Consider the following 144,179-nt stretch of genomic DNA (forward strand, 5'->3'; position numbering starts at 1 on the left):
ATATGTGGACTATTGTTTCTGATATTTATGCCAGGTTTGGTTGAAATCTAAGGAGTGTGCATACCCAATTTAAACTTTTTTTGAGCAATTTGACCTTGAAAATAGAGGTTAAGGTGAAAATCTCATCAGAAAGCCTATTACAGATAACATTGGTCTGGATACTTAAATGAGGTCACTCTTTATTAATCTTCCATAGTTAGTGAGCAAAATGTGAAGTGCTATGATGCTTTATGCCTATTTGAACTTGATGATGAGGGTCAAGGTCAAGGCACTATTAGAAAGCTTGGTATTGACAGCACTGGTGTAAACACATGAAGTAACTCTCTATCTATTAATGTTTGCAGTGTTCATGGGCAAAATGTAAATATTTTTGACAAACATGGCCACCATTTGACTATTATGAAGGTCATGAAACAAAGTGACGTGCATTTGCAGACTATCACCTGACATTTCATGAAGGTTGGTTGAAATTGGTCGATGTAAATTTGAGATCAATCTGAGTACAATCTGGTGTATTGTACACACAGTGATTTCTCTTTGGCTGTTACGTTTACTGTCATTTGTTCTTTTGTAACACTCATCACATAAAACTGACACAACATCATAGGCGTTCCCGTACCAAATCTTGTACTTATGTGTAGCCAACCAGAATCCATCTTACAATAACACTCAATGTTCGAAATTGAAAGAAAGATAAAGAACAAATAATAACGGTAACATCATTATCTGTGCTCTGTGCTCATGCTCTTTTCTGTGAAGTTCTGTACCCGTATGTTTTGGCGTATTACAAGTTTTCCTTGGTTGAGAGAATTCACTCCACTCTTGTGTGGCTCAGGAAAACCAATAGTACTATGTCAGATGTATGTAACAAGCACTCACAAAAGAACAAACGACAGTAAACGTAACAGCCAAAAAGAAATCACGACATGTACACTACATTGGATTATAATCAGACTGGGTTGAGATACATGTGGATGTGCACAGATACACATATACAAGGACAAATGGAACTCAATGTAATAGCCACCCTGAACTTTGTTTGTTGGGGGGCTAAAACACAAATCAACTAGGTACCAATATTGAACGTTAACAATCAATTATCAGTTATGGTGTTTTACACCCATTAAAATACAATAATGAATTACTATGCCACTTTCAACTATTCCACTTTGAGTTGCAAACTTTAAACATTTTACAACTTGACATTTGAAGTTATCATTCTGCAATTTCAAACAATTACTCATCTTATAAAGTAAAACAGTTAAAGTAATTGTATGTATATATATACAAACAAGACTATAAGGCTTGTAAAGTAGGATTCATTGCCACAAAATAATTTTCAACTTTATGGACCTTCATTTTGGTAAAATCCAGCTAAAGGGAGGATTGCACAAGCTCAACAAATGAACACTGTTTATTTGGATCAAAACCCCTTCCCTTTAAATGAACATTCACAAGTGTGTCATCACACCTTCCCTTTAAATGAACATTCACAAGTGTGTCATCACATCTTCATATATGTACAAATGTAAAATATGATAAAAACTGTAGTGGTCACAGCACTACAATCAAAGTAATGTAAAAAACATAACAAGACATTAAAATACTATCAGAAACCACCATATCTCACATTAGAAGTAAATTTTTATCAACTTTAATATCAACATCAGTAAATGCAAAAGCTGTTATCACTGAACGAGTGAAAGTTTTCAGTCAAAACTTGGTTAAAAGTTTGAAAATGAAGTTCCTCCCCTAATAAACTAAGTTCACTCATTGAGATTGTGTGACATTGTGCAATTATCCCTAATGTTTTATTGTAAGGTTAGTCCACTCTGTTAGCAATAGGGGTTTTGGTGTTTCAATTCTCTCAACCCCTACTGTACCTTCATTTTGGTACAATGCACAGAATTTTTATTTGGGATTATCCAGTATTTTAAGTGGTAGGGGTGATGAGGTGTTAGTATAATATGCTTGATGACCTTTGACCTTGTGTTGAAATCACCAAAAACCTGAAAGAAGGTTTGACATTTCTTGTCTATCTTGACAAACTAAGTCGGTTTTTCTTCTTCATAACTGGCCGACTTTCACTTGCTGATAATGTTGACTTTCTTCTTAGTATGAATTTGAGGTCTGGCACAGCCTGATTCATTGCATAGAAAACATTGGATCTGTCTGGAATCTGTAACTCTGTGCGTGGAAACAAAAATTGGGAGTTTTAATCAGATTGAGCATATACTGAATCATGGAAATTTTACTGCACTCTGAAAGTCAGTCAACTCAAGTATATTAGGAATTTTACTAAATTCTGAAAATCACTCGACAAAAGTATCTTAAGTATTTTACTGTATTCTGAAAGTCAGTCAAATACAGTATCTTAGGAATGTCAACATTACTCTAACCCATTCTTTCAGTTCTACAAGGTTGCTAAAATATGGACAGAACCACTTTCCATTCAAATATTGCTGAATTCCCAATTACAGAGAAATAAATAAATAAATAAATAAATAAATAAATAAATTCTTACCTGTCCCATCCGGAAGGACTTGAAGCAATGAATACTGATCAACATACTTGTCTTGAATACAATGTTTACATAACGCTGTTACTATGACAGCAGTTGTATGCTCCTCATGACTTAGCTAAATGAATGAAAGATGGGAATAAGTTAACCTGTATATAAATAGATATATACAACAATTGAGTACAGGACTGGTTTGATATAAACCTGTATATAAATAGATATATACAACAATTGAGTACAGGTCTGGTTTGATATAAACCTGTATATAAATAGATATATACAACAATTGAGTACAGGACTGGTTTGATATAAACCTGTATATAAATAGATATACTATACAACAATTGAGTACAGGTCTGGTTTGATATAAACCTGTATATAAATAGATATATACAACAATTGAGTACAGGACTGGTTTGATATAAACCTGTATATAAATAGATATATACAACAATTGAGTACAGGACTAGTTTGATATAAACCTGTATATAAATAGATATATACAACAATTGAGTACAGGACTGGTTTGATATAAACCTGTATATAAATAGATATATACAACAATTGAGTACAGGTCTGGTTTGATATAAACCTGTATATAAATAGATATATACAACAATTGAGTACAGGACTGGTTTGATATAAACCTGTATATAAATAGATATATACAACAATTGAGTACGGGACTGGTTTGATATAAACCTGTATATAAATAGATATATACAACAATTGAGTACAGGACTGGTTTGATATAAACCTGTATATAAATAGATATATACAACAATTGAGTACAGGACTGGTTTGATATAAACCTGTATATAAATAGATATATACAACAATTGAGTACAGGACTGGTTTGATATAAACCTGTATATAAATAGATATATACAACAATTGAGTACAGGACTGGTTTGATATAAACCTGTATATAAATAGATATATACAACAATTGAGTACAGGTCTGGTTTGATATAAACCTGTATATAAATAGATATATACAACAATTGAGTACAGGTCTGGTTTGATATAAACCTGTATATAAATAGATATATACAACAATTGAGTACAGGACTGGTTTGATATAAACCTGTATATAAATAGATATATACAACAATTGAGTACAGGACTGGTTTGATATAAACCTGTATATAAATAGATATATACAACAATTGAGTACAGGTCTGGTTTGATATAAACCTGTATATAAATAGATATATACAACAATTGAGTACAGGACTGGTTTGATATAAACCTGTATATAAATAGATATATACAACAATTGAGTACAGGACTGGTTTGATATAAACCTGTATATAAATAGATATATACAACAATTGAGTACAGGTCTGGTTTGATATAAACCTGTATATAAATAGATATATACAACAATTGAGTACAGGACTGGTTTGATATAAACCTGTATATAAATAGATATATACAACAATTGAGTACAGGACTGGTTTGATATAAACCTGTATATAAATAGATATATACAACAATTGAGTACAGGACTGGTTTGATATAAACCTGTATATAAATAGATATATACAACAATTGAGTACGGGACTAGTTTGATATAAACCTGTATATAAATAGATATATACAACAATTGAGTACAGGACTGGTTTGATATAAACCTGTATATAAATAGATATATACAACAATTGAGTACAGGACTGGTTTGATATAAACCTGTATATAAATAGATATATACAACAATTGAGTACAGGACTGGTTTGATATAAACCTGTATATAAATAGATATATACAACAATTGAGTACAGGACTGGTTTGATATAAACCTGTATATAAATAGATATATACAACAATTGAGTACAGGTCTGGTTTGATATAAACCTGTATATAAATAGATATATACAACAATTGAGTACAGGTCTGGTTTGATATAAACCTGTATATAAATAGATATATACAACAATTGAGTACAGGACTAGTTTGATATAAACCTGTATATAAATAGATATATACAACAATTGAGTACAGGACTGGTTTGATATAAACCTGTATATAAATAGATATATACAACAATTGAGTACAGGACTGGTTTGATATAAACCTGTATATAAATAGATATATACAACAATTGAGTACAGGTCTGGTTTGATATAAACCTGTATATAAATAGATATATACAACAATTGAGTACAGGTCTGGTTTGATATAAACCTGTATATAAATAGATATATACAACAATTGAGTACAGGACTAGTTTGATATAAACCTGTATATAAATAGATATATACAACAATTGAGTACGGGACTGGTTTGATATAAACCTGTATATAAATAGATATATACAACAATTGAGTACAGGACTGGTTTGATATAAACCTGTATATAAATAGATATATACAACAATTGAGTACAGGTCTGGTTTGATATAAACCTGTATATAAATAGATATATACAACAATTGAGTACAGGACTGGTTTGATATAAACCTGTATATAAATAGATATATACAACAATTGAGTACAGGACTGGTTTGATATAAACCTGTATATAAATAGATATATACAACAATTGAGTACAGGACTGGTTTGATATAAACCTGTATATAAATAGATATATACAACAATTGAGTACAGGTCTGGTTTGATATAAACCTGTATATAAATAGATATATACAACAATTGAGTACAGGACTGGTTTGATATAAACCTGTATATAAATAGATATATACAACAATTGAGTACAGGACTGGTTTGATATAAACCTGTATATAAATAGATATATACAACAATTGAGTACAGGACTGGTTTGATATAAACCTGTATATAAATAGATATATACAACAATTGAGTACAGGACTGGTTTGATATAAACCTGTATATAAATAGATATATACAACAATTGAGTACAGGTCTGGTTTGATATAAACCTGTATATAAATAGATATATACAACAATTGAGTACGGGACTGGTTTGATATAAACCTGTATATAAATAGATATATACAACAATTGAGTACGGGACTGGTTTGATATAAACCTGTATATAAATAGATATATACAACAATTGAGTACAGGTCTGGTTTGATATAAACCTGTATATAAATAGATATATACAACAATTGAGTACAGGACTGGTTTGATATAAACCTGTATATAAATAGATATATACAACAATTGAGTACAGGACTGGTTTGATATAAACCTGTATATAAATAGATATATACAACAATTGAGTACAGGACTGGTTTGATATAAACCTGTATATAAATAGATATATACAACAATTGAGTACAGGACTGGTTTGATATAAACCTGTATATAAATAGATATATACAACAATTGAGTACAGGTCTGGTTTGATATAAACCTGTATATAAATAGATATATACAACAATTGAGTACGGGACTGGTTTGATATAAACCTGTATATAAATAGATATATACAACAATTGAGTACAGGACTGGTTTGATATAAACCTGTATATAAATAGATATATACAACAATTGAGTACAGGACTGGTTTGATATAAACCTGTATATAAATAGATATATACAACAATTGAGTACAGGTCTGGTTTGATATAAACCTGTATATAAATAGATATATACAACAATTGAGTACAGGACTAGTTTGATATAAACCTGTATATAAATAGATATATACAACAATTGAGTACAGGACTGGTTTGATATAAACCTGTATATAAATAGATATATACAACAATTGAGTACAGGACTGGTTTGATATAAACCTGTATATAAATAGATATATACAACAATTGAGTACAGGACTGGTTTGATATAAACCTGTATATAAATAGATATATACAACAATTGAGTACAGGACTGGTTTGATATAAACCTGTATATAAATAGATATATACAACAATTGAGTACGGGTCTGGTTTGATATAAACCTGTATATAAATAGATATATACAACAATTGAGTACGGGACTGGTTTGATATAAACCTGTATATAAATAGATATATACAACAATTGAGTACAGGACTGGTTTGATATAAACCTGTATATAAATAGATATATACAACAATTGAGTACAGGACTGGTTTGATATAAACCTGTATATAAATAGATATATACAACAATTGAGTACAGGTCTGGTTTGATATAAACCTGTATATAAATAGATATATACAACAATTGAGTACAGGACTAGTTTGATATAAACCTGTATATAAATAGATATATACAACAATTGAGTACAGGACTGGTTTGATATAAACCTGTATATAAATAGATATATACAACAATTGAGTACAGGACTGGTTTGATATAAACCTGTATATAAATAGATATATACAACAATTGAGTACAGGACTGGTTTGATATAAACCTGTATATAAATAGATATATACAACAATTGAGTACAGGACTGGTTTGATATAAACCTGTATATAAATAGATATATACAACAATTGAGTACAGGACTGGTTTGATATAAACCTGTATATAAATAGATATATACAACAATTGAGTACAGGTCTGGTTTGATATAAACCTGTATATAAATAGATATATACAACAATTGAGTACAGGTCTGGTTTGAAGATGGACTGCATGCACACAGATGGGTTTTGAATGACTCTTGCCTGCTCTCACTTTAACTTTAAATAATTTTGATAGTTTAAGTTTAATAATAAATTCACTCACCCTAATACTCTTGTACATATTTCCCCTGCTTTCTTGTTCATCAAGACTAACCTTGATGACACAACTGTCTTGAGACACAAATCTAGCTGGTAAGAGGGGAGGTGACTGTGATGTTGGAGATGGAAAGGGACTTGATGTGTAGGATAATGAGGAGTCCAGTGATAAAAAAGATGAACAAGACGATGATCTTGACATCCTCTGAAAAATAAAAATAGCGTTAATTGCACTGTAGCACAACTGTATAGTTTTTAAAATGTTTAACCACATGTTGATCCATGCTAGGTAAGGTGTTTATTTGCTGAATGACTATCCAGTTGCCCATCCAATCCTGTTGTTATCTTTGCGATATACGCAATCATTTGGCTGTTGCTACGGGTGTGGTCATATTGCTAGACATACCGGTATCTGTATATATTTTTGAATGTTTGTTCACTTGTCTATGAATCCCTGATGTTATCTTAGCAATATATGTGATCATTTGGCTGTTGCCATGGGCATGGTCTTGTTGCTAGGCATATTTACATACACCTTTTGAATGTTTGTTCACTTGTCTAAGAATCCATTATCTTTGTGAAATACACCACCATTTGGCTGTTGCCATGGGCGTGGTCATGGTTGCTAGGGATATTTGCATACATTTTTGAATGTTTACTCACTTTCGTACCAGATGATGTTATTTAACCAAAATATACTGCCATTTGGCTGTTGCTAAGGGCATGGTCATGGTTGCTAGGGCCAATTCAATAATAATTAAATAATATTATAAAAATAATCTTTATTCGTCAAAATAAATTCAGAAAGAGCTGCGCCCTAGTGCCATAGTTTTGAAGCAGCAGAAGGAAATCAGAGTACCCGGGGGAAAACCTACATTGTTCGGCAGGATCAAACTGAGCATCACCCTTCTCACATATAGACCTGGTTAAATTTAAATTCAAACCCAACTGACACCTGGCGGGTTCAAACCCAGACTGCAGAGGTCAACCACTGACGGCCACTGACAACCCCAATTGTGTCAAAATGTTTTGAAGAAAATCTGCAGAATAACACTTCTAGAAACATCTCACCAAGTTTCAGTTTCATGGACCAAGTACTTTTGGTTAATACTTCTTCTGTAGTTGCTTCTGTAGTTGCTAGTCATTATTTTCTGTAGTTGCTAGTCATTATTTTCTGTAGTTGCTAGTCATTATTTTCTGTAGTTGCTAGTCATTATTTTCTGTAGTTGCTAGTCTTTATTTTCTGTAGTTGCTAGTCATTATTTTCTGTAGTTGCTAGTCATTATTTTCTGTAGTTGCTAGTCTTTATTTTCTGTAGTTGCTAGTCATTATTTTCTGTAGTTGCTAGTCTTTATTTTCTGTAGTTGCTAGTCTTTATTTTCTGTAGTTGCTAGTCATTATTTTCTGTAGTTGCTAGTCTTTATTTTCTGTAGTTGCTAGTCTTTATTTTCTGTAGTTGCTAGTCATTATTTTCTGTAGTTGCTAGTCTTTATTTTCTGTAGTTGCTAGTCTTTATTTTCTGTAGTTGCTAGTCATTATTTTCTGTAGTTGCTAGTCTTTATTTTCTGTAGTTGCTAGTCATTATTTTCTGTAGTTGCTAGTCATTATTTTCTGTAGTTGCTAGTCTTTATTTTCTGTAGTTGCTACATTTTATTTTCTGTAATGTGGTTTAACTAGTATTAACAGCTTGTTGAGTGTACAGGTGTTAGTTTGGACTTAACATCAATATCACTGACATAACTTACCTTACACTCTCCTATAGCAGAATCACCACTGTCAACACTACTTTGATCTTCAGAACTTGTGGAGCTACCAGAGCTTCCAGAGGACCATTGGAAGAACTCAGACTTGGGTCTCCATTTTGAACTGAAATTATAATTTCAAATGTCAGAGCAAACACAGTTTGGTGCTTAAAATTTATTAACAGAAAAATTTCAAATCAGAGCAAAATATTTCAGAATAATAAACAAAGTGCATGACTTGTTATTCACATAAAATCTTATTTACATCCATCATGATTAAAAACACAAAGGTTGAAAACTTTATGATTTCAAATAAACAGGTAGCAATCTTTATGATTTGAAATAAACAGGTTGAATACTTAATGATTTGAAATAAACAGGTTGAATACTTAATGATTTGAAATAAACAGGTAGCAATATTTATGATTTGAAATAAACAGGTTGAATACTTAATGATTTGAAATAAACAGGTTGAATACTTAATGATTTGAAATAAACAGGTAGCAATCTTTCTGATTTGAAATAAACAGGTTGAATACTTAATGATTTGAAATAAACAGGTTGAATACTTAATGATTTGAAATAAACAGGTAGCAATATTTATGATTTGAAATAAACAGGTAGCAATCTTTATGATTTGAAATAAACAGGTTGAATACTTAATGATTAATTTTGAAATAAACAGGTTGAAAACTATGATTTGAAATAAACAGGTAGCAATCTTTATGATTTGAAATAAACAGGTTGAATACTTAATGATTTGAAATAAACAGATTGAAAACGATGATTTGAAATAAATAGGTAGCAATCTTTATGATTTGAAATAAACAGGTTGAATAAATAATAATTTAAAATAAACAGATTGAAAACGATGATTTGAAATAAATAGGTAGCAATCTTTATGATTTGAAATAAACAGGTAGCAATCTTTATGATTTGAAATAAACAGGTAGCATTCTTTATGATTTGAAATAACAGGTTGAAAATTATGATTTGAAATAAACAAGCTAAAAACTTTATGATTTGAAATAAACAAGCTAAAAACTTTATGATTTGAAATAAACAGCTTGAAAACTATGATTTGAATTAAATAATATAGCAAAGCGATCTATCGGTCAGAATATCTCCGCTGTGCTTTTTTTTTTGTCTTTTGGGGGTTTTTTTTGTAAGAAATGGTTCAGTTGTTCAGCTCTCCCACTATGCAGTTTTGATTTTAGCAAAGTAATAAAGTAATTAGTGATTTCATTTAATGACACTATAGAACACATTTCAAACAGAAGGTTGGTAAAGTATTGTACTTTTATATTATAGTAATACTTATCATTTCACAAATATTCTATGTTTACCCCTAATTTGAACTTCATCAACTGTATGTTACAATGTCAACCTACAGGCTACATGGAATCATAGACTGTCTATCAACTGTACATTACAATGTTAACCTACAGGCTACATGGAATCATAGACTGTCTATCAACTGTACATTACAATGTTAACCTACAGGCTACATGGAATCATAGACTGTCTATCAACTGTACATTGCAATGTTAACCTACAGGCTACATGGAATCATAGACTGTCTACCAACTGTACATTACAATGTTAACCTACAGGCTACATGGAATCATAGACTGTCTATCAACTGTACATTATAATGTTAACCTACAGGCTACATGGAATCACATACTGTCTACCAACTGTACATTACAATGTCAACCTACAGGCTACATGGAATAATACACTGTCTATCAACTGTACATTACAATGTTAACCTACAGACTACATGGAATCATAGACTGTCTACCAACTGTACATTACAATGTCAGCCTACAGGCTACATGGAATCATAGACTGTCTATCAACTGTACATTACAATGTCAACCTACAGGCTACATGGAATCATAGACTGTCTATCAACTGTACATTACAATGTCAACCTACAGACTACATGGAATCATAGACTGTCTACCAACTGTACATTACAATGTCAGCCTACAGGCTACATGGAATCATAGACTGTCTATCAACTGTACATTACAATGTTAACCTACAGGCTACATGGAATCATAGACTGTCTATCAACTGTATGTTACAATGTCAACCTACAGGCTACATGGAATCATAGACTGTCTATCAACTGTACATTACAATGTTAACCTACAGGCTACATGGAATCATAGACTGTCTATCAACTGTATGTTACAATGTTAACCTACAGACTACATGGAATCACAGACTGTCTATCAACTGTATGTTACAATGTCAACCTACAGGCTACATGGAATCATAGACTGTCTATCAACTGTACATTACAATGTTAACCTACAGGCTAGATGGAATCATAGACTGTCTATCAACTGTACATTACAATGTTAACCTACAGGCTACATGGAATCATAGACTGTCTATCAACTGTATGTTACAATGTCAACCTACAGGCTACATGGAATCATAGACTGTCTATCAACTGTACATTACAATGTTAACCTACAGGCTACATGGAATCATAGACTGTCTATCAACTGTATGTTACAATGTTAACCTACAGACTACATGGAATCACAGACTGTCTATCAACTGTATGTTACAATGTCAACCTACAGGCTACATGGAATCATAGACTGTCTATCAACTGTACATTACAATGTTAACCTACAGGCTAGATGGAATCATAGACTGTCTATCAACTGTACATTACAATGTTAACCTACAGGCTAGATGGAATCATAGACTGTCTATCAACTGTACATTACAATGTTAACCTACAGGCTAGATGGAATCATTGACTGTCTATGATCATGATTATGCCATACAATATGTTGGTGTTACTATCTCCCTACAACATATTGGTCTTGACACCAACACAAGGCTCTGGACTAATCTTTTCCTTAATTCCATCTACACTTGTTAAGTTTGCTTTGGAAAGATTCTGCAGGAAATTTTAGTACACCACTTTTCCCTTTTGGCAAGATAACTTTTCCACGTCGAAGTAAGCAATCAGGGAGCTATAAATAACTAATTACATGGTTACAAAATCTTTAAAAATTTACCACAGTATTCTGTACAGTGGGAAACTTGCCATGCTTCTAAATTCAATGTTTGAGCATAGAAAACAGGATATCTCACTCACTGTGGAGTTTTGTAGAGTATTCTTATGCATTAACACACATACACCCATTCATCATACACACTTAGTCATCCATATTTCAGTTGTCCATTTACATCAATATTTTATTTTTTTCACAGGAAAATGAAACCAAATACAATTTATGCAGAAAAACTTTATTGCACATAAGATACAAACACAGGAACTATTAAATTACAAATGAGAAGACACTCTTTTTTTCACAGCTGCCTTCTTCCAATTTTTCTTTTTTTGGCATTATCTGCAAAATAAAAATAAAAACTTATTTTAATGATTTAAATTACAAATCTTTAGTACAATAGATGTAATTATAAACTAATTTATTTCATCATGGAGAAAATCTAGCATTGATTCAAAGACTACATAATCAAAATTAAGATGTATTACATTTGATCAAGTGATTACTAGTTGGAAGACAGCACAGTCAGTTGACCTAAACAAATCAAAAACAAAGTACATGTCAACTTGAAAGCACAATGTCATGACCCATTCTGACGACTGCAATTTTGTTCAACATCCGAAAAACTCACTGTTCCAATAATCTTTTCATGAACGTAGAAAAATAAATACCTCCGACAGACAAATACAATCTACGCAATAAATTTGGCACACAGCTATGCAATATATGATCCATTATATCGAGTGCCCTGTCAATATTGACATCAAGACAAGTACACCAGTGTATGTACTCACATGAAGGTAAAATTCAAACAATACACTAACGTTATACATTGGTGAAAGTTTCGGTGTCAAATGTTGACGTGGCCGTACAGCAATCAGAGCATATCAAACAAATTAATTTCATCACCAAAATCATATGCTTCCACCTTACAACTTATTAAGACACGTTTATGTCAGAAAGTGGCCCGTTGTTTGACCATTTCAACAAAGTACACACATTGCATTTCATGTAGTAACCAGAGATGAACTGAAAATACTCCTGTATGAGGGAAAATGTTGTTAATGTGCTTACCAAGACTTTGTAATGTCTTTCTGTACTGTCATACCTTTGTGTAATCAATATCTGTAGCAAATTCACTTGAATTCAGTACAGTCCTGGCTATATATCTCTTCTTGCAAAAGTTCATAAAATATGCAAATTAGCAATTGAATCGATACCATCAAATCTTTGCTCGGTCAATATCTTTAGAAAGTTTCATCAAATTTGGTGGTCTTTCTTGGAATAGGCCCTACTTTCCAAAGTTCTTTAATTATGTAAATGAGCAATTAATTGACAAGTTCTTTAATTATGTAAATGAGCAATTAATTGACAGCACTAAATTGAATTAAGAATTTTCATATCTCTGTATGATAAATATCTGTGGCAAGTTTCATATCTCTGTATGATAATTATCTGTGGCAAGTTTCATATCTCTGTATGATAAATATCTGTGGCAAGTTTCATATCTCTGTATGATAAATATCTGTGGCAAGTTTCATATCTCTGTATGATAATTATCTGTGGCAAGTTTCATATCTCTGTATGATAAATATCTGTGGCAAGTTTCATATCTCTGTATGATAAATATCTGTGGCAAGTTTCATATCTCTGTATGATAAATATCTGTGGCAAGTTTCATATCTCTGTATGATAAATATCTGTGGCAAGTTTCATATCTCTGTATGATAAATATCTGTGGCAAGTTTCATTAAATTTGATAAATATCTGTGGCAAGTTTCATTAAATTTGATAAATATCTGTGGCAAGTTTCATTAAATTTGATAAATATCTGTGGCAAGTTTCATTAAATTTGATAAAGCCATTCTGGATCCATAACCTGAGTTACACATTCATTAATTATGCAAATTAGCTCTTAATTAACTTGACAAAAGTTAACGTCTTTTGGTGCTTTTATATTTTTGTATGATTTGTAGATGTAGCAAGTTTAGTTTAATTTGGTGCAGTCGTTATGCACATATAACCCCACATGTGAAATCATTGATTATACAAGCCACTCCCACCAAAAACTAATCAGTTCTAAGTTACAGCCTGACAATGCCACATAGTAAACTGCAGAACATTTGCTTCAGTCCTTTTTGAGATATCAGTGGAACAAAATTTCTGCACAGACACACAGACAGACAAACAGACATCGCCACAACATTACCTCCCATATGTGAACTAAAAATGTGGTGAATTTCGTGAAACAAACTGCAAACGTCAACATCACAACAAAATGTTTATAGCACCAACAAGGACTCAAATAAATATTCAACTATCCTAAGTCTGCTCAATTACTATGAAAATATGTTAATTTTTACTCACCGAGTCAAATGCGTTCACATTTGTTTTGTTGAGAACTCAGTTCATTGAAGCAATATACACAAAATGGCATTGGTCACAATATGCATGCTCATTATCATAAAGCTTGAAGTCTACAACCCTGTTGTCTGCCGTCAATGGTGTCTTTTGAAAAGTGGCTGTTTAATTCAGTCTAGTGGGCTGACTTCCAATATGGCATCGGTACCAATGCTCATTAGATATTTTTTTTAAAATTCAAAAAATACAAACAAAAAATAACAAAAAATAGAAAAGAACATGTACTGACTTGAAATTAACAAATCTCAGTAAGCTACCTTCTGCGTGTCTACATGCCAGATATCAAAGCAATCTGACAAGTACTGTTTGAGAAGTTGAAACCATCACCTTTGAAAAATTCAAAAATACTGCTAATGACGTTGTAGCAAAACTTTACAGTTTTCAAAAATGTTTATCCATATGCTGGTCCATGCTAACAATAGGTGTTCATTTGCTGAATTACTATCCAGTTGGCCTATCCAACCATGTTGCTATCATTGCGATATACGCAATCATTTGGCTGTTGCTATGGGTGTGGTCATGTTGCTAGATACATTTGCATACATTTTTGAATGTTTTTGTTCACTTGTGTATGAATTCCTGATATTATCTTTGCAATATACGTGATCATTTGGCTGTTACTATGGGCGTGGTCTTGTTGCTAGGCACATTTGCATTCACTTATTGAATTATTCATTTGTCTTTCAATTCCTGTTATCTTTGCAATGTACCTGATTATTTGACTTGTTATGGGCGTGGTCTTGTTGCTAGGCAAATTTACATACATTTTTTGAATGTTTATTCAATTGTCTATTAATCCCTGTTATCTTCGCAATATATGTTATCATCTGACTGTTGCTATGGGTGTGGTCTTGTTGCTAGGCACATTTGCATAGATTTTTTGAATGTTTATTCATTTGCTTTCAATTCCTGTTTGCAATATACGATTATTTGGATGTTGCTATGGGCATGGTCTTGTTGCTAGGCAAATTTACATACATTTTTTGAATGTTTGTTTAATTGTCTACCAGATGGTGTAGCTATTTGAGCAGAATATAATGCCATTCGGTTGTTGCTCATTGACCAAGTACTTTTTGAGATATAAATTTTTGACCAAAATTCACATTTTTACACCTAATTTGCATATTACTGTTGAGATCATTATATGCTTAATATTTCTTTATCTATACACCCACAGATGCATCCCTTTTAAATTTCAGCCCAATCTGCTGAGTAGTTTGGGAATTATAGGTTTTTGACCAAAAAGAAGCATTTTTAGCCCTAATTTGCATATTACTAAGGGAATCATCATGTCATGAACAAATCTTAATCTACTCACATCTAAGAATGTCCTAATCACATTTTTTGAGCCAAAACCCACATCTTTGATGCAATTATTTTCATTTGAACAATTTCCCAACTCGACACCAGAAGTAACATGACCACCAAATATCAATTTGAAAGTATTCTGACTGTCGGTTTTGGAGAAGAAGATGAAAATAAACAAGCGACCTAGCTCTGCTGTTTTTTTATTTTTTATTTTGTAACATGTAGAAGTGGTTCAGCTGTTCAGCTCTTCACTATGCAGTTTTGTTTTAGTGATGTAATAAAGTGGTTAGTGGTTTCATATGATGTCTTACTATTAAACATATTTTACACAGAAGTTGGTAATGTATTGTACTTTTATACAATAGTTAATTACCGATTGTCCATAGAAAATACAGGTAAAGATTTATGACCCTGCTGCATACTGTCTCATATTTACATTTGAAAATACTGCCAATGGCGTTCTAGCACAACTGCACAGTTTTTAAAAATGTTTATCCATATGATAGTCCATGCTAACAATAAGTGTTCATTTGCTGAATGACTATCCAGTTGCCTATCCAACCATGTTGCTATCTTTGTGCACATGCAATATACGCAATCATTTGGCTGTTGCTATCGGCGTGGTCATGTTGTTAGATATATTTGCATACATTTTGTTATATGTGATCATTTGGCTGTTGCTATGGGCAGTCTTGTTGCTAGGCATACTAGCATACATTTTTAAAATGTTTATTCATTTGTCATTCCATTCCTGTTATCATTGCAATATATGTGATTAGTTGGCTGTTGCTATGGGCATGGTCTTGTTGCTAGGCAAATTTACATACATTTTTTGAATGTTTATTCAATTGTTTATTAATCCCTGTTATCTTTGTGAAATACACGACCGTTTGGCTGTTGCTAAGGGCGTGGTCATGGTTGCTAGGGCCAATTTTGTCAAAATGATTTTGAAGAAAATTTGCAAAATAACACTTTCAGAAACATCTCAACAAGTTTGAGACTCATCGCCCAAGCACTTTTTGAGATACAAGTTTTTGACCAAAAATGAACATTTTCACACCTAATTTGCATATCACTCATGGAATCATTGTATGCTTAATATTTCTTCAACCATACATCCCTAGATGCATTCCCATTAAATTTCATCCCAATCTGCACAGTGGTTTTGGAATTATAGATTTTTGACCAAAACGACACATTTTAGCCCTTATCTGCATATCACTGATGGGACCATCATGTCATGAACAATTCTTAGTAAAAACACCCTGAAGAATGTTTCACCTAAATTTCAGCCTAATCTGCCCAGTAGTTTTTGAGTTTAAGTTTATTGACCAAAAATCACATTTTTTGACCCAAATCACACACCTGTGATGCGATCATTTTGATTAGTCGTTTCTCCCAAAACTAATTTCTGTTTCCGGAAAGATACTCACCTAAATATTCTTACAATAGGATTTGCTTGCAATTCCCGATGCTTTTCCAACAAAACTTTATTAACCCACCTCCTCCTACAATTACTGCCCTCAACGTTGGAAGACCAGTTGCTATGGAACACAATCTTAGTCCAGAAACCCAACTAAACTGAGACAGTGGGGAAGGAGGGAGGGACTGTTAGGCGAGTATCTTTCCTTCAACAGAAATTAGTTTCGGGAGAAACGACAATTCTGTTTCCAGAATATACTCACCTAAATATTCTTACAATAGGATACAGAATTTGTCACCAGCTAGGTGGTGGGTGTCTCTGTATGACCTGTTAATGTGATATTCTGGCTAATGCTAAGTGGACCTAGAGTGGCTAGATCCTCAGCATGGTCAGACATATCCCGCAGATGATAGCTAATAAACGAATTAGGAGATCTCCACGTGCCTGCTTGTAAAATGTCAGCCACAGGTATGCCTGATCTGAGGGCCCATGAAGCAGCAATAGCTCTTACTTCATGAGCTGTGACTCTGTGAGGAGATAAATGATCCTGTTGGGCTTCTACGTATGCCCACTTGACAGTATCAACAATCCATTTAGAAATATCTGCTGGGGAGCAGTCATCTTTAACTGAAGGGGAAACAGGATGAACAGCCGTGTCCTACCCTTCCTAAATGACTTAGATCGGTCTAAATACCAGCAAGGTGCTCTTACTGGACATAGAGTCCATTCTACTTTGTCTCGCCCAACAAAGTCATCCAATGACTTGATCATAATCGGATTAGGCACTGACCCCAAAACCTGGTTCTTGGCCAGAAATCGTGGCACAGTATGCATTATTGCTGCTGTCTGAGAGAGATTAAAATGACCCTCACTAATACAGAGGGCATGGATTGCACTACGCTTCTCTCAGATGCCAAGGCAACAAGAAAAGCTGTTTTGAGAGTAAGTGCTTTCAGTGACACAGAACCCATTAGCTCGAAAGGGGGTTCCTGTAACGCTCGTAAAACCAGTGGCAGACTCCACTGTGGAACTGTTTGTCTAGAGGGAGGACGCTTAAGAAGGAAGTGGCGAATCATGTTGGAGAAGATTTTGTCCTGTCCAAAATCGTCTCCTCCAATACTTTTAATGGTGGCTGCAATGGCTAACCGATATACTTTAATAGTATTGGGAGAGTACTTTTTTGTGACAAAAAGAAAAAGAAGGAAGTCGGCTAACTGCCTGTTAGTGACTTTGACAGGACTAATCTGTTTTCTGTCACACCAACTACAGAAGAATTGCCATTTCTCATTGTATGTAGCCAGTGTACTGGGTCTCTGAGGTCTGGCAATAATGGCTGCAGACTCTCTAGAAAAGCCTTTCTCCCTGAGGGATTGTTCGACAACTGAAACATGTGAAGATGGAACATCTCTGGGTTCGGGTGAATGATGTTCCTGTCCTGTGTCATTAGATCCTCTCTCAGTGGGATTTTGAGAGGAGAAGTTATCAACAGATTGAGAATGGTTGGGAACCATGCTTTGGTGGGCCAAAGAGGTGCCACTAGAAAAATCATTGGCCCCACTTCCTGGATTTTCCTGAGAACTCTGGGCAGCAGAATGACTGGTGGAAAGGCATATGCTATTATCCCCTCCCATGACATGGAGAGAGCATCCACTGCCACTGCCATTGCCCTTGGATCTGGTACTGGGGATACATACAATGGTAGTTTCCTGTTCTTGTGTGTGGCAAAGAGATCCATTGATGGGCGACCTCAACAATGGAAAATCTGATCTACTACACTCTGTGGTAGTTCCCATTCGGTTTGTCGTATCCGACACTGATGGGACAGTGCATCGGCTATCCCATTCAGCCTGCCTGGTAGGTGTCTGGCTATTAGCGTAATCTTTTTGTCCTGACACCATAGCATTAGATCCCACAACAGATAACATAGAGTTGGGGAGACTGTCCCCCCCCCCCCCAATTTGTTTATGTAAGCAACTACTGTTGTGTTGTCTGAGTGTACTAATATACAATGCCCCCTTACCAGAAACTCTAATTTCTGGAGGGCCAGGAACACTGCTTTCAGCTCTAGACAGTTTATGTGGTGACAGCATTCGTTCAAATTCCACTGACCTGCTGTCATATGACCTCCCACATGCGCCCCCCCCCCCCATCCCTCATTTGACGCATCGGTGAATAAGGAGATGTCGGGGTTGGGGGTATGAGTGATCTCCCCCTCACTAAATTCGCCGTGTTCAGCCACCAGTTGAGATGAAGCTGAAGAGAGGGATGAATAGGGATGGAAGTCTGCAATGGCTGACTGGATGGGCGCCAAAGCGCTAATAGGTACAACTGGATCAGGTGCGCTCTTAGTCGTGCCCAAGGGGTTATGTCTATAAATGAATTCATCATCCCCAGGAGAGATAACAGCCTCCTTGCTACTATTGAGCGTTGCAGAATGATGATTGTCAGGGGGAGCTGTTTTCCACCCATTGAATAGTTATGTCAACAAAGGACGCTGATAACAGCCTTCACTTTATGTAACAACACGGCTTCACTAGGACGTAAACAATGCGCTGGATGGTCCATGTTGCGGTACAAGACAGCAAGGCATAGTCAGAAGACAAACACTAAACTTGTATGGTGGATATTTAAACACAGGTATACTATTACATATAATGTGTACTAGCCATGACTACATTTGTCTGTGAAATTTACATCGGAAAAAAACCTTATAAAGCAGTGTCATTCAGTCTCTGTGGTTGACCACACCTTCCTCACTCATTCACTACCAGAGGAACTATCGTTACTGCTAGCGGTCGGTTAGAATGAATTTGGCTAAGTCCCACTATCAGATAGATGTTAATGCTGAGTGTATTGCTCTACGCTTGAGGAATCTGACAAATATTCAATGTCGGGTTCTGGCGAAAACGGGTTGTGAAGTTGACCTTCTGGTTCGACCATAATGGCTTTGCATGCAAAGATACACTGACAAGCGTGTTTGTGTCCCTGCAGTGACGTCACAAAGTTCCAAACTCTGTCCTATCCATATGCAAATGAGAGGCACTTACCTGAAGGTGCTCTGTGGCTGAGCCGAGAGTGCCTCATTTTTCGCGCAATTTCTCGTGTTAGAATTATATTGTACTAACCTCTGCTACATGGGCTAGAGGCTTCAAAGCATTGCACTGTTGCATGTAGTGGCTAGGGAAGATATAATGGTGTCCTCTGAACTCACTTGTCGTGCATTACCACATCGGCAATTTTGACATGGCGAATTTGCCATCAATATTGATCATACAAAATCAAAACTCCATAAATGAAGCACAAAGTACTTTTCCTTTCAAAATGAGGTAATTTTAGAATGAGTATTATCGTTTTTATTGACAACATACACACACTTTCAGGCTCGGCAACTTCATGCTCTGTCGACCGAGAGCATCTATTGGAATGAACCATTCTGTAGAAGGGGTGCAGAATTTGGATTTGAAGTTTACAACCCTGTTTCGAACAAACACTTGTCATTTGGGTGCACAATGCATAGAATGAAGACTACAGCACATATTACATTGCTTGTTTGACATCAATGGTGTCTTTTGAAAAGTGGCAGTTTACTTAAAGTCTCATGGACTGATTTCCAATATGGCGTCGGCCATAATGCTCATTAACATATTCATTTTTTTTAAAATTACAAAACAAATTCATCGAAAAAAGAAAAGCAGATGTGCTGACTTGAAATTAACAAATCTGAATAAGCTACCCTCTGCGCATCAACACACCAGATATCAAAGCAATCTGACAAGTAGTATTTGAGGAGATGATGAAAATAACATTTTTGAAAAAAAATCATAAAAAATTGAAAATAGAACAGATCAACTTGGCATGAACAAATCTGAATAGCCTCCCCCAAGGAACATGTACACCAAATATCAAAGTATTCGGAGAAGATGATGAAAATAAAAAAAGTTGACGGACGAACCATGATCACTTACTTATACCAACCTATATCTATACCAACATATACGTAAAGCTACACTGTCAGCTTTCGCTTTCGCTGACAGTGTAGCTAAAAAATTGACAGACAGACGATGACACAGAATCAATCTAACCCTTAAGCTCCGTTCAGTTTTCGCTATTTCTTTGTATATTATACAAATCAGTGTATTAAAATGGGTGACTTACTTGGTCTGTGGTTCTCTTTTATACCGTAAAGTCATTGCTTTGTGAGGTGGTTTATATGGTTTCTCACAGACTGGTTCTATGATACAAGACAGTTGATAACTGTAAAGATATCAAATCAAAGGTTAACAAGATAAAATGTGAACAGGGAAGGGAGGAATGGATAAAACAAATACACAGGCTAAATGCTACAGACTCAAAAACAATACCTGTACTAAGTACTAATGTCAGTGTCTACCAATCAACAATACCTGTACTAAGTTCTAATGTCAGTGTCTACCAACCAACAATACCTGTACTAAGTTCTAATGTCAGTGTCTACCAACCAACAATACCTATACTAAGTTCTAATGTCAGTGTCTACCAACCAACAATACCTATACTAAGTTCTAATGTCAGTGTCTACCAACCAACAATACCTATACTAAGTTCTAATGTCAGTGTCTACCAGCCAACAATACCTATACTAAGTTCTAATGTCAGTGTCTACCAACCAACAATACCTATACTAAGTACTAATGTCAGTGTCTACCAACCAACAATACCTATACTAAGTTCTAATGTCAGTGTCTACCAGCCAACAATACCTATACTAAGTTCTAATGTCAGTGTCTACCAGCCAACAATACCTATACTAAGTACTAATGTCAGTGTCTACCAACCAACAATACACGTACTACTGAGTACTAATGTCAGTGTCTACATGCACTAAGTGCTAATGTATGCTGGCTTGCTTACACAACCTAGCCAGGTCATTGTGTTTATTCCTACATTTTGCATCATTTTGAAGTCAAAATATTGTTCAGTTATTTGTACTAAAAAAATGTCTTGCAGGCCCTTACCTAATTGTTGATGCCATTTAAATGAGAAAGCTTAAACAAAGATTACTTCTTTACCTCATTGATACTATCTGCTACTGGTAATATCTGGTGGGGAAGGAGGGGTGGGGAAGGGGTCTATACTATCTGTTACTAGTAATATTTGGTGGTAAAGGAGGGGTGGGGAAGGGGTCTATACTATCTGCTACTAGTAATTTTTGATGGGGAAGGAGGGGTGGGGAAGGGGTCTATACTATCTGCTACTGGTAATATCTGGTGGGGAAGGAGGGGTGGGGAAGGGGTCTATACTATCTGCTACTGGTAATATCTGGTGGGGAAGGAGGGGTGGGGAAGGGGTCTATACTATCTGTTACTAGTAATATTTGGTGGTAAAGGAGGGGTGGGGAAGGGGTCTATACTATCTGCTACTGGTAATATCTGGTGGGGAAGGAGGGGTGGGGAAGGGGTCTATACTATCTGCTACTGGTAATATCTGGTGGGGAAGGAGGGGTGGGGAAGGGGTCTATACTATCTGTTACTAGTAATATTTGGTGGTAAAGGAGGGGTGGGGAAGGGGTCTATACTATCTGCTACTAGTAATTTTTGATGGGGAAGGAGGGGTGGGGAAGGGGGTCTATACTATCTGCTACTAGTAATATTTGGTAGGGGAGGAGGGGTGGGGAAGGGGTCTATACTATCTGCTACTGGTAATATCTGGTGGGGAAGGAGGGGTGGGGAAGGGGTCTATACTATCTGCTACTAGTAATATTTGGTGGGGGAGGAGGGGTGGGGAAGGGGTCTATACTATCTGCTACTGGTAATATCTGGTGGGGGAGGGGTGGGGATGGGGTCTATACTATCTGCTACTGGTAATATTTGGTGGGGAAGGAGGGGTGGGGAAGGGGTCTATACTATCTGCTACTAGTAATTTTTGATTGGGAAGGAGGGGTGGGGAAGGGGGTCTATACTATCTGCTACTAGTAATATTTGGTGGGGGAGGAGGGGTGGGGAAGGGGTGTAAGTCTTACCTCCTATCATCAGACTGTATCTTAATGCCATCAAACCATTCCTGGAACCCACTGTCTGGATCAATATTGTATGTTTGTGCAGCTTTCTGGAGAAGTTTAATTTGGGCAAGTAATTCAAACTCCTGAAAATGAAAAAGAAACAAATATTGAACTCAATCTGTTTTTTTTTTTGTTCGACAAATAATAATAATAACAACAACAACAACAACAACAACAACAACAATAATAATAATAATAATAATAATAATAATAATAATAATAATAATAATAATAATAATAATAATAATAATAATAATGCGAATTTATAATGCACCTTTCCTCCTGAGAGCTCTAGGCACTCACAAATCAGACGTCAATGTAAACACATTAATGAGATACCATGCAAGTTATAGTGAAAAGTCATAAAAAAAAAGCACTAAGTGTGTTGGAGCACATTGATAACACCTAAATTTGTAGTAGACATCATTACAAACTATCATATCTATTTGCCAAATATTTTCTCAGCCTAAATTAATTTATGTTTTTGCCAAAATTATAATTTATCACTTAGTAGGAACATTCCTAAATACTGAACCAATCTGTCAAATATTTCCTCTTTTAGATTGTAGTTCCACCTAATTTTACAATTTTTAGCACATCTCAACTGATAAGGTTCAGTGGTGCTATAGGTATCGCTAAGTGTCTGTCTGTGTGTGTGTGTGTGTGTGTGTGTGTGTGTATGTGTGTGTGTGTGTGTGTGTGTGTGTGTGTGTGTGTGTGAACAACTTTGAGTCAAAACTGTTGGACCGATTGCCATATTTGGTGGGTGTATTACCTTGGGTGTCTAGTTGGGAAATTGTTCAAATTAAAATGATCTTACCATCGGTGTGTGATTTGGGTAAAAAAATGTGATTTTTGGTCAAAAAACTTAAACTCAACCAGATTTAAACTGAATGCCTCCCGTACGCTGATTGCTCATTAAAACTACAAAAAAAAACTATGGTAACAGGTTTTTTGGGACAAGTGTGTGCTGTCTTGGGTTAATGTATGTGCCAAATTATATGGAATTTGAAAAGTGCATGACTGCTTAATTACTGAATAACATTCGTTATTCAAATTACTCATTAGAGGTAAAAATTGTGTCAACAACGTTTTAGCACAGATGCGTATTATTACAGTTGATATATGTACCGTATTATATGAAATTTGAAGCTTGCAAATTTAAGATATAGCCAAGTTACCTACGATCATTAATTATGCAAATTCTTCATTAAAACTGTAAACTATATCAACAAAGTTTTTATAGGACATTTGCACTCTGTGATATTTAACATAAGTACTGAATTATATTGAAATTGAAGTATGTATTAAGAAATGGCCTAATTACCGAAAATAATTAATTATGCAAATTATTCCTTAACACTGTAACAGTGTAAGGTACATCAACAAACTTTATAGCACATATGTGATTGTTATTGTTAATGTATCTACTGAATTATATTGAAATTGAAGTATGTATTAAGAAATGGCCTAATTACCGAAAATAATTAATTATGCAAATTATTCATTAACACTGTAAGGTACAAAAATTATACGACATATGCATTTTCTAATGGTTAATGCATGTACTAAATTATATTGAAATTGAAGTATGCATTCTTAAGATATAGCCTAATTACCAAAAATAATTAATTATGCAAATTATTCCTTACCGCTGTAAGGTACATCAATAAATTTTATAGGACAAATGTATGTTGTTATGTTTAACGAATATACTAAATTATATTGAAATTGAAGTATGCAGTCTTAAGATATTGCTTAATTAGTTGATTTCATTGATATGCAAATTTCCCTAATTAACATGAACAGATCTAGCTCAAAAACTAATCGGATCTAGCCATTATCCCAAACACTACATGTACCAAATTTCAGTACAAATGAGCCAGCTGTTTTTAAGAAAATGATGACTGACACACACACACACACACACAGACAGATGGACAGACAGACAGACAGACATCCCCTTTTAATACGTCCCGTACCCTTATGGGAGGTAAAAACTACTGGGTAAATAGGTCTGAAATTTGGTGGGAATATTCTTAAGGGTGTTTAGATTAAGAATTGTTCACAACATGATGATCCCATCAGTGATATGCAATTAAGGGCTAAAAATGTGTGTTTTTGGTCAAAAAGCTTTAATTCCAAAACTACTCAGCAGATTAGGCTGAAATTTAATGAGGATTCATCTGGGGGTGAATAGATGAAGAAATATTAAGCATATAATGATCATAAGTGATACGCAAATTAGGTGTGAAAATGCAAACCTTATATCTCAACCAGATTTAAACTGAATGCTTTCCGTAAGGGCAAAGTTTTGAGATTGTCGTTCCTACAGACAATTGTTTGAATACAACAGAACATATGCAATAAGTTATTTTTTCTCATTGATTGCTATTTGCCTATTGCTGTTAGTGATCTCCTGGCCAAGCACAACATGTAATGTGAAGCTTTATAGAACATTGTAGCATAGCACTCAATGTAGAAAGAGTTTTAAAGGCCAAAAAAAAAGAAAATTGTTTCTGGTCAGCGTCCATCACTTAAGTACCCCCCTTCCCATGTTAATTTTTTTTGTCATGTTTGTCCAGCCAATTCAGTCTGCAGATGAAAGGGAAAACACAAAAGTAACTCTCCCTACATTAATTGCCACCAGTGAAGATAACTGCAAAACTAATCATGAACTAGCCCATGACATCTGCCCCACATACACACTTGCTGTAAAGTACTAAATAAAAAGAACAGTAACTGCAATGATAAGTAGATTGATTAACATTTGTTGAGAATGTAAAAAACAAATCACATCATCGCACCACTTTAGACAACATTTTCTGACGAGAAACTATTTTTTTTCCTTTTTAGGGGCCTACCAATATATGCCAATAACTTATTAAAACTAAAAGCTTCATTAGTAATATTTTCAGACAGGTGTGCTATGGTATCGCAAATGTATGTACCAAGTTATAATGAATTTGAAGCGTGCATTCTTGCGATATAGCCTAATTACCAAAAACCATTAATTACGTAAATTGCTCATTAATATTCATGGAATGTTTACCAAAACCTAATCAGTTCTTGCCATTACCCTACGGAACATGTATACAAAATTTCGTTTGAATTGAGCCAGCCGTTTTGGCAAAAATGATGACACAGACACACAGACAGACACACACACACACACACAGACAGACACACACACAGACACAAAACAGGGATTAATAGACAATTGAATAAACAATCAAAAATATGTGTAAATTTGCCTAGCAACAAGACAACGCCCATAGCAACAGCCAAATAATCACATATATTGCAAAAGATAACAGGAATTGAAAGACAAATGAATAAACATTCAAAATATGTATGCAAATCTGCCTAGCAACAAGACCATGCCAATAGCAACAGCCAAATGATCACATATATTGCAAAGATAATATCAGGAATGCATACACAAGTGAACAAAAACATTAAAAAATGTATGCAAATATATCTAGTAACATGACCATGCCCATAGCCAAAGCCAAATGATCGTGTATATCGCATGTATGTATGTCTGTATGCATGCATGTATGTATGTATGTATGTATGTATGTATGTATGTATGTATGTATGTATGTATGTATGTATGTATGTATGTATGTATGTATGTCTGTATGTATGTATGTATGTATGTATGTATGTATGTATGTATGTATGCATGCATGCATGCATGTCTGTCTGTCTGTCTGTCTGTCTGTCTGTCTGTATGTATGTATGTATGTATGTATGTATGTATGTATGTATGTATGTATGTATGTATGTATGTATGTATATGTGTATATGTGTATATATAATATATATATATATATATAATATATATATATATATATATATATATATATATATATATATATGTATGTATGTCTGTATATGTGTGTGTGTGTGTATATATATATATATATATATATATATATATATATATATATATATATATATATATATATATATATATATATATATATATATATATATATATATATATATATATATATATATATATACATTATCTAAAAATCTGTGCTGCTTAAGACAGTTTGAATTTCCTGCAAATGAATATATTACCCATAATCCTTTTAAATACTGGACTTCTGTGTTTAGGAATTCCATACATACCCAAAGCCGATAGCAGTGCACTCTTTCAAAGTTCAACTAATATATAATTATAATGTTTGATTGCTTAGACTCACCTTTCTTTTCTTGTTAAAATTGACATAGCCATTTTCTAGGATATCTGGGAAAGCACTGTGGATCATCATAAGATCTGTCAAAAATGTGCCTAAGTATGGTACAGTGCCATGGACTGTACTCTGTTTAACACAAAAATAAAAGTTTTAATAGTTAGTTATTTCCAAGTACAATACAGTGCAATACATATACCAGGGTTCGTACACTTAAAGCAAAACAAAATTCCAGGACTTTCCAGGGGTTTTTCGTCAGTTTTCCAGGGGTATTCATATTGATTTTGGCCATTTTCCAGGGGTGTTGACACTAAAGTAATGACTATTTTAAAAAAAATTTGCGCTGCTACTCCATTTGAAAAAAGAATTGATGCAGGACTGACAGTAGAAAGAAAAAATTGCTGTCACTCTGACTGGAAAAAAAAAATGCTCCCGTACCTACTTCCTCCATACCCCCCCCCCCCCCAAATCAAATGGTTCTCCCCTAAGTAGCTGTTTCGTCAAGCTGGTACACTGATCGTGTAAGATTGAGTCGCAGCATTCGTCAGTCTAATTCAGACATATACAGAAAAATAAATAATTTTTTTCTTCAAAATTTTGAATGAAAACGTTACGAAATTTCGAGCTATGAATAACTGAATACATTCATCGCTTGCATCTCGATGTTTATGTCCTGATGCCACGAGTTGCGGAACATCGCGATTTCTCAACTCAACTTGACCACTGACGAATGTTACTGTACCGAAAACATAAAACAGTAGTTTATTCTTTTAGAACATGTAACACAAATACCCATTTATCGACGACATAAAAGTCAAAACCGTACTTCCACAACCCGGAAATTCAACTGCACTTCCCTAGGCCGTAGTATTGCCATGCCTGAGTTTCTAGTATTAGTATGTCGGACTCGTGCGCCAAACTTGTAACAATTTCTAGTCGTGGTTGATGATGCTTTGATACTCGCTACAATGTTACGATAATCTTGTTAACAGACCCACTGTTTCCCCTGGCCGGGACTGTTACAATATCATGTCCCTGAAATGGCGACTGGGAGATGGAGTAGCAATATGTAAGATCGAAACAAACACTGCGGTGCCCATTCAACTACGCATAGGCACGGTCTGTGGGGCAAAGTGTCTCGTGGAACGATCGTTTGACTGTCTGGGTCTAATCAGCGTGAATTTTGATTCACCACCGTGGCGAAAGACTTTGAAAATATTTTCGACATTTTACATTTACGAGATTCAGAATCATATGAATGGGTGGCTCGAGCACAGACATGACGATCGTCAATATTAATTGATCGATTGGTCATGATCATTTTCCAGGGTTTTCCAGGGGTAGGGCACATTTTCCAGGGTTTTCCAGGGTTTTCCAGGGAGGGTTTGAAATTCCAGGGTTTTCCAGGGTTTTCCAGGACCGTACGAACCCTGATATACAAATAAACTATTCTTGGAACTGATACAATACAGTACTATGTAATTTTGTACAATTGATACAATACTAACAGTACAATGTAATTTTGTACAATTGATACAATACAGTACTATGTAATTTTGTACAATTGATACAATACAGTACTATGTAATTTTGTACAATTGATACAATATAGTACTATGTGATTTTGTACAATTGATACAATATAGTACTATGTAATTTTGTACAATTGATACAATACAGTACTATGTAATTTTGTACAATTGATACAATATAGTACTATGTAATTTTGTACAATTGATACAATACAGTACTATGTAATTTTGTACAATTGATACAATACAGTACTATGTAATTTTGTACAATTGATACAATACTAACAGTACTACGTAATTTTGTACAATTGATACAATACAGTACTATGTGATTTTGTACAATTGATACAATACAGTACTATGTAATTTTGTACAATTGATACAATATAGTACTATGTAATTTTGTACAATTGATACAATACAGTACTATGTGATTTTGTACAATTGATACAATATAATACTATGTAATTTTGTACAATTGATACAATACAGTACTATGTGATTTTGTACAATTGATACAATATAATACTATGTAATTTTGTACAATTGATACAATACAGTACTATGTAATTTTGTACAATTGATACAATATAGTACTATGTAATTTTGTACAATTGATACAATACAGTACTATGTGATTTTGTACAATTGATACAATACAGTACTATGTAATTTTGTACAATTGATACAATACAGTACTATGTGATTTTGTACAATTGATACAATACAGTACTATGTAATTTTGTACAATTGATACAATACAGTACTATGTGATTTTGTACAATTGATACAATACAGTACTATGTAATTTTGTACAATTGATACAATACAGTACTATGTGATTTTGTACAATTGATACAATACAGTACTATGTGATTTTGTACAATTGATACAATACAGTACTATGTAATTTTGTACAATTGATACAATATAGTACTATGTAATTTTGTACAATTGATACAATACAGTACTATGTAATTTTGTACAATTGATACAATACAGTACTATGTAATTTTGTACAATTGATACAATACAGTACTATGTAATTTTGTACAATTGATACAATACAGTACTATGTGATTTTGTACAATTGATACAATACAGTACTATGTAATTTTGTACAATTGATACAATACAGTAAAATGTAATTTTGTACAATTGATACAATACAGTACTATGTAATTTTGTACAATTGATACAATATAGTACTATGTAATTTTGTACAATTGATACAATACAGTACTATGTGATTTTGTACAATTGATACAATACAGTACTATGTAATTTTGTACAATTGATACAATACAGTACTATGTAATTTTGTACAATTGATACAATACAGTAAAATGTAATTTTGTACAATTGATACAATATAGTACTATGTAATTTTGTACAATTGATACAATATAGTACTATGTGATTTTGTAGAATTAATACAATCATGTATGTTTGAGCTTGGTCTCCATTCTTGCCAAAAACATAAAAACTTACATTGTCTACTTTCCGTAAATTCTTCTTACTTGTCTGTCTTCGTATTGTTCTACTTTGAAATGTAGATGAACCATCAACAAACTTGGCAGTGCCTTCCTGAAAGATTGTACCACAAAAAAAAACAGTCAATATGGATATCATCATTAGGAAACACATTGAGGTCTTCCAAGTCTGGTCAATGCACTCTCTCTTCCTCTTTCTCTCCCCCTATCTTACCTCCCCCTTCCTCCCTCTCTCAAAAATATTGATCTTTAAACATGTCTCCAGACTACTCACTATAGTTTAATTCATCTAAAGACTAAGTGTAACACTTTCTAACTGATACATACTAGTACTACTGCTTCTGCTGGTTGCCATGGTATCATACAATGTACCTCCTATGTTTTGTCTTGTTTAACGTCATAATTCTGAGTCATGATTGCAATGCTTGACTGGTTTAGTATTTGTTCTTACCTTCATCAGAATCTCTCTCCAAACTTCATGGTTGTTGTCTTGACAAAAGATCTCAGAAAGTTCTTCAAATACCAATAATGTATCCCTGATGATAAAATTGTATGAAAGTTGTTGTATTACCATGGATACACAGAGTACAACACACTGGGGACATATCTTGTTGTATTACCATGGATACACAGAGTACAACACACTGGGGACATATCTTGTTGTATTACCATGGATACACAGAGTACAACACACTGGGGACATATCTTGTTGTATTACCATGGATACACAGAGTACAACACACTGGGGACATATCTTGTTCTCAGTCAGAATATTAGTCTCTGAGCCATTGCTCACTACTATTAAAAGAGAAATTCACTACTTCACTACTTTTTACATTTATTGTAACAGTAAATATAGCAATGACTTAGTAAGTACATTGCCAGGTACTGTGTTTGTGTTTAGGCTGACAATTAGTTTAAGTCTATCAGGGTTTCCCTGACATTTTACCTTGTTTTCTTACAAATTATTGTGCAATGACAATGTATATGACTCTTTGCAAGTTTTATCAGACTCACTCCATTACTGGGCTTCCCAAAGCTTAGTGAAATATACTGCAAATCACTTTATTTTGAACTCAAAGTCCATAGGCTCAAAGCTTAGTGAAATGCACTGCAAATCACTTTATTTTGAACTCGAAGTCCATAGGCCCAAAGCTTAGTGAAATGCACTGCAAATCACTTTATTTTGAACTCAAAGTCCATAGGCCCAAAATACATGCTTAAAAGAGTAATGTAAAGACAAGGAAATGCGACAAGTAAATTGTAAATGTAACTACAAAAATGATTTAATAAATAAAATATTACAAATCTTGTTTGAGTTCTTGACACATGCTACAGAATACTATAGTTGATAACCACTGTATGAAGCCAATATTTGCAGTAGATAAAGATGTCAACAAATTTGAAACATGTCCTCTATCTTGCTATACAGGTCAAGGTTGTGAAATCAAAGGTGATTCAAAATGCTCACATTCACTATTGCTATGTATTCTGGTTTTAAAGGTGATTCAAAATGTTCACATTCACTATTGCTATGTATTCTGGTTTTAAAGGTGATTCAAAATGTTCACATTCACTATTGCTATGTATTCTGGTTTTAAAGGTGATTCAAAATGTTCACATTCACTATTGCTATGTATTCTGGTTTTAAAGGTGATTCAAAATGCTCACATTCACTATTGCTATGTATTCTGGTTTTAAAGGTGATTCAAAATTCTCACATTCACTATTGCTATGTATTCTGGTTTTAAAGGTGATTCAAAATGCTCACATTCACTATTGCTATGTATTCTGGTTTTAAAGGTGATTCAAAATTCTCACATTCACTATTGCTATGTATTCTGGTTTTAAAGGTGATTCAAAATGCTCACATTCACTATTGCTATGTATTCTGGTTTCAAAGGTGATTCAAAATGCTCACATTCACTATTGCTATGTATTCTGGTTTTAAAGGTGATTCAAAATGTTCACATTCACTATTGCTATGTATTCTGGTTTTAAAGGTGATTCAAAATGCTCACATTCACTATTGCTATGTATTCTGGTTTTAAAGGTGATTCAAAATGCTCACATTCACTATTGCTATGTATTCTGGTTTTAAAGGTGATTCAAAATGCTCACATTCACTATTGCTATGTATTCTGGTTTTAAAGGTGATTCAAAATGTTCACATTCACTATTGCTATGTATTCTGGTTTCAAAGGTGATTCAAAATGCTCACATTCACTATTGCTATGTATTCTGGTTTTAAAGGTGATTCAAAATGTTCACATTCACTCTTGCTATGTATTCTGGTTTCAAAGGTGATTCAAAATGCTCACATTCACTATTGCTATGTATTCTGGTTTTAAAGGTGATTCAAAATGCTCACATTCACTATTGCTATGTATTCTGGTTTCAAAGGTGATTCAAAATGCTCACATTCACTATTGCTATGTATTCTGGTTTTAAAGGTGATTCAAAATGCTCACATTCACTATTGCTATGTATTCTGGTTTCAAAGGTGATTCAAAATGCTCACATTCACTATTGCTATGTATTCTGGTTTTAAAGGTGATTCAAAATGTTCACATTCACTATTGCTATGTATTCTGGTTTCAAAGGTGATTCAAAATGTTCACATTCACTATTGCTATGTATTCTGGTTTCAAAGGTGATTCAAAATGTTCACATTCACTATTGCTATGTATTCTGGTTTCAAAGGTGATTCAAAATGCTCACATTCACTATTGCTATGTATTCTGGTTTTAAAGGTGATTCAAAATGCTCACATTCACTATTGCTATGTATTCTGGTTTTAAAGGTGATTCAAAATGCTCACATTCACTATTGCTATGTATTCTGGTTTTAAAGGTGATTCAAAATTCTCACATTCACTATTGCTATGTATTCTGGTTTTAAAACTTAAAACAAGCGACCTATCGGTCAGAATAGCTCCGCTGTTTTTTTTTTAATTTAATTTTTTATTTTGGTGACATGTAGAAGTGGTTCAGTTCTTCAGCTCTTCACTATGCAGTTTTGTTTTAGTGATGTAATACTAATAAAGTGGTTACTGGTTTCATATGATGTCTCACTATAAAACACATTTTACACAGAAGTTGGTAATGTATTGTACTTTTATACCATAGTCACCATTTTATAACAAAAATCTACTGTTATGAAAAATTGCACAAAATCTCAGAAAAAAATGACTGGGAAATGCACACAAGAAAAAGAAAAAAAGAGGATTTTGAGGTTGGCTATCAATAATTCCAGTGCCTTACAGCTGTAACCCTGGAAAATTTTAATGATGAATGAAATAAACTAGGGATCTAAAATAATTTTGAGGCAATTTGAATATCAATTTTCTAACAAATTTACCAAGTCAACAACATTCAACTTGTACTAGTTGTAGTAGACATAACATCGTCTGATATTTTAATTTACGGAGTTTCTTGTGATCGGTGCCTGTCAGCAGACTCGGCCAATTTTTTTTTCATCATTCCATTGTATTTAAACCTTGTACTTGACATTTCGCAATATTTATAATTCTCAACAAATTACCTCAACATGCCTCACCTCGCTCGTACTCAAAGCAGCCCCGGTATGATCACTGACAAGTCATGCTTGCATACGGAGTAATCTGGGACTCGATTCTGACAATTGTCCCTACTATTTGTAGGGTCAAGTCACTAACCACTGGCATGACCAGAGAGAACCTTTTCGGATTTACATGTAAAACGGGGAAAGATACGAAAAACATAATGCAAAGTCTGAAACCAAATTAAAGTTGTAATTATTTTAATTATTTTTACCTGCCAAATATTTGCATTTTGGAAATGGCAAGACAAGTTCATGTCGCTTAACTTTACATGTAAACTGTCGGCCAATAAACAAAGTTTGGTCGATTCACAGTCGGCAGTGAGACTGCTCTTGCATAACTTCAGCTGCATGCCAAGGCATGCCTTCCTTACGCGAGTTGTCTTCATTCTGGTTCACTGTCACTCCAAATTGCACGACAATATAGAATTAATCACAAGATACAGTTTATCTAAAAACATCAAACTTTTATAGTGGGTCTGAAGTGTGATTTTAGTGAGTACCAAGAACTCCCGTGTTTTTGCTGTGGAAAATCGCCCGGACGTCAAACGAGGTCATCTTCAGCTTCCGGGTCAAATCAGTCATTTTGTACCTAAAATTCTTGAACGGTCGGGACCGTTACACAACAATCCTACTAAATTTACTTGCCATGCTTATTAAAAACACATAAAAATCCACCTTTTTGTGAAATTTGTAAACTTTCTGGTCCGTATTGAGGAAACTATGAGCTTGGAGGGTTATACTTCCATGCTATGAGCGAAAAACTGGGTCGAAATTTCAGGGCCTCAAGTATGTGTCCCGAATACGTCGGAAAATCGGTATTCCTAAATGTAATGCCAAAATTTATTTTGCTGGCACGAAAGAAGAGATATCAGTTGAGGTTTAGGCATTTTCAGTATCAAAAATGGGGAACTCTAGTGAAAGTTACGGCGAGTTGAAAATACCGAAAAATAAGGCTCGTGAGCAGCCATTCAAAGTGTCGCTATCTGGAGCATATGAGGATAGATTGTATGCAAATGTGGTTTGTTGCGGACTGGCTGATTATGTGAAAGGGTTGCAAAATTTGGATTTGAAGTTTACAACCCTGTTGCAAACAAACACTTGTCATTTGGGTGCACAATGCGTAGAATTATGACTATAGCACATATTACATTGCTTGTTTGACGTCAATAGTGTCTTTTGAAAAGTGGCAGTTTACTTAAAGTCTCGTGGACTGATTTCCAATATGGCGTCGGTCACAATGCTCATTAACATATTATTATTTTTTTAAATTACAAAAAAAATCATCAAAAATAGAAAAGAAGATGTAGACTTGAAATTAACAAATATGAGTAAGCTACCCGCTGCACATCAACACACCAGATATCAAAGCAATCTGACAAGAAGTATTTGAGGAGATGATGAAAATATCATTTTTGAAAAAAAAATCATAACAAGCGACCTACCTAGCTCCGCTGTTTTTTTTTTTGTTTTTTTTTTTTATTTTGGTGACATGTAGAAGTGGTTCAGTTCTTTAGCTCTTTACTATGCAGTTTTGTTTTAGCGATGCAATAAAGTGGTTAGTGGTTTCATATGATGTCTCACTATAAAACACATTTTACACAGAAGTTGGTAATGTACATTGTATTGTACTTTTATACCATAGTCACCATTTTATAACAAAAATCTACTGTTATGAAAAATTGCACAAAATCTCAGGGAAAAAATGACTGGGAAATGCACACAAGAAAAAGAAGAAAAAAAGAGGATTTTGAGGTTGGCTATAAATAATTCCAGTGTCTTACAGCTTTAACCCTGGAAAATTTTAATGATGAATGAAATAAACTAGGGATCTAAAATAATTTTGAGGCAATTTGAATTTCAATTTTCTAACAAATTTACCAAGTCAACAACATTCAACTTGTACTAGTTGTAGTAGATATATATATATAGGGAAGAAATGTATTAATCGCCATCTTAGTTTCCGTACGGCGACAATCCCCAAGTACCTGAAAGAGAGTCATTCTCAGCCAACAGGGTTCGACACTGGAGTAAAAGTCACTATCCCACAGGACTAGTAAAATTGATAACGTAGTAGTCCTGCAAAAAATTTGGGGGTCCTATCTTTAAGTGCTTTCGCTTGTTCACTTAGGCTCTTCATCTCTCTTAGTTTTTGCTCTACTTCTAATTCACTTTTCCAAACCCCATATTTATTTCAAACACTGTTGTAATTGAACTGTCTATTTCGTTGTAGTTGTTTGTGCATCATCAACTCCTTACTGTAATTTTATTCTCTTTTTTATGTTTTGGAGCTTCTTCTCTTTTTGTTGCTTTCTGTGAGTAGTTTGTCTTAATTGGGGGGGGGGGGGAGTAATAAGATGTTATGTGGTCTTATTTCTAGCTTAAATACTACATAACATTTCTGGTACACATTGATCTAACTATTGAATTTTTAAAAGACAAAAAATTACCTTCCCATAGAGCAAGTCTTTATAGTGTTGTCCTTAGTGCATATTAGAATGTATTTACAACATAAAAATAAATAAATTTGAAGGTTACCAGCAGTTACAGCAAAATTTTGTTACTAATTACATGTACAAGTCACTTCGTCTATTTTCGTGTCTATGTACTTCCGGGTTGACATAAACGTTAAACGTGATACAGTCGGCCCTATAATTACTAAGAAATGACAAAACCGTTCGCAAAATAAAGTTCAGGATTTTAATTTTTCAAACTGAATACCAAAACATGAACACGGAACACGGAACACGGAATCGTGTCAGTGCATGGATGTATTAGTGATGTATCACTAATACATCCATGGTCAGTGTTACTAAGTAAGTTAGCAGTTTCATTGTAGGCTGTAAGTTGTACCGGTAAAAAAAACGATCATCACATCATGTAGGAAGTACAAAAACATAGAACACGTTGTTTTCTTGCTGAATAAACTCACTGAAATAACAACACGGTCAAATTGCGTCTTCGATTTTGACAGCCACCATTGTTATGATTGAGCTTCACTAGTTCCGTTGAACGTGGCCGGGCGAACGCCGACATCCAATTTGTACAGCGTTTTTACAAAGGGAGCTCGTCAATAACCTACCGAATAATTAACTCAGAAACGAAGTTTAAATACTAACTGATCTAAGAATTACTGTTCAGAAAGACTACGCATCCGTACATAAATACGAATTCATGCGACAAAGATTTCAACTTTACTATTTACTTGTTACAGTGTAGAGGACTTATTATACACATATCATCGTACAACTAATTTTATTGGCTATAATATTAGCTACATTTGAAAGGTCTCACTTGATTGGCTCATCGTTCGCTATTCCCGTTTTCAAGAGACACCCCGCCAGAATAAAGTGCCACGTAGTACAGCAATGGCGCGAGATCGTCTGAGCTCCCGTTGGACTACCTACAATGGGCATTTTAGTAACCTTTACTGGTACATGGTCCTTACAGAAAGTTACTAGACTCGCGGGATAGCGGACCAGCGTGTATGTCGAACCCTTGCCATACGTTACAGCATAGACCCTCCTGGTTACAGTGGTAACACTCGTTCATGTTCGATTACTTTTCATAAAGAAAACACAACGAAATGGTTGAAGTGATCTTTTTTTAAATTTCTTTTCATCACAACAACAAAATCTGCGCGATCAAAAGTGTTGCAAACTAAACCAGAAAGAATTATCGGGCTGGCTAAACTTCCCGATGAACTGGAGTAAGGTCCAAGCCCAAGTAAGCCCCGATAGTAGTAGTACGTGAGAAAATCGTCTCAAACTAGCGATACAACTTTCAAAATATAACTTGACATGTCTTCATTTGTTAGAGTTATACAATTCAAGACGGGGTTTCACTCGAAAACAACAATTCTGTGAATAATGACACTGAACGCAGCGATTTCTCGGACGATGTTACCACTGCACTGTAACGTATGGCTGACAACGACTTGCTTCTGGGTTAGTCCCTCGTGCATCCGGGTACTTGGGATTTACGTGCATTACCACATCGGCAATTTTGACGCTGTAATTTTGCCACCAATATTGATCGTACAAAAACAAAACTCCATAAATGAACCACAAAGTACTTTCCCTTTCAAAATGTGGTAATTTTAGAAAGAGTATTATCGTTTTTATTGACGACTGACTCTGTCAAAAACACTTCAGTTCAGGCATGGAAGACTTCTCACAATGATCATGAGCTATGAGGTGCATATACTGGAATGAACCATTCTGTAGGAGGGGTGGTGTGTGAATTGGATTTGAAGTTTACAAACCTTTTTCGAACAAATATTTGTCATTTGGGCGCACAATGCGTAGAATTAAGACTATAGCACATATTACATTGCTTGTTTGACGTCAATAGTGTCTTTTGAAAAGTTGCACTTTACCTAAAGTCTCGCGGACTGATTTCCAATATGGCGTCGGTCATTATGCTCATTAACATATTCATTTTTTTTTCAAATTTCAAAAAAAAAATCATAAAAAATAGAAGAGAAGACGTGTTGACTTGAAATTAACAAATCTAAGTAAGCTACCCCCTGTGCATCAACACACCTGATATCAAGGCAATCTGACTTAAGGTTTATGAGAAGTTGATGAAAATGTCATTTTTGGAAAAAAAATCATAAAAAATTGAAAATGGCACAGATCAACTTGGCATGAACAAATCTGAATAGCCTCCCCCCAGGGAACATGCACACCAAATATCGAAGAATTCCGACTGTCACTTTCGGCGTAGATAGTGAAAATATAAAAGTTTGACGGACACCTATGATTCACTCTACTCTCTATACCTCAATACCCACCTATACCTAAAGCTACACTTTCAGCTTTCGCTGACAGCGGAGCTAAAAAACTGAAAATGGCACAGATCATTTTGGCATGAACAAATCTGAATAGCCTCCCCCAGGGAACATGTACACCAAATATCAAAGTATTCTGACTGTCACTTTTGGAGAAGATGATGAAAATATAAAAAGTTGATGGACACCTATGATCACTTATACCTCTATACCTATACCCACCTATACCTAAAGCTACGCTTTCAGGTTTCACTGACAGCGGAGCTAATAAAAACTATGGTAACAGGCTTTTTTCTGGACAAGCGTGCTTTCTTAGGTTAATGTATGTGCCAAATTATAATACGGAATTTGAAGAGTGCATGATACTGCTTAATTACTAAATATCGTTCATTATTCAAAATACTCATTAAAGGTAAATGTTGTAGCAACAAACTTCATAGGTGCGTATTATTATGGTTGATATATGTATCATATTATACAAAATTTGAAGCTTGCATTTTTAAGATACAGCCTAGTTACCTATTATATATTTAATTATGAAAATATTTCATGAAAACTGTAGCTATATCAACAAATTTTGTAGGTCATATCTGCTTTGTTATGGTTAATGTATGTACTAAATTGTATTGAAATTGAAGTATGCATCCTTATGATATATCCTAATTACCAAAAATCATTAATCATGCAAATTAGTTATTAACGCTGTAATGGTACATCAACAAACTTTATAGGGCATATAAAGTTTGTTATGTTTAATTTATGAAGTAAATTATATTGAAATTGAAGCATGCGGTCTTAAGATATAGCCTAATTACTGAAAGTAATTAATTATGCAAAGTATTCATTAACACTGAAAGGTATATCAACAAGCTTTACAGGACATATGCAATTGTTATGGTTGACCCAAATCACAAACCGGTGGTAAGATCGTTTTGAATTGAACAATTTCCCAACTAGACACCCAAGGTAATATACCTACCAAATATCATGAAAATTGGTTCAGTGGGTTTTGACTTTAAATTGTTTACACACACATTCACACACACAGAGATCCACATAGACACACACACACACACACAGACAGACAGACACATCCTTTGCATCCTTATTCTGTACATATTTAAAACTTCTCCAGTGCTAATAGGTATGTTCTCATTTCTGTTTTGGGATGAGGATCAGAGAGGACTTAATCACCTAAGAAGAACATAGGAGTATCTGACATTGTACACTTACCTGGGAACAGCAGCCCACGTTCTCTTCAAGCGATGGATACAATCCTTTTGTAAGCCAGACAGGATAGCTTTTAAAGATGAAAAATTCTTTAAATTCCGACATTCCTGTACAAAACAGAAACGAGAGGTGTTGTGGTTCATTTAATGACTGCAATATATTGAATTCTATAAGGACCACATTGCAAATAGATGAGCATTATTTCCATATTTGCTGACATTACACTACTACTAAACTGATATAACACTACTACTAACTAACATAACTCTACAACTGACAAACATAACACAACAACTATCTGTCATAACACTACAACTAACTCAGAGTTAGCGCTAGCGCTCGCCACAGTCGCAAAATGCGAATAAAATTCCTAATTGGAAAAAAAATGATAACGTTGTCGCCAAGGTGCCAATTGTATAATTTGCTGCTGTCAATTGAAGTTTTTGGAGCCTCGTCTGCCCTATTCGTATCATTCCACGGTCATTCTAGCAGTCACCTTTTAACTGTTAACTTGGTATACACCTAGAGATTTGTTAATTCTTCAAGTTCAACGATGCCTTAAAAATGATGTGTGTGAACCATGCTCACGCAACCCCTTGAGAGCATGTACTGAATTTGGTAAATTTATGTAATGCGTTCGATCTTGAAGGAAAGCTCAAAAAGAAAGTTGAAGTTTTAGTGAGAATGAAATGGTGACATGACAGTTTGAATTTATCTGAGTGAAGTTTTCAGCATAGACCATCTGCCGATGTGGTCTTAGACTCTATTTGATCATCTCTTCACCCCTGAATGGAAGGGGCTTTGTCGTAATGGCTGTCATATTGATGCAAACCCTGTCTAACAAGTCTGTTAATAAGTAACCAATCACGTGGATAGATAATGATAACAGCACATAGTTTCTAAACTACCCAAGACATACTCTCCACGTCAGGAAAGGCCATGGTGCACATGAAACTGTTTATTTGTTTTCCATACGTTGGGTCATATTCAAATTTTACAGGTCTCACTGCACTAACTAGGAGATTGAGCTGATAATTACAAGTTAGAACTGTGACTGAATATTGTGTTCCACAAGTTCAAAGCAATAACCAAACATTTGCTAACAGTAAGCTCATGCCAATCTTCTTTCTATTCACATACCAAATGTAGACTGTGGCTAATAAGATGCCTCTGTGGCTTTAAAAAAATGTGTATTTTTCGCCACAAATGAAGATTGTGGCTATTAGTTTAAAAATCCTAGCGCTAACTCTGTAACTGACATGACACTACAACTAACTGACATAACACTACAACTAACAGACATGACACTACAACTAACAGACATGACACTGCAACTAACAGACATGACACTGCAACTAACTGAAATGACACTATAATTAACTAACACAACACTACAACTGACATAACACTACAACTAACTGAAATAACACAATTGACTGAAATAACACTACAATTGACTAACACAACACTACAACTGACATAACACTACAACTAACTGAAATAACACTACAATTGACTAACATAACAGTACAACTGACATAACACTACAGCTAACTGAAATAACACAACTAACTGAAACACAACTAAAATAACACTGCAATTGACTAACATAACACTGCAACTGACACAACACTACAACTGACATACACTACAACTATCTGACATAACACTACAACTGACTAACACAAGACTACAACTAACTAACTGAAATAACACAACAACTAACACAACACTACAACTATCTGACATAACACTACAACTGACTAACACAAGACTACAACTAACTAACTGAAATAACACAACAACTGACTAACACAACACTACAACTAACTGACATAACACTACAACTGACTAACACAAGACTACAACTAACTAACTGAAATAACACAACAACTAACACAACACTACAACTAACTGACATAACACTACAACTAACTGACATAACACTAAAACTGACTAACACAACACTACAACTAACTAACTGAAATAACACTACAACTGACATAACACTACAACTATCTGACATAACACAACAACTGAAATAACATAATTTACTAACATAACACTACAACGAACTGAAATAACACAACTAACTGACATAACACTAAAACTAACTGACAACACTACAACTAACTCACATAACACTAAAACTAACTGACAACACTACAACTAACTGAAATAGCACAACTAACTGAAATAGCACAACTAACTGACATAACACTAAAACTAACTGACAACACTAAAACTAACTGACATAACACTACAACTAACTGACAACACTACAACTAACTGACATAACACTAAAACTAACTGACAACACTACAACTAACTGAAATAGCACAACTAACTGACATAACACTAAAACTAACTGACAACACTAAAACTAACTGACATAACACTACAACTAACTGACATAACACTAAAACTAACTGACATAACACTACAACTAACTGACATAACACTACAACTAACTGACATAACACTAAAACTAACTGACATAACACTAAAACTAACTGACATAACACTACAACTATCTGACACAACACTACAACTATCTGACATAACACTACAACTGGCTAACACAAGACTACAGCTGACTAACACAACACTACAACTAACTGACATAACACTACAACTAACTGACATAACACTACAACTAACTGACATAACACTAAAACTAACTGACAACACTACAACTAACTGAAATAACACAACTAACTGACATAACACTACAACTGACATAACACTACAACTAATTGACATAACACTAAAACTAACTGACAACACTACAACTGACATAACACTAAAACTAACTGACAACACTACAACTAACTGACATAACACTACAACTAACTGACAACACTACAACTAACTGACATAACACTAAAACTGAAATAACAATACAACTATCTGACACAACACAACTGACTGATATAACACTATAACTGATTGAAATAACACTACATCTAACTCAGATAACACTACAACTGACTGAAATAACACTACGACTGACTGAAATAACACAACAACTGACACAACACTACAAATAACTGACACAACACTGCAACTAACTGACATAACACAACTAACTGAAATAACACCACAACTAGCTGAAATAACACGACAACTGACTAACACAACACTAATTAACTGAAATAACACTATAGCATACTACCACTGAGTAACATAACACTACAAGTATAAACTGACATAAAACTACAACTTACTGAAATAACACTACAAATGACTAACATAACACTGCAACTGACTAACAACACTATAACTAAGTGACATAACACTACAACTGACTGAAATAACATTAAAAGTAACTAACATAACACTACAACTGACGAACAAAATAGTGCCAATGGCAGTTTTTTAAAAATGTTTATCCACTTGCAGATCCTTGCAAGGTATAGGTGTTCATTTGCATGTGCTGAATGATTATCCAATTGCCTATCCAACCCTGTTGTTAACTTTGCAATATACATGCTTATTTGGCTGTTGCTATGGGCATGGTCTTGTTGCTAGACATATTTGCATACATTTTTTGGAAGTTCTTTCACTTGTCTATGAATCCCTGATGTTATCTTTGCAATATATGTGATCATTTGGCTGTTGCTGAGTGTGGTCTTGTTGCTAGGCACATCCACATACATTTTTTTAATGTTTATTCACTTGTCTATGAAGCCCTATTGTTATCTTTGCAATATATGTGATCATTTGGCTGTTGCCATGGGCATAATCTTGTTGCTTGGCATATTTGTATACACTTTTTGAATGTTCGCTAGTCTAACAATCCCTGTTATCTTTGTGAAATATATCAGTTTGGTTGTTGCTATGGGCGTGGTCATGGTTGCTAAGGGTATTTGCATAATACTCACTTGCCTACCAGATGATGTTGCTATTTAACCAAAAATATACGGCCATTTGGTTGTTACTAAGGGTGTGGTCATGGTTGCTAGGGCCAATTGTGTCAATATGTTTGGAAGAAAATCTGCAGAACTCGAATAACACTTTTAGAAACATCTCCCCAAGTTTTATTCTCGTTGACCAAGTATTTTATGAGATATAAAATTGGACCAAAATTCACATGTTTACACCTAATTTGCATATCACTGATGAAATCATTATATGCTTAATATTTCTTCATCTATACACCCCCAGATATATATCTCCATTAAATTTCAGCCCAATCTGCCGAGTAGTTTTGAAATTAAATATTTTTGACCGATAAGACACATTTTTAGTTCTAATTTGCATATTACTGAGGGAATCATCATGTTGTGAACAATTCTGCATCTAAACACCCTGAAGACTGTTCCCACCAAATTTCAGACCTATTTGCCCAGTAGTTTTTGAGTCTAAATTTTTTGACCAAAAATCACATTTTTTGACCCAAATCACAGTCCAAATGATTCTTTCCTAATCTATACACACCTAAGAATGGTCCCACCAAATTTCAGACAGATCTGCCCAGTAGCTTTTGAGTTTAAGATTTTAGACCAAAAATCACACTTTTGACCCAAACAAGACTCTTTATCATGTCTGTAGCATGAATGAACCTGTTTTAATTATAGACAGTGTCTGTGATTTAATTCAGCTGTGCTAAAAAACAGCGTTTCCAAGCAACCTCAAACAGAGGTTAATCTTGATACCATTGACATTGAGATGTGAAGTAGCCCATAAAAGATTTACATCAATAAAACAATAACCTTTCATTTCTAGGCTGAGTCAAAACATTTTCTCACACCACAAATCACGTTTTTTTGACCCAAAACACACATCTCTGATGCAATCATTTTCATTTGAACAATTTTCCATCTACACGCCTTAAGTAATGTCCCCACCAAATACCAAGGTGATCACTCTGGCGGTTTTTGACTTTAAGTCGTTTACACACACACACACACACACACACACATTTCTCCATGCCTATAGCCCTACTGAACTTAGTTCAGATGTGTTAAAACAAATTGATGTACATATATCCCACATGATATGTCACCTTTGTGTCAGGTTTGAAAGAAATCAGTTATTGTCTGATAAATGACGTATTCTGGATGGACGGACAAACACATGCATGCACGGATAGAGCCCATTGTAATAGCACTGGTGGTGGTGGGTGTGTGTGTGGGGGGGGGGGGGGGGGGGGGTTTAAAAAGGTGGCACTTAATACCACAGTGTCTGCAATATACAAATGTAGCTTCATTATTACTGGCAATCATGATTAAACAGAAATTGGCAGTTAAAATATACTAGAAAGTGTTTGCAATATGCAAGAAATAGTGGAATTTAAAAATTTGACCCTAAGGTCAAGGCCAAAGCCAAAAGTCATAATAGCTTCAACCTGATGATATGTCATTTGATGAAATGTGTATATGTTATGAAACAAAGTGACATGCACTGTGTATACATTTATTTTATGAAACAAAGTGACATGCACTGTGTTTACATTTATTTTATGAAACAAAGTGACATGCAATGTGTTTACATTTATGTTATGAAACAAAGTGACATGCACTGTGTTTACATTTATTTTATGAAACAAAGTGACATGCAATGTGTATATATTATGAAACAAAGTGACATGCAATGTGTTTACATTTATTTCATGAAACAAAGTGACATGCAATGTGTATATATTATGAAACAAAGTGACATGCAATGTGTATACATTTATTTCATGAAACAAAGTGACATGCACTGTGTTTACATTTATTTTATGAAACAAAGTGACATGCAATGTGTTTACATTTATTTCATGAAACAAAGTGACATGCAATGTGTATATATTATGAAACAAAGTGACATGCAATGTGTATACATTTATTTCATGAAACAAAGTGACATGCAATGTGTTTACATTTATGTTATGAAACAAAGTGACATGCAATGTGTTTACATTTATTTCATGAAACAAAGTGACATGCACTGTGTTTACATTTATTTCATGAAACAAAGTGACATGCAATGTGTATATATTATGAAACAGAGTGACATGCAATGTGTTTACATTTATATTATGAAACAAAGTGACATGCAATGTGTTTACATTTATTTCATGAAACAAAGTGACATGCAATGTGTTTACATTTATTTCATGAAACAAAGTGACATGCAATGTGTATATATTATGAAACAAAGTGACATGCAAATGTATAGTTTGTCAACTTTTTATCAAGTTTGAAAGAAATCAGCCATAACATGTCAAAGATATGGATGCATATGAACAGACTTAGGGATACATGTACATGTACATGCACATAGAGTGATACAAGGCTGGAACCCACCACTGTAATAGCCCCTTCAGACAATGCCCCAATTGGTGGCTGAAAATGAAATTATATCCATAATTTGATAATTTTACAGATTCTTATTCTCTGCATACCATCCCTAAACATATGTATATTTGTAATCAACTAGCATAACATTTTAAAGTAATTACACATAATGACAAAGTAATAACAGTTTATTCACCCTGACCTGTGCAATGTTGATCCATTTTGTGATGACCTTTGACCTGATAGAAGGTTTGGCAGCAGCATCACTGAGAATAGTTGCAATCACATGATATGATACTTTGTTGAATTGGTCAACTGTTGCTTTCACAGTCGTTGCAACACTCTCGTCCTTTTCTCTCTTGGACCAGATTGCTCCTAGGCAGTGTTGTGGTATCACTTTCATAAATAACTCCTAGAAAATACAAATGTAACCATATGAGTTACATTTAACAGTATATTAATTTGATACAATATCAAATAGTGCCAATGCCCGTTATAGCACAATTGTGTTAATCCATATGCCAATCCACCTTGTTGTTACCCATGTAATATGCACCATCATTTAATGTAGCAAAGTGAGTTTTCTTAGTTTGTGGGTGATTTTGTCTTTTTCAAAAATATTTATCTACTTGCCTAACTACCTGTGTAGTCATATTTGCCACATACACCATTATTTGGATGTTGCTATAGGAATGGTCTTGTTGCTTGCCAAACTTGAGACCATCTTTTCATTGTTTATTGACATGTCTACCCATCCCTATTTCCATCTTTTGCAATACTCAACATCATTTCACAGTTGCTATGGGCATGTCAATGATCTTGCATGTTGATATGCATATTTGCACACATTTTGAATGTATATTCATTTGCCTATACCCATTCCATCTTTGCAATATACACCATCAATGTTTATTGATATGCAGTGTTTTCTCTGGGTCAAAAAATTAACTAGCAATTTGGCAAATTTGCCTCAAAATTTATTAGCCAAACCAAACTTTCAATTAGCCAAACTTTTGCGATAAAAATGAACCTATATAAATAAAGACAATAACGCAAACTTGTATGTTTTTACTTTGTTTATTTACATACATTTTTCATGTCATGTTGGCAAACGTACGGTTCTCATCTTTGCTTCGAAGTTGTAGCACCAAACATTTAAGTTTTAGTCAGTTCTAATTGTAACTATTTTCTAAATCTCAATGTGCAGTGTGACCTGTGAAATTTGAATATGACCCATCGTATGCATAACGTTTCAACAGTTCCATGTGCCCCATAACCATTTCCTGGTGTGGAGAGCATGTCTTGGGTAGTTTAGAAACTACGCGATATTATCATTACTTATCCACGTGATTGGTTATTTATTAACAGATGTAGTTAGAAAGGGGTTTCCATCGATAGCACCTCACGAGTGAACAGTCTATGCTGAAAACTTCACTTAGATAAATTCAAACTGCCACGTCACCATTTCATTCTCACTAAAATTGAAACTTTTCTTTTTGAGCTTCATTACTAGATCGAATGCATTGCGTGAATTTACCATTCACTACACCATGCTCTTCTTCTGAGGTGAACATGGTTCGCACGTTATGTATCGTTCAAGAATAAACGAATATCCTCATGTATTACGAGTTAACAGTTCTCCTACATAGTGGAAGGGCCCGGTAAAGATGACATCTTCCATCACCCCTTACATGTGACGAACTACTTGATCAAATTTTACAAGGATAGATCGCATGATCAGATTCTGAAAATTTTACACAATGGAACTTATAAGTTTGTTGGATGGGACGTTTATTTGCATTGCTGATGTAACAATTTTATGATTTGTTTAACTTTTGAGGAACGCACAATGTGTACACTTCCTTCTAAATGTAATACAATGTAGTTTAAATTTCGGATATTCCATGTTGCGACAAAGAAACCACAAACATTACGCATACATTTTCTGGTGCCCTATTCTAAATTGGCCTCGCAAGTTTGGCTAATTGTATCAAAAATATTCTTGCCAAATGCAGATTTTATTCGCATTTTGCGATTTGGCGAGTGGGCAGCGGAAACACTGGGTATGGGTGTAGTCTTGTTGCTAGGCATGCTTGCAAACATTTTCAAATGTTTACTTATCTGCCCATCCATCCCCGTTGTCAGTTATACAATATGCAACATTCTTTGGCAGTTGCTAAGGAATGGTCTTGTTGCTATGCAGATATGTACAGTTCAGCTCACATAAAACATCACCTGAGTGCGCGCATCACAAAATGGTCATTCTTGCACAATACGCCGTATTCCGGTTATCGAAGAAGCCCCGAAAAGATAAAAGATATGATTGTTTGGCCACTAGGGGCGCTGTTTTAGAACCGGAAGTGAGGGCCAGAATTGTAGAGCATAGAGTCTATAGGCATCGTAACCACTAACTAAAGATTTTCTGTCATTCCCCGTAACTTTACGCTATAATATTGCATTATCGCCCATCAAATAACGAAATAGCAAATTAACCTCTTGTTCTCCTAATATTTCGCGTAAGTTTGGCTCTACAATTCGACCGTGAGGAAAACCCAAAAGTAGCAACATTTTGAAACGGGTAGTACACTGACATCTCACTCACGTTTTCAGTGTGACCTCGTCCATTTGCGTTACCGTTGGAGAAATTGTAGCGATTGCTTCCAGTCAAACATCGGAATGGAAAAAGGTACAAAAACAGAGGAAAGAACCCTCAAAATCACAATATACGCTACAGTTATTGCAGCTTGTATAAAACCAATCTGAATAAAATCCGATGTAGATGTCGGCTAATCGTTCATTGCTATTTTACTTTCGTTATTGTGCCTGAATTGACCTTCGTGGTACATGTTTGATCGCCTCCTCTACCGATCAGGACAAAAACGTAAACATGTACCACGAAGGTCAATTCAGGCAAAATAACGAAGGTAAAATAGCAATGAACGATCAGCCGACATGTACATCGGATTTTAATCAGATCGGTATAAGACATGGTATGATGAGTGAACCACGTAAACGTTACATGGAAGGCCGATTCATTGAAGGGGTGGGCGGTGTGGTACATCAATCATAATAACAATATTTATGATTCGTTGCCGACTTCAATGGGGTTTTTTATACACTGATGGTCCTGAATAAAGAATAGCAAGCTAATCAAAGTGTGATAGTAAAGATGAGTATATCAATACAAATATGTTTATGCCAACTTATAACCAGTACATGAAATGTTTTTTTCCGGACAAAGTTTTATGATTTCACCCGTGGTGCTACACCACTGTTCTAATAAACAAGAAAGGCCTAAGTATGCGGCGACATCAGTTACAATATAAACATGTGGCTTGGTAATTGTCGACCGAACTCTCAATATTGCAATGACTGTAGCTGGAAGCTGTTCAATCTGATTAAAATCCGATGTAGATGTCGGCTAATCGTTCATTGCTATTTTACCTTCGTTATTTTGCCTGATATTATTTTTCTTGGTACATGTTTACATTTTTTAACCTGATCGTAGAGGAGGCGATCAGGCAAGCTAAAAAATGTAAACATGTACCAAGAAGGTCAATTCAGGCAAAATAACGAAGGTAAAATAGCAATGAACGATCAGCCAACATCTACATCGGATTTTAATCAGATTGGAAGCTGTTGTCAGATTTGTAATTTTCTAATCGTTCTTTTGTCAAGCAACAGACACCAGTAAGGTAAAGAAATATGTTTATCATGTCTACATCGGGTATATTTCGAAGGTCCTCCGTCCAACTTTCAATGTTTCCGCTGTCGATTAGTTCTATCTTTTGATGCTTGACATCCACTATTCGTCTCCTCTTCCGTTCTCTCAGAAAATTATCATTTTCTAGTGTTTCAAGACCAAGGTTGACAGCATTTCTGGCGATATCTAGTAGATTTAGAAGTAGTAATTTTCCACTCTTTTATGAATGCACGGAGTTCTTTTACGCCCATTTTGTTGACAGCTTCATACATCGCCATACTATTAGATGCCATGACGAAAATTCTGGCCCTCACTTTGTCAGATATGGTGCGCCCTCTCGCGATACTTTCCTGCGAAACAACCGGAAGTTCGATAACCGGAATACGCCGTATTGGGGTGCTAACTGTTGTTCTTGCACCATCAAAGCATCTGCATCGAATAATGCTTGCATCTCTGACACAAAATAAACAGCACTTTATGTATACATGCACTGTGACTTAGTAATAATCATGTACTCTGCTATCTAGATGCCAATAGATGCAATGTTTATAATGCTGAACAGATGCATTGTTAACTTGATGCACAGTTAATGAGATGCTCTGTGGACACCTCAAAGGTGCAAATTGAATGCTGTTTACATACACTAATCCCCAAGAGCATAGTTCATGCACAATGCACATTATGCTTGATCTGTACTGTATATTAGGTCTAGAACATTATCCTAACTAGCGACTGAAATCACATCCTACCAATATCAAAATATTGTTCCCAGTGGTTCTTGACTTGACGTCTTTAAGTTTAAGTCACCAACAGGTAAGCAGACAGACAGATTGACAGGCAAGATTGTTTATCGGGTCTCATGTCTATAGTATGAATGAACCTGTTATAATTCAGCTGTATTAAAAATAGTGTTTGCAAGCAACCTCAAACAGAGGTTAATCTCTGTACCATTGACATATAGGTGTAAATTAGCCCATAACATATAAATAAAACAATAACCTTTCATTTTAGAGACAGGAAGAGTTCGCTCAAGCCAAGAATCACATTTTTGTGATCCAAAATGCCCATTTCTGAATAGTCTGTAAGGTACGCCATGACGGGGCGCCCTCAAACATCGGCCAACCCCTAACTGTGAGAGGAGGCCGGTGAGGGCGAAACGTCACGACGTATCTTACAGTCTAATTTCTGAAGTGATCATTTTCATTTTGAACAAGTTGCAATCAACACACCTTAAAGTAATGTCCCCATCAAATACCAAGGTCTGGCGGTTTTTGACTTTAACTGAAGTTGTTTGCGCGTGCACACACACACACACACACACACACACACACACACACACACACACACACACACACACACACACACACACATTTCACCATGCCATAAGCACTACTGATACACTTGAGTTGTGCTATTCTATTTGCAATTATAATGCAGAAAGTAGAGTGTGTATATACTTACAGCATCTAGGTATGTTAGTTGTACAGCAATAACATCTTGTGGAAAGTCTTGGAATGTAAATAGTTTAGGATATGACATCATGTTGTCTATCATGTTATCAACCTCCTCACACAGTGAAAATGTATAACTACCTTCACTTGTGCTATCAAAATTTAAGCTGACACCTGTAAACAATAAAACATAATAATTGGATAAAAGTGTTTACATGCTAATCTAAGCTGACAACAAATCTTATATTCACCAAATCCTTTGTGATAGTGACTCAACAAGCATATTTATTTATTTATTATTTATTTACTTTTTGTTCTAGCACAAACAAGCTGCACCTATTTTACTAAGTATCAAAATAAGTTACTGGGTTTGTTTTTTTTAAATGAAAATTTTGTCCTAAGTCACACAAACTAGGACTATCCTAGCTAAAGAATTATCAGGACATCAACTTTAATCAATCCAAACACTTTTAGTGACTGCATTGGGCAGATGACCCACTCTAAAGATCTTGAAGGTGCTTTTAATAAGATTAAGTCAAGGAATAATAATAATAATAATAATAATAATAATAATAATAATAATAATAATAATAATAATAATAATAATAATAATAATGAAAATACCGCCAATGGTGTTGTAGCACAACTGTACAGTTTTTAAAATGTTTATCCATGAGCTAGTCCATGCTAACAATAGGTGTTCATTTGCTGAATGACTATCCAGTTGCCTATCCAACCATGTTGCTATCTTTATGATATATGCTATCATTTGGCTGTTGCTATGGGCGTGGTCATGTTGTTATATATATTTGCATACATTTTTTGTACATTTTTGTTCACTTGTGTATGAATTCCTGCTATTATCTTTGCAATTTACGTGATCATTTGGCTGTTGTTATGGGCGTGGTCTTGTTGCTAGGCATATTTACATACATTTTTTGAATGCTTATTCAATTGTCTATTAATCCCTGTTATATTCCCAATATGTGTGATCATTTGGTTGTTGCTATGGGTGTGGTCTTGTTGCTAGGCACATTTACATACATTTTTTGAATGCATATTCATTTGTCTTTCTATTACTGTGATTATCTTTGCAATATACTTGATTATTTGGCTGTTACTATGGGTGTGGTCTTGTTGCTAGGCAAATTTACATACATTTTTTGAATGTTTATTCAATTGTTCATTAAACCCTGTTGTTATCTTTGTGAAATACACGGCCGTTTGGATGTTGCTATGGGCGTGGTCACGTTTGCTAGGATATTTGCATACATTTTTTGAATGTTTACTCACCTACCAGATGATGTTGTTATTTGACCACAATATACAGCCATTTGGTTGTTGCTAAGGGCGTGGTCATGGTTGCCATGGCCAATTTTGTCAAAATGTTTTGCAGAAAATCTGCAGAATAACACTTTCAGAAACATCTCACCAATTTTCAGACTCATTGACTAAGTACTTTTTGAGATGAAAGTTTTTGACCAAAAATGAACATTTTTACACCTAATTTGCATATCACTCATGGAATCATTGTATGCATGATATTTCTTCGTCCATACACTCCTAGATGCATTCCCATTAAATTTCCGCCCAATCTGCTGAGTAGTTTTGGAATTATAGATTTTTAACCAAAAAGACACATTTTTAGCCCTAATTTGCATATTACTAAAGGAATCATAGTGTCATGATCAAATCTTAATTTACTCGCCCCTAAGAATATTCCCACCAAATTTCACGCCAATCTGCCCAGTACTTTTGGAGTGTCAGTTTTTTGACCAAAAATCAATTTTTTGACCCAAAACCCACATCTCTGATGCAATTATTTTCATTTGAACAATTTCCTAACTAGACACCAGAAGTAACATGACCAACAAATATCAAAGCAATCGGTCCAGCATTTTTTGACTTTAAGTTGTTCACACACACACACACACACACACACACACAGACACACACACACACAGACAGACAGACAGACAGACAGACAGACAGATGCACATCGTACTATGCCATGATTAACTGTACATGTACATACTGCTCAGATCTATGCCATAGATATCTTCTTTTCTCCATCTCTCCAATTTCCTTTTACATTTCTCTTCAATTTCTTTCTCTGAGATGTTTTCCATAGCAAAGTCGATTAAAGTTGTAAGGCATGGATAACTTGGTGGCTGTCTGAAGTCATTGCTATACTCATCCAGCCACATGGTTAAAACAGATTGCACCGATCTACAATCAAATAAACAAAATAAGATTTATCATCAATACAGGATAGGCTACTATGTATGCAAATTAGCCTTAGTACCCTATCATCTGATTGGCTAGAGTAATCTGTGGTTCTGTATATCATTCTCTCTTTGTTCGCTGTTTAGTGACATTTCAGGTTGATAACATGAGTGCTGGTGACTGAGACTAGTCCATTGGAAGGGACTGGGAACTGGGAAAAATGTAACAAGTTGACCACATTTTCCTTCCCAAAGTTTGAATGAATAACAAATTCATAACATTTGAAGATTCTGAGACAAAAGTATACTGCCAATGGCATTGTAGCACAACTGTATACTTTATCTGTTATTTTTTTTATGCAAATGAGATAATTTTGTCCATTTTGGAATGTCTGTCTGCTTGTCCACTTCTAAAATAAATCCTGGTTATCTTTGGAATGTAAATCAACATTTGATAATACTTTCAGGACAGATGTGCTTTGGTATCGCAAATGTATGTACCAAATTATATTGAATTTGAAGTGTGCACTCGAGATATAGCCTAATTACCGAAAACTATTAATTACACAAACTGCTCATTAATATTCATGGGATGTTTACCAAAACCTAATCAGTTCTTGCCATTACCCTACGGAACATGTCTACCAAATTTCTTTTGAATTGATCCAGCCATTTTTTTAGAAAATGGTGATACAGACAGACACACAGACACACACACAGACTTTTCCACCCCTAATACAAAACCTTCCTTATGGAAGGTAAAAATGAATGTGATCACACTTATTTTGCATTTCTGTGGCACCTCTTGGACATTGTTTTAATATAGTTTTCAAATATTGGTATTCAGAGACAAATAGTTTTCAAATATTGGTATTATGAGCAACTGACATTTAAGATAACTTACTTTTTAATTAAAAGTCTTGTTCCTTTTTTGAGTTTACGAGTATTGTTTTTATCACAAGCAGATATATACCTGTCAAGAAAAAAATGATGAAATATTTATTATCACAGAAGACTAGGTAGTACCAACCACTTTGGTAATTTTGACAAACTACAGTGGTTCACAGTCAATCTGGGGGTGGGGCACATTTTGGTAATTTTTACAAACTACAGTGTTTCACAGTCAATCTGGGGTGGGGCACACTTTGGTCAATTTGGCAAACTAAAGTGGTTCACAGTTCATCTAGGGGTGGGGTTATAATTCGGTCAGTTTGACAAACCACTGTGGTTCAGTCAATCTAGGGGTGGGGTTAAAATTTGGTCAGTTTGACAAACCACATAGTTCTTTATAGCTCTTTCATAATCTATTCAATACAAGACAGCAATAAGATTCACTGGATCTACAGGAATATTTCTTTAGTTGTATTGGTACATCCAACTTTATTCAACAGGTCTTAGTTTCACTGTGTACAGTAGGCAGCCTTTGATGTTGTTCAATAGTTAACTCTGATTGACTGATTAACTTATGACAGTGACACTGAGCTGAGTCATACTAATATTACTACAGTTATCAAAATACTCTCTGTTTTAACATACAGACACTGAGCTGAGTCATAGTAATATTACTACAGTTATCAAAATACGCTCTGTTTTAACATACAGACACTGAGGTGAGTCATAGTAATATTACTACAGTTATCAAAATACTCTCTGTTTTAACATACAGACACTGAGGTGAGTCATAGTAATATTACTACAGTTATCAAAATACTCTCTGTTTTAACATACAGACACTGAGGTCAGTCATAGTAATATTACTACAGTTATCAAAATACTCTCTGTTTTAACATACGGACACTGAGCTGAGACATAGTAATATTACTACAGTTATCAAAATACTCTCTGTTTTAACATACAATGTATTTTGAGAACAACTTGAAGTAGAATTCTTACCTTTGTAAAAGTAAGTTAAGGACTTCAAAAGGAGTTGTAAATGTTTGATATGTGTTAAAAAATACATTGATAAAGCTAGAATTCATCTGGTCCATGGCTTGACTTAATTGGCCAACTAATTTCTCAATGGAGGCCGCTTTAATACTGAATTCCTGTTTAGTTTCCCATTGCATTCCACCAGTTGCTCCATCATTCCCTCCACAGGTAATGGTTTGGGACTCCTGTTTAAACTGAGAGTCAAATAAAAACTGAATAATTAATTTTTGTCTTATGACCAAAGTGATCATCACTGCGTAATGATGATCCAATGTTAGGACGGGCTAGCTGTTGGTCTTTGGGGCATAATGGTCCAAACTGTGCAGCTTCTAGTTCTTGGTCTTAGGGCAACATTACAATCATTGTTGTGCCCTCAGCCCAATTACATAAAAGGGGATATAATTATGTGTGCACAGCAAAGGATAATGTACACTCTCCAGTTGCTGTACATTGGTTTGTACCATTATAGGTCTATGCCAGCTGCAATAATTGACTTGAAAATGTGCATATTAAATTTGCTAGTCATGATTTCATGATTTGGCACCTTATTAATACTCAACAATGTGGTACTTTACAGTGATATTTCTTGTAAATTTATTGACATTTGATCAGTCTTTGTCACCAAATGAGTTGCCATAACATTACTTTCAGATAAGAGTAAACTCAGGAAATCTAAGCTGACTACTCATTTGTATGTTTCCAATCATATACTCAAATATCATTTGCAGGTACTTTCAGGAAAGTCTTACGTATATTAGAACAAGTGAGCTAAGGTTTTAAAATTGTCATGTCTCTGCTCAAACACTTTACTTCTATGTGACTGAATGGAGACATGATTTGAAAGAAATTTATGGCAACAACTAGTACAAAGTGTCTGAAGAATTAGAGCCAAGGCCAAAGGTCAATGTCACCTGGCAATATGGGGTAGAAACTTTAATGTAGTCTTTATGAATTAAGGTTGTTGTCTAGGCTAGGACGTCAGGTGAATTATAAAAATATGTAAATCCACTGGGCTAGGATGTCAGGTGAATTTATCAATAAAACTGTGTAAATCCACTCATACATTTTTATTTAGACGCACTGGAGTCGGAACTAGCAAAGGGCTTTAGCAAAGGCCTTAGTAATCACATGGTGGACGCCTAGTACATTGATGTCATCTCATTAATTAGTAATCACATGTTGAAAGCCTAGTACATTGACGTTGACGTCATCTCATTAATTAGTCACACGGCAGAAGCCTAGTACATTGACGTCATCTCATTAATTAGTAATCACATGGCGAAAGCCTAGTACATTGATGTCATCTCATTAATTAGTAATCACATGGAAGAAGCCTAGTACATTGACGTCATCTCATTAATTAGTAATCACATGGCAGAAGCCTAGTACATTGACGTCATCTCATTAATTAGTAATCACATGGCAGAAGCCTAGTACATTGACGTCATCTCATTAATTAGTAATCACATGGCGAAAGCCTAGTACATTGATGTCATCTCATTAATTAGTAATCACATGGCAGAAGCCTAGTACATTGACGTCATCTCATTAATTAGTAATCACAAGGCAGAAGCCTAGTACATTGATGTCATCTCATTAATTAGTAACCACATGGCAGAAGCCTAGTACATTGACATCATCTCATTAATTAGTAATCACATGGCGGAAGCCTAGTACATTGATGTCATCTCATTAATTAGTAATCACATGGCAGAAGCCTAGTACATTGACATCATCTCATTAATTAGTAATCACATGGCGGAAGCCTAGTACATTGATGTCATCTCATTAATTAGTAATCACATGGCAGAAGCCTAGTACATTGACATCATCTCATTAATTAGTAATCACATGGCAGAAGCCTAGTACATTGATGTCATCTCATTAATTTGTAATCACATGGCAGAAGCCTAGTACATTGACATCATCTCATTAATTAGTAATCACATGGTGAAAGCCTAGTACATTGACATCATCTCATTAATTAGTAATCACATGGTGAAAGCCTAGTACATTGACATCATCTCATTAATTAGTAATCACATGGCAGAAGCCTAGTACATTGACATCATCTCATTAATTAGTAATCACATGGCGGAAACCTAGTACATTGACATCATCTCATTAATTAGTAATCACATGGCAGAAGCCTAGTACATTGATGTCATCTCATTAATTAGTAATCACATGGCGGAAGCCTAGTACATTGACGTCATCTCATTAATTAGTAATCACATGGCAGAAGCCTAGTACATTGATGTCATCTCATTAATTAGTAATCATATGGTGAAAGCCTAGTACATTGACGTCATCTCATTAATTAGTAATCACATGGCAGAAGCCTAGTACATTGATGTCATCTCATTAATTAGTAATCACATGGTGAAAGCCTAGTACATTGACGTCATCTCATTAATTAGTAATCACAGGGCAGAAGCCTAGTACATTGACGTCATCTCATTAATTAGTAATCACATGGCGAAAGCCTAGTACATTGATGTCATCTCATTAATTAGTAATCACATGGCAGAAGCCTAGTACATTGACGTCATCTCATTAATTAGTAATCACATGGCAGAAGCCTAGTACATTGACATTGACGTCATCTCATTAATTAGTAATCACAGGTGGAAGCCAATCTGATTCAAATCTGATGTAGATGTCGGCTAATCATTCATTGCTATTTTACCTTTGTTATTTTGCCTGAATTGACCTTCGTAGTACATGTTTACGTTTTTAGCCTGATCGCCTCCTCTACATCTGAACTGGCGAACATGCAAATGAATTATCATCTCAAGTCCACCTGGCAAGATTGATTTGATATATTATGTCTTGTGATGTGTTTTTATGTGCAATTTGTTAGTTTTGGTTGTTTGACATGTTTATGTGTTTTTGTGTTTTTCTCTACTTTTTCATTTTTAGGAGCCCGTAAATTGGAGTTGCTCCTGTTGGTCTTTCATTAAATAAATAAATATACTGTGTACATTATGTAGTAGCCTACCTCTGGGTCTGTAAATGCTGGTGAACTGGTACTGGATACATTATATCTTATCTTTCTTAGGTACACATCATAGATAACCCCATCTTTTTCCTCTTCACCCCAATAGAGTGTGCTACCGGTATCAGTCTGTAAAAAAAGGACAGATACACAGATAAGCAAAACTCACAAAGACTTTGGTCTTGTCATGGATCTATTATTGATAATGGATCTCAATAATAGATCCATGGTCTTGCTGACTTGAGGATTTTACATATTAATTATTATATACGTGACAGGTACAATTTTGTATTTGAGACAGTTTTATCCGAGTGAGTTTCATTTTTAGAACAGAAAGTTCCAGTACAATGAAACAGATATTAACAACTAGTTACATGTACAAAAATCATTTATAGCAGCTATATCAAGTATAAAAGTATACTGTCATTTGCTAATTGCCATATTACAAGGCCTCATGCTAGACTTGTAAATAAACCAATTGAAACAGTATACTTTTACACTTGATATGAATGTTATAAATGAGTGTACATGTAGCACATAGATAAATGTTTTACTTCAGTGTTAAGGGTTGTATCTTTGGTATAAAGCTTAACAATCGGTTTTAGCTTCCGAAGTAACAAGGTTATGGATGTCGCCATTTTGCCCTTAAAGGCAGCACCTGCCAGTGTTCACTTTGAGAAACTGTGAGGTCACGTCATCCTATCAGTGAGGGTAAAAGTAGTCCAGTAAATGTTACCCATTCCCTGAGTTTGGCCTGATCAAAGTGAAATTACAGAAAACATATAAAATCCTTTAAAATTGGTGTTTTAACTTTATAAAGAAGACAAGTTAGCATCGTATAATATCTACAGTATGATTGTAATTGTTTTGAAAACAATACGTAGTCCAATTGTATTTGCTTTTTGGTACTGAGAGTCGATTGTTTTCATTTTGATACATGTACATCTATATCAACGTAAAATGACACAACACTATAAACGTGAACACGGGTTGCGATCATGCTTTGAAAGCAGATGGAGAAACTGCCCTGTGTCACTGTGCAGATGGTAATGAACCCAATCAAAAAAAAATAAAAAAATACCGCCAATGGCATTGTAGCACAACTAGTTTTTAGAAATGTTTATCCATATGCTAGTCCATGCTAACAATAGGTGTTTATTTGCTGAATGACTATCCAGTTGCCTATCCAACCATGTTGCTATCTTTATGATATATGCCATCATTTGGCTGTTGCTACGGGCGTGGTCATGTTGTTAGATATATTTGCATACATTTGTGTATGTTTTTGTTCACTTGTGTATGAATTCCTGACATTATCTTCGCAATATACGTGATCATTTGGCTGTTGCTATGGGCATGGTCTTGTTGCGAGGCACATTTGCATACATTTATTGAATGTTTATTCATGTCTTTCAATTCCTGCTATCTCTACAATATACAAGATTATTTGACTGTTGCTATGGGTGTGGTCTTGTTGCTAGGCAAATTTACATACATTTTTTGAATGTTTATTCAATTGTCTATTTATCCCTGTTGTTATCTTCGCAATATATGTGATCATTTAGCTGTCGCTATGGGCATGGTCTTGTTCCTAGGCACATTTGCATAGATTTTTTGAACGTTTATTCATTTGCTTTCAATTCCTGTTATCTTTCGATATACATGATTATTTGGCTTTTGCTATGGGCGTGGTCATGGTTGCTAGGGATATTTGCATACATTTTACTCACTTGCCTTCCAGATGATGTTGTTATTTGAGCAAAATATACTGCCATTCGGTTGTTGCTAAGGGCGTGGTCATGGTTGCTCGGGCCAATTGTGTCAAAATATTATGAAGAAAATCTGTAGAATAACACTTCTAGAAACATCTCACCAAGATTCAGTCTCACTGACCAAGTACTTTTCACATTTTTACACCTAATTTGCATATCACTGATGAGATCATTATAGACTTAATATTTCTTTATCTATACACCCACAGATGCATCCCTGTTAAATTTCAGCCCAATCTGCTGAGTAGTTTCGGAATTATAGGTTTTTGACCAAAAAGAAACATTTTTAGCCCTAATTTGCATATTACTAAGGGAATCATCATGTCATGAACAAATCTTAATTTACTGACATCTAAGAATGTTACCATCAAATTTCATGTCAATCTGCCCTGTAGTTTTGGAGTTTAAGTTTTTTGACCAAAAATCACTCAATTTGACCCACATCTCTGATGCAATCTTTTTGAGTTGAACAATTTCCCAACTAGACACCAGAAGTAACATGACCACCAAATATAAAAGCAATCAGTCCAGCAGTTTTTTACTTTAAGTTGTTTATACACACACACACATCCACACAGACAGACAGACAGACAGACAGACAGACAGACAGACAGACAGACACTTCACCATTCCTATAACACTACTGAACCTTCAGTTCAGTTGTGCTAATAAGTACAAAGATTTCAAGAAAGATAGATATCCGATAAAACTTTCTGCCACTACGAATTTGATGTCTACTTTCTTTCTAAGATTTGGAAATGTCATAGAATGTACTGTGATGACGAACGATACAACTGAACTATAAACAAAAAGAATATTCTAAAGGGGACGTAGCATTCGATACTCTGTGAGGTAGCCATGGAAAATCTGACTTCCACATTTTTTCTAAAAGAAGCAAATCATAGCCATAGCAACTTTGAAAATCACAGATCTTGGAGTACTTGTACACATAAAACTGGACCTTTCCAAGACAAGTCATGGCCCTCACCCATCCACGAACAGTGGACTTAACCACATCGTTGTTAGTATCACATTGCATTGTGTTGTTTTCTTGGGATGCCCAACTTGAGAGTCACCAAGTGTAAGTTCGATGAGCACAACAATATTAGATCATTTTCGTTTCGACTAGAATTCAATATTAGAATTAAATGTAGCATTTTGTTAATTTCATTCACATTTTATTGAGTGTCACAGCTGCTACACACCTACCTAGATCTAGATGCCAGTGGATGTTTAGGATGACGTGATGTCACAAGCAGGGAGTTTTACCAGCATCCTTTGCGGCAAAAGTTCCCAAAATGGCAGCACACAGTGAGCAGTGCATTAATCAAAGGTATAGAATGAAGACTTCAGCATGTTTATTTGTGGATCAGCTTTTACATAATGTGGTTTTCTCACATCATGGTATGACAGTTATGTGTCTGTTTTAACTAGAAAGCCAATACAATATGTCGACATAATACAGTACTAAACTTGTATGTATGAATGACACTTTAAAAATGAAAAATCTTTTTAAAAAAAATTTACAAATTCCACATATACATGTACATAAGACCCAAAGTGGTCAATGTGTCAACACATTTTGATATCTGAAATCGGTCCACAAACCCCCAATATTCCAGATTTGTACAGTTTCCAAAATATCAGTTGGCAGCCATCTTGAAAAATACCGCCAATGGCGTTGTAGCACAACTGTAGTTTTTAAAAATGTTTATCCATATGCTAGTCTATGCTAACAATAGGTGTTTATTTGCTGAATAACTATCCAGTTGCCTATCCAACCATGTTGCTATCTTTACGATAAATGCTATCATTTGGCTGTTGCTATGGGCGTGGTCATGTTGTTAGATATATTTGCATACATTTGTGTATGTTTTTGTTCACTTGTGTATGAATTCCTGATATTGTCTTTGCAATATACGTAATCATTTGGCTGTTGCTATGGGCGTGGTCTTGTTGCTAGGAAAATTTACATACATTTTTTGAATGTTTATTCAATTGTCAATTAAACCCTGTTGTTATCTTTGTGAAATACACCACCGTTTGGCTGTTGCTATGGGCGTGGTCATGGTTACTAGGGTATTTGCATACATTTTTTGAATGTTTATTCATCTGTCTTTCTATTCCTGTTGTTATCTTTGCAATATACGTGATTATTTGGCTGTTGTTATGGGCGTGGTCTTGTTGCTATGCAAATTTACATACATTTTTTGGATGTTTATTCAATTATCTATTAAACCCTATTGTTATCTTTGTGAAATACACCACCGTTTGGCTGTTGCTATGGGCGTGGTCATGGTTGCTAGGGTATTTGCATACATTTTTTGAATGTTTACTCACTTGCTTACCAGATGATGTTGTTATTTGACCAAAATATACTGCCATTTGGTTGTTGCTAAAGGGTGTGGTCATGGTCGCTAGGGCCAATTTTGTCAAAATGTTTTTAAGAAAATCTGCAGAATAACAGTTTCAGAAACATCTTGCCAAGTTTCAGACTAATTGACTAAGTACTTTTTGAGATATAAGTTTTTGACCAAAAATGAACATTGTTACACCTAATTTGCATATCACTCATGGAATCATGGTATGCTTAATATTTCTTCGTCCATACATCCCTAGATACATTCCCATTAAATTTCAGCCCAATCTGCTCAGTAGTTTTAGAATTATAGATTTTTAACCAAAAAGACACATTTTTAGCCCTAATTTGCATATCACTGATGGAATCATCCCGTCATGAACAAATCTTACTTTACACCCCCCTTAAGAATGTTCCCACCAAATTTCGCACCAATCTGCCCAGTAGTTTCTGAGTTTAAGTTTTTTGACCAAAAATCACATTTTTTGACCCAAATCACACACCTGTGATGCGATCATTTTGATTTGAACAATATCCCAACTAGACACCCAAAGTAATGGACCCACCAAATATCGTGGCAATCGGTTCAGCGGTTTTTGACTTTAAATTGTTTGCACACACACACACACACACACACACAGACAGACAGACAGACGCCGGGCGATCCCTATAGCACTACTGAACAAGTTCAGTTGTGCTAAAAAATGTGGCCATATTGGATTTTCAAGTGACTAGTGTTATTTCATAATCAATACACTAAATGGTGTGCACATACCAATTTTCATGCTTGTATCATAATCTGAACGATTATGTCATTTATTCGCTTCACTGTTAATAGTATCATTAAACATGACATTAAATGAAAACAATGGGTCAGTTTAGTTTAGACAAACATACAAACAAACAAACAAACAAACATGACAATGTTCAGTTTAGTAAACAAACAAACATGACGTTTAATGAAAACAATGGTTCAGTTTAGCAAACAAACAACTAAATATATTGTATGTGACTGCAAAGCAATATAGGAACCTTTAGCTACATTGTACATTTGAAGCCTTCAATAACTTCAATACAATGCATACAATATGTACATGTACACATACTAATACTTTATATGTCTTTTTGTCTTAGCTGCTATAAACGTCATAGGTTCAACTTCAATACAAATATTATTTTCAAAACATCATTCAAACCCTGTTATGTTGGACTAGATTATTCCTTGTTTTCCTTTGAATATATATTTATACATCATACATGTATATATACACGTCACACTCAGTGTTGTCATATGATCTGTGTAAGGAATGGTGAAGTCCTTGGCTCATGTTTCCCTGGTACCAGTACCACACTAATACTAATACTAGTACTAGTAGTAGTATGCCATTTCATTCCTTGTAACTGTAAACCTTCACATGCCAATGGCATTTCCATACTTCCAGTACTGTTACTCATTCCAGGAATTCACACAAGGCAGTACAAGTCACAATGACTCTTCGGAACAAAATTCCTGGGAAGACGGAAATTTTCCACCCACGATGGCACATTTATACAAACATTTGCTGTTTTGAACAATTATATGAAATTACAATCACCGAATCAAATTTATGAGTTTGACTTCAAAGCAGAATACAGTATTTTCAACAGAAAAATAAATTCAATATTTACAATTATAGAATGCACAATTCTTAACAGCAATACAAACAAGATAATTGGGCTGGGGTGTTATACATTGTAGTTCAGATCAGGTTTGGTTATAAGAGAATGATTTATAAAAGATATTGGCTGGAGTGTTATAAGGGAGTGATTTATAAAAGATATTGGCTGGAGTGTTATAAGAGAGTGATTTATAAAAGATATTGGCTGGAGTGTTATAAGAGAGTGATTTATAAAAGATATTGGCTGGAGTGTTATAAGGGAGTGATTTATCTAAGATATTGGCTGGAGTGTTATAAGAGAGTGATTTATAAAAGATATTGGCTGGAGTGTTATAAGGGAGTGATTTATAAAAGATATTGGCTGGAGTGTTATAAGGGAGTGATTTATAAAAGATATTGGCTGGAGTGTTATAATAGAGTGATTTATAAAAGATATTGGCTGGAGTGTTATAAGAGAGTGATTTATAAAAGATATTGGCTGGAGTGTTATAATAGAGTGATTTATAAAAGATATTGGCTGGAGTGTTATAAGAGAGTGATTTATAAAAGATATTGGCTGGAGTGTTATAATAGAGTGATTTATAAAAGATATTGGCTGGAGTGTTATAAGAGAGTGATTTATAAAAGATATTGGCTGGAGTGTTATAAGGGAGTGATTTATAAAAGATATTGGCTGGAGTGTTATAAGGGAGTGATTTATAAAAGATATTGGCTGGAGTGTTATAATAGAGTGATTTATAAAAGATATTGGCTGGAGTGTTATAAGAGAGTGATTTATAAAAGATATTGGCTGGAGTGTTATAATAGAGTGATTTATAAAAGATATTGGCTGGAGTGTTATAAGAGAGTGATTTATAAAAGATATTGGCTGGAGTGTTATAATAGAGTGATTTATAAAAGATATTGGCTGGAGTGTTATAAGAGAGTGATTTATAAAAGATATTGGCTGGAGTGTTATAAGGGAGTGATTTATAAAAGATATTGGCTGGAGTGTTATAAGGGAGTGATTTATAAAAGATATTGGCTGGAGTGTTATAATAGAGTGATTTATAAAAGATATTGGCTGGAGTGTTATAAGAGAGTGATTTATAAAAGATATTGGCTGGAGTGTTATAATAGAGTGATTTATAAAAGATATTGGCTGGAGTGTTATAAGAGAGTGATTTATAAAAGATATTGGCTGGAGTGTTATAAGGGAGTGATTTATCTAAGATATTGGCTGGAGTGTTATAAGGGAGTGATTTATATAAGATATTGGCTGGAGTGTTATAAGAGAGTGATTTATCTAAGATATTGGCTGGAGTGTTATAAGGGAGTGATTTATAAAAGATATTGGCTGGAGTGTTATAAGGGAGTGATTTATCTAAGATATTGGCTGGAGTGTTATAAGAGAGTGATTTATATAAGATATTGGCTGGAGTGTTATAAGGGAGTGATTTATCTAAGATATTGGCTGGAGTGTTATAAGAGAGTGATTTATAAAAGATATTGGCTGGAGTGTTATAAGAGAGTGATTTATCTAAGATATTGGCTGGAGTGTTATAAGGGAGTGATTTATAAAAGATATTGGCTGGAGTGTTATAAGGGAGTGATTTATCTAAGATATTGGCTGGAGTGTTATAAGAGAGTGATTTATAAAAGATATTGGCTGGAGTGTTATAATAGAGTGATTTATAAAAGATATTGGCTGGAGTGTTATAAGGGAGTGATTTATATAAGATATTGGCTGGAGTGTTATAAGGGAGTGATTTATCTAAGATATTGGCTGGAGTGTTATAAGGGAGTGATTTATAAAAGATATTGGCTGGAGTGTTATAAGAGAGTGATTTATCTAAGATATTGGCTGGAGTGTTATAAGGGAGTGATTTATATAAGATATTGGCTGGAGTGTTATAAGGGAGTGATTTATAAAAGATATTGGCTGGAGTGTTATAAGGGAGTGATTTATCTAAGATATTGGCTGGAGTGTTATAAGGGAGTGATTTATCTAAGATATTGGCGAGAATAAAGGTAAAGACATGTAGTGGTGTGTTTGAGCTACGAATAGAACAATATTTAATATTTAGCAAGTCATGTATATTTTAGTATAGAGTACCAGCTGTTCTTACCACAGAGTCAACTTGTCAATGATTCATCCCAAACAACTGCTGCTGCTGTGAGATATACATGTACATGACGTCAGACTGATGTCTTGTTTCCCAAAAACACCACTTATTTCTAACCCATGATCTAAAGTTTTATCATCTATCAAAAAAACTAACAATTGACTGAATGGGACAGTTGTAATGTTTATTTGTGCAACTAAATATCTTGGAAAGATGATAACATGTTACATGTTGTTTCATAATGTACTCAAGAATATCAGCTTACAATTTCAATTACAAATTGTGTAATAATAGCGACAATGACATAGCACAACTGTAAAGTTGGTGATAATTTCTTTAAGAATGTTTATATACATGTACATCTCACTTATATCTCAGTTATAATCTGAATGAATAATGTACATTTTATTTTGATTGAAACTAGCAAGCTTTAACAAACTTCTTATTACCATGCCTATACATGTACATGTAGCACTCAGTTAAGTGCTAAAATGGTGTTCAGAAAGGCCTCTAAAAACTATCACCATGCCTATACATGTACATGTACTATAAATTCCTCATGCTATCAGTTTGAAGATCTTAACATAGAACTACATTGTACATGTATGCATTGGTTTTCAAACTACACACACTGACAATTTACATTGTTGTTTGTAGAAATGTTGTCAAACTGTATTACAATGTACAAGTAGCTACAATGGGATGTTTCTGAAAATGAATTATTATATATGACTTAATCAAAATATCACACATGCTGCACAATATGGTGCAAACCTGTGGGTAAATACATGTACGGTGCAAACCTGTGGGTAAATACATGTATGGTGCAAACCTGTGGGTAAATATGTATCAGTACAGGTAGTAGTAGGGTTTGTGGTCTACACCCACAAATCAACACCCCCCACCCCCACCCCATCAACTTGTACTAGTTATAGATAAAATATACCTTTTATTAACATTTTCAATGTCTTGGTTGTCTATCAAAATAAAACACTGGGCCACTTACAACTAGACTACAGTGAAGGTTAAAGTTGTTCAACCAGTAAGAACATTGAAAATCATCATTTGAAAACTATCATACATGTAAACCTACCATGGATTTGAAAGTGGGTGTGTTCAGTGGCTTTTTGTTCCGACCTCTTGTAATAAAACAGACAAAACTTTTCTTGGACTTCGGTACAAAATAAAATGGATGAAGACAGCAAGGCAATCCCTTTGTTGTGACCATAATAAAATTGTCTGTTTCCTCTGTTGATATCCTTCCAACAACTCACTTCCAACAACAACTTTCCCGTGAACTGAGTCACAACATGACCCAGGGGGGCATTGACTGAATTCAACAGCTGGCAACAAGTATGCAAATGATGAAACCAATAGCTTGGAACACAATGTACACTTACAGTGTATGTCAGTATGACATCATGAAATATCCCACACACATTGTGTAATAACACCTCCTCAACCTTTCCAACAATGGGTTGGTGCTTGTACATACAATATTTCAATTTTTGAATAATCATTTAACAAAACAGGAAAATAAGTAGAAAGAACGGGATAACATAGAATTTAGAATTGAAAATTCATATTGATAATTCCTGATATTGTATAATACATGTAGGTATACATGATGTACATGTACCTGACTGACATCAAATTGATCAATGCTAACACTTCAACCCTTTCACAACCAGTACCCGGTATACATGACTGTATGTACCTGACATCAATGCTAACACTTCAACCCTTTCACCTCCAGTACCCGATATACATGTATGTACCTGACATCAATGCTAACACTTCAACCCTTTCACCACCAGCACCCGGTATACATGACTGTATGTACAAAATGTACCTGACATCAATGCTAACACTTCAACCCTTTCACCACCAGTACCCGGTATACATGTATGTACCTGACAACAATGCTAACACTTAATAATCATGGTTCAATTATACTACTTTCAATGTACATGTAGCAACTTCAACCTAACTAATGTCACATGATCACTTCTCGCCCATGACACAAGCATATGTATGACCTTTCATCTTGACTTTTCTGATTATACAATAGATTAATCCAGACTCAATATAAATCATCAACAGCAAGCATTCTTAACAGACATACTTTCCCAACTAGCTTCTTCTATGGCAAAGTTATTCTGCAATTTTAAGTTTGACATAAAGAAAATAAAAATAAAAATAAAAATAAAAATAAAAGTTATGATCAAACCTCTGTCTGCATAGTAACCATACCTCTATCAATGTATAGTCAAATTTGAAACCTGTTACTTCCAAATATATGAACAACTTACTATTTGCCCTTCAAGATCAAAGTCACTTACAAAAAACAACATATAAGACACACAGTTACCCTATAAGATCCTATAGGTCAAAACATGCCATGTTGAACTAACTTGAGTTTTTACTCTATAGGATCCTATAGGGTAGAATTTGCCCTCCTAGGTTACTCCATTGAGTATTTACATGTACTGGTATGTTGTCCTATAGGAAAAAAGTGCCCTGTTGAGCAACTCTACACAACATTTTTTTGCACGTGTATGTGTATGTGTATGTTCTATAGAACTTCAAAACTTACTTCTAAAAGAAATCTCAAAGACCACAAGAGTCAAACATTGCAAACATTCCCTACAGGACTGTCCTGCAGGATTGCAAACATTTCCTACAGGACTGTCCTGCAAGATTGCAAACATTCCCTACAGGACTGTCCTGCAGGATTGCAAACATTTCCTACAGGACTGTCCTGCAAGATTGCAAACATTTCCTACAGGACTGTCCTGCAAAATTGCAAATATTTCCTACAGGACAGTCCTGTATAATTGCAAACATTTCCTACATGACTGTCCTGTAGGATTGCAAACATTTCCTACAGGACTGTCCTGCAGGATTGCAAACATTTCCTACAGGACTGTCCTGTAGGATTGCAAACATTCCCTACAGGACTGTCCTGCAAGATTGCAAACATTTCCTACAGGACTGTCCTGCAGGATTGCAAACATTTCCTACAGGACTGTCCTGCAAGATTGCAAACATTTCCTACAGGACTGTCCTGCAAGATTGCAAACATTTCCTACAGGACTGTCCGGTATAATTGCAAACATTTCCTACAGGACTGTCCTGTAGGATTGCAAACATTTCCTACAGGACTGTCCTGCAAGATTGCAAACATTTCCTACAGGACTGTCCTGCAGGATTGCAAACATTTCCTACAGGACTGTCCTGTAGGATCGCAAACATTTCCTACAGGACTGGTTGGCATGCTTAATGATTGCTTAAGATTAGCTGCAATAATTATTCATGTAGCTTTGTTTTTATTGGCACTATTTTTTAAATTTTATTTTGTGTTATTAGAACATTTTCCGATTTTGCTAGGCATCGATTGTTCGGAGAAACAACAACATTTTCATTGTATCAAGATTATGAAATTTGGTTTTGTCCTTTAGAAAATTGAATTTCGTAGTTCCAATCACTGTTTTTATGTGAAATTTACCTCTTAGATGATGAAAAACTGAATAATTTATCCAAATTCCATAGATCAAAATTTGACCAGATATCTGCCATCTAATGATCTTACAGGATGAAATTGAATATCGTGCCCACCATTTTTGTTAAGGTTACGGATGTGTACTCTTGCAATGATGTCATATTTTTGACACTCTTCAAAAAGTTTACAATGATGAAGCCTTGGCTAAAGCTGACAGCTGTTACACAAACTACTGATCGTTGACGACAGGGTTACGATACAATGAACATCTCCAATACCATGATCAACCAAGTTAATACACTTGTGGGAAGTTACATCACAGATGGCTAGGAAATGATTTTCCCCTTTGTTGTATATTTTGTAACTCTGTTCAATATCTGCATCTTTTGAAAGCCAATTTTTATTGGTATTTTATGAAGTAAAATTTGATTTAAAGTACATAAAATTATCTTTCTACACTCTTTTTATACCTGAGTGTACATGTATGTCTACAATTGAGCAACAGATCTATCACTCTTACAGGAAAGAAGCATTATCTTATGACAGTTATTACCATTGTTCATTGTCAAATTTAAGTTCAACATGTTATTTCTGCAGAGAAAATGGCACAAATCAAAGTTTTAAATGGGTGACCATTTCGAGATTTCAGAACAAGTTTGAATCATCAACATATTCAGATTCAGATTCGATTATAATGCTCTGATGACAGCAATCTGATTAAAATCCTATGTACAATGTACAATGTGTACATGTCATGATTTCTTATTGGATGTTACGTTTACTGCCGTTCACTTTTTTGTGAGTGATCATTACATATATCTAACACAAAACCATAGGTTTTCCCAAGTCACACTAGAGCACTGTCTATTGTTATGAAAAATTACACAAAATCTCAGAAAAATAATGACTGGGAAATGCACACAAGAAAAAGAATAAAAGAGGATTTTGAGGTTGGCTATAAATAATTCCAGTGTCTTACAGCCAGGGCTCGAAATACCCGGGTGCACCGTGCTACTATGCATGTTAATTTTGCCCAGTGCAACTAGATTTCAAAACAAAGGTGCACGACGTGCATGTTGGCTATCGTGGAAAAAACCTCATACATTTCTTCGGATTGACTACAAATATCTCTAAATAAGTGCTTTAGATGAACAAACTTTGGATTTTGATAGTAATAAAATGATTATATCGATATCGGTCGATCGATCGCCTTGTCGTAAATGTGGAAGTAAAAAACCGCAAACAACCTCATTACCTCTCAAGACTTGAAATAACGTAAAATGCGAGATACATGTATTAAATCAGCAATTTTCGGTCGGTGCACTCGATCGACCCGTGCATATACGGTATACATTACACATACTTGAACAATCACTGATAGGACCCCCACGATCCAGCGATCGGCTAATTGCATTCTCTTTGTGTTCTTTCGTCAAAAATACGTCAAGCGGTCACATGTAAATGTGTTTATTTTTGGGAATTTTACAAACTTTGACGATGTCCAAACAGCAGACCCTTCTCGACCTTGGCGTCATGCGATCGTCTGACGAAATTCGATCGAGGAAGTGTCCCGAAAAAGGCGGTTCAAGTACAGGTACTAGTAGTAATAATGAAGTGATTTCTACGATGAGTACAGCCGTCGACATCGCAAGAAAGTGGTAACGTGAGTGATAAAATATATGATGACACTGGACAACCACCACTGACTGTCACTTTCGGAGAAGATGATGAAAATATAAAAGTTTGATGGACACCAATGATTCCACCTATACATATACCTTAATACAACCTATACCTAAAGCTACGCTTTCAGCTTTCGCCGACAATGGAGCTAAAAAGTCTTTGAAAAAGAACAATGTAGATGATAATTAATTACAATAATGACTAATTCTCAATTACTTACAAAGATGAAGTGTGAACTGACCACAGTTGATGCTATACATTGATATCTGCATGTCCATGTACATGTACAGTACTGTGTGAATAACTGAATTACAGATGTACATGTACATGGCAAACATGATGCTGTACACTTTCAACTAGCATTCTTCAAGAAATCACAGGAGACATCAACTACAAATCACGAAATACTAGTATGCAAGCAATGTAATTTTCTCCTCTATATCAGTGAAACTGGTCTAGAATTACGAAAACGTATGTATGAGCATCAGTGACACAGAAATACACTAGTTGCCAAACACTTTAATGCCCATAACCACAGTTTCACAGATATTACATTTATTGGTATTTCCAAGATCTTTTCCCTGTGATACTCGCATCAGAAAAAGCCTTGAAATAAAGCACATGATTGTATTCAATACACTCAGTCCACCAGGCATCAACAAAAAAGACTGGTAGTCATCTAGCTAGGGAGCCTAACCTTCTCCTTTTTTTTATAAACTTAGGGATACTTTTATATGACATCACTTTACCTGCTCTCCAGTTTTTTATAGGTAGGCCATTTTTACTGTTCTAGTCTCTTACCATTTTAGTTTTTGTTTTTACAAAGTTCATTGGATTTATTTTAGCTTTCTGTTCATTTACAGTATTCCTATTACTTTTTTCATACTTTTTATAGCCCTTCAAAAAGACTGTCTGTGCACAGTCGAAACGTCAAGATTCAAATACATGTAAACCAGAAGTTTTAACCAGACTTGGACTTGTCCTTTTATTCAAACTCAAACATTCTTCAACGTCGTCAAAAAAGTATAACAGCCTCATATACATTTTGTACCTTTCAATAAAGTGTTGGCATTGTATCTGATCATTAGCTTTCTGTTCTATTTTATTCTGAAAACACTTTTACTTAGTTTGACATCGTACATCGTGTGACAATGAAAGTAAGTATTTTCCAACATGGCAGGTAATGACGTCACAAACTATCGCACGATTTTTGAGTCCTCAATGGTAAAGAACATGTATAGCAAGTCTCACGTCTCACAACTCAAGATTTTGACCAAACGTGATGCATATCTTTACGTATACACACAACTTTTTAGAGTTTTGAAACTGTACTTGTCTTTGGACATTTAGTTTGAAATAATTTTAGCTTGTGTGCAAAAGTGTTCAATTGAGTAATGGCAAGAACTGATTAAGTTTTGGTACAATTCGCCATGAATATTAATGAGTAATCTACATAATCAATTGTTTTCAGTAATTAAACTTAAAGCTACATCGATACAATTTGATGAGGCATGTTATTGTAACTACATGTACATCGAAATAGAACGTAAACATCCAATGCGTGGTTGCCATTTTACCTCTATTGTCGCGGATGATGTATTCACAGAAAATGACACATTTCGTCAAAAACACTTCTCCAAAACGATTACTAGAGTACTAGACTTCAAATTTCTGGTTGCTAGTCGATTGTCTCAGCCAAACCATGACCGAACTAACTGAGAAAATGAGAAGTACTCCAACTTGAGAGATTGTATTTACACAGATTACCTTTCAAGTTGTGGCTCAATTTTAATATTTGAATGAATTGTAACCTATTTTTGACTTCTTTGAGTTGAAAAGTACACATCTTTTATGTTCTTGAGCGTAGTACAGTTGCCAATGTGTTATGTAGGGCTATTAAAATGGCATAAAAATGCATGACATTATAGAAATGTACGAAATTCGTAGACATACCAGTTCGATCGATTATGTGTTTCACAAAACTATACATTCATTCTTCAAATTCTAGAGGCAGGCATTGATTTTAAAAAGTCTCACGCAATAGTTGGGGCAAAAACAGCTGAATTGTAGATTTGTATCTAAACTTGAGTCTTTCTCACGTGTGTCGCATAAGTTTGGCCACTATCGGCCTGTCTACGTATCGGAAAATTACATATTTCCATCATAATTGTACGTTACATGATTTTGAATGGCCTCATGATGTAATGTATTTTCGGCATGGGAACCCGTTTAGCGAGGAGGAAAGTACTTTGCGTTGCCTATAAACATGGCGTAAGACAATATGAATGCTGCTATCCGCTTGTTCAACTATCAAGTCCTTCCTTGTGTATATTATACATGTAGCTGACAAAAATAACAAATCGTCGTCGAAAACACCAGAAAATTCATGATCCTCACTGGAAGATGCCATGCCATGCCATGATGTGTTGTGGTTATCAACATAGTTAGCATAACCGTGTATAACCTCTTCTCATCTTTTGCGAGATTTTACATGCGATTTATGTAGCGTTGTGAGGTTTTTACACCCCAGACAGGAAGTCTGCATTACCGCTATATGTAATCAGATTAATTATACATAATATATGCAAACGCACATTGCTTCAAGTTAATGCCGCAGATGTGTATCCTGTGGGTAGAGGGTCTATGGTTACATGTACATGTACACATGTAGGTCTTGCCTAATCAAAAGAATACATTGTACATGTAGCTTGTGGTCCCTTGTTATATTTTTTCCAAGTGTCAGTGTTTCTGCTACGGTGTTTATTCCTGTGTGTACATACAGCCCAACACCTACATGTAGTCTGGGTGAAACACAGAAATTTCACAATTCGCATCATTAAACTTGGTGGTTTAATACATATAGAGACACCATTCAAGTGTCTACACCTATACTATCAAAGATGAGCTTTCTTTTTAGACCTTGACCTTGAAATTCTTCTTGAAATGGAAAACACAAACTGTTGTTTAAAGGACTAAGTATCCTGTCACTATAATTTGCTGCAGGTATTTTGTGTCATCAAGTCTTTGTCAAGACATACATGTACAAGTAACCCCAAAATGTGCTGTTAATTGGTATCTAAGTAAATGTACATCCTACAATTTGCTTAAATTTCATAACACCAGTCATATCCTCGTTGCCCATTTGGTTAATAAACTGGGTTAATATGGAGTGTGTAAATTCTTTATACAGATTGGCATGGTCGGTTATTGACTCAAACGGTCAGCATTTTACAATCGTGCCCTCAGGTCAAAGGCCCAAAGCAGTCAATCTATTTTAACCTCCCTGTACACTAGCGTTACATAACAAATAGTGCAAATCTTCACTGTGTGCAGTAACATTTCACAAAAACTGTGTCTGCTTTGTGAACAGTTTTTACTGCCTTTGTCCAATAAGACAATGCTTCCTAGTTCCTCACAGTTACAACTGTTAAATGTGTTTACTCTTACATTTGTAGCTTATACTCTTTGACTGTGATCCATGCAGGAAACAGTCACAAATACTAGTAACTTGTGTTGATTGTAATTATATATGGTTTTTTCTCACTAGATTCTCACTAGAACCTCACAATGAGAATCTGATCAGAATTCAATTTAATCCATTAGATTCTTATAAGAACCTATCAGAAGATCCTGCTGACACTCAGTCAGAAAAAATTCTAATAGATTCTAACAATTTTTTACTTCATACCATATTTATCTCACTAGATTCTTAACATTAGAATCTCACAAGATTCAATTAGAATCATGAAAATTGTGATTTCTAATGAGAATCTGACAAGAATCTTGCAAGAATTTATTTGATCCTAAAGGCCAAGTTACACTAGGCAACTCGATGAACGATGCAGTAAACAATTCATCGCATGTGATGAATTGCCTCCTGTATGTGTACATTATACATACATGTATTCGCAGGGTCTTGCAACATCGCTATGTAGGTTCGTCGCAAGGAATACGACATGTCAGATTTTCTGCAACTCTATGCAAGTTGCTTCTCGAGCTGCTTCATGAATTACCCCATGTAACCACTTCATCGCATCACAAGTAATAACCTTTGACATACTAGTATTTCCAAGAGTCAAATGACGCTTAATGTTATGACCGCCATATTTTTAGTATTCTATTTCGGCAAGTATTTTTGATATAATTTCGATTTATCACCATTGTTACAACTTATCAATAGTATACAACATCTATGAATGCTTGATCTCTGCTGAATATCATTTTATTTCTAACTTGTATGCAAGTAGCGACGTCAGAAGGATCACCATCGCCCTAAACAAACTTTCAATTGAATATAATTTTACTATCGATACCTCTACAACTTTCCAGTAATTTTATTTGTAATATTGGCAATTTTATAACATTTCTTCCAAGTTCATGCTGCTAGAAGACTTGACCTATATGACCTGTAACCTTTCTATGTCTCAGCATGTGCAACAGTTAGTTCTTGTGACTCGCCAAGCAACTACATTGTACATGTAGTTGCCTCGTGTACGCACTTGCTAGCCTCGTCGCATGCGACGGCTTTAAGGTCATGCCCCTGCATTCAGACAGTGACAAAACAATTCTAATATATTATTCTTCTGGCTATTTCAACAGCATTATATAGTAAGTCTACACATGTGTACAAGGACAGCAAGGGTTGTACTTAAGTATTTGCTACAACCAGTCATGGAGGTTGGAGGGACTGGTACCTACAATGCAACTACCGAAAACAAGCCCATCCGAAAAGTTGCCCATGGGCAATCATTTGGCGGGTGGGCGTCTAATGGGTTTTTCAGATTCACTACGGCAAGAATTTTGCCTTGTTATATTGGTAACATTAGTTTTTATTTAGTTCGAATGTTCCGTTGAAAAAAACCATAAACTTAGAGTGCCAATAAAAAATGGATGTTTTTTTACACGAGGAGAATGTGATCGTGAAGGTAGGTACATACACCTTTGTGCTGAGATCGATCAACAAGTCGGCAGATGACTCATGGAGACCCGCAGACGTTACTGTCAATGCAACACACTGGGTCTAAAAATAGGTCAGGGTAATTTGCATGGTGAGTGTGCACACAAAGTGAATTACATCGAGTGAGAGTTGAAGTAATGTGTAATGTCATGTATAAATGAGTTCATGGAGATTTAACGATCGGTACAAGGCTAATGTAAAGTTTATCCAGAGTGAACAAATCATTTTGTGAACTGGTGGTCCCCGGACCAGTGATGAAAAAAATGCAGTAGTCCTGCTATAAAAATTAGTTGTCCCAAGTCCCGCTAATGTGAAACTTTGAATCTTGCCTTTGAATCTGTATATTCAGACGTACACTATTTTTAGTTGAACAATATCCACTTTATAATAATAAATATAAAGTTGACATGCTTGGTTTCAGTCAATTGACAATTCTATTCTATTTGTAATGGTTATTTTTGAGGCATCGACGCAACAATACAATCAATGCTGATAGAATGATAGCAAATAAAATGTTTCATTTGATATATTTGAATTATTATAAAATGAAATTATTATTCTTGTCTTCCTAATTGTTGTGTCCCTAAACTGGTATGTCCCCATTAGTAATGATATAACCACATGGCTGTTGAGTGTTGACTGCCAAATAATCGCCCTGAGCTTCTATTTAGTTCCTCTGTTGTGGTTCCGAATTTGCTGATTTTCCGAATAGTGGCCCAGGGCTAGTTTTCGGAAAACTCTGGTACATGTTGCATATTACGTAACATTAGTTTGTCATCGAACAGAATGAATCTGTGACTTACATGTACTTTTGGTTTGATTCAGTTTTAATGTCTTTCCTGTTACCATGGAGTCCCAAGTTTGAGTAGAGAGCTTTGGCATAAAGTTCAAACTCAACACTGATCATGAACCAGTCACGTCTGTCAAGTTGTGAGCTAATGTTCTATTCAAGGATGGTAATAATACAAAATATTCAAAAAATACTGTCACCAATATCTGAATCGGAAAGAAATTACTCCAATGAAATGAATGAAGTATTAGCTCACAAGTGACTGTGTCAAGAATTTATACTACATGTACCTCAGACAATATACCTCCATGCTAACATGTTATGTAACACTTTGAAGTTCAGAGATGTATGACAACTTATAATTTGGTCTTTTTCCTAGTATTTCGAATATTGACTAATTTATCTCTTAGAAATTTAAAAAAATGCCAATTTGCAAAATTGTCATCTCAGGTCCACCTGGCAAGATTAATTTTGGTGTATCCTTTGTAATGTGTTTTTATTTGCATTTTGTTAATTTTGTTTGTTTGATATGTTTGTGTGCTTTGTAGACTTGTCTTTTTCTTGTGTTTTTCAGCCTGTGTAAATGGGACTTGCTCCCATTGGTCTTCCATTAAATCAATATTTAAATAATAAATTATAAAGAGAAGAACCTTTTGGTCAACAAGAAGACTTTGGAATACAAATGTAACTTACAATCTTTCCTCTATATTTGGAATATTTATTTTCAGATGCATTGGTACATGTATATAATGAAAATAGCTGGTGTGTACATGAAATTAGTAATTTAAGATATACTTCCAATATACTTTGCCTTCATACAGAAAGTGCAGTGAGCAAATTCATTCAATGTTATTATATAAAAATATGATTGAACAGTTTGGAGAACATCCAGGAACTGCAACTATTATCCAAGATCAAAAATCATTTACATTTGGATGTTGTCAACAGCTCTATCACTAGTTTACATTTGGATGTTGTCAACAGCTCTATCACTAGTTTACATCCAAATAACCTGTGAGGGAATAAAATCCATGGAAGCTTCCACTGTACATGACCGAGTGCCAAAAATACTGCCAAGGCTACTAAATTTGAAAGTTCATCCATTTTTGTGTAGACACCTCTGATAATGCAGCAGTCACAATGTTGCCTCTAACCTTTAATTATCGCCACTGATTTCTTGAATTCTGACACTCAGACACAATATGCTACATGTACATGTGCCTTCCTTTCATGGTCAAAGTCAGGTCATGGCAGAGGAATGGTTACAAGTGATAAGTGTAGTCAAGGAATTCAAACCACAGGGGCGTGTAATATTTCATAGATTGTTGTTTTCCAGGTCTACAGACTAAATATAACAACCTTTTGATTAATATATATTCCTACATGTAAAGGGAAGAGACATTGATACATTTGTAGCAGCAAGATTCGTACTATATTTTCCTAAGAAAACGGCATTCTAAGCAATAAGAAAACAACAATCTATGAAATATTACACGCCCCTGTGATTCAAACAAGGTGTTTTATGGGCTCTATTATACCTTATTGCCAAGGGGTGCCAGTGTAGTGATAATCAAGTGACCACTGAGACAACTCTGGTTTATAAAAGATGTCTACTGCTATACTCTTACAGACCGCAACGCTGAGGTGATCGCTGTAATACAGCACTTGTGTTGTCTTACCATTAACTCTTCCGCGTTTAGCAATGTTTTGAATTGTGACCAACTTTAGAACATGATCGCACTATCATAACACAGACCGTAATCTGTGTTTTTGGGGAATCCATCATTGTAACCTCAGACCACTAACGAATATTTAGTGGTCTGAGTTGTTACAACTTTGGTTACTTTGATTTAACAGCCCCATACACGACGTGCTGCATTGCTAATAATACTATGCTGAATAATCTGTCCGATCTGAACCCTACACTTAACTGTGTCATGGGCAACTTACTATATATAGCACAGTCACTTGTGAGCTAATATTCCATTCCAGGATGGTAATATTCTAGTCTAGGATGATCATAATACAAAATAATGACGTTATGTGGCATAATATAACGTCATTATTTTGTATCATGATCATCCTAGACTAGAATATTACCATCCTGGAATAGAATATTATTAATAGCTCACAAGTGACTGTGCTATACATTCATAATCACTGTTGTTTATGACGGCTTGTGCGATGCAACTTACTGGGTTCTCGTCAAATATTGAACACATCCTCCGGCAATCTTCAAGCAGAGAGCAGTTGGGAGTCCCTTGACTTCAGTAACATTCACGTTTCATCTGAATTACTGTCAGATTACTTCAAAATTATGGTTGAAGTCTGGCGTTACAGCGTACATAACAACATCCCGTACTGCACACCATGTCTGTAAAAGGGGTGGTGTAGGCGACGGGTCACAGCTTTGACAGCGTCTTTCGCAACAAAAGGGGCGGGTGGGTATGAGCATTTTAAAACAGATTGCGGAAAGTAACGCAACTTTGGGTACTCACAACATGGTTATTAAGAATTAGGCCTTTGTAAATCAGTTAATATATGAATTAAGACTTGTCTATAGATATTTCCAAATCAAGGCGGAAGAATCTTGCAAAGTTTCCATTGAAACGCGACTTATGAATATTCATCAATCTTTCACTATTGTACTACACGATGCATTTTTGTCTTAGACTGGCAACTGTCCATTGGGAGATTTGTTTGTTTGTTTTTTGTTTCTGGTGTTTTTTAGTCTCATAATCTTCAAATGCTTTGGGATTATTATTCATTCATTTTTTTATTTATTTATTTATTTATTTATTTATTTATTTATTTATTTATTTATTTATTCGTATATTCATTCATTCATTCATTCATTCATGTTTTGATTGTTGATTCTTTCATGCATTTATTATTCATTCATTCATTCATTCATTCATTCATTCATTCATTCACTCATTCATTCATTCATTTTTTAATTTCTCTCAGTTAGTGGTCTCCTAAGGGCTATTGGCCTACTCGGGTCACGTCCAAGCCACTCTTTCGCAATCACTTACTCGGGTCATTATATGAAATCGTAAAATAAAATTCCGGTCTGGGTTTTTTACCGACCGATTATTTCACATAACAGACAACCCGAAGAAACATTCTGCTCGTTGCCATAGATCAGTGTTCAAACCTATGTATGGGCTATAGAGCAGAGACGCGATCGAATGCGTATGTGGAGTCAACTGGTCGATCAAAACCAAGGGGTACTATACAATACGTGAAATTTAAAATTTTGGTTGTCGAAGATCACGTTCACTCATCAAGGACTCGTCCTATTTATACAAATACTAGTATCAGTAACACCCAAAATCACAAACTTTAAAATTAAAGCCCTATAAAGGTACGTACACAATCTGACCGTCCAATGTGTTATCTCATATCACAACTTGGTGAAGTACAAATCGTACATTAACCTCGTGTGACTTGCCTAAATACATATTCAAATTTGGTAATACATATGTGTAGGGTTTTCGATTTCACGTGACCATGGTGACCAGTCTGTACTTTGAACGGAAAGGGCTCCGTTGATCTGACTTCTGACTGCAATCTCTACTGGCATTGGCTAGTTGTGCGCATGCGCGATATGTAACACGGGGGGGGGGCGAGCATGTAACTGATTGATCGATCGATCGATCGGTTGATTTATTGATTGATTGGTTTATTATTTGGTTGAATGATTGATCGATTGAATGATCAATTTTTGTGGTGCAATATAACTCATTTTGTGTGTGATATTGATCAATTCAATCATTGAGTTTTACAACTATTTCTTTTTCTTTCCCTGGTTACTTACGGTGATCCTCAAGCCACAGTGCATCAGAGTTACATCCCTTTCTCTTTCTTACTAGTTTATGCATGATTGAATGTTTGTCCAGTGTGATAATCTCCCAGCAGATGAGATATAAAGTAAACTGTTAATGTAAGTGATCTCTCGCCAATTATAAGATTAGGAATGTTTTAATTTAGATGAGAAGAATGGACAAGGTGTCTTTATTTAGTCAATAACGAAAAGAGAGAATTACATACGGCCTCAGACTGCTAGTGGTCTGAGATATAGCTGAGAGCAAAGTAACCAGGGAAAGAAAGAGAGATAATTTTAAAACTCAATGAGTGAATTGATCAACATCACACACAAAATAAGTTATATTGCAGAAATAAAACAAGGGTTGAATTGGATTACCGAGAGTAACTGTGCTGTTTACCATACCCAGTTGAAATATACTGAATGAGTTGAATGCAGGTTTGTTTTCTATGCGTTTATAAAATTTTCAAAATGCAATGTAAATGTTACTTGTATGTCCCGTGACTTGAGTATTCACACAGTTGTGCTTTTAATACTAAACACTAAATGTTTTGCTTTACTAAACACTAAATGTTTTTTCCACGTTCCATAAGTTGGCGTTCAAATGTTGGCTAAAAATATTCCAAGACATTGTGCCATGTATTTGTCAAAAAACCCAAAACATTCCGAGCCAATAATTATATTGCAAACGCATGCTATGAGCTACGTGTTGAGGACTGTTTACTGTGGTCTGTTCTGATCTAGCTCTCAGTCCTATAATATGCCTTCCGATAGTCCGATCATATGTCGTAGTATCGCGGCGCAAATATCTAGTGTTAGGTTCTGATCATGATTATTGCCAACATGCTCGATTGTCACATAAAAGAAGTGTACTTGAGTGCCGTTTATTTTTTTTCAGAGTTTAATTTTATTCTTGATGACTCTTTTCGATGTCTGAGCATAACATTATTACAAGAACCTGCGAGAATTTGCATTGAGTAGTTTGAATCAAACGTATAGAGAACGTCCGTGTGACCATATACCCTGCACACGGTGTAACAACGTCAATGTGGCTACAAGTTCATCAACACAGAACAAGACGGACATCTGGGAATTTTGTGAAAGTCTCCCAAAAGCCTACCTACCAAAACTATGACATACAAATAAAAATATTTTTATCCACGTTTGAACAGTGTTAAGTATGCCGACTCCATGAATTCAAGAAAAAATAAATTATTATTACGATTGGTGTATATGAGTACGCGAGTGTGCATGTCGAGTTACACAGTCTGATCAATCAGACTGTTACACCAGTGTTCGTACTATCAGCCACTCCGGGCTGTCACAAATACTGGAGTTCTATATATATAAAAACGCCCGTGATCCGAACGTTGTTGCATCAGTGGTGGGCAATGAAAACTAGCTTTGAGGGTGCCGAAAAAAGTCTACTTCTTGTCACTATCAAACTGACAAACGTTGATACCAAAACAACACCGTGTCTCAAGGCACTCTGACGTATAAGTGACTCTCTTATCAGTTTGTTTATGTCTGTGTAAGTTAGTCATGTTGTATGGCGTTGAATGCCTGCCAATATTCGAAAATACAATACTGCAATGACTATATGCAATACTGCAATGACTATATGCGATATGACTACATGAGATGATTACATGCGATATGACTACATGCGATGTGACTACATGAGATGACTACATGCGATATGACTACATGAGGTGACTACATGCGATGCGACTACACTAGATGACTACATGAGATGACTACATGCGATGTGACTACATGAGATGACTACATGCGATATGACTACATGAGGTGACTACATGCGATGTGACTACATGAGATGACTACATGCGATATGACTACATGAGATGACTACATGCTATACTGCGATGCGAGATGATGACATGATATGCGGCGATTTTGTAATGACGTTATGCCATTCGTAGATTATTCAATATGCATAAGGGGTAGACCATTCGATATCCTGGGGGGCTTTGAAGATTGGTGGAGAGTCATTATTTTTTTTCCCACCTGCTTGCCTGAGAATTATTTTTTTCTCCTTCGCCTATGCTGGCAACTTTTTTTTTCTTTGCTTTTCTGAGATATCCGTATTTTTTTTTACGTCAATGTTGAACACCTACATTTGTTGCCACAATTTTCTGTTTGGTTTTGGCACACGGTAATAGAGAGAGTAAAAATATGTTCTATGACACACATATTATATTTAGAAAACTACATATTTCATACATGTTTGATTTTCAATTAAATAAACATCGTTGACAGTTTTTATGCCATGGTATGGTGACACACTGAAAATACAAATCGGAAACTTGATTGGTGAGCTCAAACATTCAGATAGACCAGTCAGTTTCTCAAGCTTGGGGGATGGGGGGTGTCAGTGTTTTTTTTTCCATTGGGCCGACAAAAAGTCACTGACCCCCCTGAATAAAGTTTCATAGCATCTGACAGTAAGTTGTAGAGGGAAGAGCTTTGAGACTGGGATATGTCCACCTCTTGTGTGTTATTGTGTGTGTGAATGGGGGGGGGGGTTTCTAGGGTTCTACAAAACGGCCTGGAGGATTTTTACTTCTAAAGGCAATGTTTAGGCTATTCACAGACACTTTCAGACAATAATTTACAAGCTTTACAAGGCAGCTCTAACATGTAAAAAGCAACTACATAAGGTTGAAACATGTTTGAAATAAAGTTCCATAGCATCTTGACAGTAAGAGGTGGAGGGAAGAACTTTGATTTGAGGCTTGGACATGTCTACGTTTTTTTTTTACCAATTTTGGTGAATCTTATTGTTGGTTTAACGAATGAGTGGCCTCTGGGGTGATGGAGTGCAAGGGGTCCCCCCGCCAGATCTGCAGTTTTTTGTTTCTATTTAGGCAATTTTTAGGTTATGCATAGCCTCTGAGATATATATTGCCAAGCATCGAAAAGCTAAAGTAAATATAACTTTTTACCTAAGTTTTCCATGTTATAAAAGTGGGCCTGTAACATTGGTATAGGGGCATTGATATTGCATGTATAGTAAAGTTATTGATGTGTTAGAGCACTTTAGGAGGTCATACCTAGTGTACAATAGAAACTTGAATTTGAGTTGTGGTGTCGATACATGTAGTGTCTGAAATAGGAAGTATAGCATCCCTTTTGACAAATTCATACTGAAGAGACTAGAACAATTTAGATTAAGTTCTTTTATAAACTATCCAATAGTATGAAGGTTACCATTACAAAACCTTCAAGTTCACTTTTGCCCCAAAGTGTAAGATAAGTGAAGCACTGATTGTGAAACAGCCAAACACTCACATGGCATGTTCTGTAACTAGTGTGGTAGCTAGGTAATACATGTATTATATGTATAATGTTATGTATAGTTATTTATGAACCCTTACATGAAGTAATATTTAAACCATTTACGAAAGAAACAGAGAAAAGAACAAATATATATATATGTACCACATGCTAACGAAACTGACTGGTACCTGACATGTGTTTGAAACTGTTTGTCATGATTTGACAAGTGTCCTGGTTGGAGAGGTACGAGCAAGTTGAACAGTATACTCGAACCTGTGCATCATTTCCCTGCCAAGACATTTTTTTTTCTAGCAGCAGTGGTCCGTCTTTTTTTTCCATCACCCTCTCATATCCGGATTTGGCATCTTTTTTCCCCCGAAATCTTCCAAGCCCCCCCCCCCCCCGGATATCAAATGGTCCACCTCTTACCACGTGCAACGGTGCAACATGCTGAGGAGTACTCCCTAGCCTGTTTCATATCAATACTCGTATTATGCGTATTGAATAATCTACGAATGGCATAACGTCATTACAAAATCGCCGCATATCATGTCATCATCTCGCATCGCAGTATTGCATATAGTCATCTCATGTAGTCATGTCGCATATAGTCATCTCATGTAGTCATATCGCATGTAGTCATCTCATGTAGTCATATCGCATGTAGTCACCTCATGTAGTCATATCGCATGTAGTCATCTCATGTAGTCATATCGCATGTAGTCATCTCATGTAGTCATATCGCATGTAGTCATCTCATGTAGTCACATCGCATGTAGCCATATCGCATGTAGTCACCTCATGTAGTCATATCGCATATAGTCATCTCATGTAGTCATATCGCATATAGTCATTGCAGTATTGCATATAGTCATTGCAGTATTGCATATAGTCATTGCAGTATTGCATATAGTCATTGCAGTATTGTATTTTCGAATATTGGCAGGCATTCTACGCTATAGTACGTGTACGTTACAGAATGACTGGTACAGTGATGTCAATGAATGTCTTCAACATTTGTGCAGAAGTCACAAAAGTATTAATGTAAGAATCTCTAGTTAATCGATTCATTTTTTCTTGTTCAGCACATATTCAAGTCTTTATTCAGACGTGAGGTATATTTGTTTACTTGATAAATGTAGTAAGAACAGTTTGAATTCTAAAGGTACTAGCATTAATATTCCATTTTATGTTAGCTCAGAAGAAAAAACAATTATACATTTGCATGTACCAAAATAAAATGACACTGCCAAACATGGTTTGTACTTTTGACTTCCTTTATCAGGACGTATCTGGACTTTATATGCGTATAAAGATAATTCTGTGTGTCCCACTTGGATGTAGCACAGGGGCGGGTCAGTGTCTCAATGAAATTATATTTTCATATACCAAAGCAATCAGTTCACGTGACACGTTTGATTGACAGTTGTCATTGGTATATATTGTTGGATTGATAGTTATATGTTTACTCGAGTGTGCTATCTTCATAAAAATCGTCTTAAACACTTCTAAATTAAATCCTCCTCACATAAAGAAAGAAGCGACCAAAAATTTGACTGCTCATATCGTAATTGAATCCCGAGAAATCAACTGTCTTATGAAGCTTTCAACAGTTAATAAACTAGACTAAGTTGTCTTGCCATTTCTTGCCCTAATATGTGGATAATGTTGTTCCACCTATTTTAGACAGAGAGTATATCTGGCCTGAATTACATTTCCGCGCAAATGCAAACCGAGGGAACGAACAGCACTTAGGGAAGGGGTGGGGGCTGATGAGAAAATATTTTGTACAAATTGTTTCCCAGTTCCCTCTTCCCTTCAAGCTCACAAAAAAACGTTGTCGCTGATTTTCATTTGTGCAGTTATATGGCATTCTTCCCGTATTCTGGAGATGTGCAAATGTATGATACACTAGTATAAAATAACAGTGGTAATCGACTTCAGTGTTCATACATAATAAGATATTTCTTTATAAGTGTGGGATTTGCAAGGAGAGGTTGGATCGTAATCTATATTTGGAGATACTTAGCCAACCCCATTCAATTGTGGTTTGGCGCAGGAACAGCATACCTTGATCACCCATGGGGATTATTCTGGAATAGGGCTCAATCATTTGGTAACCTTGCCAAAATAAACCACAGGCTAGCATTGAAAGGGTTCTGGAAAATTCATTAAACGGAATAATTTTTAACCGACACAATATGCACATTATGCAAGTTTTTCGATTTGCCAATCCCCTCTCAGCGCAACGGAGGATGTTTTTAGACATGGTATTTTTTACAAGTGTGTAAGTAATGTTTATGATAGTCCATATATGCTTTTCAAGTTACATTTTAAAGTTCCACAGATGCCGGATCGGAGAACTAGAAAGTTTACAAACCTGATGCCAGTAAATTTAATGTTTTTAAACACTGTGCCGTTCACAGATGTACATGTATAACAACGTATAGTGGTCTTTGTTGTAGTATTTTGAATATTGACTTTAATTTATCAAATTTAATTTTCCAGATTGTCCACCTGACAATATTGATTTTATATATTTGCCTCATAATGTATTTTAGATATAGTATTTTATTTGCCACAAACTCAAAATCATATCAACATAACAAGAGAGAAAGTACAAAAGACAGTGGAATAAATATTACAATTAAACTGATGGATGAATACAGAGTTTATGGCTGGACCACAGAAATAGTTTGAAACAAACTAGTCAAGTTTGTGGCCCATACTACAATTGATTAAACAAATAAAATAATCAAAGCAAAAACAAAAACAAATTTGAAATTAAAACAAAAACAAACAAAAAACAAACAAAACAAAACGCGTTCTCATCAAAAAAAAAATATAACAACTGGCATTAAATGCAATGTAAGGTAGAAAAAGCTGAATTAATTTTGTAACAAATACTGTTTTAACTGAGATTTAAAAGTAGTCCTGGATTGTATTTTTTTCAATTCTTCAGGTAAGGAGTTCCAATGTTTTGCAGCTGCATACTGAAAATTGTGTTGCGTCAAAGTAAGATTTACTTTTGGAATGTAAAAGTTATCTCTCGTTGTATTCCGAGTGTGATACGTATTTGGTGGTGTGTTGAAATAGTCGTTAACTGTTTGCGGGAAGTGACCGGCCCTCAAATCAAAAATAAATAAAGAAGTATTAAATTTGCATTGCTGGTGGACACTTAGAATTCCTAGTTGCTGAAAAAGAGGGGAGGAGGGAGCACCAATATTTGAAAAAGTTATAAAGCGAATAACTTTCTTTTGAAGGTTTAAGATAGGCTTGAGAAATGTATTGTATGTATTGCCCCATATCTCTATACAATATGAGATATGGGGCAAGATCATAGAGTTATACAGCAGAAGAAGAGTAGATTTAGGTACGTAATAGCGAATTTTGGAAATTATGCCATTAATTGGAGAAATTGCTTTCCTAACTTTTTCAATGTGTGATGTCCAAAGCATATTTTGATCTAAACACACGCCAAGATAATTGGTTGACGTTACTTGTGAAATTTGTGAGCGATTGATGCCCAGACTTCCCTCCGTTTTCACCAATCTTTGCGAAGTCTTAATAATCATGAAATTCGTTTTTTCTACATTGATAGTGAGCCTATTGGCGTCGCACCAGTCACAGACTTTCCTGAAGTCGAAATGGAGTTGATCAAGCTGAATTATATTTGAGGGATTGTTGATAAATTGAAACAAGTTTGTGTCGTCGGCAAATAATCGAAATTCAAATGCATCAGTAGCGTTCACAATATCATTGATGTAAATCAGAAAGAGAAGGGGGCCTAAAATTGAGCCTTGTGGTACTCCACATTGTATTTCGCTATATGGCGAGGTAACATTATTTATACAGACACACTGCTTACGCTGGGAGAGATAACTTTTAAACCAAAGTAAAGGCAAGCCTCTGACACTGTAGAAGAATACTATGGTCTATTGTGTCAAAGGCTTTCCGCAAATCAATGAATATACCACATGTCAGATATCCATTGTCCAGCTTATTAGCAATACCAGTGATCAGGTCAACCAGGGCAAGCTTAGTACTGTGTTTTTTCCTGAAACCAAACTGAGTTTTGATGAGGATGTTGTATTTTTCAAAATATATAACAAGTTGATGATTGACAATAGATTCAGACTTGGAAAAATACCATTGTTGAGAGAACAGTTAATTATATGTGTGAGAGGGCATGCAATAATGTGAGCAGCGTGTATAACTAAGAGGGGATTAATTGTGTCTTGACCGGTAGCTTTGCGGGGATCAAGCTTGAATATTTCTCCAAGGACGTCTTCTTCAGACACGGGGTGAAAGAAAAAGGAGTTGAGGTAGTTCCCATCCAGGTATTGTCTAAAGTCTTTGTTGCTTGTAATCTTTTGAGCAAGATTGGGCCCAATACCAGTGAAATAATTATTGAATTCTTGAGTAATATCTCTTGTATCTGTTAAGCATGTGTTTCCAGGGTTGTTTGTAGTTAATTTATCGGGAGAACATTTGGTATGTGTTTTGTTCAACATCTCTTTAATAATAAGCCAAGTTTTGTTGGTGTTGCCAGAGGCATTTGAAATTTTATTGGTGTAGTAGTTTTTCTTAGCCAACCTAAGGAGCTTCGTCAATGTATTCCTGTACCTAGTATACATATTTTTAATTTGGTTATTCCTTGGGTGATTTTTCATTTTCGAGAAAAGTTTATGTTTTGTATGTATGGATGTAAATAAGCCCTTTGTGATCCAGGGTCTTTTAATTGACTTTTGTGTTCTTGTAAATGTTTTTATTCGAAGATGTCTTCTGATAACAGTATGAAATAAATCATTAAAAATATTGTATGCTTCAGACGGATCTTCGCACATGTGGACTGGTTGCCAGGATACATTGCTTAGGTCAGCTAAGAAGGCCTCTTTGTTGTAATTCCAGAAATCGTAGGTGTGTGTTTTGGTACTGTTTTCAAAAACGTGATGCAGACTTTTAATAATGCCGAAAATTTGATAGTGGTCTGAAATGTCTGTTTCAATTGTACCGGACTCAATAAAGTGGTCAGTATTATTTGTGAGGTGTTAGTAACTCTGGTAGGGGTGTTAATTAATTGTGTCATATTGTATGTATTCAGGAGAGTATTGTAATGAGTAACGGGTGGGCTATCTAAAGATGTGTCAATATTCATATCGCCAAGGAGAATACAATCACGCCCGTTCACTGACACCTCATCAAGGCATGCTTCTAAACTGTCAATGAATTCATTAAAAGGTGTGTTGGGTCTTCTGTAGATAACGCCTATAACAATCTTTTTGTTGTTGATCATAGTTTCCCCAAAGATGGATTCGCAGTGATTAATTTTACATGTGTTAATGCGAGAGAAGGACAACGAGTTGTGAAAATACAGAGCGACTCCACCACCTTGTGAGGCTTCACGATTACAAGTAACGAAAGTATAGGAAGGCAAATCATAAAGACAGCAATTTGAATCGGGATGTAACCATGTTTCCGTTAGAGCTATAAAAAGAAAATTTTGATCTAACATGCTTAGAAAGTTAACAAAGCTATCAAAGTTTTTTGTAAGGGATCTGACATTGCAATGTAGGAAAGAACATGAACTGTTTAAAAGATTTCTATCAGAATTGAACTGGTTGACGGTGCAAGACTTACAGCTGTATTTGACTATGACTTCTTCGTTCATCATGAAATGACTGACATACTTAGAGAATAAGTAATCGAAAAATGTGTTTTTAATGTGCATTAAGTTAGTTTTGTTTGTTTGATATGCTTGTGTGTTTTGTATTCTTGAATTTTTCATTTTTAGGAGCCTGTAAATGGGACTTGCCGGCCTTCCGTGAAATAAATAAATAAACTGTATGTCAACGAGTTGAGTAATAGGTAACAAAATACAACACCTTATTATTCCAAGACAATAGCCCCCGTCACCACGTCCTGGTTTTCACATAATTTTATACATTACACTTTCATTCAAACGGGGGTCGACACATACATTCATAATTCATCAACAATACCGGTGCTTATCCGTCATTGCACGCATTTAGCGAGGAACGCTAGTCTATACCTTCATTACACAGTGTTCACCCCTGTGCACGTTACATAAGTTTGTATTCCTGTAAAATAAAAGAATGTGGAGAAATCAACTCCGGACTTTTGATTGGTTGTTTGTCAAATGTAACACGTGTACTCCCTGTCAAGTGATTGACCAATTTGAAACAAACAACACCTAACTAGTCTTACAAACACAATAGTTTTCCCTGCCACCACCTTTAAAGTACACCGGGGGGGGGGGGGGGTAGAGGAAAATTTTGATCCTCTAGGTCTGATTGGTTCATGGTTCTCGACAGGAATCTAACATCTTGGGTTGGGTATATAAATGACGCGTGATACATTTTCAAACTGTCTTTGCGACTCCAGCAAACGATAAACAAAGATGGATACTGGTATTGTGCTGCTCACCCTGGTCTATGTCGTCATAGTATATGTCCGAAGCCTTGTACTGCTGAGAGTGGATGATAGAAGAATATTCCGATGTTTGGTATGGGTCCTGGATGCTGTATGCTGTCTACTTCGCTCACTGGTCGAAAAGAGGAAGTTGGAAGGAAAAATTGCAATGTGTATCACCGTATGGATGCTGTGTTTGCTTCAGATGTTTGTTCGCTGTACAATAGAGACTGTTCGAGAATGGAAGTCAATGGTTTGCGTATTGGTTCGTCAATTTATCATGGTTTGGTCCCTGCGAGAACGTCGAAGGATGGTATATGAGATAAGTCGGTTTGCTATGTTTGTTCTTTCTGCTGCATTTGGGCCCGTTGTATGGGAATGGGGGCCATGGTGGCAATTTCGGCGCGGTACCTTTTTTGGCGGGAAGGTGGCGGCCCGGGTGGACAGGTTAGGATTTAGACGGTTTTGTCAGGAGGAAAGTTTGTCATTGGTTGTTCAAGTGGCACAGACTGTAATATTCCCCATTTTCGAAAACATTAAGAACGCAAAATACATATCAAAATTTATCTACGAATAAAAAATACAAATCAAAATTTATCGACAAACAAATTTGAATAGATACGTCATACATAGTCATGTACACAAAGTTGTTCTCGGGTACCCAGATTCCTATAAATTCAGCCACCTCCGGTATACACATTTCTTTCACAACCGAAACAATTGTATTTTGCCATGTTCAAATGAAAAATCATTGATGTTTATATTAGACTATTTACGAAACACAAACTTGAAAACCATAATTGCCTATAACCACAGAAAACCACTTCTATTTAGGGTCCCATACTAAAGTTACCCCAAAACTAGTAAACCAAATGTAAACTTAAAATAGGTTGTTCCTAGAAATACAGACTGTGCCACTTCTAATTAGGGTTCCCATTCTAAAATTAACAACTTTCGCAAAAACTAGTTAACTAAATGTAAACTTAAAATAGATTGTTTCTAGAAATACTGACTGTGCCACTTCTAATTAGGGTTAAAGTTTTCGCAAAATGTAGTTAGTTAGTTTTTTTTTCAAGAAATACAAAGTTGAATCGAAATAATTCTTTCATTAAAATGCTAATCATACACAATTAAAACCCGTGTATTTTGCTCTGCAGCGCATATTTTTTTCATTCATGTTACAAATTTAAGAGTTATTTCCGTAAAGACATTCTTCTTTGAAGATGATGAAAAAGATAAGTTTGTTTACAATCTTACAAATATAGCTAATAACCACATAACAACCAACAATGTGAACCAAATTTATTTTTCGTTTTGTGATGGTCAGAACATTCATAAATTACAATACAAAATAATGTCACCGCTTCAGTTATACCCATGGTATAGTGATCAAATATATGTGTCTCAAAACCAAATTAAGGCTTATGATCTCATCTTTTTGGTCAAAGATCTATCATTAGATTAAGATGCATTCTGGATGTGTTTATCTCATCAGTGATATGCAAATTAGGGCTAAAAAGACTCAAACTAAAAGAAAGTCTATAACAAGATGATCCAATCAGTAATATGCAAATTAGTGCCTAATAATATGTCTTTTTGGTCAAAATTCTATCATTAGATTAAGATGTATTCTTGATGTGTTTATCTCATTAGTGATATGCAAATTAGGGCTAAAAAGACTAAAACTAAGTCTATATTTACAAAGTCTATAACAAGATGATCCAATCAGTAATATGCAAATTAGTGCCTAATAACGTGTCTTTTTGGTCAAAAGTCTATCATTAGATTAAGATGTATTCTTGATGTGTTTATCTCATCAGTAATATGCAAATTAGTGCCTAATAATGTGTCTTTTTGGTCAAAAATCTATCATTAGATTTAGATGTACTCTTGATGTGTTTATCTCATCAGTGATATGCAAATTAGAGCTAAAAAGACTAAGACTAAAAGTCTATATTTACAAAATGTCTAAGATAATCCAATCAGTAATATGCAAATTAGTGCCTAATAATGTGTCTTTTTGGTCAAAAATCTATTATTAGATTAAGATGTATTCTTGATGTGTTTATCTCATCAGTGATATTCAAATTAGGGCTTAAAAGACTAAAAATAAAGGAAAGTCTATAACAAGATGATCCAATCAGTAATATGCAAATTAGTGCCTAAAATGTGTCTTTTTGGTCAAAAATCTATCATTAGATTAATATGCATTCTTGATGTGTTTATCTCATCACTGATATGCAAATTAGGGCTAAAAGACTAAAAATAAAATAGTCTATAACAAGATGATCCAATCAGTAATATGCAAATTAGTGCCTAATAATGTGTCTTTTTGGTCAAAAGTCTATCATTAGATTCAGATGTACTCTTGATGTGTTTATCTCATCACTGATATGCAAATTAGGGCTAAAAAGACTCAAACTAAAAGAAAGTCTATAACAAGATGATCCAATCAGTAATATGCAAATTAGTGCCTAATAATATGTCTTTTTGGTCAAAATTCTATCATTAGATTAAGATGTATTCTTGATGTGTTTATCTCATTAGTGATATGCAAATTAGGGCTAAAAAGACTAAAACTAAGTCTATATTTACAAAGTCTATAACAAGATGATCCAATCAGTAATATGCAAATTAGTGCCTAATAACGTGTCTTTTTGGTCAAAAGTCTATCATTAGATTAAGATGTACTCTTGATGTGTTTATCTCATCAGTGATATGCAAATTAGGCCTAAAAAGACTCAAACTAAAAGAAAGTCTATAACAAGATGATCCAATCAGTAATATGCAAATTAGTGCCTAATAATATGTCTTTTTGGTCAAAATTCTATCATTAGATTAAGATGTATTCTTGATGTGTTTATCTCATTAGTGATATGCAAATTAGGGCTAAAAAGACTAAAACTAAGTCTATATTTACAAAGTCTATAACAAGATGATCCAATCAGTAATATGCAAATTAGTGTCTAATAATGTGTCTTTTTGGTCAAAAGTCTATCATTAGATTAAGATGTACTCTTGATGTGTTTATCTCATCAGTGATATGCAAATTAGGCCTAAAAAGACTCAAACTAAAAGAAAGTCTATAACAAGATGATCCAATCAGTAATATGCAAATTAGTGCCTAATAATATGTCTTTTTGGTCAAAATTCTATCATTAGATTAAGATGTAATTTTGATGTGTTTATCTCATTAGTGATATGCAAATTAGGGCTACAAAGACTAAAACTAAAAGTCTATATTTATAAAGTCTATAACAAGATGATCCAATCAGTAATATGCAAATTAGTGCCTAATAACGTGTCTTTTTGGTCAAAAGTCTATCATTAGATTAAGATGTATTCTTGATGTGTTTATCTCATCACTGATATGCAAATTAGGGCTAAAAAGACTCAAACTAAAAGAAAGTCTATAACAAGATGATCCAATCAGTAATATGCAAATTAGTGCCTAAAAATGTGTCTTTATGGTAAAAAATCTATCATTAGTTTAAGATGTATTCTTGATGTGTTTATCTCATCAGTGATATGCAAATTAGGGCTATAAAGACTAAAACTAAGTCTATATTTACAAAAGGTCTATAACACGATCCAATCAGTGATATGTAAATTATGATCTAAAAATGTCTTTTTGGTTGTCTATAATTAGATTAAGATGTATTCTTGATATGATAATTTCATCAGTGATATGCAAATTAGGGCTAAAAAGACTACAACTAAAAATCTGTAATTACAAAAAGTCTATAACATGATGATCCCCGAGCACTGAGCAAGGACCATTAGTTTTTCACCATTAGAGTAGTTTTTGTTACATGGGAGGAGTTTTAAAAAAAAGTTTTTATAAGAGAACTACCGTCTCCCTCATTAACCTCTGTAAAAAATAAATAAAATAAAAGCTGTAAAAATATAACTGGTGTAAACCAAAATGCTCCTGTAGGTTGCAATTGGTTTTGCTAAATTAAAACTGAATCATAAAAGTTTGATTCAATATTTATCAATTGAAATTTTGAACAAAAATATTATGGTTTACCACACTTGTGTTTCTCTCTCAATCAGAGATCACAATGTTTAGAAAAGGGAATAGAATTCATCCAGCAAAAGCACTTTTAGTCCCCCAAAGTGAGTGACTATTACAATGGGCTCAGACTTCCAATATCTGATTTCTTTCAAAACTGGCACAAAGGTGACATGTCATTCGGAAAATATGCCATATTTGTCATCAAAAATCAATATTTTCTGCATAATTAAATATAAAACAAGCTTTATTTTGAAACCTGGCCTTGAGCTCCCATGGACTATACGGGGAAGGTCTGCTGTAAAGTCTGTATGCATATGTCATAAGGTACATGTACATGTATGATATAGGGTATATACTTTTCTAGGCGAGAAGATTTTGGATAACCCTGCCCATCTAGACTGGTTGATTTTATTTTAATTGTAGTTCAAAATATTGATATATTTTTCAAAATAATTCTTACAATTGCTAAAAGTAAGATTTCATTTCTCAAAAAATTAATTATTTTTGATCAGTTTTTAGGTATTACATCATATGAACTACCGTCTGCATGTATTATAGACCTGTATAGTATGTATTTTGAGTAATACAGTTGGTATAAGAAAGAGTCAGACCATTTTTAGGGTGTGTAGTATGACAACAGTTTGGTTTTTGGGGGTTTCAACATAGCCTCCCTATGTCATTTCACAAAGAGTTGCCCACCTCATCCTGGGATATATGGTCATGTGAACAAAATTAATGAAAGTGGTTTATTTTGCCAATACTAGTTCAAAGAAGCACACTTTAGATAAATTTTCTTTGCCGGCCCTACTATTAAATTCTATCTTAATAACAATAATGATAATAATAATAATAATAACTTTAGGGTAATAATAATAACATATAATAAATAGTCACTAATAAGTAATAAGTACTAATATAATAAATACTAATGTATGATAAATACTAATATATAATAAATACTAATATATAGTAAATAAGCACATAATAAGGCACCAATGACTGTTAATTTCTAATTCTCCTTTCATAATTAATTGCACTTAAAGTTGAAATAGTATTGGCATTATGGATTACTCTCATTAAACATGTTCATATGACAGGACAACTCTGTGTGAAATGATACTAGGAGGCTTTGCTAAGATTACCAAGCCCTTACTGTTGTCATACTACATACCCAAAAATGGAGACACTTTCTAATACCAACTTTATAGCACAAAATAGATACTCTACAGATCTATGATAGATACAGGCGGCAGTTTGTACGATGAAATAGCTAAAAACTGACCAAATTAATTGTCTTTTGGAAAATGAAATCTCACTTTTAAGAATTGTAATAATGTTTTGAGATTTATAGATTTATTCTAAGCTGCAACTGAAGCAAAATCTATCAGTCCAGCTGAGCAGGGTTTTCCAAAGTTTTCCAGCCCAGAAAAGTATACAAAAAAACACTGCTTTCCAGCAGACCTTTCCCACCTATGGGAGTTGTGCACCCCCCCCCCCCCTCCCATATTACTTCTGCAAAAAAAATTTAATTCTCTGAGATAGGACAAAAATACACATTTTGATAACACATACAAATTCTACCCACTTTATGCAACTTTAGTCAGTTATTATTTCATAATCAATTTAATAGTATAAAAATGTTTTTGCTTGACTTATTCTCATTGGCTTTTCTAACCATTGGGGTCGATTTTTCAGGGAGAAACAGTAGAACAATAAAAAATCAATTAATTATACTGTATTTGCAAATTTATACACACAGTTCTTTCTTTATAGTGGTTTCCCAAACCTGGGCAAGTTTACCTTCGTCAAGATTTGATTTCTTCCTTTCACCCCATTTCATAAAAAAATATTGTCTACAAATTATAACCTTGAAAATTTAATATCAACCATATGGGAGCACTTTGGTAAATGTAATTTATATTGAATGTATTTTTTCATTATTTTATTAAATAAAACACAATATATTAACCAAACTGTATTAATACAATTTCCATGCAAGTTTATTTTCAGGAAGCCAGGCTCGACAAAGATGGACAAATGATGGAAAATGTGAGTAAAAAAACTGTCTTTTTAATATTTAATATGTTTATACATTGAAAGTTAGATTTAGAAACTTTATTTCTATTTGATTGTCATGTCTGCAATATAAAATAAATTTAGAAAATAATATAATTGCATTGTGAGTGAATACTTCAATTCTTATACTATTTCTTAAATTTCTTTCTTTTAGCCTGTGGTGATAAGAAGACCCAAGACTGATCGATGTATTTGATTATTACGATACTGATGTGTATTTTGCATTTATGTATATCTATCAAAATGTAATTTATGTATTGAAATGTATTTTTAAGTTATTTTATTAGTAGAACTTTTGGAGGAGTTTAGAAGAACAGAAAAACAGTTTCAGACATCAGAACCAAGTAAGTTTTTTGAGTTTTTTTTAGTTTGTATGGCTGCATGAATGATTGCTCTTTTAACTATCCCACCTCACCCCTTCCAACATACGTACATCAAATACACTATCATTTTTGCGTCTCCGGCACCAATTGTCATATCTGCGCCATCATCTACCTCGCGTTTCGGTCCGCAGTCTTCGCTGCACATGATCATATATTACATATTGACATACACAAACAGCACTCCTCGATTTTTGTTATCCCTTTCCGTACGTCTGTTTTCTTGTGGATTTTGGTTTTCTCTGACTAGGTGGGTCTCTAGGGTTGATTACTTTGTTGTTTGGTTGGTTGGCGTTGGTTGGTTGGTTGGTTGGTCGGTTGGTTGGTTGGTTGGCAATGGTTCGTTGGTTAGTCCTTTGTAGGTTTTACATATTTTTCACTTGCTGTCTATGGCCTTAATCTCTCATACCAACACACATAAACCTCACAAACCTCCGCCGTGTCGCCGCCATCTCTATTACTGCCGTGTCGCCATCTTTATTTGCCATCACCGTTGTGCGTCATATTCATTACAACAATACAATAAAGTCCCCCATTCATTTTAACTTTCTGTATGTATGTTTGTATGGTTTAGAGTTATAATGGCACATTCCATTACAACTCTTCATATTCGCAGTCAAGCATGTGCATGTATGTTAACCCTCTCCCCCCCAAAAAACCAAAAAGTATGTGTCCTTGTATGGTGATTCAAATTGGCAACAAAGAATTGCTTGGCAGCGATGACACCCCTAGCATTGACTAGATAATATGGATTTTAGAGTAATCAATTTCCAATGCGGCCTAAATTCAACTGCATACAGAGCTCAGTAGAGCTATCAAACATTTAATCCTCTTTTTATCAGGGGGGTGGGTTGGTCAATTTCACTACAAACATTCAAATTAAACTCTCAAATCCAGGGGACCATATAGCCAGAATTACCATACGAGTATGACTACATTCTCAGTCTAAATAATTGTTGGCATAAAAATGCTACTAATGACTGAGTGAATTTAAGGTACTGTCGTCTTTAGTGTATCCATGGCAGTGTATTTCAAGGCAATATCTATTATATGGTACGTCTACAGAATATCAAGTATACATCACTTACACCTAAAAGCTATGAATGGTAAGCGTCATCTAGAAGTTCTTTACTTATCTTTGCTGTTCATCTACAATTGATCTGTGCTGTCATGAACACAGATGAAAAGTGATGTAGCCTCAAATATTCATCTGAAAGTTGTTCATAAACTGATAAATTTTCATCAAGTCTTCATCAAAGACAGTCTTCAATATTTCAACTTAATAGCCAAGTCAAATTCAGAATTTTTTATGACAAATATGGCCAATATTTTGTCATCATTGCAAAGGTCACAAAACAAAGCAATGACAAGGTCTCAAAGCTCATTATAAATAAAATGGGTATTAAGTCATTTAATTTAGGTTTCTATGTATTAAGCTACCAGACTGAGCTTGTGCACAAAATGTGAAGTTTGACATTTGTGCCAGGCTTGATTGAAATTGGTCTATGCATCTCTGCTGTATACTATGCACTATGATTAATGTTTGGCTATTTGACCTTGAAGATACAGGTCGAGGTCAAAGGTCGAGGTCTCAGAAAGACCATTATCAATAATATGGATATGGATAATATAACACTCAAAGTGGGTCACTATTACACACTTCAATAATAGCACTCGGTATTAAATAGCACTATTGCAAGAAATGTGGGAATTGAATACTAGCATCCATTATTAAATAGCACTATTGCAAGAAATGTGGGAATTGAATACTAGCAACCGGTATTAAATAGCACTATTGCAAGAAATGTGGGAATTGAATACTAGCACCCGGTATTAAATAGCACTATTGCAAGAAATGTGGGAATTGAATACTAGCACCCGGTATTAAATAGCACTATTGCAAGAAATGTGGGAATTGAATACTAGCAACCGGTATTAAATAGCACTATTGCAAGAAATGTGGGAATTGAATACTAGCACCCGGTATTAAATAGCACTATTGCAAGAAATGTGGGAATTGAATACTAGCAACCGGTATTAAATAGCACTATTGCAAGAAATGTGGGAATTGAATACTAGCAGCCGTTCATGTTGTACTTAAAAATAGTGACCCCCCCTGCAATTCATCCACAAAACAATCCCCCCCCCCTGACAAATATAAAAACACAATGTCCTTCCCATCTGTTGACAGGAAACACTCTTTTTGTTCACGCACACTGCATATATAGTTAATTTTACATGTTACATTTTCAGTAATTTTAATTTTTATACTATTTTTTTATAACATTAGCATGGAACTATAACAAAACAATAGATGGTTACAAAGGCCAAAGAAAATGATTATCAAAATCTTGTGAAATTAAAATGCTTTTACTTTTCTAAGTATGAATGAATGAATGAGTGACTGTTGTTCTTATAACCCCCTCTCCAACCTACACATTTCAAATACTACCCGTATTTTCATCATCATCGCCATCAACTACCTCAGGCCTCGGTCCTTTTTTGCCATCACTACGCATGACCACATATTACATATACACAAACGGTTCATCTTTTTTCTTTTTCTTCTCATTTTGGGTTGTCCTCAGGTTAGGTTAGGTCAGAGGGTCGGTAGTTTGGATTATTTTCACTTGCCTGGCTATGGACTTTCTCTCATACTTAACATCCACAGACACAAATTTCGCACTTCCACCACTGTCACCAATTTCACCACGTCTCCGTTTGCATTCATCATCTTCACTGCGTCTTCATCTGCATTCGCCATCCTTCCCGCGTCTCCACCTGCATTCGTCATGTTCGCCCTGTGTCATATTCAAGTTATTTTTACACCAACACCAACACAAACTATAGGTTTTCATGTTTGAGAGTTATAATGGCACCATACCCTCATAACTCCTCACTATTGGCTGTCAAGCATTGTGAGTGTGTGTATTAAACTTGCCCCCCCCCAAAAAAAAATAAATAAATAAATAAATAAATAAATAAATAAATAAATAAAAGTAATAAATAAAAATAAAGGAAAAACTGTGGCCTATTGTATATAAAAGGGTATGTATGGCAACTCAAAGGAAGCGACAAAGAATTGCTTGGCAGCAATGATACCCCTAGCATTGACTAGATAATATGGACGTTAGATTCAATATTTCATGCGCCACATTTCAACAGAGCTCAGTGAAGTTCTGCCAACCCTGTACATCATATCATTGGGATTAGGAATGGACAATAAAAATATCAAGGATCTAACGTTCAGGGGACTTTTTTGCCCGACTTGCCATATCATAACGGTACTCGGTATATACCAGTTAATCTAGATGAATGAAATAAATGAAATAAAATATACCATAAGTTCTATAAATAGTCTATACATATAATGACCAACTGAAAGTACTATCGTCTGGCTTTTGTGGCTGTCATTCAAGGCAATTTCTATTACATCTACAAGATATCAAGTGTACATCACCTACATCTGACGGCTTAGAGTGTTAAGTGTCTTCTCTAGGGTACTTACTTTTTATTATTCGTCTACATTTGATCATGATGTGTGATGATGATGAACGTAAGTGTAGTCTGTAAGGTACGCCGTGATGGGGCGACCTCACACTTCAGCCAACCCCTCCCACGCCGGTGCGGGCGGAACGTCAGGACGTATCTTACAGTCTAACGTAAGTGACACACAAAATTAATTATGTATGCGTAAGAGCAAATGACACACATCTTATGGCAAATGACTAGCGTATGGAAATAAATGACACACATAAGGCAAGTAATGCACGTATGACCACAGGGGCGTGTAATATTTCTTAGATTGTTGTTTTCCTGGTCTACAGACTAGATATAACAACCTTTTGACTATATATTCCTACCTGTAAGTAAGGAAAAAACATTTCCGCTACTTTAGAGATTGACACATTTGTAGCAGCAGGATTCGTACGATATTTTCCTAAGAAAACGGCGATCCAGGGCGGCAATCTAAGCAATAATACGTGCCCTGTGCTCGTGACTATAAATGACGCACACACAAGGCGAATGATGCACACATGACAATAAATCTAAATGACACACATGACTACATGAGATGACTACATGCGATATGACTACATGAGGTGACTACATGCGATGTGACTACATGAGATGACTACATGCGATGTGACTACATGAGATGACTACATGCGATATGACTACATGAGATGACTACATGCGATATGACTACATGAGATGACTACATACGATATGACTACATGAGGTGACTACATGCGATGTGACTACATGAGATGACTACATGCGATATGACTACATTAGATGACTACATGCAATACTGCGATGCGAGATGATGACATGATATGCGGCGATTTTGTAATGACGTTATGCCATTCGTAGATTATTCAATATGCATAAGGGGTAGACCATTCGATATCCTGGGGGGCTTGGAAGATTGGTGGAGAGTCATTATTTTTTTTCCCCCACCTGCTTGCCTGAGAATTATTTTTTTCTCCTTTTCCTATGCTGGCAACTTTTTTTTTCTTTGCTTCTTTGAGATATCCGGATTTGTTTTACGTCAATGTTGAACACCTACATTTGTTGCCACAATTTTCTGTTTGGTTTTGGCACACGGTAATAGAGAGAGTAAAAAGATGCTGTTCTATCACACACATATTATATTTAAAAAACTACATATTTCATACATGTTTGATTTTCAATTAAATAAGCATGCCATGGTATGGTGACACACTGAAAATACAAATCGGAAACTTGATTGGTGAGCTCAAACATTCAGATAGACCGGTCAGTTTCTCCAGATTGGTGGATGGGGGGGGGGGGGTGTCAGTGTTTTTTTTTCCATTGGGCCGACAAAAAGTCACTGACCCCCCCCCCCCCCGAATAAAGTTTCATAGCATCTGACAGTAAGTTGTAGAGGGAAGAGCTTTGAGACTGGGATATGTCCACCTCTTGTGCGAGTGTCTGTGAATGGGGGGGGGGGGGTTCTAGCCGGTCTCCCCCTAGAAAACGGCCTGGATGATTTTTACTTCTAAAGGCAATGTTTAGGCTATTCACAGACACTTTCAGACAATAATTTACAAATTTTACAAGACAGCTCTAACATGTAAAAAGCAACTCTGTGAGGTTGAAACATTTTTGAAATAAAGTTTCATAGCATCTTGACAGTAAGAGTTGGAGGAAAGAACTTTGATTTGAGACTGGAACATGTCTACCTCTTACGGGGGGTTCTCGGGGGTCCCCCTAGAAGCCCTCGAGGTTTTTTACTTCTCAAGCAATGTTTAGGCTATTCACAGACACTTTCAGACAATAATTTGCAAGCTTTACAAGACAGCTCTAACATGTAAAAAGCAACTACACATGGTTGAAACATTTTTGAAATAAAATTTCATAGCATCTTGACAGTAAGAGGTGGAGGGAAGAACTTTGATTTGAGGCTTGGACATGTCTACCTCTTATGGGGGGGGGGGTCCTAGGGGATCTCCCCTAGAAGCTTTTTAAGTTTTTTTTTACCAATTTTGGTGAATCTTATTGTTGGTTTAACGAATGAGTGGCCTCTGGGGTGATGGAGTCCAAGGCCCCCCCCCCCCGCCAGATCTGCAGTTTTTTGTTTCTATTTAGGCGATTTTTAGGTTATTCATAGCCTCTGAGATATATATTGCCAAACATCGAAAAGCTAAAGTAAATATAACTTTTTACATAAGTTTTCCATGTTATAAAAGTGGGCCTGTAACATTGGTATAGGGTCATTGATATTGCATTTATAGTAAAGTTACTGATGTGTTACAGCACTTTAGGAGGTCATACCTAGTGTACAATATAAACTTGAATTTGAGTTGTGGTGTCGATACATGTAGTGTCTGAAATAGGAAGTATAGCATCCCTTTTGACAAATTCATACTGAAGAGACTAGAACAATTTAGATTAAGTTCTTTTATAAACTATCCAATAGTATGAAGGTTACCATTACAAAACCTTCAAGTTCACTTTTACCCCAAAGTGTAAGATAAGTGAAGCACTGATTGTGAAACAGCCAAACACTTACATGGCATGTTCTGTAACTAGTGTTGTAGCTAGGTAATACATGTATTATATGTATATTTTTTATGTATAGTTATGTTTGAACCCTTACATGAAGTAATATTTAAACCATTTATGAAAGAAACAGAGACATGAACAAATATTATATGTACCACAGGCTAACGAAACTGACTGGTCCCTGACATGTGTTTGAAACTGTTTGTCATGATTTGACAAGTGTCCTGGTTGGAGAGGTACGAGCAATTTGAACAGTATACTCGAACCTGTGCATCATTTCCCTGCCAAGACATTTTTTTTCTAGCAGCAGTGGTCCATCTTTTTTTTCCATAACCCTCTCATATCCGGATTTTTTTTTCAAGCAAATCCATTTGGCATCTTTTTCCCCCAAAAATCTTCCAAGCCCTCCCCCCCAGGATATCAAATGGTCCAACTCTTACCACGTGCAACATGCTGAGGAGTACTCCCTAGCCTGTTTCATATTAATACTCGTATTATGCGTATTGAATAATCTACGAATGGCATAACGTCATTACAAAATCGCCGCATATCATGTCATCATCGCAGTATTGCATATAGTCATCTCATGTAGTCATGTCGCATGTAGTCATCTCATGTAGTCATATCGCATGTAGTCATCTCATGTAGTCACATCGCATGTAATCATCTCATGTAGTCATATCGCATGTAGTCATCTCATGTAGTCACATCGCATGTAGTCATATCGCATGTAGTCACCTCATGTAGTCATATCGCATATAGTCATCTCATATAGTCATATCGCATATAGTCATTGCAGTATTGCATATAGTCATTGTAGTATTGCATATAGTCATTGCAGTATTGCATATAGTCATTGCAGTATTGCATATAGTCATTGCAGTATTGTATTTTCGAATATTGGCAGGCATTCTACGCCATACATGTTGTAATTTAAAATTTGATTGTACGTAAGCTTATAGATAATTTTTGAATTTGGCACTAAAAAGTCAAATTCGATCGAGAAAATCATATTTGATGTCCATCTAGCCTTGGTTCAATATTAAAGTCACTCTATTGTAAATTATCATTAAAATTGTATTCATAATGGTAAAAAGCTAATTATATTATACCCGTATATTGATGGCGCAAATCGAGAGATCGGATTGGTCTAGATATTGAACTAGCATGTCTAAAATGAGCGATAATGCATGGTTGGCACGCGTCCAAATTTTGATGTTCATTGTTGTTCGTCTACTCAAGCATTGTAGTCGGCCGCCAGGATAGTGAACTCTGCGAATTGTCGGAGGAGGATTTTCTCAATGAGACAATATTTTATGGGAAATTACGACGGAAAGTTCGAAAGCAGCCAAGTTATCGCATATTTGTACAAATCATCGCCCACTAAGGGAGCGATCAGTTTGTACGGCCGGGAGGGGGTGGTAAATGGGGTGGGGGTAGCACCTCAATTTGGGACTCAAAGAAGGGGGAGGAGTCGTCATTTTTACAAAGTGAATAAAGGGGGGGGGGTCACCTTATTTTCAACAACTGAACGAAATCATGAACCACCCTGCAGCATTTAAATTTCCATACATCAAATGTATGTGCATACAATAAACCATAAACAATGGCTATAAATATACATTCAAATATAACATGAACTCTTTGTCTCTAGATACATCCCAAGCATATTACATTGAGTCATAACATTGCACCTTTTAAGCAACAGTTTTGTTAGAAATGACGTCTCAATATTGCAGGCCATTAGTTGCATTGTGTCGTCATGTGGTATAAAAACTTGCATGTCTAGCTGTACATGTAACACATAAGAAATGAAATACCTTGAAATTTACTGGATGGACTGAGTCTTCCATTGACCTGAACATGTTGCAAGAATTACACATAAACATAACCAATAGAGACACACTTTCAAATATTTTAATGAATTTGTATCTGTAAATCGTAACTGACCTCTACTGTGCAAGTTTTCCCCAAATTTTCTCACTTTCTACTTGATCGTTTTATATTATTATTTGTGTCAATATGACTTGAAATGATTTAAACTTTTGAAACCCTAAAATTAGTGATACTTTTATGATATATCTAAGTTGTGTTTTACTTCTGAATGGTGCTCTAAATGGCCTCCAAAGGGTGTTCTTTTTTCATAAAGCTCTTACCATGGGAGGGGCGTTACCCCCCTCCCCACGCCTGTATAGCAGGTGGGGCCTGACTTGAAATGATTGATGATCTTGTTAGGGACCGGTCAGTTTCTCCAGCCTGGGGGGGCGGGGGGGGGGGGTTGCGGTGGATTCTTAAATCGGGCCGACAAAAAGTCACTGACCCCCCCCCCCCCCCTATCTGTAAAACCCAAAACAGGCTGACCCCCTCTATCACTTAATTCTAAAACATGATGACCCCCCCCCCCCCATATATGATATTCGCATGAGTGACAGGTATTTTTTGATCGTGACTCAGTGTGGACTGCTTGACTGTCTTGCATCTACTTTATAAGATCCCGGGTTAGCACTATCATAATTATAATTATTGACTACACAGGGTAAATATATTTGAAAATGAGTTTAATAGCATCTTGACAGTGAAAGGTAGGGGGAAAGCTTGAGAAGGGAATATGTACAGCTGTCATGGGGGTCCTAGGGGGTCTACCCCTAGAAGCCCAGGAGGTTTTTAACTCTGAAAAGTCAATTTTGAGACTATTCAGACATTTTTAGAAAATCATTTCCAAGCTTTACAAGACAGCACCAACATGTAAAAAACAACTACATAGGGTTGAAATACTTTTGAAATATACTTTGATAGCATCTTGACAGTAAGAGGGGAAGAGCTTGAGACTGGGATATGTCCACCTCATGCGGGGGGTCTGAGGGGGTCTCCCTCTAGAAGCCCTGAAGGATTTTTACTCTTATAGCCAATATTTACGCTATTTAGACCCTTCAAGCAATAACTTAATCCATGCTTTACAAGACAGCAAGTATCAGAAACTATTCTTTATAACTTACACTAAGGGTTGAAATATGTTCTTAAAAAGTTAAATGGCATCATTATATACATGTAGTAAAGGTCAGCACATCTAATGGTAGTATCATTGGTATGGGAGATTTGGAGATTAAGGCAATTTTAGACTATCTTGGCAAACATTTCACATCTTGAAAAGACAATATCATCTCAAATTAGAATAGGGTGAAAATATTTAAGAAAAGTTTAATACCATTATGACAGTAAAAAGGTTGTTGGTGCATCTGATTGTTGAATGCATGAGTGACCTCTGGGGGTGAAGAAGTCCTTGGGGTTTTCCCCCTGGCAGATATGGAGTTTTTTGCTTGAGATACTAAGGCAATGTTTAGGTTATTCATAACCTTTGAGGTAATATTTCCAAGCTTCGAAAAGCTAACCTAAATGTACGTTTTAAATGAGTTTCCTATATCACATAAAATAGACATGTAACATAGTTAGTATAGGGGCATTAATATATGTATAATAAAGTCACCGGTATGTTAGAGAACTTTAGGTGGTCATACCTAGTGTGTAATAGAAACTGGAATCTGATGAGATGTGGTGATTTGTAGTGTCAATAACATGACGAGTAGAACAATTTAGATTAACTTCATTTATAAACTATCTATGAAAATTGCCATTACGAAACCTTCAAGTCACAAGTTCACTTTTGCCCCAAACTGCAATATAAGTGAAGCATTGATTGTGAAACAGCCAAGCATTTACATGACATGTTCAGTAACTAGTGTGGTAGCTAGGTAATACATGTATATGTATATGTATAGTTATGTTTGAACTAATAAGTAATATTAAAGAATTCATGTAAGAAACAGGGACAAGAACAAATATTGACATGTACCACATTTCAGACAAGGCTATATGCCTTTGTAGAAAGGGTTTTTTTCTTCCATCACAATTTAAAACACAATGACCCCCCCCCATCCACAATTTTCAAAACAGCATGACCCCCCTATTGCCAATTTCAAAAACAGGGTGACATCCCCCCCCCCTACCAATCCACCGGGACCCCCCCCCCAGGCCGAAGAAACTGACCGGTCCCTTACTATATTTTTTCAAAATGAACAATTATTTCCTAAATGTACCACATACCATTTATGAAATTAAAACAGCAAGTGGAATGTATTTGGCGTAGTTGCTAGCCATGAATGATGGATTATGGCAGACAAGAAAATGTACCACTAAATTACTCTATGTGCCTACATGTATCAGCAGTTTCTAAAGTTTTGTGTATACTTATATACATCAGTCTCATACTCTTGAGTGATTATATATATTTTCTTTTTCTTTCAGTGTACCTTGCTGCAAAAGCTAAAGATAAGAACTTGGACGTGATGCCAAATAAAACTTTCAATGAAAAAATCACAGCAAAGGTCGGTAATTCAAAACAGTACCGAAATGCATTAATTGAAAAAAAAAAGTAAATATAAAGGGGAAAAAACCTTCTAACGTATTGATGAGATTGTCCATGAAGACATATGAAACTTTTAATGAGTTTCAGTGCCTAATTTTGAAATACTGATCTGTGTTCAATATTGATAATAAGTGACATTTTTGTAACATTCATTATTTTGAGAAAATGTTTCAATCTCTTCTTTTGACTGATTGAACTACTGCAAAATATTGATGTCCAGTTACATTATTTGTAACTTTTGATTGTCTAATATTGAACTATTTCAATTGTTGTTATTTTAAAAAAAATGATTTGAAAAATAATTATTATTTTGTTAAAAGCATTGACTTTGTTTAGTGAATATATGCTACTTCAGATTTCCTTATGCTGCCTCTCCTGACATTTATAGCTTGTCAAAGAACGACGATTCTGATTTTGAATGGTCCTATTTGGAGCTTCGAAGACTCGGTCTAGCGCCCACTCTGGCGAAGAGTAGGAGTTGCCGTGTCCATTCCGTGTCTCTTTAGAAACACGCTTCCAACCGGACCGCGTCGAACAGGACGTCTACTTTTTCCCCGTCACGTTGCCAAAAGGGCAAAACATCGAGTTTCACAGCCACAAACCTGACAGTAATAGCCACAATACCTTTCAAGTATGTACCAAGGTGGTGGTGGCGGTGAGCATAACGCTTACAACAGCATATAGTGAACTGCAAAGTACTTTTAGACATTTTTACGAGTTCTTGTTTATAGTTCTAGTTTACATTCGTTATTGAGTTAGTGTTATAACATATTATACAGTCCTCAGAGTTGACATTAGCCTTTCGGCACAACACTATTATCAGATATCTGTGTTGCACCAATCTCATTTTTTTCGAAATGAAATAAGTGTAGTATTTATATCACTTAATATTGTTCCGTTTACAATGGTATATGTTTTGTATGGCTACTCAAACATGCCAGCTTACCTTGAAGATTATTACTTGGGTGATAACCTTATGCCCGGTTGATAAACTACCAACACAGTGGGATAGATTAATAAAGGAACGTGGCTTGGTAATAGGGGGCATTCATAGTAACTGTGATAAAGCAAATAAGCTAGTAAGTGAATGTGGAAGTCGCACTATTTTGAGGAAATTTGATTCACGTTTGGAGAAGAATTTGGGTGATCTGAAAGGACTCACTGACAAATTGCTTAACCTTGCTGAAAAATTTCTCACCTACCTTTATTTTGGAAAATCGTTCCCTGGTAATGAACTAAACCTCGATTACAGTAATCTTTGTCAGTATTTTAATATTCAAAGTCTTCAATCTCGTAGGAAATTGCTATGGATGCAGTCTTTTTATATAAATGCTTAAATTGTTCTTTTAACTCAATGTATATTGTTGCCAATGTTCCGTTTCATGTGCCATCCAGGAATATCCGTTGCCACTACACATTTAAAATGGCACGTTTTAATTCTACTCAAAGGAAAAACTCGTTTTTACCCTGGATCTTCAATTTTATCAATACCTTGCAAAACACTGACATATTTTCCAGTCTCAGTACTTTTAGAAAAAATGTCCTAAATGAAATAGTTGATGTGTGAATTTAATGCAATTTCGGTAATTTTATCTTCTTGTAATTTATTTTATTTCTATTTTTACTAGTTTTGTAAATATTGTATGCATTTTAGTCTTTCCAATTTCAGAGTGTCTGTAAATGGGGTAATCCTGTAAACATCTCATATAAATAAAAAAGATAAAATAAAAATAGATTACATTACCTGATCCATATATCATTAGCTACAGCAAGTCTACACATGTGATTATATTACCTGATCTATATATCATTAGCTATAGCAAGTCTACACATGTGATTACATTACCTGATCTATATACCATCAGCTGTAGCAAGTCTACACATGTGATTACATTACCTGATCCATATATCATTAGCTATAGCAAGTCTACACGTGGGATTACATTACCTGATCTATATCATCAACTATAGCAAGTCTACACATGTGATTACATTACCTGATCCATATACCATCAGCTGTAGCAAGTCTACACATGTGATTACATTACCTGATCTATATCATCAACTATAGCAAGTCTACACATGTGATTACATTACCTGATCCATATATCATCAGCTGTAGCAAGTCTACACATGTGATTACATTACCTGATCCATATATCATCAACTATAGCAAGTCTACACATGTGATTACATTACCTGATCCATATATCATCAGCTGTAGCAAGTCTACACATGTGATTACATTACCTGATCTATATATCATTAGCTATAGCAAGTCTACACGTGATTACATTACCTGATCCATATATCATTAGCTATAGCAAGTCTACACGTGTGATTACATTACCTGATCTATATCATCAGCTGTAGCAAGTCTACACATGTGATTACATTACCTGATCCATATATCATTAGCTATAGCAAGTCTACACATGTGATTACATTACCTGATCCATATACCATCAGCTGTAGCAAGTCTACACATGTGATTACATTACCTGATCCAAATACCATCAGCTGTAGCAAGTCTACACATGTGATTACATTATCTGATCCATATACCATCAGCTGTAGCAAGTCTACACCTGATAATTTATACAGGGGATTTCTTCAACATTCTATTATAGGTAATGCTGAATTGGCAAGATAATTGTTCATGCATCATAACCAAAATATTGGGTTTGCGTCATGAATACCAAGAGATGGTTAAGTTTCCTTGGTAGTATATATAATACTGCAAGTACCATTTACATGTAATATGCGAGGAAACGTCTAAAAACGCAGATAATGACCGTTTAAAAGAGTTAAACGTTATAATATTAATAACATTATGTAACTATTTATTTCGCGACTGAATGCACAACTTGACGCTTTGATTGACAATTCACGTTTATCAACTAAAAAAATAAGGGAAACGTCACTTTTTAGTATAATCTGGTTTTCTTTGAATAATGTTCAAAAGTCTTATTTATTGTTCATTGAGCGATCCTAAGATTGAAAATCACCAAAGTTACGCATATATTTGAACCGTCACAAAATTGTTCTCACATCGCCACCTAGCGGCAGCTTCAAACACAAAAATAGCTATTCCGAATATATCACTTTTTTGTGGTCCTATAGACACTCAACACATTCCTTCATATTTCGGCGCGATTTGATAATACTTTAATTAATGTTGACCTCTACCAACTGTCAAGGTAATGTCTAAGTGAAAAATGTAACACATCGTCATACATTGCCAGTGTTTTCTCAGATAAAATAACCAAAGTGGGAAAAATTATCTTTTCAGCTAGTATTTCTGAGCGCGAAAATGAATGCTACCGCATATCATATGTATACTGTATGTCTCTGTGTTCACACATTAGTATATATCTGTGTAAGCTACACAAACTTAGGAGACGGGGCAGGTCACCGACACCATGGGCACTAATTGCGGTCAAAACAAATGTTATAATAAATTAGAATAGACTCTGAATATATGAAATCTATGAAATGACAGTGGATTCTCACTTGCCAACATATTATAAACTGTTGATACAAAACATAACCGTTCAATACAAAGAGCAAACATGAATTGACTTTCTAAAACACCACCGGATCAATTTCAAATAATTTAAATGAATATAGTACGTTATTCTTAAAAATGAAATTACGTCTCTTGTTATCAAATACAAAATATGAACACTGTCAGGCGATTTAAATCGACTGGATATAAAATGGGACGACTTTGTCTCAGCAATAAATGTTACTGGCAAGTGTAGATAACGTATGTTAAGACTATAATAAAACTGCCGTGGAGTTACCGTACACTGGAATAGAGAAAAGAAAGTTCATGTAGACAGAATAAACCGGATAGCTCCTGACAAAAATACCCACGTAATTCACAAATACTTGTTCAAATGAAATTCACTATAACTAAACAAATAGTTGAACTTGATAATCCATGGAAAGTACCGTGTAATCTCGTCCGTATTCAGCAATGAATTCACAATTGAATTTAGAAATCCCTCGAAGGAGTGTCTTGTCTCTCGACGGACAAAGCTGTGTCCCTCCTCACAATTCTGGCAGACAAAAACGCGAAGTTTGAGAGCAACGAATCGAAAGTTTTCAATGTAAATTGAATGTGGAAATGTTGGTTGTTTTAAAAGTGATAGCAAACTTATGGGTCGTACATATCCACTTATATTACCTTGAAAATGATTTCTCAAGACAAGCTTCTTTGTCAATGTTAACAACATGTACCCAAGGTAAGATAGGAATTCTTTCTTGTCAAATAAGATATCCAAATGTATATGTTTTGAATACTTAATTCGCTGATCATTATTCTCCAAAGCTATAGAGCGTTGTTTCTACTATGTCTATTCTTAGAGTAATGTATCGCTGATCAAAAGACAACCAATTATTTATATGTATGAATTATTTCTTTTCATTATTTCAAGAGAATCGTGAAAAAATTGCCGAATTGAACAAATGGAAGACAGAACTTGAACAGAAACAGAGGGGAGTTTATGGCAAATAAGACGGAGTAGAAGAGAAACTCAAAGATCTTGAGAAAAGAAATTAAATACTTGACGGCACTCAGCAACAGAGCTCTACAAAATCCAAAAATGAACTCGTACAGAGAAAGAGATCTGAGATTAGAGAGATAACAGTCTTCAGGAAAACGACCTCATCAATTACTTTAGTCCGATGGGTATTGTTTCAAATGTTGTACTTGGTTTAATCCGGGTTCAGAACTATTTGTCAGCAATTATTCAAAACTAGTGACCTTACGGACACGTGAGCTTAATGAGGGGTCATATGTGACTGGAAGTTTATATCGCACTCCATCTCCATCCCAGTCGAAAATTTCAAGTCACGAATTTCAAGTTTTGTGTTTGGAACAAAAGCTTAACAGAATACATTGGTTCACCAACAAAGTTGTATTTAGCTTGTATCATATTTATGAATACACATATAGTATGTTGGCATATACTGTATGGGATACCGATATGTGTGAACAGATATACTTTACACAGTATGTGGGTATACGTATATACTATTATGTATATGAACACATATTTAAGTAATAACACATGCCAGCGAGGGCAATATAACCAGTTAGTGCCTGCCGAAGGGTTGACACTCTTTACCAAAATTTTGATGATGCCGGGCATTAGTCTCTGCACGAGCGGGAAATATCACCTTGTGGGCAATAGCCCAGTTAAAATCGGTCACGTGATACGAGTCTGACCAATCACAGCCTTCGGAAGAACGCCGAGGTGTAATAAATACGGAATATAGATATCCAAGTATACCATAAGGATACATATATACACAGCCATGGTGTGTATGGTGCCCCAATTTGTTTTCACTTATATATTGTTGTTTTTTATTCCAATGGTTTAATTACGTATGTGTCATCTTTTGACTGTCAACTGGCACCTGTTGATACATAGGCCATCTCATGACACCTAGATCTACATTTGATTCGTTTGTCTTTGTAACTAAAACCATCAACTGGATCGTCGGATCCGTGCAAGTTCTCCATGTACCAGTTGTAATTGTCACGATGATTCCAAGAATGAGTCAGAATTCTGATAGGTTACTGGCAATACCTTTAATACTGAAAGTGTAATAAAGTGAACAATTAATGTTGAGGATCATTTTAACCTCCAAATTGACACCTTTAACTCCCCAGTTAGTGGTTGCTATTGACACCTTTAACTCCCCAGTTAGTGGTTGCTATTACTTCATAACAAACACAAAGCGGCGACGCAAAAAATGCTCCCTATGTTCACCTGCGATGGTCATTATCCCCATGATGGTAAATGTCCGGCGAGGGGAAAGGAATGCAATTCGTGTGGAAAGTTAAATCACTTTGCTAAGGTCTGTCGTTCCAAGACAAAACAACGACCTAAAGAACGGACAATCACACAGAAACAACAATCTGTAAGATAGATTGACGTTTTGCACTGACGAATCCAGCTCAGACAGCGAAACTGAAGAGAAAAATCAGTATCTGTTCAGTATCAACACTCAGCAAGTGCATACGTACACGAACACACCCCAACATCCGACAGCGGATATCACTATCAGTACTAGTGGTAAAACGTTTATCTTTATCATCGACACTGGCACATCAGTCAACGTTCTCGAAGAACACGACTTCATGAAACTGAAAGATGAAGTAAATATTCGACACTCTAATACGTTAATGCCATCATCGTCGCCAGTATAATTTACTATAAAGTCTTTTTGGTGGATGTGTATGTAGTTATGTGAGTGGGTTGATATAGACAGACACAGAAGACAGTGTTCACTACTTGAATGCTTTAATACTACGGTATGACACTTTATTCACAAATGTACAGATAAGGATCAGTTATACTTTGATGAGGAGGTGGTATGTGTGTGTTAAAGTCATTAGGACCACTTGATACTGCATGGGTATGTTAAAATGATTCGAATAAGCCTCACCACGAAAATATAATATCTGCCATTTTGTCCATTTGTTAATTTTCTGTTCAGTAACGAAGTTGGAAGATGGAGGTCGGAAGTTGGCACTTGGGAGTTGGAAGATGGAGGTCGGAAGTTGACACTTGGAAGTTGGAAGATGGAGGTCGGAAGTTGACACTTGGGAGTTGAAAGTTGGAGGTCGGAAGTTGACACTTGGAAGTTGGAAGATGGAGGTCGGAAGTTGACACTTGGGAGTTGGAAGTTGGAAGTCGGAAAAAGTTGGAAGTTGGAAATTAAAAGTTGGAAGTCGGAAATTAGAAGTCCCCTGTCGGCTTTCGTACTTTGATAATAAAACCAAGTATGTGGCCAATTACTTTGTTTTGTACCGAAATGGATAATCTAAAGTTAGCACAGTCTTGATCAGTGATTATCAGTTGTCGGTGTTCAATTGGATTCTAAACTGAACAACTTAAAGATTATTTACGACCTCGAGGTGCATTTCACGTCCAGAAATATGTTAAGAGGGGCTTTAAAATAACACACGAATTGAAAGTAGCGAAATTAAATTGTAAGATTAGAGAAATAACATATTGTTTCAGTGCAAGGAGAGATGGGTTTCATTATCTTGAAGGCAAATTGATTTGTCATATTTGGTTATGCATTCTGATGTGTAAGATGGATGGATTGATCTACGTGTTATGAATACAAAATTATAGGCTGAGGTCAGAATTTACGGTAGGGGGAGATATTGGGGGGGGGGGGCATGAAAAAAATTGAGGGTTCAAAGGTTGCATAAAAATTATGATTGTCTGAAAGGGGACCCCGAAATATTTTGCCCATGATTTGAGCCAATTTAAATCTCAGGAGCGGTTGTTTGCCGAGAAAATTTAAAAAATGTTTCGCGGCTTCGCTGCAATACCTTCTAAAACCGATATTCAGTGATTCAGTTGGGTGACAGCTATGCGAATGTATGTGTATGCCTTCCTCTGTCTGTCTGTCTGTCTGTCTGTCTGTCTGTCTGTCTGTCTGTCTGTCTGTCTGTCTGTGTCTGTCTGTCTGTCTGTCTGTCTGTCTGTCTTCTCTCTAGTCTCTGTATCTGACTATCTCTGTGTGTCTCTCTCTATGTGTGTCTCTTTCTCTCCCTCTCTCTTTCTCTATCTCTTTCTCTGTGGAGATTTTTTTGAACATTCAAACCTCATATCAGAAGCGTTCGTTTGCATTGTACTTTGCAAAACAGTACGCTTAATTTATTACCCCATACATATACTTATTAGCCAGGCGAATGTGTGTGTCAGCCAAAGTCTGTACAAGTTGAAGTGTAGGTAATATAGCCATGCAGTTGTATAGTAATGTATTGACTCGAGTAAAATTGGGGTATTGAAGACAATTTTCAAATACTCTATGGCTTTCGATAATGTGTATGTTTTTGAAATGTTATGCCATAAATGGCCTCCTACATGTCCTTATTCTTAAAAAGTGCTTACTGTGGGACACCCCCTCCCACTAGCTATCATGGGGGCTGCTGCCCATAATCAAGAGAAACCCTGCTGAAAGAGAAACCCTGCTGGATAAATATCTCCAAGTATAGATTTTAGCCCAATGTGAGACCTTTTTCGCAAATCCCACATATATTTGTAAATAAATAAATAAATAAATAAATAAATATCTTATTGTTATGTATGAATGCTAAAGTTGATTTCCACTGTTATTTTTTTATGTAGTGTACTATACTCTATATCTCTGACGTGTTGTTGAAAGAATTATACTTGGGTCATTTATTTGTGAGATTACACGTCAATTTGGACCACTGAGCTGTTAATATCGAATGTTATGGTTGCTGTGACCACGATCGAACTCAACCCATCTAATACCTGCAGTATGTAGTTCAGGATGGCTTATTAACTGCGCATGCTCAGTTAGCGTTCTATGTATGAGCGAACGAACGAACGCGTCCTGCAGTGCGTTCTATTGCTGTTGCTACTGGTGGGGTTCATACAATACTTACAGTTACAGGCTTAATTCGGATCAGAGCGAAACAGATGTGTCTATTGGTAGTATTACACTGCTGAAGAATGACAAAGTGTGAAGTTTGATTAAGACAACATTCAGAACATTTATAGGAAACAATAATTTGACTGGAGTTTAGATTTTCATTAATTATCAGGTGAGTGTTAAACTGTCTACATCCCGGAACAAGTGTCTGCAGTAGAATTTTAAGTGCGTGACCAATTAAGGACACGTTTACTTTTTTTCCAGTTTCGTAAATTTTGACAAAGCCATTTTGACCCTTAACTGTCAGATAAAACCCCCAAAATAAGCAAAGTTTACTTCCAAGTAAATGAACAGCGAAGACTCGTGCGATAACCTTAGGCCTTCATCACATCAATAAGGACATGACGCAAATATTAGGTTCTTAGTTTGAAATTACACAATTTTTCCGGACTACCTGTTATTAAATTAATAAATATTAACATGGCAAGAATTTCGTACATCTGGCTAAAGTAGGGTTGTTTGTGGTCCTAATCCCCAGTTCATAAACAGTATTAATTGTTTAGCAACACCGAAGTTTGAGTATAGGATACAAAGGTATGACAGACAAAGGAGATACAGTTTCAAGTTACATTATATTAAATGTATGAGTACCACGAGTGTTTCATTGATAACTATATTCTGAAGCGAACACAGATTAACGGAATGTATATAACAGGATACTGGCGTTGCCATAGTTCACATCACATATAAGATGTCCCTCGGTCATGATACATAATTGCACACGAACTTTGATTTACAACATTGCCAGTTTCACCCCGGGGATCCTGTTCATTCAGAATTGAGAAGTGTAACTACAGTAACTGTACAATGACAATAGCAATGTACGTGTCAGAACTAGGGTAATGATCATTGACAAAGTGGTAAAGAACGCGACATAAATTAAACACAGTCCTTGATTTTCATAAGATTTTACAATTTTTTTTCACTCAAACACTTACGATATGTTTTGATGCATTTGCTATCATTTTCAAACAGAAAAAAAATCTTATCGTCCAGAGTCAAAGTGAAATTAGCATATACAGTGTAATGTAATGAAAACTTTGATTTAAAAAGTGCATTGAAAAAATAATTATGATAAAAATCGGAGTCACTCAAAATCTGACACGTGTGGTTGTTAGGAAAAAAGGGGGTTAACAGTACACATATTTATTCTAAGGTGCTATATGTTTAAACAGATTGGAAAATTCCGGTCCTAATGTTTGTAGTGTTGTCAATACAACGGAAACGTACACACGACCAGGTGTCAAAATGTCAAAATTAACATATTAGTGAAGTCTAATTGTATATTTGTTCAGCTATACAATTACGAACATATTTCTGTTTCTCTGGCAAACTAATTAGAATGTACATGGAGTAATTACCTTTCCTATTGGAATACAAACCAACAATACTTGTGCTGATGAAGTATAATTTGAATTCTGAATTGTTATTAGAACATGGAACAGAAAATTATTTGATACAAAGGTTGTTCATTCAAAATGTAACCGTAGACCCATTTGCAACTCAAGTTGGTATACTTACAAATAGTCTTTAAGATATATTAAAGACTCACTCCCGACACACATTTCTTTCCGGAAATCTTTTTTTTTTATTTTTTATTTTTTATATATCTTCAGTTTTAATTTGATAACATGGACTGTCTGTATCTGTAAATAAATAATTTTGCATCGCTATATTTTTTCAGAATATAATTATAGTGGAAATCAGACATTAAAGTTTTACTAAGATCTAGAATAGCCATCCCAGCATATACTGGTCTGTTAAGATCTAGAATAGCCACCCCAACATATACTGGTCTGTTAAGATCTAGAATAGCCATCCCAACATATACTGGTCTGTTAAGATCTAGAATAGCCATCCCAACATATACTGGTCTACTAAGATCTAGAATAGCCATCCCAACATATACTGGTCTGTTAAGATCTAGAATAGCCATCCCAACATATACTGGTCTATTAAGATCTAGAATAGCCATCCCAACATATACTGGTCTACTAAGATCTAGAATAGCCATCCCAACATGTACTGGTCTACTAAGATCTAGAATAGCCATCCCAACATATACTGGTCTACTAAGATCTAGAATAGCCATCCCAACATATACTGGTCTACTAAGATCTAGAATAGCCATCCCAACATGTACTGGTCTACTAAGATCTAGAATAGCCATCCCAACATATACTGGTCTACTAAGATCTAGAATAGCCATCCCAACATATACTGGTCTATTAAGATCTAGAATAGCCATCCCAACATATACTGGTCTACTAAGATCTAGAATAGCCATCCCAACATATACTGGTCTGTTAAGATCTAGAATAGCCATCCCAACATATACTGGTCTATTAAGATCTAGAATAGCCATCCCAACATATACTGGTCTACTAAGATCTAGAATAGCCATCCCAACATGTACTGGTCTACTAAGATCTAGAATAGCCATCCCAACATATACTGGTCTACTAAGATCTAGAATAGCGATCCCAACATGTACTGGTCTACTAAGATCTAGAATAGCCATCCCAACATGTACTGGTCTACTAAGATCTAGAATAGCCATCCCAACATGTACTGGTCTACTAAGATCTAGAATAGCCATCCCAACATATACTGGTCTACTAAGATCTAGAATAGCCATCCCAACATATACTGGTCTACTAAGATCTAGAATAGCCATCCCAACATATACTGGTCTGTTAAGATCTAGAATAGCCATCCCAACATATACTGGTCTGTTAAGATCTAGAATAGCCATCCCAACATATACTGGTCTACTAAGATCTAGAATAGCCATCCCAACATGTACTGGTCTACTAAGATCTAGAATAGCCATCCCAACATATACTGGTCTACTAAGATCTAGAATAGCCATCCCAACATATACTGGTCTACTAAGATCTAGAATAGCCATCCCAACATGTACTGGTCTACTAAGATCTAGAATAGCCATCCCAACATATACTGGTCTACTAAGATCTAGAATAGCCATCCCAACATATATTAAAGACTCACTCCCGACACACATTTCTTTCCGGAAATCTTTTTTTTTTATTTTTTTTTTTTTATATATCTTCAGTTTTAATTTGATAACATGGACTGTCTGTATCTGTAAATAAATAATTTTGCATCGCTATATTTTTTCAGAATATAATTATAGTGGAAATCAGACATTAAAGTTTTACTAAGATCTAGAATAGCCATCCCAGCATATACTGGTCTGTTAAGATCTAGAATAGCCACCCCAACATATACTGGTCTGTTAAGATCTAGAATAGCCATCCCAACATATACTGGTCTGTTAAGATCTAGAATAGCCATCCCAACATATACTGGTCTACTAAGATCTAGAATAGCCATCCCAACATATACTGGTCTGTTAAGATCTAGAATAGCCATCCCAACATATACTGGTCTATTAAGATCTAGAATAGCCATCCCAACATATACTGGTCTACTAAGATCTAGAATAGCCATCCCAACATGTACTGGTCTACTAAGATCTAGAATAGCCATCCCAACATATACTGGTCTACTAAGATCTAGAATAGCCATCCCAACATATACTGGTCTACTAAGATCTAGAATAGCCATCCCAACATGTACTGGTCTACTAAGATCTAGAATAGCCATCCCAACATATACTGGTCTACTAAGATCTAGAATAGCCATCCCAACATATACTGGTCTATTAAGATCTAGAATAGCCATCCCAACATATACTGGTCTACTAAGATCTAGAATAGCCATCCCAACATATACTGGTCTGTTAAGATCTAGAATAGCCATCCCAACATATACTGGTCTATTAAGATCTAGAATAGCCATCCCAACATATACTGGTCTACTAAGATCTAGAATAGCCATCCCAACATGTACTGGTCTACTAAGATCTAGAATAGCCATCCCAACATATACTGGTCTACTAAGATCTAGAATAGCGATCCCAACATGTACTGGTCTACTAAGATCTAGAATAGCCATCCCAACATGTACTGGTCTACTAAGATCTAGAATAGCCATCCCAACATGTACTGGTCTACTAAGATCTAGAATAGCCATCCCAACATATACTGGTCTACTAAGATCTAGAATAGCCATCCCAACATATACTGGTCTACTAAGATCTAGAATAGCCATCCCAACATATACTGGTCTGTTAAGATCTAGAATAGCCATCCCAACATATACTGGTCTGTTAAGATCTAGAATAGCCATCCCAACATATACTGGTCTACTAAGATCTAGAATAGCCATCCCAACATGTACTGGTCTACTAAGATCTAGAATAGCCATCCCAACATATACTGGTCTACTAAGATCTAGAATAGCGATCCCAACATGTACTGGTCTACTAAGATCTAGAATAGCCATCCCAACATGTACTGGTCTACTAAGATCTAGAATAGCCATCCCAACATATACTGGTCTACTAAGATCTAGAATAGCCATCCCAACATATACTGGTCTACTAAGATCTAGAATAGCCATCCAAACATATACTGGTCTACTAAGACCTAGAATAGCCATCCCAACATATACTGGTCTACTAAGATCTAGAATAGCCATCCCAACATATACTGGTCTGTTAAGATCTAGAATAGCCATCCCAACATATACTGGCCTACTAAGATCTAGAATAGCCATCCCAACATATACTGGTCTACTAAGATCTAGAATAGCCATCCCAACATATACTGGTCTACTAAGATCTAGAATAGCCATGCCAACATATACTGGTCTACTAAGATCTAGAATAGCCATCCCAACATATACTGGTCTGTTAAGATCTAGAATAGCCATCCCATTATATACTGGTCTGTTAAGATCTAGAATAGCCATCCCAACATATACTGGTCTACTAAGATCTAGAATAGCCATCCCAACATATACTGGTCTGTTAAGATCTAGAATAGCCATCCCAACATATACTGGTCTGTTAAGATCTAGAATAGCCATCCCAACATATACTGGTCTGTTAAGATCTAGAATAGCCATCCCAACATATACTGGTCTACTAAGATCTAGAATAGACATCCCATTATATACTGGTCTACTAAGATCTAGAATAGCCATCCCAACATATACTGGTCTACTAAGATCTAGAATAGCCATCCCAACATATACTGGTCTGTTAAGATCTAGAATAGACATCCCATTATATACTGGTCTGCTAAGATCTAGAATAGCCATCCCAACATATACTGGTCTACTAAGATCTAGAATAGCCATCCCATTATATACTGGTCTACTAAGATCTAGAATAGCCATCCCAACATATACTGGTCTACTAAGATCTAGAATAGCCATCCCAACATATACTGGTCTACTAAGATCTAGAATAGCCATCCCAACATATACTGGTCTACTAAGATCTAGAATAGCCATCCCAACATATACTGGTCTGTTAAGATCTAGAATAGCCATCCCAACATATACTGGTCTACTAAGATCTAGAATAGCCATCCCAACATATACTGGTCTACTAAGATCTAGAATAGCCATCCCAACATATACTGGTCTGTTAAGATCTAGAATAGCCATCCCAACATATACTGGTCTACTAAGATCTAGAATAGCCATCCCAACATATACTGGTCTGTTAAGAACTGAACATTCGTTTATATTTTACTACTTACAAAGGTAGGTTTACTACTATATTTCAAAAACTTTCTTGTATTAGTGACTAGTTTAACATCAACTCTCTTTCTTTCTTAGATTTTCCATAGTCTTTCAAAAATACAGAATTATTCATGAGTTTGAAGAAGTCTTTTTCAAGACTAGTTTTAGCTTGCTTCCTTGTTTCTATATTATATAATTAATATATTGTTTTAGCCAAGGTGTTTGATCAAATGTAAATAGGTAGGCAAATATTAGTCTAGCTGCTAGACCTCGGGTGTTCTTCCGAAACAATATGATAAGGGGAGAACCTTTTGATTTCTGGGAGGGGGAGGGCAGGAGGAAGTGGGTATGGCAGCAGATAAAATTTCTTTTTTCTATTGTCAGTCCTGCATAAAATTATTTTTTCCATATGCATAAGCAATGCAAATTATTTTTTCTCGGTTACCAATTGGAGGCGTGCCGTCTAAGGCGACGCTAATATTTTCAATATTTGTGAGTGAGCTCTATGTTTTTTTTCAAGCACTTATGATATAAGGCTGCTTTCACACAATAATGTCGACATCAGAAATAAGTACAAACAATACCGCAACCTTTTCACCAAGCTACTTAAGTCGGCAAAGAAAAGATACTATTATAAGAAAATACAGTCTGCCAATGGGAATACCAATCACACATGGAAAACAATCAACGAAATCTTAAACAAAAATAGCAAAAAAATGACTACACCAAGACAAATATGAGATTCAGACGTTACAGACAAACTCTTATCAGGAAAAAATGACATTGCTGAGAAATTCAACAAATTCTTCACTGAAATAGGCCCTAAACTCGCATACAAAATAACATCCTCTGTAAATTTCAATGACTATTCTGCAAGACAACTATCCAAACAATCTCTTTTTCCACCCCGTTGTAGAAAGTGATCTGGTTGAGAAAATCAAAAGTATGGATCCTCATAAAGCTATGGGTTACGACAATATCCATCGACGCTGTTCACATTATCTCCCATCCACTAACACACATTATCAACTGCTCTCTTTCTCTTGGTATTTCCCCGATCCCCTTAATTTGCCCAAATATCCCCTATTTACAAAAAAGGATCAGCCCTAGATGTTAGTAATTACAGGCCAATTTCTATTCTACCTGCACTCAGCAAAATATTTGAATTCGTTGTAAATGACCAAATAGTTAAGTTTCTCGATAAATGCAATATACTTTTGATGATCGGATGAACACACAGTATGGTTTTAGAAAGAAGTTTAGTACAAAACTCGCCCTTGCAGACCTAATCTCAGATATCACAGACAAAATGGACAAAGTCTTATAACTTTTGGCATCTTTATCGATCTGAAAAAAAAGCTTTTGATACAATCGACCACCATATCCTTCTTCAAAAACTTTCACACTACGGCATTCGAGGTGTCCCACTCCTTTGGTGCCATAGTTATCTCGAAAAACGTCAACCAGCCGTTAAAATAAACGGAATCAAATCGACCCCAAAACAAGTAAAATGTGGAGTACCGCAAGGATCCATACTAGGGCCGATCTTTTTTCTTCTTTACATTAACGATATTAATAAATCATCTGACGCCTTCAAATTCTGCCTGTTTGCTGATGATACTAACCCTTTTAAATCCATGGAAACTAACCATATTAATCTTAATGATATGAATATACATTTTAACAAAGTAAGCATTTGGTGCAATGCCAATAAACTAACAATTAACATCGATAAAACTATTAAACTAAATTATATGATTTTTAAATCCCCTCAAAGAATTGCACATACAGAATGACATGAAACACACCCATTGACGCTGTGACCTCTGCTATTTATCTTGGTGTATTAATTGCACCAGCTTTAACATGGAAATCACATGTACCAGTACCGTAGCCTGGGGGGAGACAAGGGGGGGGGGGCAGCTGCCCCCCCCCCCTGAGATTTTGAAAAAAAGCAAGAAAAAAAGCTACTTTTTGAATACATAGCATCGTTATTTACGTTATTTACGTGACGATTCCTAACATGCGCGATTTAAATGGGTAGTTCACTAAAGTGACTGTACACTGACTCCTGGCTAATACGTGTCTTATATCGCTATTGTACGCTGGGTTAACTTAGAATAAAAATGTGTCCAGTTAACAATTGTAACTTTTTGCAGCAAATTAAAAATTATTTGTGCGGGAAAGTACAAAAGAAGTGCTCACATGCGCTGTACATTTTTCGCGAGTAACAGTAGTCTTGAAAGTCTCCTTCATTTGAAGATAGCAAGTCGCAATTATGATGTGAGCGAGTGAAACTCAAAAAAAAAGACGGAAAAAGACGTTCAACGTGAGGTCGCCTGCTATGCTGCATGCAGTGACTCCGAAGATGCGCTCGATCTCATTTACATCTTCTTCCTTATATTAAAACATTTCATACTGATAAAACGGCAGATCTCTTTTTGGAATATTTAGTGGCCCTGAAAAACTATTAAACTAGGTACGCAGTTTAAGATCCACTATTTGATATTTGAAGATATTTCTTTCAATAATTGTGTTCGACGTTGTCTTTGGTTAAAATGTTGTTTGATATAATTATCTCATTGCACACTGACACTAGCGTTATTTCGCAATTCATTTTGAAGCGACAATTTGCTATGGAAAGAATGGCCCTGAATTTGTTAAAATCCAAACTTCAATTTCCAATATAATGATAATGACAAGGAGAATTCACTGAGTTCACCTCGGGTTCCGACATAAACGAGGCCATAACAGTTTTGGGAGTTCGGTAAAGAAAATGATTATTTTGTTGTGTTACTTATTTGAGAAAGCACCATCCATTCTTTTTACTTTGAATGTGACATCTTTTCGGCAACTACTTTAAAAGATACGACATTAGGCCAGAAAAAATGAAAAAGCTGTTCAACCTACCCATATTTTTTTTTTCCTGGTGATGGGTAATATATTCTCATGCGGGCTTCGCATTTTTTTTCAAAATTATGGATATTTCTTTATAGTTTTTGAATAGTACATGTAACAATATACATTTGAGTCTATTCCAAATTATATTATAATATCTTATACAGTGGTTTACTTGGCTCTGATGTTGCATACAAGCATGAATTGAGACTAAATATCCAATGTGCACTAAAAAGAATTGAACAAAAGTTTACGACCATTGGGCCATCAAAAGTCTGAAAGTCTTGAAATGTTTTGCTCTTTATTCGGGATTTTTTGGAATCAAATTAAACTTCAGGAGACGTCATTGACCATGTGCACATCCGCATAATATCTTTCAGCTTTGCCACAACAAAATACACTTCCAAATAATATGTAATGCATAGCATAATTGTTTCAATTCTGGTATTTTATTATGTCTATGGTTTGATATTCTATGCCTCTAAATGGCCTCCTACACTGTCTTATTTTCATTTTTTCACCTTTGGAGGTGTCTCCTTCCAATGCATCATAGTACCATGTGATTGTATATTCTACTGCAGTGTAGGTTACAGAAGGGGTGGCTAAAATAATGCTTGAGTTTCAATTGGCGGGGTTTAACATATTTTTAGAAGAGAGGGTGAGAGGAACAACACCATTTGTTTTAACCGTAAATTGCATACATTTCCTAACTGTAGCTATGCAGACAAATTGCATGATATAATATCAAGATGACTAAATAAACTCGACCTGAAATATTTTCTATCATTATATATGGTTTGTTCTATCCTTGTCAAGCATTGTGAAAAAATGAAATCGACCTACTTACCCAATGTGGTGAGTTAGGTTACCCGTTGACCAGCATTTTTTAAATTTTTTCTGTACTTACATATGATATTTAATTGCGTATGCTAAAATATATATTATGTAAATTGCGCGCAAATTTATGTAAATTAGCACTTTTCTAAATTTTAAATGCATGATTGCACATTGCACCAAGACAAAGTTCTGCCCCCCTTGGCAATTTGGTCAGGCTACGGCCCTGTATACAGAAAGTTAAAGATGCCATAAGCCCTAAGGTTGGTCTCATGTCAAAAATTCGCCATTACATTCCATCCAAAATCAACGCTTGTTCTCTTGTATAATGCCCTAATCCTACCACATTTCAATTATTGTATTGAAATTTGGGGCAACACGTATCCCTCTGCACTTGAACCTCTCCTTCTTTTACAAAAGAAAGTTGTTCGCTTAACAACATTCTCTGCTATGTGCAAAAATCAGTTTCAACAAATGCATCTAGAGCAAGATCCCTCCGATTCCAATGATTGCATACACTATCACAACACAAGGAATACAGGAATATATGTTATATTCATCAGCTCTTTCCATCACACAGCTTTTACTAATGTGGTATACTGATATGCTATACGGTATTGCATGTTTCAAATTTCCCTTTCAACTTTACTGAAAATATTTCGTTTAATATGACCATCCTTCCATTGTTCCTAAGTGATATCTAACTATTTTATATAAACTGATTTTAGTACATAGCATAGAAGACAAATATGGATGCAACATTTTATATATTACAAAAACAACTCTCAGCACTTTAAAAAAAAGTATATCTCAGCCTGCTGCCAATGTAGAATGTCAATGAGCTCAAGTGTCACTTGAGAGGAACATGCAACAAACAGAGTGGTTGACAAATATCAAAAACTATGTAAAATATGCTTGTAAAATTACTTTCCCATTGACATGACTATAACTTTACAACATAAATTCTATAAGGCATGCTAGATACTTTCTAGAAATGGCGAGTTGAACACCAGCTGCTAAATGTATAACAAATAATAATATTTGGCATGTTAACTATCAAAGAGAAAAAAGAGAAATAAACTTTTTTTATACTAAACTTTGCAGAGATATAAGATACATAAAATACTCTGACATGAATCAACTTTTAAAGTTACCCTAGAATGTATTGCAGGGAAGGAGGTAGCGAACTGAGTCACAATATATCCAACAACACCAATAAACATAGTCGTATTGATATACCACTTGATGCAATATTCTGTGACTTGAAAATGTGGCTTGGTTTGTTTGAGTTATACATTTACTTTCTCATGACAGTATATTCAACTGAATCAAACAAGAACAAGATACAGGACTGTCAGTCAATGTCATTCTGTCCAAGTTTCAGTTTAACATATTGGAATGGGTCACACTACACATGCAAGATATTTTCTTCCGGCTCCTGGTCCGACGGCTTAAAGGAAAGCAAGACAGAGGGGTCAGGAGTACAGCACTCCTCAGTCCTCATGGATTTGTTACCAGCTATCTCTTGTACATAAAATTTAAGTAGCAGAAGCATGGATTGTACAGTGTTATATTACTTATTGCTACTTACACAGAACAAGTTAGTTGTAAACCAATGACATGTAGGTATAGTTATGAACCAGACGTTACGAAATGAGAGAATCGGATTCCCCAAATGTTGCTGATTTCAGCACATCGCAACAATTTTTTTTTACTTCTGTCTGTTGGAACATTTTCTCTCAAGTCATTACGGGATCAATTTTTTTCTCCTTCCCCTGCCGACAATCCCCCCCCCCCTAAAAACAAAAACAAAAAATCCTCCTGCCCCCCGAAATCAAATGGTTCTTCCCTAAGCGACCATGGGTCGCTTTCGAGGATGGAACACCCGCGGTCTAGCAAAAGTCATCTCAGCAGTTCAGGGATATAAATAACTGCCAATCTGAGCACATTGGACCATGTTTACATTTTGTTCTAAATGTCGTCCAGAATATACTTTTCTTTCCTTTTTACGTATAGCAACAACGTGTTAGTATCCACTGCATTTATGAAAGGGTTTTACTTCAAAAACATGATAAATGTATAGCAACAACGTGTTAGTATCCACTGCATTTATGAAAGGGTTTTACTTCAAAAACAAGATAAATGTATAGCAACAACGTGTTAGTATCCACTGCATTTATGAAAGGGTTTTACTTCAAAAACAAGATAAATGTATAGCAACAACGTGTTAGTATCCACTTCATTTATGAAAGGGTTTTACTTCAAAAACAAGATAAATGTATAGCAACAACGTGTTAGTATCCACTGCATTTATGAAAGGGTTTTACTTCAAAAACAAGATAAATGTATAGCAACAACGTGTTAGTATCCACTGCATTTATGAAAGGGTTTTACTTCAAAAACAAGATAAATGTATAGCAACAACGTGTTAGTATCCACTGCATTTATGAAAGGGTTTTACTTCAAAAACAAGATAAATGTATAGCAACAACGTGTTAGTATCCACTTCATTTATGAAAGGGTTTTACTTCAAAAACAAGATAAATGTATAGCAACAACGTGTTGATAAATAATACAAGTCTGAGAAAAAACAACTGGCAAATCCATCTGAAAGTAATTTCGTTAACAAATATCGCGACACAACTCTATAAATCTGACTCGAAAAGACCACTTCGTGTTGTTGCTTTTAAGACATGTTCATCTCGGCTTATTCACCATAGCAACCTACTGATTTGCTATAATTCATTAATACAGTTATGATGCCATTTTGCGTCGTCATGTCACACATGTTTACAAAGTGACGATGTCAAAGTCCGACTTATTTCGATATGAAATATTTAAGAGAAGCTGCTTAACTTATGTTGAACTCTTCTTCACAATTGTGTTGCTATATGTTTGTGCGCATGTTATTTCTTAGTTTAAAGAAGTATTTAATAATAATATTTATCAGCAGAAATTATGAACATACAAAATATTCTAAAGTTATCAATAAATGTACAATGTATCAACATTTACAAATTAAAAGTCAAGGAAAGATGATTATAGGACTAGAAATCCAATTTCTGGTCAGAGACACAAAGAAATTGTTTAAGAATTAGTCGAGCTGGTGGCGGTATATTAGTAATGATAATGATAGTAGTAATCATGACCCTGATGTACAAAAATGACGTCGTTATCCGTTTCAACAGCTATACATGAACGAGACAGCACACAATTGTGGGGAAATCACATCGAACATTGCTTTCATTGTTCCTGAGTACTGGTAGCATAGAATTGTCTTTATTTGCTGACAATTTTGAGTGTTCGCATGTTGTTTCATAAATGTCACAATGACGCAATGGAACATGTGGTGCCAAACTATTCGCACATTCCTACAGTTGCATTCCAGTATGTTACTGTTGGCACAATATGAAACAAATGAATGGAAACAAACTCACACAATATTCATTCACTTTTCTCCATGATGCATTAGGTGGGTTATATTGGTATGTGTTCGGAATGTAACCAATTTACAGTCTGTACTTTTGATAAGTGATATAAATAAATGAATATTTATTTATATTTATTTACACCGCTCTACATACGTATGTATTGATCACTGTTTACTCCAGCATAGACATATATATGTATATATGTATATATATATGTATATGTATGTAATGTGTATACTGGAGTAAACAGTACTCAATACATATGTATGTAGAGCGGTATAAATTATATATATATATATATATATATATATATATATATATATATATATATATATATATATATATATATATATATATATATATATATATATATATATATATATATATATATATATATATATAGGAAGTCAGTGGTAAGATTTGTCCGTAGTACAGTGCTCGATACGTCTGCACGCAGAGCGGAGTATATGTTGAGGGTGATTTACCTGACGAGTGATTTACTCACGAAACAGGCTTGTAGAGACGAAAAACCCGACTTGATTTTCTTCTACCCTCAACATATATATATATATATATATATATATATATATATATATATATATATATATATATATATATATATATATATATATATATATATATATCCCACATATAAGCCCATGGAGGGGGCTCTTATATGTTTGGTTTTGTCCATCCATCAATCCGTCGATCCATCCATGTGTTCACCCTCATATCTCTGCCATGCACCAACGATTTCAACCAAACATGTTACAAAGGTAACATGCTATGTGAGGCAAATACACGTACCCTTGTTTTGCGACTGAACAAATACGGCCAAATGGTAAACAGTATTGTTGAAAAATTTCATAATTTGCATCATAGCTTTCGATATGAAATACGTAGTGATTCCATTCAAGTGCCTACACCCATATTATCAAATATGAGCTTCCTTTTAAGACGTTTGCCCTTGTAAATATTTTTCAAGGTCAAATAGCCACATCAGGGTTATCTTTATAGATTTTCGAGTCAAACATTTCAAGTGATAATGATATTTTAATCTTGATTTTACTGTGTCAGTCATATGCATGCAACTTAATTTTGCGACCTTGACCTGTATAGCAAAGTGGTGGCCATGTTATAAAAATAAAAAGCCCATTTTGGCCGTTATCTCTAAATTTTTGACATATATCGACACAATTCAATTGTCTACCACCACATTGTCAATGGCAAACCTTCTAATGAGACATTGACCTTTGACCTCGATAGACATTTTCAAGGTAAAATGACCGAAATCTATCTTTCTACGTTAACCCAAGGAAATTGAATACACAGAGACTGCATTTTAAATGTCTATACCCATATAAGCGAATGTCAGCTTTCTTTTACATATTGACCTTTGCCTTTAATTGACCTCCATATTCAAGGTCAAATAGCAAATTTGTCAATGAATTATGCAGTTTTATATCTAGAGAAACCATTCCATAACTTTGCCATATAACACACCAGGTGGGACTGTCTTCTATGAAGGTTTGTATTGAGTATCTTTATATTTCGAACTATTTTTACTGTAGTTGCGTTTGCCATTTTACACAAACTTCTTCAGATTGTATTAACGAAGTTTCTTTGTACAGGGCCGAAACGTAGAAATGGAGCAAGTTCTTGACTGTCCTTTTACATCCAACTTACACACATATCTTCAAGTTCTGGCCTTCCCACACAGTGGGTATTGTATATAGTTGGACTGATCTCTGTTCATTTAATAAAAGTAATGTGTCGAAATTTATTAACATCATTTGATAAAACCTTCCATTAAATATTGTCATAATGAATATGTTAAGACAGCAGCCATGATATTTTATGATTGCATAATACCCAATGTTTTATCATAGTAAAGCACATATCAATATTTATGTATTGTAAATTCATCACAAACAGTATTGTGCGACACCCAAGGATACTGATTATTTTCGTTCTCTTGTTGGTTGCTATGACAATACACAAAGCAGCAACAGAATTATATGCATCGTGGTGAATTAGGTCACACTTTACGGAACGTGTGTAAGCTGATTCGACGTCGATCGAGAGAGACGATTCCCGATTTCATACCGAACTACGTGACTGTATTCTCTCCACTATACTCTGGTAAACAGAAACGTCACTTACTGTCAAAGACGCATTTTCGGGTAGGCAATTTTTTTATCCATACCTTGATTTTATTGGCATGATAATGTTTGGCAATTTTCTACGGCAGTGGTTTGTGTTTGTTATATTAGTGTGTTTGTATAAGTATGAATTATGACTGGAAATTAATGATGTATGATATCATAGTTATTGATATCATGTGTGTTATTGTGTTATACAATGGCAGTCTCGCCACAATCAGATTGTGTGTCGTCAACGTTAATATTTGACAAAACGTCTGATTATTTAACAAAATTAAATTTGTTTGAAAAACAAACAACTGCGTTTCAAAAAAATGAATAATTAGGGCAATATTACCCATCCTTGTGAAATCATTAGGGGGGTTAGTTTATTACAGCAATGTATGCCGCTAATATTACCACCACCACCACCACCACCACCACCACCATCACCATCATCACCACAACCACCCACCCACCCACCCCTGCCCGTAAAATATTTAAAACACATTCCGAATGGAACCTCAAACAAGAAACAAATTACAATTCTGTTTCTCGATAAATAATTAATGCAATTACAATTTATCAACATGACAGATCCCGGTAGAGTTAAGTTGAAAGTATGCCTGTAAAGTTACATTGCGCTTTAGGCATAACAACCACGCCTTATCACTACACGTCAGAATACGTGATATAGGAACTATTCATTTGAAATACATTTTGACTGTCTTTAAAAAATATTATTTAAACCCAAATTTCAGATTTATAAACATTGAGTATAGACTTTACTTCGATTCCAGTTTAAACTAAAATTTCCAAAAAAATTACAGAAAAGCAAATATATTACGCCACTTTTTTGACGGAAACTGATCTGGAGGAGTTAAATAGATTCTATTATTATAAGTTCTATACTAGAAAGTGTTTGTTTAACTAAATATGCTAAATTATTGGAGATACTGACCATGTCACGTCGAACTAGATTATTTTACACTTAGTGAGACTGGTAAATATATATATATATATACATTCCCCTGACGCATTTATACATTATGCATCACTTAACCTAATTAATAGAATGATGAAGTAGATTGGTAGTGTTTTATATGACCTTATTATTTAATGTGAATGAACTGCAAATATAGCCCGTGTAAGTATGCAATACATATTTTTATACCGTATCTCCCTACGATGACGCAATATGTTGTAATTGTTCGTGTTATGCCTGTGTGCGTATAATAGCAAACATCAGAACACATCACCTTCACAATATATAGGTGTTAGTCTTGGAAATACAGGACAGTGTGTCCACAGTGTGTCACTACTTCATCGCGTAGTAGTTAGCTATCTTAATTTGTCAACTTGATTAAACTCTATCATATGTAATCATAACTTGACAAGTATAATACATGTGCGGTACGTAATCACAAACTGTGTGAGGTACGTAATCACAAACTGTGCGGTACGTAAGCAAACACTGTATGAGACGTAATCAGAACTTATAATACATACTCATAATGTATGATATGTAATCGTAACTAGGATGATACCTAACTATAAACTGTGTAATTACATCATAAGTTGTATAACACGTAACCACAAAATTATGCACTTAAACCTGGAAAGATCGAACGTCGTTTCGCAGTTTGATATTCCACCATTGTTTTGTATCGGCAATTTTCAGGTTATTCGTGTTATGTACATTGAATATAACACTGCCACTCAGAATATCTATACTTAGTATTTAGGGACCGGTCAGTTTCTTCGGCCTGGGGGGGGGGGGCGGTGGATTGGTAGGGGGGTCACCCTGTTTTTGAAATTGGCAGTGGGGGGGGGGGGTCATGCTGAAAATTGTGGATAGGGGGGGGGGGTCATTGTGTTTTAAATTGTGATGGAAGAAAAAAATCCTTTCTACAATGGCATATAGCCTTGTCTGAAATGTGGTACATTTTTGTTCTTGTCCCTGTTTCTTACATGAATTCTTTAATATTACTTATTAGTTCAAACATAACTATACATATACATATACATGTATTACCTAGCTACCACACTAGTTACAGAACATGTCATGTAAATGCTTGGCTGTTTCACAATCAATGCTTCACTTATATTGCAGTTTGGGGCAAAAGTGAACTTGTGACTTGAAGGTTTCGTAATGGCAATTTTCATAGATAGTTTATAAATGAAGTTAATCTAAATTGTTCTACTCGTCATGTTATTGACACTACAAATCACCACATCTCATCAGATTCCAGTTTCTATTATACACTAGGTATGACTAACTAAAGTTCTCTAACATACCGGTGACTTTATTATACATATTAATGCCCCTATGCTAATGTTACATGTCTATTTTATGTGATATAGGAAACTCATTTAAAACGTACATTTAGGTTAGCTTTTCGAAGCTTGGAAATATTACCTCAAAGGTTATGAATAACCTAAACATTGCCTTAGTATCTCAAGCAAAAAACTCCATATCTGCCAGGGGGAAAACCCCAAGGACTTCCTCACCCCCAGAGGTCACTCATGCATTCAACCAACAATCAGATGCACCAACAACCTTTTTACTGTCATAATGGTATTAAACTTTTCTTAAATATTTTCACCCTAGTCTAATTTGAGATGATATTGTCTTTTCAAGATGTGAAATGTTTGCCAAGATAGTCTAAAATTGCCTTAATCTCCAAATCTCCCCTACCAATAATACTACCATTAGATGTGCTGACCTACATGTATATAATGATGCCGTTTAACTTTTTAAGAACATATTTCAACCCTTAGTGTAAGTTATAAAGAATAGTTTCTGATACTTGCTGTCTTGTAAAGCATGGATTAAGTTATTGCTTGAAGGGTCTAAATAGCGTAAATATTGGCTATAAGAGTAAAAATCCTTCAGGGCTTCTAGAGGGAGACCCCCTCAGACCCCCCGCATGAGGTGTACATATCCCAGTCTCAAGCTCTTCCCCTCTTACTGTCAAGATGCTATCAAAGTATATTTCAAAAATATTTCAACCTTATGTAGTTGCTTTTTACATGTTCCTGCTGTCTTGTAAAGCTTGGAAATGATTTTCTAAAAATGTCTGAATAGTCTCAAAATTGACTTTTCAGATTTAAAAACCTCCTGGGCTTCTAGGGGGAGACCCCTAGGACCCCCCCATGACAGCTGTACATATTCCCTTCTCAAGCTTTCCCCCTACCTTTCACTGTCAAGATGCTATTAAACTCCTTTTCAAATATATTTACCCTGTGTAGTCAATAATTATAATTATGATAGTGCTAACCCGGGATCTTATAAAGTAGATGCAAGACAGTCAAGCAGTCCACACTGAGTCACGATTAAAAAATACCTGTCACTCATGCAAATATCATAAATGGGGAGGGGGGTCATCATGTTTTAGAATTAAGTGATAGGGGGTCAGCCTGTTTTGGGTTTTACAGATGGGGGGGGGGGGGTCAGTGACTTTTTGTCAGCCCGATTTAAGAATCCACCCCCCCAGGCTGAAGAAACTGAACGGTCCCTTAGTTCATTCTATTCTAATCTATTCCTTACTATTCGCACCGGTAGATTAATCGATTTCCTGATAAGTCGGGTTTACCATGATTGACTTCCTTTAATCTAGAAGATCTCGTGGTACAAAAGACTATGTATCTGATTGCCTGGTATTATGGTTTACGGGCAATAAAAGACTGTGTATCTGATTGCATGGTATTATGGTATACCGGCAATAAAAGACTATATCTGATTGCATGGTATTATGATATACAGGCAATAAAAGACTGTGTATCTGATTGCCTGGTATTATGGTATACCGGCAATAAAAGACTATGTATCTGATTGCATGGTATTATGGTATACAGGCAATAAAAGACTATGTATCTGATTGTATGGTATTATGGTATACAGGCAATAAAAGACTATGTATCTGATTGCATGGTATTATGGTATACAGGCAATAAAAGACTGTGTATCTGATTGCATGGTATTATGGTATACAGGCAATAAAAGACTGTGTATCTGATTGCATGGTATTATGGTATACGGGCAATAAAAGACTGTGTATCTGATTGCATGGTATTATGGTATACAGGCAATAAAAGACTGTGTATCTGATTGCATGGTATTATGGTATACAGGCAATAAAAGACTGTATCTGATTGCATGGTATTATGGTGTACAGGCAATAAAAGACTGTGTATCTGATTGCATGGTATTATGGTATACGGGCAATAAAAGACTGTGTATCTGATTGCATGGTATTATGGTATACAGGCAATAAAAGACTATGTATCTGATTGCATGGTATTATGGTATACCGGCAATAAAAGACTATGTATCTGATTGCATGGTATTATGATATACAGGCAATAAAAGACTATGTATCTGATTGTATGGATTATGGTATACAGGCAATAAAAGACTGTGTATCTGATTGCATGGTATTATGGTATACAGGCAATAAAAGACTATGTATCTGATTGCATGGTATTATGGTATACAGGCAATAAAAGACTGTGTATCTGATTGCATGGTATTATGGTATACGGGCAATAAAAGACTGTGTATCTGATTGCATGGTATTATGGTGTACAGGCAATAAAAGACTGTGTATCTGATTGCATGGTATTATGGTATACGGGCAATAAAAGACTGTGTATCTGATTGCATGGTATTATGGTATACAGGCAATAAAAGACTATGTATCTGATTGCATGGTATTATGGTATACCGGCAATAAAAGACTATGTATCTGATTGCATGGTATTATGATATACAGGCAATAAAAGACTATGTATCTGATTGTATGGATTATGGTATACAGGCAATAAAAGACTGTGTATCTGATTGCATGGTATTATGGTATACAGGCAATAAAAGACTATGTATCTGATTGCATGGTATTATGGTATACAGGCAATAAAAGACTGTGTATCTGATTGCATGGTATTATGGTATACGGGCAATAAAAGACTGTGTATCTGATTGCATGGTATTATGGTATACAGGCAATAAAAGACTGTGTATCTGATTGCATGGTATTATGGTATACCGGCAATAAAAGACTGTGTATCTGATTGCATGGTATTATGGTATACCGGCAATAAAAGACTGTGTATCTGATTGCATGGTATTATGGTATACGGGCAATAAAAGACTGTGTATCTGATTGCATGGTATTATGGTATACCGGCAATAAAAGACTGTGTATCTGATTGCATGGTATTATGGTATACAGGCAATAAAAGACTATGTATCTGATTGCATGGTATTATGGTATACCGGCAATAAAAGACTGTGTATCTGATTGCATGGTATTATGGTATACAGGCAATAAAAGTCTATGTATCTGATTGCATGGTATTATGGTATACCGGCAATAAAAGACTATGTATCTGATTGCATGGTATTATGGTATACAGGCAATAAAAGACTATATCTGATTGCATGGTATTATGGTATACCGGCAATAAAAGTCTATGTATCTGATTGCATGGTATTATGGTATACCGGCAATAAAAGTCTATGTATCTGATTGCATGGTATTATGGTATACCGGCAATAAAAGACTATATCTGATTGCATGGTATTATGGTATACCGGCAATAAAAGTCTATGTATCTGATTGCATGGTATTATGGTATACCGGCAATAAAAGACTATGTATCTGATTGCATGGTATTATGGTATACAGGCAATAAAAGACTGTGTATCTGATTGCATGGTATTATGGTATACAGGCAATAAAAGACTATGTATCTGATTGCATGGTATTATGGTATACGGGCAATAAAAGACTGTGTATCTGATTGCATGGTATTATGGTATACCGGCAATAAAAGACTGTGTATCTGATTGCATGGTATTATGGTATACCGGCAATAAAAGACTGTGTATCTGATTGCATGGTATTATGGTATACCGGCAATAAAAGACTATGTATCTGATTGCATGGTATTATGGTATACCGGCAATAAAAGACTGTGTATCTGATTGTATGGTATTATGGTATACCGGCAATAAAAGACTATGTATCTGATTGTATGGTATTATGGTATACCGGCAATAAAAGACTATGTATCTGATTGTATGGTATTATGGTATACCGGCAATAAAAGACTATATCTGATTGCATGGTATTATGGTATACAGGCAATAAAAGACTATGTATCTGATTGCATGGTATTATGGTATACAGGCAATAAAAGACTATATCTGATTGCATGGTATTATGGTATACCGGCAATAAAAGACTGTGTATCTGATTGCATGGTATTATGGTATACCAGCAATTAAAGGCTGTGTATCTGATTGCATGGTATTATGGTATACCGGCAATAAAAGACTGTGTATCTGATTGCATAGTATTATGGTATACCAGCAATTAAAGGCTGTGTATCTGATTGCATGGTATTATGGTATACCGGCAATAAAAGACTGTGTATCTGATTGCATGGTATTATGGTATACGGGCAATAAAAGACTGTGTATCTGATTGCATGGTATTATGGTATACCAACAATAAAAGACTGTGTATCTGATTGCATGGTATTATGGTATACAGGCAATAAAAGACTGTGTATCTGATTGCATGGTATTATGGTATACGGGCAATAAAAGACTATGTATCTGATTGCATGGTATTATGGTATACCAGCAATAAAAGACTGTGTATCTGATTGCATGGTATTATGGTATACCGGCAATAAAAGACTGTGTATCTGATTGCATGGTATTATGGTATACCGGCAATAAAAGTCTATGTATCTGATTGCATGGTATTATAGTATACCAGCAATAAAAGACTGTGTATCTGATTGCATGGTATTATGGTATACAGGCAATAAAAGACTGTGTATCTGATTGTATGGTATTATGGTATACAGGCAATAAAAGACTATGTCTGATTGCATGGTATTATGGTATACAGGCAATAAAAGACTATATCTGATTGCATGGTATTATGGTATACGGGCAATAAAAGACTATGTATCTGATTGCATGGTATTATGGTATACAGGCAATAAAAGACTGTGTATCTGATTGTATGGTATTATGGTATACAGGCAATAAAAGACTGTGTATCTGATTGCATGGTATTATGGTATACCGGCAATAAAAGACTGTGTATCTGATTGCATGGTATTATGGTATACAGGCAATAAAAGACTATGTATCTGATTGCATGGTATTATGGTATACAGGCAATAAAAGACTATGTATCTGATTGCATGGTATTATGGTATACAGGCAATAAAAGACTGTGTATCTGATTGCATGGTATTATGGTATACAGGCAATAAAAGACTGTGTATCTGATTGCATGGTATTATGGTATACAGGCAATAAAAGACTGTGTATCTGATTGCATGGTATTATGGTATACCGGCAATAAAAGACTATGTATCTGATTGCATGGTATTATGGTATACGGGCAATAAAAGACTGTGTATCTGATTGCATGGTATTATGGTATACGGGCAATAAAAGACTGTGTATCTGATTGCATGGTATTATGGTATACCGGCAATAAAAGACTATGTATCTGATTGCATGGTATTATGGTATACAGGCAATAAAAGACTGTGTATCTGATTGCATGGTATTATGGTATACAGGCAATAAAAGACTATATCTGATTGCATGGTATTATGGTATACCGGCAATAAAATACTATGTATCTGATTGCATGGTATTATGGTATACAGGCAATAAAAGACTGTGTATCTGATTGCATGGTATTATGGTATACCGGCAATAAAAGACTGTGTATCTGATTGCATGGTATTATGGTATACGGGCAATAAAAGACTGTGTATCTGATTGCATGGTATTATGGTATACCGGCAATAAAAGACTGTGTATCTGATTGCATGGTATTATGGTATACGGGCAATAAAAGACTGTGTATCTGATTGCATGGTATTATGATATACCGGCAATAAAAGACTGTGTATCTGATTGCATGGTATTATGGTATACCGGCAATAAAAGACTATGTATCTGATTGCATGGTATTATGGTATACGGGCAATAAAAGACTGTGTATCTGATTGCATGGTATTATGGTATACGGGCAATAAAAGACTGTGTATCTGATTGCATGGTATTATGGTATACCGGCAATAAAAGACTATGTATCTGATTGCATGGTATTATGGTATACGGGCAATAAAAGACTGTGTATCTGATTGCATGGTATTATGGTATACCGGCAATAAAAGACTGTGTATCTGATTGCATGGTATTATGGTATACCGGCAATAAAAGACTATGTATCTGATTGCATGGTATTATGGTATACGGGCAATAAAAGACTGTGTATCTGATTGCCTGGTATTATGGTATACCGGCAATAAAAGACTGTGTATCTGATTGTATGGTATTATGGTATACAGGCAATAAAAGACTATGTATCTGATTGCATGGTATTATGGTATACCGGCAATAAAAGACTGTGTATCTGATTGCATGGTATTATGGTATACCGGCAATAAAAGACTATGTATCTGATTGCATGGTATTATGGTATACAGGCAATAAAAGACTATGTATCTGATTGTATGGTATTATGGTATACAGGCAATAAAAGACTGTGTATCTGATTGCATGGTATTATGGTATACCGGCAATAAAAGACTGTGTATCTGATTGCATGGTATTATGGTATACAGGCAATAAAAGACTATGTATCTGATTGCATGGTATTATGGTATACGGGCAATAAAAGACTGTGTATCTGATTGCATGGTATTATGGTATACAGGCAATAAAAGTCTATGTATCTGATTGCATGGTATTATGGTATACGGGCAATAAAAGACTGTGTATCTGATTGCATGGTATTATGGTATACAGGCAATAAAAGACTGTGTATCTGATTGCATGGTATTATGGTATACAGGCAATAAAAGACTGTGTATCTGATTGCATGGTATTATGGTATACAGGCAATAAAAGACTGTGTATCTGATTGCATGGTATTATGGTATACAGGCAATAAAAGACTGTGTATCTGATTGCATGGTATTATGGTATACAGGCAATAAAAGACTGTGTATCTGATTGCATGGTATTATGGTATACAGGCAATAAAAGACTGTGTATCTGATTGCATGGTATTATGGTATACAGGCAATAAAAGACTGTGTATCTGATTGCATGGTATTATGGTATACAGGCAATAAAAGACTGTGTATCTGATTGCATGGTATTATGGTATACAGGCAATAAAAGACTATGTATCTGATTGCATGGTATTATGGTATACCGGCAATAAAAGACTATGTATCTGATTGCATGGTATTATGGTATACCGGCAATAAAAGACTGTGTATCTGATTGCATGGTATTATGGTATACCGGCAATAAAAGTCTATGTATCTGATTGCATGGTATTATAGTATACCGGCAATAAAAGACTGTGTATCTGATTGCATGGTATTATGGTATACAGGCAATAAAAGACTGTGTATCTGATTGTATGGTATTATGGTATACAGGCAATAAAAGACTATGTCTGATTGCATGGTATTATGGTATACAGGCAATAAAAGACTATATCTGATTGCATGGTATTATGGTATACGGGCAATAAAAGACTATGTATCTGATTGCATGGTATTATGGTATACAGGCAATAAAAGACTGTGTATCTGATTGTATGGTATTATGGTATACAGGCAATAAAAGACTGTGTATCTGATTGCATGGTATTATGGTATACCGGCAATAAAAGACTGTGTATCTGATTGCATGGTATTATGGTATACAGGCAATAAAAGACTATGTATCTGATTGCATGGTATTATGGTATACAGGCAATAAAAGACTATGTATCTGATTGCATGGTATTATGGTATACAGGCAATAAAAGACTGTGTATCTGATTGCATGGTATTATGGTATACAGGCAATAAAAGACTGTGTATCTGATTGCATGGTATTATGGTATACAGGCAATAAAAGACTGTGTATCTGATTGCATGGTATTATGGTATACCGGCAATAAAAGACTATGTATCTGATTGCATGGTATTATGGTATACGGGCAATAAAAGACTGTGTATCTGATTGCATGGTATTATGGTATACGGGCAATAAAAGACTGTGTATCTGATTGCATGGTATTATGGTATACCGGCAATAAAAGACTATGTATCTGATTGCATGGTATTATGGTATACAGGCAATAAAAGACTGTGTATCTGATTGCATGGTATTATGGTATACAGGCAATAAAAGACTATATCTGATTGCATGGTATTATGGTATACCGGCAATAAAATACTATGTATCTGATTGCATGGTATTATGGTATACAGGCAATAAAAGACTGTGTATCTGATTGCATGGTATTATGGTATACCGGCAATAAAAGACTGTGTATCTGATTGCATGGTATTATGGTATACGGGCAATAAAAGACTGTGTATCTGATTGCATGGTATTATGGTATACCGGCAATAAAAGACTGTGTATCTGATTGCATGGTATTATGGTATACGGGCAATAAAAGACTGTGTATCTGATTGCATGGTATTATGATATACCGGCAATAAAAGACTGTGTATCTGATTGCATGGTATTATGGTATACCGGCAATAAAAGACTATGTATCTGATTGCATGGTATTATGGTATACGGGCAATAAAAGACTGTGTATCTGATTGCATGGTATTATGGTATACGGGCAATAAAAGACTGTGTATCTGATTGCATGGTATTATGGTATACCGGCAATAAAAGACTATGTATCTGATTGCATGGTATTATGGTATACGGGCAATAAAAGACTGTGTATCTGATTGCATGGTATTATGGTATACCGGCAATAAAAGACTGTGTATCTGATTGCATGGTATTATGGTATACGGGCAATAAAAGACTATGTATCTGATTGCATGGTATTATGGTATACGGGCAATAAAAGACTGTGTATCTGATTGCCTGGTATTATGGTATACCGGCAATAAAAGACTGTGTATCTGATTGTATGGTATTATGGTATACAGGCAATAAAAGACTATGTATCTGATTGCATGGTATTATGGTATACCGGCAATAAAAGACTGTGTATCTGATTGCATGGTATTATGGTATACCGGCAATAAAAGACTATGTATCTGATTGCATGGTATTATGGTATACAGGCAATAAAAGACTATGTATCTGATTGTATGGTATTATGGTATACAGGCAATAAAAGACTGTGTATCTGATTGCATGGTATTATGGTATACCGGCAATAAAAGACTGTGTATCTGATTGCATGGTATTATGGTATACAGGCAATAAAAGACTATGTATCTGATTGCATGGTATTATGGTATACGGGCAATAAAAGACTGTGTATCTGATTGCATGGTATTATGGTATACAGGCAATAAAAGTCTATGTATCTGATTGCATGGTATTATGGTATACGGGCAATAAAAGACTGTGTATCTGATTGCATGGTATTATGGTATACAGGCAATAAAAGACTGTGTATCTGATTGCATGGTATTATGGTATACAGGCAATAAAAGACTGTGTATCTGATTGCATGGTATTATGGTATACAGGCAATAAAAGACTGTGTATCTGATTGCATGGTATTATGGTATACAGGCAATAAAAGACTGTGTATCTGATTGCATGGTATTATGGTATACAGGCAATAAAAGACTGTGTATCTGATTGCATGGTATTATGGTATACAGGCAATAAAAGACTGTGTATCTGATTGCATGGTATTATGGTATACAGGCAATAAAAGACTGTGTATCTGATTGCATGGTATTATGGTATACAGGCAATAAAAGACTGTGTATCTGATTGCATGGTATTATGGTATACAGGCAATAAAAGACTGTGTATCTGATTGCATGGTATTATGGTATACAGGCAATAAAAGACTGTGTATCTGATTGCATGGTATTATGGTATACAGGCAATAAAAGACTATGTATCTGATTGCATGGTATTATGGTATACCGGCAATAAAAGACTATGTATCTGATTGCATGGTATTATGGTATACCGGCAATAAAAGACTATGTATCTGATTGCATGGTATTATGGTATACAGGCAATAAAAGACTGTGTATCTGATTGCATGGTATTATGGTATACAGGCAATAAAAGACTGTGTATCTGATTGCATGGTATTATGGTATACCGGCAATAAAAGACTATGTATCTGATTGCATGGTATTATGGTATACAGGCAATAAAAGACTGTGTATCTGATTGTATGGTATTATGGTATACAGGCAATAAAAGACTATGTATCTGATTGTATGGTATTATGGTATACAGGCAATAAAAGACTGTGTATCTGATTGCATGGTATTATGGTATACCGGCAATAAAAGACTATGTATCTGATTGTATGGTATTATGGTATACAGGCAATAAAAGACTATATCTGATTGCATGGTATTATGGTATACCGGCAATAAAAGACTATATCTGATTGCATGGTATTATGGTATACCGGCAATAAAAGACTATGTATCTGATTGCTTGGTATTATGGTATACCGGCAATAAAAGACTGTGTATCTGATTGCATGGTATTATGGTATACAGGCAATAAAAGACTATGTATCTGATTGCATGGTATTATGGTATACCGGCAATAAAAGACTATATCTGATTGCATGGTATTATGGTATACAGGCAATAAAAGACTATGTATCTGATTGCATGGTATTATGGTATACAGGCAATAAAAGACTATATCTGATTGCATGGTATTATGGTATACCAGCAATAAAAGACTATGTATCTGATTGCATGGTATTATGATATACCGGCAATAAAAGACTGTGTATCTGATTGCATGGTATTATGGTATACAGGCAATAAAAGACTATGTATCTGATTGCATGGTATTATGGTAT

The 144,179-nt window shown here is 35.1% G+C and overlaps 2 protein-coding genes across 3 annotated transcripts in view; one reads left to right on the forward strand and one right to left on the reverse strand.

Moving 5' to 3' along the window:
- Window positions 1-544: 544 nt before the first annotated feature.
- Window positions 545-79,750, reverse strand: LOC144440809 (ral guanine nucleotide dissociation stimulator-like 1). 2 transcript variants are annotated; one of them, XM_078130203.1, is made up of 17 exons: window positions 79,584-79,750; window positions 58,566-58,691; window positions 55,529-55,758; window positions 54,540-54,608; window positions 53,446-53,639; window positions 51,421-51,584; window positions 46,459-46,668; window positions 39,976-40,079; window positions 30,823-30,907; window positions 30,370-30,465; window positions 27,356-27,475; window positions 23,100-23,221; window positions 21,257-21,355; window positions 8,909-9,029; window positions 7,171-7,368; window positions 2,525-2,639; window positions 545-2,187 (listed from the first exon to the last, which is right to left on the reverse strand). In XM_078130203.1, exons 1-17 carry the CDS (start codon window positions 79,608-79,610, stop codon window positions 2,036-2,038), a joined length of 2,232 nt encoding a protein of 743 aa, XP_077986329.1. In that variant the 5' UTR covers window positions 79,611-79,750; the 3' UTR covers window positions 545-2,035. The 2 variants fall into 2 exon arrangements, with proteins under 2 accessions (XP_077986329.1, XP_077986328.1); XM_078130202.1 differs by lacking the exon at window positions 79,584-79,750 and adding an exon at window positions 67,550-67,750.
- Window positions 79,751-131,255: 51,505 nt separating this feature from the next.
- LOC144441494 (uncharacterized) overlaps window positions 131,256-144,179 on the forward strand; it is a 44,648-nt gene continuing 31,724 nt past the window's right edge. The window contains exon 1 of the mRNA XM_078131077.1: window positions 131,256-131,337. The gene's annotated coding sequence lies outside the window, so the exon portion shown is untranslated. The remainder of the gene's footprint in view (window positions 131,338-144,179) is intronic.

The sequence above is a fragment of the Glandiceps talaboti genome, chromosome 10 (assembly GCF_964340395.1).
Source record: "Glandiceps talaboti chromosome 10, keGlaTala1.1, whole genome shotgun sequence".
Classification (NCBI taxonomy): Eukaryota; Metazoa; Hemichordata; class Enteropneusta; family Spengelidae; genus Glandiceps; species Glandiceps talaboti.

What these genes read in the sequence shown, in the direction of transcription:
- LOC144440809 (XM_078130202.1), bottom strand. Translation starts at nt 67,684, where the DNA reads ATGGTCACAACAAAGGGATTGCCTTGCTGTCTTCATCCATTTTATTTT. An exon ending in CTATGGCATAGATCTGAGCA is followed by an intron (nt 51,585 to 53,445) that starts GTATGTACATGT and finishes TATTGTTTACAG; the next exon opens with GTGTCAGCTTAAATTTTGAT. An exon ending in ATACAGTCTGATGATAGGAG is followed by an intron (nt 21,356 to 23,099) that starts GTAAGACTTACA and finishes ATATCTTTACAG; the next exon opens with TTATCAACTGTCTTGTATCA.